The 144,179-nt window shown below is 43.2% G+C and overlaps 3 protein-coding genes across 3 annotated transcripts; 1 reads left to right on the top strand and 2 right to left on the bottom strand.

Annotated features, from left to right (window-relative positions):
- Positions 1-32,045: 32,045 nt before the first annotated feature.
- On the top strand, positions 32,046-97,422 carry LOC308127758 (voltage-gated inwardly rectifying potassium channel KCNH7-like; the record flags this gene model as incomplete). Its single annotated transcript, XM_080493063.1, has 18 exons — positions 32,046-32,121; positions 33,747-33,977; positions 56,243-56,398; positions 64,551-65,030; positions 65,906-65,926; positions 68,456-68,479; positions 69,199-69,413; positions 75,212-75,637; positions 81,446-81,677; positions 81,757-81,924; positions 82,534-82,733; positions 85,902-86,154; positions 87,669-87,874; positions 88,519-88,603; positions 92,144-92,416; positions 93,370-93,523; positions 96,099-96,288; positions 97,153-97,422. The coding sequence occupies 18 exons, from the start codon at positions 32,046-32,048 to the stop codon at positions 97,420-97,422; spliced, it is 3,660 nt and encodes a 1,219-aa protein (XP_080349189.1).
- Positions 97,423-100,091: 2,669 nt separating this feature from the next.
- Positions 100,092-101,771, bottom strand: LOC308127534 (nuclear factor 7, brain-like). Its single transcript, XM_080492653.1, has one exon. The coding sequence runs from the start codon at positions 101,690-101,692 to the stop codon at positions 100,274-100,276; it is 1,419 nt and encodes a 472-aa protein (XP_080348779.1). The 5' UTR covers positions 101,693-101,771; the 3' UTR covers positions 100,092-100,273.
- Positions 101,772-114,694: 12,923 nt separating this feature from the next.
- Positions 114,695-117,874, bottom strand: pnpla4 (patatin-like phospholipase domain containing 4). Its single transcript, XM_080493143.1, has 7 exons — positions 117,795-117,874; positions 116,783-116,971; positions 116,610-116,704; positions 116,311-116,446; positions 116,145-116,210; positions 115,768-115,920; positions 114,695-115,475 (listed from the first exon to the last, which is right to left on the bottom strand). The coding sequence occupies exons 2-7, from the start codon at positions 116,966-116,968 to the stop codon at positions 115,344-115,346; spliced, it is 768 nt and encodes a 255-aa protein (XP_080349269.1). The 5' UTR covers positions 116,969-116,971; positions 117,795-117,874; the 3' UTR covers positions 114,695-115,343.
- Between the last annotated feature and the right edge of the window lie 26,305 nt (positions 117,875-144,179).

Genomic DNA, 144,179 nt, shown 5'->3' with positions numbered 1-144,179 from the left:
TTTTTGATCAATCTCGCTAAAATCCTTATGATTTTTGATTGATCCTCAACAAACACATGACCGATGCCGTTTCCAGCAGATGGTCTGAAACAGGGCCTCACGCATGCCATACCCCAGTCACCCTGGAAGCTCAGTCTATTCAACTTAGCACCCTTTATGCTGGATCTGAGTAAATCTTAAAGCCTGTTTGTTCCTGGGCATCCTGCACATACTGTGAAATCTTTAGTCAAACCTGAAAAGGAATTAATTTGAGCCCGGGGTTAAATGGTTAAGACACGCTGCAGACATGGCACACCATTAGGAAATGTTGTGTTATGAATGATACATTCCCTCCTTCACCGGATCCACACCTTAATCTCCTTCTAAGCTCCGAGCGGCACCCCGGGTCTGCGTGGCCGGCCCGCGGATGATGTGGTCTAAGGGTAAAGAGAGGCTATTGCTTATGTTGCTGATTGTACACCTGTGGATAAGGCTTTCAGGTGCGGCGGACAAAGAGCCCTAAGCCTCCGCTGACCGACGCTCACAGAATACAGATCTGCCTCCTCTACAGCTTTACCACGACCACATCTTCTCAAGATCATGTCTCCCTCATTCACACTCGAGTACTTTGCTGTTACCGCCTTTGTTGTTACCAAAGCAAACAGCATTTGAATGTACGGATGAAATTCAGATTTTACAACTTTGTATTGCACATTGAAGACAATCTAATATCAATCATACATGTCATGTACCATGGTATGTGGACTACGTGATATTCAGGGGTTTTACACATAAAACACTTATTAATTAAGATCCAGACTAAAAGGATGTCTGTACTTTTCAAAATGAACCTCCTTTGGTGAAATAAAACCGACTGAGGTAAACAAGGTCTAACAAATGGTTTAAAAAGATGTTCAGGTTCGAGATGTGAGTGTGTATAAAGAGTCGTGGTTTACACCTTCCAGATCAACGTTATTGGGATCGAAGTTCAATCTTTAAACACTGAAATCGACTCTTTTGACTGTTTGAACTTGATCCAAACTCTTTAGATTAGGTTCACACTCTTACTTCCAGACCTGGACTATTAAAACAAAACCTATGGTCTCATGGAGCAACCACTAATGTAATGTAATGCATTTATATGTATAATTGACAGAGTGCCGCAAAGGATTAATGATACGCAAACTGGACAAACATGAAAAAAAAACAAAAAACTTCAAGAAATGCAGTTTCACATCAACAGATGTGACTCATAGTCCAAAGAATATATAGAATTATTATCACGTTAGTATTCTAAAATTCCTAAAACAGTTAAGAGGTACTGTCAAAGTTGGTCAAAGTCATCCACAGAGTCTGCAATGGAAGTCGATTAAAGAATTCCTTGGCCTCCCCAAGTCTTTCATTTACACACAATACCTCAGTACGATAAACCCGATGTAGCGCCGCTGAAGTGTCGAACCCTGAGCATTAATAAGCAGCCACAACTCAAGTGTTGCCTAATAACAAAGCGTGGCTGGCGCTCCCCTCCCCTCCGTCCGGCGCCCTTATTAGCATACAATCTGAATGCTGAGAGCGCCCACAATGGCGGGGTCAGTGCCGCTGGATGGGGTCAATTCTGAGGACGGCTTGGCAACACGCTCTGTATGTGTCTTTGCATACTGTAGGAAATCTATTGCGGTGGGGAGTTAAGTGGCGCTGAATGCCAATAGTAGACCTTCCAGGCTGCCTTCTTGAAAATACAAAGCATGGCCTCGCCAATGGTGTTCTGCTCCATTTTACCTTTTGAAGAGGCAATCCAAGAGTTTAACCCCCAGAATATTATCTCTCTCCCTTTTTTTTTTCCTCCCTCCCATGAGCAGAATGGCCAGCACTCATCACTCCAAAAAAAAAAAAAAAAAAATACAATTTTGTTCTGTGGGTCTGGTCCAGGCCTTGCGATAATCCACTTTTGGAGTACTGATAAGACAACCTATTAAATGTAATTATAAAACGGTGTGGTACAAATTGTTAGCGCCGCACCAATCTTCCCCATGTCTTAATGTCTGGAAACAGCCCTGGTGATTTAAATCATTTTAGCATTTCCTTGCAATTAGCTTTCACATAATAATACCGAAGCTAATTTCTGCACCACGTTTGACATTATAAATGTAATTGGCTCCTATTCACATCCCCACTGTGACACATCTATCAAGCCTCGTGGGCGACATTTATGCATGTTTATATGTGCGATCGCTATTTGCATCTCATAAACAGTCACAGTTTTTTTTCTCCCCCCCCACCCAAATCTATCAGCCTTCATTGTTCTAGCATCGATTTTCAATTTAACGCCCTCAATAAAAAATAAGAATCTACAATGCATTCTAATTACACTTCTTAGCTGACCTATGTAACGACTGTTTCCCAATGAAGGCTCATTAATTGGCCTGTCACAGTTCAGTTGGAGGCTATTGTGGGCACTGTCCTTTTCATAGGAGGCGCCGCGGCATGACCAGCATCGCTGAGCGCTCATATATAAGCGCTCCAATAACAGTTAAAACGCTATTAAAGCGGATGAGGCTCGGCTAGGCTGCTGCTCCCCTCTAATTTGAGACTGACTGGAGGGCTGCGTGGACGGCTCTCTGGGGAAAAGCATTCCCCACGGACTCCGGCATATGTTGTGACCACACACACACACACACACACACACACACACACACACACACACACACACACACACACACACACACACACACACACACACACACACACACACACACACACACACACACACACACACACACACACACACACACACACGGCAGCGCGTGGCTGCACACACACAAGCATTATAATTGCCGCTGGACTGCAAACTGTAGCTTCTAATGTTATGGGTCATAACAATCTCTCTCTTAAGCAAATATCCTCGTGGACGTTTGCAGCCACTCATATCCACCGTGCAGGTAATAGATTACCAATACTCCCATTGCTGTGATTAGATACAATATTCAGGTAGGGAATTTCACTTTCTTCCAAAATCTGCACGCTGGTAGCCAATATGTTTTATTTTAAATGCTTTTGTTTTTAATGTTATTGTAATATTGTATTTTAAATCAAACTTTCTTTAAACTTCCTCATATTCAAGTTAAAGACCGAAAGAAAAATAGACATTAGTGTTAAGATAGAATTAGTCTGAATAAGGACAAAACGCGGAAAAAAAAGCTGCTCTAAAAATCATGGAGGTTAACATAAAACACCTGAATCTACACACACTGGTGGGTCTGGTGTTCAGGAAACCATTGTCTGTGAACACTAAGTTTGCTGTGTGTGAGCACGTATGAAGACTAACGTCTGTGAATTAATTAATAATTAAAAATTAAGTAATTAATATAAACTATTGACGGAATGCTCATAAATACCTATGCTTTTCCAACATTACCTGAGAGGCCATTGTCTGTGAACACGCAATGTAAAAACCATTGTCTGTGAACTTGCTTAAAATCTGTAGTCTGTTGACACTTGGTAAATCTATTGTACGTGAACATTTCTGGAAACCATTGTTTGTGAGCAGTCATGAAAACTCTGGTCTTTAACAACTTTGATGACCATTGTCTGTGAACACTTAATGAAGCTATGGTGTAGTGTGAACACTGGAGATCTAATGTCCATTTAATCTGCGAACATGCATGAAATCTATTGTCTGTCTACTCTTATAAAATCCACTGTCTGTGAACATTTATAGAATCCTTGCTTGGACAAACCAACAAAATCTTTGCTCTGTTAATATTTGTGAAAACTAATGTCATGCCACACTAATGAAGACCACTGTCTGAGTATACTTATGAAATCTTGATATCTCTGAGCCTTTATTCAAACTATCGACTGTGAACACTGAGGAAATCTCACGCCAGTGAATACGTATGGAAACCCTCATCTGTGAGCGATCATTCCATTTTTAGGCCTGCGAAAACTGCAATCCATTGTCGGGGGACACTTGTGAAATTATAACTGTCTCCAGATATTTGTTTTGGCAAATATTCACAAAAAATAATGTCGTGATTCTCAGAGAGTAATTCTTTAGAAATCAGTTGTCTGACAGGAACCAGCGTCCATTGGTAGAAAAAACCATTGCCTGTGAAGAAATCTATTTTTTTTTATTAATGGACGCTATTTTTGTATGGGAATGTTGAATTTTCTCAACCATATGTATTGTCATATTATATATATATATATATATAAATAAATAAAAAATGGCATCTTTTCATTACATTTTCACCAAAAAACCCACTTGAACGTCAGTTCTTCTTCTTTCATTCTCAGTCTGATTCTTATTTTTTGCTCAATTCACAACTTATTTATACTTGACACGACTCGCACATGGCTGCAGTGGGGCTTTCTTTCCATTTGCACGTCCCGACTTGTGTGGGATTATACGTACAGAAACTCCTAAACAGTCAACAGCAGATTAATAAGTTATATTGATAAAGGAGGCATTGAGGCGGCTGAATGGGATAAGAGCGTATTCAGGTACAGTATAGTGGCTTTTGTTGCGTCCTCCTTGATAGCCATGGGCGGTTCAGGGACGGCACAAATTACTGGCTTCTCATGAGTAAATAAGTGATTTTGCTGCACCAGAATACACCTTTCACAGATTTTATATCTTCCGGAGATTTTATTATCCTAAAGAAATGAATAGCCAAATAATGCAGGAAAATTTGAATACAAGGCAAGGTAAGCCTTTGATACAAGGTAGAGCTCTCTGAAAAGCGCCGCCTCTTGATGGATTATTTGGTAATTTCAGGCCACTTTGTTGATAGAAGCTAGCCTTGCGAGTTATAACAAAGCGACGCTTTTGCCGTAGGAAAATTGTTCTGTTTAAGGGCAATCTGTGACCAAGTTTTCAAATGAACTGAATAAGAGAATGGAAGGTTATTTTTCTTGGATAGATGCCAGTTTTCAAGTAGCACTCCTTGCTTACCAGAGCTCAATTCTAAAGGACTGTCTTTTATTTGTGCTTTGAATGGAGCTCAAATGAGTGGACGTCGACCAATCGATTTTAACCACAGCGCATGAATAACTTGAATGACGAGGAAAAAGAAATAGTGGAGGAGAGAGAAAAAAAACACACACACACATTTGAATGTAGAAACAATTAGTGATAATAAGCATTAAAACCCCTATCTTTCTCCGGAGAAAAACACACAGAACAAACTAATTATTTTTAATGTGTATATGCTTGGTCTCATCCCACTATCATCCTTTAATAACACAAATTTAATGGACTGGTATTTAGAAAAAAAGGCGACGCCATACATACGTAATGCCATTACTGACCAAATTAACCTTGAGTAGATCTTAATTACGTTTAGTTCCATTTGGGTGGTCATGCAATTCACACGGCTTGGGATGCCACCAAACGGACTTGGAGGGGGGGGGGGGGGGGGTCTCTATCCTCCCCACAAAGTTACCTCCACGCTCCAAACTCTCAGAGATGATCCACTAAATACAACATGAAAATGAACGGGCTGCCTGCAGGTTTAAGGATGTCGCTTTTTTTTTCTTTTTTTTTTTAAACACACTTTTGGTGAAATTCAAGACCTTGCTGTGGCGGAACATAAAACACTCACTCACATTCACTGGAAGCTATTATGATTGTTATTGAAATACCCATTCAAAGGGGTTTAGAAGGTTCCAAACTGCAGCTGCTTTCATTTCTACTCATTTCATCGGCTTTGGAAGCGCCGTTTCACGACTGGGCCGATTGGTCGGGTTGATTTTTTGAAATCTCCGGCCCCACACGGGGGGAAAAACTGTAGTTCTGAATCTGACTCGTCAATGTGGAGACTGAAAACGAAGTTACATCACAATCGCAGCGTTCGACCAGTCAAAGGTTCGAAAACCTCCTCAGGTTTGGTGATAAAATCCACAACACCAAGTGGAAACGCAATTCTGCCTAGTATCGTGACAATAATGTGATTTGGGACAAATATAAACACTTACGCAGATGACAGTAATTTCTTTGTCCTTTTTCAAATTACAGTGCTCTTTCTCTTGCCTCGTCTGTGAGTTAATCCAGATTAATTGCACTAATCGGGCACCATTACCTTATACTTGAATTTCCTATATGAAAACATAATGTATTGCAGTTCAACTGGTCTTTTGCAATATGTTTATTGTGAATGCGAATGTTGATATCACATCAAGAAATGTACAATATATTGGCCTTCATGAGGATCATTTCTCCAGAAATGACCAGCGTCAGTCTGTCCAGTCTTCTGATTAAATCAATATACTCTTTTTCTCATGAGTTAGCGGCAAGAATTCATCCACAAGGTGGAAATGAGACTTTTAGATTCACATGTTGAGAAAAAAAGCAGGAACTTTGAGGGAGGAAAATGTACTGGAGAGCAAAGTCTCAAGAAAAATACACAACAGCAGCAACTTTCCCCTTTACAAGCTTGCTGGACGGAACGGGGACGAGTGGTTTCTGTGCTTTGATACGGACACATCAATGCCTGCCTGACACTGTCCCCTCTTTTGATTAAAATTCACTCCATGACAAGTCCTCAGCTGCCACTCACCCCGTCATCTGTCAGCGTGATTCAGTGCTATACAATATTAGCCAAAAGCGTACTTGAATTCTAATGAGAATCCCATTGACAACTTATTGCTGGACGCGGCTGATGGACATCGATTGGAAAATGGGGGGTTCAGTTTGGAGTGGGAACCCCCCCCCCCCCCCCCCCCCCCCCCCCCCCGACGGTGTACCCGGAGCTCGACGTTACTTTGATGAGAACGTAGCAACAACCCATCGACGGCTGCATATTTGTCTTTCTCCGGGTTTTATCGGAGCGCTTGTGTTTGCTTACGACTGGTTTAACGGCCGGCCGGAACAGGGCGTGTTCACGTACTTATGGCCCATCCGAGTCCAAGGCTGGCGTGCAATAACTAAGACAGCACTTTCAATAACCTTGACGGACAGATTAAAAAGAGGATTCAATAGCGACTCTTCCCCATGAGCACTCCATCACCGAGGCCGCCATCCTTCACCCCTCCTCCCTCCCCCTTTATCGTCAGCCCCTGTCAATCACTCTGTGTCTCGGCCAAACGGCCTCTGCTGCCTCCGAGGAGCGTCGCCGTGTTCCCGCTTATCCTCCTGTTGCGGGTTAGCGAGGTGCAGGAATGGCGGCAGGAGCCTTATCATTGAGCCGGCGTGTAGGGATGGCGACCCGGCTCGCTTCGCACGGCGGGGGGGGGGGGGACCAGGGTCCGGGACGTCGGCCGGCTCAATGGCGTCGCACGTCATGTCCCGACCTTCCCTGGCAAGGGTGGCCTTGTCGTTCCCCATTACTGCGCCGCATCTCGGCGGCGTCCAAACAACCGTCATCCCTTTCAGCCGCAGCGCTCCCTCCACCTCCTCCTCCACCTCCCCCTCCTCCACCTCCTCCTCCTCTCTGATTTTCAGCCTTTGAAAGTTCACAGCCTGGCTCGGAGGCACAGCCAGGAAAATCAAACTGCTCAAGGCGGGCTCGGATCACAGGTGATACCCCGAGAAAAAAAAAAAAAAAAAAAAAACCCTGATGTGAATTCAGGAGACATGTAGCCTGAAGACGGGGGCACGGGGTTGAAAGACTCCCTCTCAAAGCCAGACATCACCGCCGAGGTTCACTTATTTGTTATTTTATCGTTTCTGTGCGTGCTGCGTCATATCGTCCATCTTTTGGTTTATTCCCGGCACAAAACTACATTCATATCATTGACGCACGTCTACTTTGGCTTCTTTAAATGACATTTTCAATAAAGCGCAGCATTGTCCCGTGCTCGGTTTCAACAACACTGGGCTTGTAGTTGAGCCGACTTTGGAAAACAGGCTGAGGTGAGGTTGTGTTTTTTTTTTTTTTTTTTACAGTGTACCCAGTCTGTATCAACAATAGAAGTAAGTGATATATTGGCTAATTAATGGTTCCAACTGCTTCCTAATTGCCGTGGCCCCCTGACCTGCTACCTCCTAGGAACCGGTCTCCGCCCCAAGGGCATTGGAGACGCCCGCGCTCACGCGGCCACACTCGGGCGCGAGTGTGCGCCGACGCACACGCGCACAGCAAGCTACCCCTGTGATCCCTGAATGTCAGGCTAAGGGCATCCAGAGGCCAGCAGTCCTCTCAGGCGAGCGTACCGGGAGTTGATAAAGAGCATGAAAACACACAGTGGGCAGTTTAGCCACTATAATCGTGGGGATTACAGGTCAAAACGATTCCAGACAGGGAAAAGGGGAGGGGGGGGGGGTAAAAACCTAAAAAAGTGTGGACACCCTTTGCTACAAGGTACGAATATCGTGTCTTTGCACTTTTAGCATCTTCATGTTGGTTTGATGGTCTGTTCATAGTTTCCTGCAGAATTCTTTCCTCAATTGTCGCTGGACGTTGTAAAGTTTTACTCTTCGTTGAAATCAACAGGCCCAACCAGACACAACTGTTGAATACATTTCCCACCAATATAGTAAAAGTTTTGGCCGAATGCTAACTCATTTGAGTTTCGAAATCTCAACCCATCGAGCCCGAAGGTTGATTTTTCTCCCAAAATATGTCTTGAATAACTCCACCTTCAGCCGGCTTGTATGCACCATCTTGGTCTCTATGTAAAGGTCAGGCAGTAACCTTGTAGATATTACTATACCTGAGTAAACTGTGATAAACCAATGGAAAATCACAGTAGTTTGTTTTTTTTACCTCTGAGTGAACTAAATTCAGATTTTGACAGTGTATAACACTGCGGTAAGAATGTTCCCATGCGAGGAAATAACACAGAAATCATTCATCACCTTCTTTTCTACAACTGTGCCAGAGTTCATTGGAAATATCTCCAGCATATAGATCTTGGAAAGGGAGCAGAGCGTCCTCAGCCTCAGTCCTGAGGAATCATTCACATCACAGGGCTTTACATCGTTGCCTCTTCACAGTAGTTAAAACCTTTTAAACCCTCCATACCTCCAAAAAGATCATGTCTGCAATCAAAGATCATGGCAAATCCTCATAAAGGTAGACGAATAACTTGACGATTGGACTCAATTAGATTTTGTCCTTGTTTCTTTGATTGTACTCCAACTTACCACAAGATAAGGAAGAGATTTACTTTGCTTTTTGTTGCAGTTGCCGCAGGATTTTTTAAATTTTTATATTTCTTAGAATGAAGTTGGAGTTTTGCTGCGTGTTTAGTGAGTGATCAGCTGATGAGCTGAGCTTTGTATTGTTGGAAAGACGAGTTTGTGTCGAGTGTGGCGGCGTAAAGCCACCGTGGACGGTGGTGTTCGGTCTTTGGTGGCGCGGACAGATGGAACAAAAGACCGTCGCATGTGGAAGATCCTGAGTGTTAAAATGACTCACCGAATGCGGCGCATCAACCAATCAGGAAACAGTTTGGCCTCATGCTCAGGGTGATGGAAAGGGTGGAAAAGCTGTGGTCTTGTTGGCGAACGACAGGGGGAGCGACACACTGAGGAATCTTTTTACAGGAAGTGCTTGATAATAATAAAGTTGTGACATGTTAGTGTGAAACGAAACACAACCTGAGCAGGGCTTCATTTCAGTGGATTTATGAGTGATATACTTTAACACAGGTAGTCGTCCCGTCAACTGGTGAGAAAATTTTTTCTAAATGACAAAATCCCTTTAATCCATGATGGATTAAATCATTGAAATGAATACCGTCTCAAGATCTTTTAACATAAAAATCGAATTTCAAAGTGTTGATGGCTTTAATAGTAGGTGGGACAGAGCTAATCCTGTCAATAGTTCAAACTGAATGATAGTCGGTATCATCTTCTATGAGGTTTTTTTTAGCTGTCTGTCTTTTCCCTGCATGCTTGAGGAGCCAGAGGCTCGAAGGAGGACGGAACGTATCCTTCACCAAAACAGATCCAACCGGCAACAACCACCAGCCCCTCCAGGAATCCCATCACCCCCCTTCGACTGGGCCACTTTAAACACCACGTTAACACAGATTAAACTTCATGTTTGACATTTATATTGGAAACTTTTTTCAAGTGGAAGTCATCGCACTTGATTCCTGATTGTCGCTTTGTCTCAAGACGTTCGACGAACACAGCGCCGTCCTTCCACGCTCACTCGCTGATAAATAAACTAAAGTTATTGTCAAACATTACATTTCTCAAGTAAAACGCGATAAGCAGTAGACACTGGAAGCACAATGTTTAAGCACCATTTAAAAGGGGAGTACAAGGGAGCGAGTAGTGGAAATATAGACGTCTGTGTCCATTTTCAACCCCATTAGATATCCACTGACTGATTCTATTCTGCTGTTTATTAGAGCGCTCATGGGATTCAATGCATTAAACCATCCCATCAAAACTTAATCTATCGCTTAATTAAAGTTGTCTGGTATGAAAACAGAACCAGCCTAGGAAGAATTAGCTTCAACCCTCCATTGTCCCTCCATCGGAGCTGCAGACACTCGTGAACCGGCTAATGAAGATGTGTTAAGATACAGATTCGGGTCCATTTGCATGCAATTACAGCACACTGCTTAAACGCCAGAACTGTCAGCATCCATGCGTCCACATATCCTGCATACGCACTTCTCCAGAGAATTAGGAGCGACCCCCCCCCCCCCCCCCCCCCCCCCCCCCCCGCGACCCCCATGTACCCCCCACCCCTCCCCACCACCACCACCACCTCCACACACACACCACCAAAGTCATTGCTCTGCCTCTGCAGTTTTGTGGCAAATGGCTGTAGTCCATTCAAACGTGTGAAATTGTAATCATAGCTGTCTCTGGATGGGTGTAATTAATGTGCTCTATCACAGAGATTTTGATGGCCAGTGCAGAGTATGTAGGGAGCCGAGCCAGCGAAGGACGTCGGCTAAATGATGTGCTATTATATGGAGTGTTTGGTCATTTGTAATAGCGCGCGGTGCGGAATGCGCGATGAGCAAAGAGGAATGTCCTCCCAGTGCTATCATCATTGTGTTCATTAATTGCATTGTTGATGGCGGGCTGGTAGCACAGCAGGTTGGACGTGAGGAGTGTTTGTGCGACAGAAATAGCTCGCGTCGTAGGCTTTGGCGAGGATTCCAGAGTCGAATTTGTCAAAGAAGTTTGCCTGCAGTGTTTTCTGACAAGTGGATGTACAACACATCGCTAATGCACCAGTGAAAAACACAACTTTTATCGTAGGAAGCTCAAGAATACTGAGGCCCAATTCGATGTGGGTGTGGGATTCTAACCTGCAAAACTCCTGTTCTCGTCCAGGTCGATTCGTTACACAGCAAATAAACGTGGAGCCCGATGAGTTCTGTGGGACGATACAGTTTGACAGATTAGTGGACGACCGGTGACTGGAGTCTCGGGTGAAACTCAGAGATATTAGAGGAAGTTTTGCTCAGTTATGAATGGAGACGAACGATGGACGACTTTAGGTTTTACCAATGAAAGCCTTAAAGAACAGAACAGAATCTTTTATCATGCATTTTCAAGTAGAAGCAGGAAACGGTGGCGGATCATCGCGAGTTGTTACCCAGTCATTCTACCAGCTGCTGTACTGTTCACGCGCTCCAGATGGCGCCACAACCAGTGAAATGCCAGAGTTGAGCAGACCGCGAATGTCGTCGCGCTGTGTAACGCATCAACACTCATCACAACTAATCCACACGCTCAGCTGCGAATTTCACGTATGGAGGCGAGTCTTGGAAGATCTTCTGGCAGCCAAAAGCTCCAGGAATGTCAGGAATGTGGCAGGAATGACGGGAGAATGCTATTCGTACGGAGAGTTGCACCACAATGAGACGTTAAATATGAGAACCGATGCGATATGTGAATGTCTTCATTTACAGGGAACATCATCGGTTTCTTTCCCAGAAACTCTCAACGATTTGTTCTGTTTCTTCCATCAACAGCCTGACATTCATTTCTTAATGAACAGAATTCCTACATGTGTGGTAATGCTGAGTTTATATCTCACAATAAGTAAAAACTCTTACACAAGTCTCCCCTTGATTTTAGTCAAGTTACAGTATGTCGATTTAAAAATGTTCTAATGTATTCCGGTTCTGGCCCGTCCCTGCTTCTTTAATTCTGCCTGTGTTTTCTGCTTCGAGGGTCTGTTTTGTTTCTGGTCTGGTGGTTTCTGTGCTGGAGCGCCGAGGACGCTTCCTCAAGAATCGTTTCGTCTTTTCTTCTGCGGGATGTGTGTTTTTTCCTGCCGTGATCACTGAATGTCACCGCAAAATGATGAAAGAGCTCATTAGTCTTTCATTCTGAAGGACCGGCAGCACAACCTGACTGCCGTCTGCTAAAAGTAAAACCAAATAAAACCAAACATCACAGCAGCTCTGGAAATATCTCAAGGTCGACTTTTGGTCAATTCGAAGGAAGAGGGACAAAAAAATAAATAAATAAAGATCCAGTAATCAAGCAGCGGATAATGCCAAAAATCTCAATGATTCCTCTTCCTGACGCGAAGGTTGTTATTTTAATTTGGAATCCATTTAAAAAGCAAGTTCAGGTAATAACTTGCCTCCAAAACCACATTCAAAAGTTTTGTTTACGACGGAACACAAAGACAGTAATCACTCTTCATCTCCAAGTCTTTTAATGCAGCGGTCTGCAGGGAAAACCTGAGCCTTTCACTCTCCAATATTTACGCTTTTGTTTTACCAGGAGCAAAGCTGAAGGCCTTCTCCACCTAAATCTATCTGACGAGGTGGGAGGAAACCGGAGTAGCTCCCTGGAAGACACTCAGACACTAGGACACTCAGACACTAGGACACTAGGACACTCAGACACTAGGACACTCAGACACTAGGACACTCAGACACTCAGACACTAGGACACTAGGACACTCAGACACTAGGACACTCAGACACTGGGACACTCAGACACTAGGACACTAGGACACTCAGACACTAGGACACTCAGACACTAGGACACTAGGACACTGAGACACTCGGAGACACGGGGAGAACATGCAAACTTTGATGTCGAAACTTAACTAAGACGATCAGATTTTTATAAAAATGAACTAAGAACTGTGAAGATCTGAGTCTGAACATAATGTCTTGATATAAACATAATTAAAACTAAACATGCATTTATGTTTTTGTTTCTTAACCAAACCAAGATCCTTCAGGAGTGTGAATTTATTGTGGGTTCACTAAAACATCAGTGATTTGCTGCCTTGTTATTATGATTTCCTTAATGTCTTTTTTTGTGGTAGTGCGTCCTTCTGCTTTTTTTCATTCCACGATATCTTTAGAAATTAGAATTATATTAGAGCCTTCCAGGTCTTGATCTGGTGAGTCTTTGTGGCAGTCATTTAATTTAATTTATTTATTTAGCTTCACGCCTGCTGCTTCATTCAGTCAATCAATAATTAACTATTGCTATTTTTCTAGCAAAGACTCAGAATTAATTTCTTTGTCACTTTGCACATAGTCAACAAATATGCCGGTTTTCTGTAACATGAATGAGATGTGGTCTTTCAGAGAATGTGCTGACTCTTGTTTACTGTGAAAATGACGGCGTATTCAACTTTCACGGTCACACTTTTTTTCTGTTTAACTGAATGTGGTCAAAACTGAACGTCGGAGTATTTTGAATCGGTTGTAAGAACCTTGATTCAGTCAGATGAAGCTGCATCTGCCTCACCTGAGGGCTGAATAACTTCACAACCCAACACGCCGTTCCACATTCGGATGTTCAGCCGTTTGTGGCTGAATAGATCTGGAACTTTTCTAAAAGTGATAATTAAAAGTGAAAAGGCGAGGAGGGGATTGTTCGTGTGTGTGTGTGTGTGTGTGTGTGTGTGTGTGTGTGTGTTGGCCTTAAAAACCACCGAAGAAGAAGGAGTTTTTATTACTTGAATGTTTAAAACCTTGTTCTTATTAAGTTTAGTTATCTTGTGGTATTGAGCAGAAATTACAGACCAGATCGAGTCTTTCTAAAGAACAAATCTGGTTTAAAACAAGCGCTTCTCAAAGTGTTAATTAGCTCGAATACATTTTTATTACTGAATTGGTTTTAAGTCTTAACCTGCATAACAAAACTGTAAAATAAGAATAGTGGTAAACAACATATACACTTTCTTGTTGGCATTATTCGACCTGCGATCAATCGAGGGAAAGCTGGATTCGTCTGAAATGTTGTGTGGTTATCTAATTAAATATTTTTAATGGATTGACCGAGGAACGGAGCTGCGAGTCTGAACACATAAACACAATAGCATCATCGACATACGTGCTTTATTGTGGAAATTCAGTCCATATGACTGAATTTGTGACACATTCTTATTGACATTTTCCTTTGACTGTTGTACATTTTCTGGGTGTAACATCCAAGCAATATCAATATCAATGTTGTCCAGTGTTGCTGGTGCTGAGCTCTATTATCTGACCAATAAACATCCTCACTACTGAGCGAACTCTTATATAAGATATATAGCAACTACTTCATGTGTGTTTTAGTTCAATTGTATGGGTTTTATTTCCTGAATGAACTCAGGAAATACAGTTTTGGGTCAGACTGTGACCCATATTTTTGGGTGGATTTCATCCCATTTCTTTATTTTAGAGGTTTTGGGACTCAATCCCACCGTATCTGATCCAGACTGGACCTGGCTGGTCCGTTCGGTAGATGCTGACACGTCGGCCTCATCAGATCTCGGTTGAGTTTCCTTCAATCCGAGCAGATTGAACGAGGAGGAATAAAGTCTTTCCCCCAACAGTTCCAGCTCCAGCAGGAAGAAGTGACACGCACGGCAAAGGCAATTAGGATACCTGATCTCACTCCTGCTAATAAAGACGGTCTGCAGAGGGTATTTAGACTTCAGTGGGATTAGGGAGATCTTTGTCATGTAGATCTCCGGAATGCCCCTGGCGTTCCGAGATAAAATGAAGACGAATCCTTAGTAGAGGAAGAGGAATGAAACGGAGGGAAGGGAGTGGAGGACAGAGAGCTCTCAGCTAATGACGGGGCGACTCTGCATCACTGCACTGACTAATGAGCACTCCAACACGGGTGAGCTCAAAGAGCGCGCGGTCGTCCCGACGTGCATCGCAGTGTTGGTAAAAGAGGAAACTTACAAGGGGAAATGAAGGAACGGGGAGAGAAAACAAGGGAGGAGGGAGGAGGGAGGGCTGCGGCGGCTCCGCGGTGCGTGACAATGCAGGAAGCTCTTAATAATTCACATGATATTGATTCAGCTACCTTAGCTCCATCGCACTCCCACGCCCCGGGGAGAGGAAGCCCACCTGTAGGCTTCTGAGATGGAGACGTCTCGCGGTCGGCTCCCTGACCTCCAGGATTCCTCCGGCCCGTCAACGGTTGTTAATACACCGATGGTGGAAAAGGGTCTTGAAATCTACAAATACTTCTCAATAATCCATGACCAACCTGTCAGAGCTTTGCACTGGAATTGAATTTCAAGTGTTAGTTTATCTGTTTCCTATCAAGTTTATTTGAAAACTGTTGTTTGGACCGGGCGTCTCACACTCAAGCTGCACTGGAGGACAAAAAAAACCTAGTTATTCAATGAACTGGCTGAGAACATTTATAATCTCTAAGTATAAATATTGATTTTTCGACAAACATCTTCATAGTCTAATGACTAAAAAAATAGTTTTAACCAAATCGCGGTATATTTTTGGCATTGCATCAGAGGAAAACAGCATTTGCATAATTTCTATATAAATGGAAACACCGATGAAAATGACTCGATTCAATAAATACTGAGAAACTAATGTTTACATGTATCTATAATGAAACTGTAACCGTTGATAGTGTGAATGTGTGGGACCGGTCCATGGATGGATGGATGATTTCCTCTCCTGGTGTCTGATTGCCGCTCCACCCTGATGTGTTTCACCTGAGTGTGTGATCGTCTGCACCTGGTGCTTTGCTATATATTGCCGTCTCTTCCGTTTGCTCTGGTTGTCGGTTTGTTGGTGTTGTTGCGTTCCTTCTGCTCCTGACTTTCTCCTTTGTCCACTCTTCTTGTGGATTTTTGGATTTTTGATGGAAGTAAAATGAGCCTCAATCCCTCCAACGGCCTTTTACATTCTCCATTTGACGAACGCTGACAAAAGAAATCAGTGCAACACGATCGAATTCAGATTCTCATCATTTCCAGAAAATACTTCAGGAAAACCTTGAAAGAATATTTAATTTTCTCCAGAATTGAATTATGCATTATGAAGACATTTTCCGATCATATTTGATTCAAACTTATGTCCTGCTGAAGTATTTTAACATTTTCATCAAATTCTGACTACCTACTTGAAAATGGAGTATTTAATGGATCACATACCTTATTTTTTTTATTTGCACATTGAAATACACGATAGATTGCATAAATACTGTGATAATTCCATCTTAATTTTCTTGTATTTTAGCAGAAATAATGAATAGTTACAGCATTTAGTACTGAAGTAATCTAATCCAAAATCACCTGTTTCAATAGTATCTTACAAATTAACTGTAAGATATGCATAAATGTTGTGATTTATACTCACTGTAAACTCTTAAAGAGAGCTTAAGTTTGCAATCTGTGTTTAGATCAGTTTAATGTTATTCAGAATTGTATTTGGACCAAAACGTTGTGCTGAATAAATGTTATTTTTCTGACCAATTGACACTGAATTATGAAACGTGGACGATATTTTGCTCACGAGTCTGTATATATTCATAAAAAGCAACTTTGTGAATGCACCAACTATATTTTGTTTATTATAATAATTATGGAAAACCTATTTTTGACCCCCAAAAAACACACAGGAAATAGCTGTGTATCCACTAAATAATAAAATACACTGTAAACACTGAGCCAATAAATAATGTCAGAAAAGTCCAGTGTGAATGTGAACAGGCTCGCAATAGTGAAGCCTTTTTTTTTAATTACGTACGATTGTCAAACATAAGGCCCGGGGGCCAAACCGTGTCCTATTCAGGGTCCAAACCCGGCCGCTGGATGATATTATATAATATCAAAGTGGAATATTCTGATATTTGTTAGTCATTTTCTGTGTTTTTCGCAGTTCATCGACATGAAACAACATAAATGGATTAATGAGGCGAAAGCTAAGTTACTGTAGCGTCACGTTAAAACTGCTCTTATTTGGCTCTAACTTTCAAATTTATTTTCTCAACCAGAATATCCGCGCTTCTGATACCACGAGAGTCAAAATATAATTTTTTCTAATTTCCTACTTGCTATATTTCATCAAAAGTATGTAGTTTTTTTTTTAAGCCATTTAAGTGCTGTACTTTTTCTTTTTGGAAATATATCTAAATTTGACTGAAAATAAGTAACGTCCTCGTATTGTGTGTAAAGTACCGGTATCCTGTCGGTGTCAGCGATGCTTTTACGCGGCGTCGGACGACTTCTACGCTGCTTTTGATTCTCGCAGTGAGATTTCTCTCCTCCGTCAGACTCCCTGCATATTGCTGCTCCCTTCTTTCATAACTCGGGCGGCTCCGTTGGCCTTTTCCTCTCGCAGTTTAAGGAGGAATTAAAAAAGGTGTCGTTTTCCTCCAGTATTAGCGGCTGCTCGTCTTAATCACACGGGAAGATGGATCAGGATTGATTTCTTTTTCTTTCTTAAATAAAAAATAAATGTGTGGTGTGTTTTTGACGTGCAGCAGGAGTGAAGCTTGTTCATGCACTTTTTCCTGCCCTGATCTTTATCGCCACCCTGTGGTGATGAGAGGTACTGCAGCCACTGCAGGGAAAAAAAAAAAAAAAGGCCTTTATTCCCCCTCTTATTCCCCCACCCCGACCCCCCCAACCCCCACCCCCACCCCCACCCACCCATCTCCTTTGGTTAAAAAGGAGCTTGTTCCACTTGGGTAAACCGAGCCTCTGTTTCTCAGAAAACAAGACTGGGAGTGACGACGGGTGAAGACGACACGCTAAATTTAGTGGCGCGTGACGGAGTTAAACAAAGCTGCTGCAGCCTTGATTGGACAGGCGTTAATTCTGGGATTAAAGGGTCGCTCCCCGCTCTTTATTGGGGAATATGCACAGCTGAAGCATGCGTGCGTTAGTTAAATGTGATCAGCTTTTTGAGTTAATAATAAAAAAAAATTAAATGTATAACTTAAAGGAATCTCTGTGAAAAGATCTAATAAAAAGTGAAGCCTCATATCAAACAGTCAGGACCTTAATGCCTTTTTTAATAAAGATTATTAGATTATAGGTGGAGATTTTTTATTACACTTTCTGTGCATTATGCACACCTTTGTGGACTGAATATTTAATCACTTGCACTTTAAAGATATGAAGATATCTCGGTGAAATTGGAATAAAAGGCCCTAAAAAGAGGCTGATTCCACTCCTGCAGCCTGAAAACCTCCAAATCCTCACACTCCTGCTGAGGGGTCACAGACTTTGATGCAAACATGGAACTTTACTTGACGGATTGATTTATAATCATAAAAACCTCGTCTCAGTCTACGTGGGGGGAAAATCAGCCGTGTTTGCTTCTGATGCACAAAAGACAGCATCAAATACTCTAATTACTTTTATATTTACTCATTTTATTTAGTGCATTTCTGTGTCTATCTGCCTTAAAAGGAATTCCTAGTATGAAAAATGTATTTTCTTTAATATATTTAGAGCTAAAATTAAAGCTCCAAATTAAAACAAGAAAGGAAATGTCATTAATGTAGAAACATTAATATATAAAATATGTTTAATTCTCATTGTATTGGATTCAAATTGATAGTCTTCAGCTTTATTTACTTCCACAGCATTGACCTTTAATTCTTTGGCGCCTTCTGTTAAACAAAGGACATGTTTATATTTGAATGTTTGTTTTTTTGTTGTAATTCAACCATGCAATTTCAGCCATATTTTAAAAGAGTGTGTCGCGTGGTGGAGTTTGTTTCTGTCCCTTACTGAAGAAATACTGAGATTTTTCAGTTTTTATTAAAAGATAAATGGATTTTCTAAAAGGTCATTAAACACCGTGTGTGAAATATGTGCAATTTTCACAAATAAGTGCAAGTGAGAATTAACAGGAGTCGGAAAAATAATGAGGATTTCTCTAAATTATACAAGTATAAATGCACTCCTGCATATTTTGTCACCTTGTTTTTGTATTTGCGAAAAAAGGTGCATCTTTTTTTTCCCTTTTTTTTTTTTAACTTGGATATAACAAATAAGACTAAAAGCATTAAAAATACATATTTATCGAGTCTATTATTATCTGGAGTCATCTTGATGTGTCCAGGCTACATTTTGCAGATCTGTCGGCTGCGTTTTGCAGCACATTGATGGAAATTAAAAGCTGCAGGTGGAAATCAAACTCAGGTTTTGTCGTAACACCCAACCTGCGTTGTTCCTGATGAGCTCTGTGACTTAAAGAGGATGAAAACAAGGTCAGTTAACAGCACAAGGTGACGCTTTATGTGGGAATAAATCACAAAAATATCTCATTTTATCTCACAATAAAGGGTGGAATAGCAATACTTAAACAATGTGTGTACATCTGCAGCTAAAGATGTAAATAACCTTAATCTCTGCACAATTTAAAGCTTTAAAACAAGTTAAAGGCTTTAATTTACAATGCAGTGTGTGCGCGTGTGTTTTATGAATACTTACTGCCACCTGCTGGGGAAAAGCACAGTCAGCACCCTGAGAGAGGAAACCGCCTCAAATCTTTAAAATGTGTTATTTTAACAACAAAAAATGAAAAATAGAGGCTTTTAATGATATGTACAATAAGTATATGATCCCAACAGCGCATGCTTTAATAAAAATGTGTAGAAAAGTCATTTTCTTCCACTGATTCACCTGCATAAAGTACTGTTTTCCTCCTCATACTTTGCGCTTAAAGAAGTAACTTTTAATAGATTTTTTTTCAAGATTGCATCTATTGTTATGAGCAGACATGTAATACTTTCTAATAAGTACTGAAACTGTATGCAAGTTGTAAAAATAAAACGTGTGGATTGTTGAAAACACCTTTAAGTTTCAGACAATGAAGTTACATTATTGTGTACTAAGTGTACTCGTTTGGAAAAGTAGATTACATGATGAAAAATGTACTTAAGTAGCCAAAACAAAATAATTAATTCCATTATTGGTCTTGTAGTTTGTTGCTGCTTATCAGTGACTTCCAGTGTAAAATTAGTACTTGATTACATTAGTAGTTACTTCAAAAAGGAGTATTTAACATAAAAAAGTAACTTATTTCGCTAAATACACTGAGTATTATTTAGTGTTGTGATGCCAACAGAGCGGAGACTCATCGGTATGTTAAAAAAGAAAAAGAATGATTTTTAAAAGAGCTGAAAACAAGTAAAGTGATAAAACGTTGATAAAATGATTCAAATGGATAAAACGGCTTACAAAGGTTTAAACACCGTCTAAAATCCACAACAATTACCTTTAATCGGTTTAAAAGTTAACCAAATTTAGTTAAATCTTTTAAATTGTGAAAAAGTTTTAAAAAGTAAAAAAATTTAAAAGTGCTGAAACAACAATAAGTTAAAATGGAATAAAAAAAAACAGCTGAACCGGCTGAAAATCTATAGTTGTTGAAACAACTTGAACATATAAAAGTGAAAAAATAAAATAAAATGGTTGAAACGGCCTAAATGACTAAAACGAAACTAAAAACAAGTTAAACACAAAAATAGCTTAAACGGCTAAAACGGCTGCCACTTTAGATATTTTCTAATGTGTTGATTTTTGAAGCTTCATGATGGAAATGCGTCTCATTAGTTTGAAGCTTTATTACATTTTCGGGCGAGAAAAACTTTGTATTTGACTGACGGGCGAGTGGCGCCTGAAAGCAGAGCTGCTGCAAAGTGCAGTCCACTCTGCTTGAAATCATTAACCCCCGGGGCATTTAGACGTAACCCCGGGGGGGGGGGGGGGGGGGGGGGGTATTAGTGTCAGTAAACCTATAGCACGTATCTCCACATTACACAGTCGGGTGTGCACAGTTTGTTCACTTTCTGGGTGAAAAACAAGGTCGTGTTGGAGGAGAGCAACGTTCTTTCCATCCCAGGGTCACATCGCCTCCTCCACCTGTAGCAGGGGTCAGGGACCAAAAATATGTGGATTTTATCCTCATGGATAGAACTTTTACACCATGTTCCACTCGAGTGTTTGTAAAATATCCACAACTTAACACGACTTAAAATCCACCCCCCCCCCCAATAAAAACTTAACGTTGGAGGTTTCAAAATGGCGCAAACTGACACAAACCAACCTCAATGGGAGTCACGATGACCGCAAGAGACACAAACTAATAATCATACAAAGGATGCAAAATGGCTGCAAAGCAATGCAAAATGACTTGATGGATAAAAGAATGATCATGATGAAAATGGTTCAAAGCGATGCAAGATGAGGCCCAATGAGAAGAAAATGATGATAAATGGCTGCGAACAGACAACAAACGACAACAAAACGATACAAAATCACCATAAATAACACAGAGGGATCAAAAAGGGATGCAAAATATAAATGGAATGATTTAAAAGGACCACAAATGTGACACAAAATGTCCAAAAGTGAAAACCAATGGCCACAGGGACATAAAGGGACACAACATTACCCTGAAGAAGTGCAAAGTTACCACAGAGGGATGCAAAATTATCCACGAAGCAATGCACAATGATTGCAAACTCCCGAAGAATCTCCTGCAAAAAGACAAAATGAACACAAAATGCTGATCAATGGCCATATAGACACACTGACTGACCTCAAAGGGATGCAAAATAACAATAAAGGGATGCACAATGACTGTCAAGAAATGAAATATGAAGACAAGAAGTCAAAATGACCATGAAGTAATATATGATTATCACAAAATGATGATAAACATCTGCAACGAGACATTGAATGACCACAAGGGGATGCAAAATGGCAACAGAGTGAATGTAAAAGTCAGAAATGTGTAAAATCAAAATTCAATCTTTCACTGAAATTAAGGGAAGGAAATTAATATGCTTTTCTCTCGTTCACGTCAACACAGAAGGTGTGTTTGAGTCACCTCACCAGCAGAGGGCGACATTGTCTCATCAGTTTTTGTTTTATTCACACAACCTGAGATTCTCCCTCGCGAGCTCGAATGAACACATATTTTCCTTTATCATCCCAACCAAAAAGACCAAAAAAAAGAAAAGAAAAAGTAAACTACCTTTCAATGTGGCTGATGAAAATACAAACGCCCCTGGAAGCGGCTTCCCTGCTGAGCTCTCAACATGAGACGCCGCGCCGTGGCGGCGGCCTCATGCAATATTCAGCGAGGGGATGAAGGCCGTGCAGCATGCCACCTGCGTGTGATCGCAAACAAACTGCATGCAAAAGCCGGCGCGGAGGGACGTGCAGACGTCCCCGCCTCCGCAGCGTCTTAATGAGGCCAGCGCGACTCGGGAGATGTCGGGGGGGGGAAACTCAACCCCGCTGGCTCGGCGGCGGCGGCCATTGTCTTGAGTTTACAGGCCGCCTCTATAGTTTCGCGTGGCCTCGATAGGCCGCGGATCCCGTTACAGCGGAGCCGTGCGAGGCTCGCCGGTGGCGTCACACCGGCAGCTCTAATTAATTGCGTTTAATTACACCTTCATAAACTGAGCGTGTGAACGTCTCCGCCTGTTTTCCCGCCTTGTTTACCGCTCACTCCGCGGCGCTCCGTTTCTTTTTCAGCGCGGGCGGATTGTTTAATTGAAAATCAGGTAAATGGAGCCGACATCTGGCGGAGCGGAGCTGATTGGATGAGAAACGCCGTCCCGGGTGTTTATTACACTGCAGATCGGACCGATTCTGGTGGATTGATGTGTTCATAATGGGCTAACGCTGCAATTAGCTTCCTTGCTAATGAAGTCGGCAGATGTTTGACAAACGAGTCGAACACGAACTGTGTGTGTGAGCGCCGACGCTTCGTGACTCTGGAGGCTGACGCCTCCCCTTTCTCCTCACCTCGCCCTCCTCAAACACAAAGTCAGCCATTATTTCTCCACCGCGCTCTAATGAGACGTTGGGCCGCTATAAATAACCCCGCTGATTAAAGCGGCGCTCTAAATTTAGCCGTTAGCTCTGTCAATTAGCCGGCGGGTTGCTCTGCCGTCCCGCGGCGCGACTCTCCTCCGGCTGACTCGATGCGGCACGTCGATGAGCTAAATGTGGCCGTCGTCCGTCGATCAATGTGGGGAATTGATCAGCTCCGCCTTGTATGACATCTTCGAAATGGATCGTCTTGTCAAGATGGCGGGCGGCGTGGATGTACGAGGGGTTTGCGGGGGGGGGGGGGGGGGACACTTTTTAGACGGTCCAAAGCGTGGACTGGTCCCCAGAGGAGGATTTCGGATTATCACATTGATTTGACACCAGTAAAATAAAAGTGTAATAATCTTTTAAAAGGACCTGATTGACATTGTTGATTAATATAAATCAGAACATAGAGATGATCAGTCCACAAATCATATCAATTACAGACGTTTTTAAAGGCTTTTAAAAGTACCTTAATAGAGATGTATAATAATAATACTAATGTATTTTTATTTGTTTATTATTTAAGGGAGACAGAGACGGTTCCTGACATGTCATGTCAACATACGTTTAATATAAAAAGAAAGCAAGCTCCAGCTCTGCCTTACGGGGAGCAGGAAGTAGACGACGTATGTAATCTCACCCCCAAACTGATACCAGCAGTGGTAATATACAATCTACCAATACTACTAACTTTATTCATGTAGCACTTTTAAGAACAGTTGTTGCACAAAGTGCTTCACACTGAAAACACAAAGTCTGTCGTTAAACAGACAAAACACCACAGGCTAAAAAGACAGAGCACAGGAAAGATAAAAGTACTTTTAAGTACAAATACATCAGTGGAATAAGTAAAGCAAAAGGTAAACTTCAATTAAAAGCGAGTCTATAGAAATGGGTTTTTAGACGAGGTTTAAACGACGTCGCTGATTCTGCCAGGCTGATCTCCTCGGGCAGGTCGTTAAAAAGTCGAAGAGCGCCGCCCTGGTGGAGAACGCGCCGTCGCCACCCGGGGGTGTCAGGCTGCAGGCGGGCTTGATGGGGTCACTGGGGGGGCGAGAAGAAGTAGAACCAGTAGTGTACGACGGCTTCGATCAGATCGCTGCTCACAGCTGAGAACGCGGGAGGAATCACAACTCGCACATTCGCAGTCGACGTCGCTCCTGTTTCTGCGTCCAGCGTCCCGACGAGGGACCGCAGTCAGATTCCTCGCCAAGTGTGAAATCGTTGTTGTCTTCAGCCCGGCGACTCGCGCACACCTGAGACCTGCACTCATCGCTCACCTGTGGGTGTAATTAGACGAGGCGGCGCCGGCGCCGGCCCCTGCAGATGGTGACAGTCGCTCCCGTTCGTCACAAACAAGTCGCATGAATCACCCTCTGGCAACAATGGCGAGTCGGTGTGTCGAAAACCCAAAGCGATGAGATTGGAACGGAGTCTTATTAAAAATATCGCCGGCTTTGGCAGCCGAGCGGCTTTGGGCTTCATTCCGGTTTAAATTTAGATTATTCGTCAACACGTTTCGGCCAGATTAGCTGCAGATCTCTGGAAATTAGACACAGAACTACTTTTTGGATGAGCGGCCTGCAGTCGCCGACTCTTCAGCGGCGGCATCAAGCCATTTTTTAATTCTAAATAAGAGAAGGTCAGAGTTGTCCCCCATCAGCGCTGTTCCCCACCGTGTACAAGTAATGACCCGATATGATGCGGGGCGAACATCCATCAGCGCAGATAAGAAATCAAACCAAATCAAATATTACAAAATGTGGATTGTTAAGACGGCGCTTCACTGTCCGGTGTTTTGGTTTCACTGGTGCCCCTGTTAACTGGTGACTTCTGCCACCAGCCGTTAGCAGCAGCTGATGTTAAAATAAGACAAACAAACGCTGCGGTACTTTAAACTTCTCCGCGTTCTCCAGGGCAGCTACGGGCTCTGGTCAGGTTTTCAACATCGGCTGTGAAAAGGGGACGCTGGAGGAAGAAGGTCACCAGTTAACAGGGGAAGCCAGTTAATCCAAAACTGTGACTGTGAAGAAGAAACCAAGAAGGCTCACCGGCCGGAGCTGGAAGAACAAATTTCTACGTCTAAATCTGGCCCGATAGAGTGACCCGTCAAGCTTTTCGTCCACAAAACGACCCGATTCCATCAAAATGGACGGAGGTATTTCAAAACCTCCCCGAGCCACACGGACACCCTGCGAGTGGGCCGGTCGGACTCCAGGATGACACCTCGCCGTGGCGATGAGCTGTGCAGTCGCAGGCGTTTAGCTGTGACGGCGCGGCTGACAGAAGACAAAGCTGTGCTTTTGCGAGGAGCCGCCGGCGGTAATCTGGGAGCGACACGCGGGTTATCGCCGTCGTGCCAACGCCGCGTCCTTGGCATTTCCCACGGACCGCGACAGATAGCGAGACGGCCGGGGGAAGGGAGGAGGTGGCACGGTTATCTGGGGGGGGGGGGGGGGGGGGGGGGGGGGGCAGCTGTGGAAAAAGTACGGGACATTAAAGCGCACGTGTGACTGAGGCGCGAACAAAGAGGCTCGCTTAGCAACGACGCCAACTTTCTCATGGTGACGAAAGTTGTCCGAAAACAAAGCCCAGACACCGAAAGGTCATTAATGGGAGGAGGAGGAGGAATGATGCTGGATTAGAGGCCCCGTCTAAACTGCTCCACTCACTAAACAGATGGAGGTAAAGCTGAATGAAGGGAGTCGTTCCCCCACCGAGGGAGAGGAACCCACCGCGGTATTAAAGCCACTGAATCAGCGTCACCATTATGATAAGTGACTGTGTTATTATCCCAATCATCTTTTCCACTTTAATCAATTTCATCCTATCAGCGGTGCATCATCTACATCTGATTTAGTCACGCTCTCAGCGTGGCGGCAACCCTTCTACATCCCCACAAATTAAAAGAAGTGGCGGGGGGATTAGTTCTACTCTTTAAGACAGGCGTGGATCCTCCACCTGGATGTTTTAGATCGGACCAGAACTCTTCAAAATAATACATTGGTTCTTTAAACTACACCTGCATCCAAAACGCTGTAAAACTAAACTCTTCAAAAATAATCCCTGATTAATCTGAAACCAGACCCTTTGAGCTAAACCTGGATTATTCTGAACTCAAGACTTTTTCATTACAAATCTGACACTTTTAAATGAACCTTTTAACCTTTAAATCTTTAATCTTTAATCCCAACCCAGATTTTTTCACTTGAACCTGTCTTTAAACTAAACCTTGAAACTTTATCCAGATTAAACTAAATCACGATTCATGAAACTAGATTTACACTCTTCAATCTCAACCCAGACTCTTTAAAGTAGAGCTACAGTCTTTAATCTAAACCCAAAGTCTAATCTGAACCCAAACTCTAATCTAAACCCTGACTCTTTAAACTAAACCAGGAGCCTTTACTTAGAACCCAGATTAAACTAAATCACGATCCTTTAAACTAAACCCAGATTAAACTAAACTCAAACTCTTTCATCAGAAACCCAGACTTTACAAACTAAACAAAGTCTCTTTACTCTAAACACAGAAAGTTTAATCTAAACTCAGACTCTTTAGAATAAACTTGAAGTCTTAACGCCACGTATGGTGTAGAATCTCAAATTAAGTTGCAGTTAATCCAGCAGAAGAGCAGATTTTAAGTCGCTGATATATTTTTCCAGTTCAAAGACTCCATCAGGATCCTGGGATTAATTCAATCATCCGAGTCTGATCTTAAAAAAAACAAAGAAAAACACAAAATTTGTCTAAATATTCACATAAATCCAACTTTTTCTTGCTCCTTTCTCAAAACTGAAATCACAGCGTCACTGAGCAACTCCTCCTATAAAGCCTCTCTGACACGACGTACCACTCACGGCAGAACTACGACCTCCATAAGTTTCTTTTCCCTTCTAAAAAATCTCCTGTTCCGTATCTGGATGCTCCAGATACATAATAATACTCCAGGATGGGCTTGGCGTGGATTAAGAAGCAGCGGGTTAATTTAATGACGGTTGCAGGAGTTCCAGCGCAGCGAGCGTCTCTCCTGGGCTCACATCTTTACAGCCATCAGGGGAAATCACGGCTGGCTTATTGGACGTCCGTGTAATTAAACATTTACACTTGTTTTAATTGACGCAATCTGACCATTTCAACCCGACGGTGTTGAGGGAGATTTCCTGCAGAGATGTAAATCCTTCACATTTGATCTTTGTCGCGCTTTAAAAGTTTGGGAAATGCATAAGAAGTGCATAATGACCACATGATATTAAAGCATTTTATGTTCAGAATACAAATATCGATGCAGACGGAGCTTCTGTCTTCATTATTGTAAATAAATACTGAGTTAAACCCTTTCAAAGTGCTAACTCCAGCAACTGACGTGAAGATGAAACTATCCTGACAGTAACTTTTCACACTAGTAATCTCTATAAAAACACCCCACTCTGACGAGTATTCTCAGAAGCGTACCACCGGTGATTCCACCGATGGCCTGCGGGGGCAGCGTGGATGTTTTACTTCACAACAACGCCAACTGTTTGAAACCTGGATGGCGTCTTTCCTCTGCAAAGTAGAACCCGATTCTGTTGCCTTGAGGGAGGTTGAGGACAGTTTGGTGAATGAGTGCGCTCCGGCTTGAAGGACAGACGTAAAAAACTCAAACTTCTCCGAGGACGACGGCCCGTCACGAGCTCGTTCTGTTCCGCATCTGTCCGGCTAATCATCAGGGCCCGAGGGAAGGTTACACTCCGCTGTAATACACATTGTTCTTGCCCCAATACATCATCATGGCTGCGATTATCCCACGGGGGAAAGTGGTAATCACTCACCTGCTGACTCAGCTCCAATTATATACTGGCTGTTTCTGCTCCGTCTTTTATCAAAAGAAAACCTAGAGGGATATCGGTTTTTGTTCAAGCGGAGCTTCGGCTCAAAGGTCTGTCTTATCACCACGTCGGCTGGACGTCCTGCAAAGTCAATATGTCGTAGCAGAACGGCCGCTCGGACCGAAGGGAATCCAAATGTGACGTTAGTGAACTTTGACTGGAGCATTAATCACGGACAGAGCTGACCTTTCAGGGGACGTGGTGCTGGAGGGAGTAATGAAGCGAGCCTGAGGAGCGCGTTTCTCAGATTTCACACACGATTCTTACCCTGTAATTGCTACCAAGCGAGCGCGCGAACCCATTGCAGTTCCATTTGGGAGAGGAAACTGGAAAAGGAATCCAAAATGAGCTAAAAGGCTTAAAGCTTCATTGTGAAATAGAACAAATAAATAAAAACACAAGAAATGTGATATTTACAGTTGTTCAGTTGTAGTTTAGCTTTGAACCCCCATCCCAATTTCTTTGTGATTTACTGTTGGTAAATTGGTAAATTTCCTTAGTTGGACTGAGGAAACGTAGACCTTAACTCTCATTTCACCAAACAACTGTGTGACGGAAACAAACCGTCTCAATCTCCGGGTCCTGCCGAGCTCGTTTCCCCGTGAAGGTTTGATCTCCCCGCGTCAGAAATCAATCAGCACGTAGATGCATGTGACCGTAGAATAGCTGGATGGAGAGACGGACTCCTCGGGTTATTTCCCCGGAGGCGACGCTCTCATCACACGCCAGGATGATGGAAATGATAACCGGGATGCAGGTGATGGGACGCCGACAACTCCTTCGTCCTTTTTCCTCACAGACTCTTTAAACTCGCGTCTTCAGCGTAAAGCTTAATTTCCTTCGCGCTCCGTTCCTCGTAAGCCTGGCAGGAAGGACGCAGACTCATAAAGAGGGCAAACAGATAAGTGACGTCCAGCATAAATGGAAAGTAAATACGGGTTTACTGTCACTGCCCATAAAGCTCTGAGCTGCACATGGAAACGAGGCTGTCTGGTCTCCTCCCAGTAGAAAGTCTCTTTCGGACCTCGGTAATGTTCTGACAAGCACAGTGTTTCCTGTGGTGGGCCAGGAGGGACGCCACAATCTGCATGTTCTGAGTGTTGTATTAATGTCTGGATTTCAGTGTTCGACGTGCGAAGTGTAAAGATCAGTCATTTTTCAAGGTCATCTAATGTAAAAGTCAGCCTCGCCTGCTGCACATTTTGAAGTAAAGTTCCTGTGGAGACCTTAAAAGTTACTTACTGCATCACAATGAACATAATATCTCCAAGCAGGACGTGCGACAGGACGGTGGTGTAATCCAACAATGAGGACCGTATTATCTGAATTATCACCACTGACTGTGTATCGAGAGAACACAACGCGAGCTAAAATACGATGAGTCAGTCTGTTTATTGTGCATGTGACTCCGGGGTTGGCTTCGCCTTTACTGTTTGACTGCTGCCAGTGGGCCACACAGAATGAAATGACGGATCTGCTTGTCTGGATTACAGATTTTATGGATTAACGTATAATCGCATCGTTAATTGCGGATCAGAGGGAAGGTGTTGAGAGAAAAAGCTGATTGGCGCTGATACCTATCCAGGGACTGTAGCTGGAGAGAAACGGCGGCGGGAAAAGTGACGCGGGCTAACGTGAAGAGAAGAAACTCCGCCGCAGCGACTCCACTGCAGCCGGCGTTCAGAGAAAAGGTCACCCGGGCGGCATATGCTGTGAGGAGTCCACCGACTGTGAGCACTTTTCTCTGATGTTTACCTGGCTGTTCAGTGTGTGTGTGTGTGTGTGTGTGTGTCCATTTTTAAGGGTGAGGTGGTCAATGAGGGAACAGGCCAGCAGAAATAATCTCAATCCAACAAGGAAAGTGGAGCAAATGCAGGCAGTGTAAAACACTCGGATCTCCGTCCCGACAAGCAAATTTGAGTTTTTTTTTTCTGTTTCCAGTTGTTTTGTTTGTCTTTTTTATATTTTTCTGTCTCTTTACAGTTGTTTTCTGTCTCTTTGAACGTGATCCTGTTCAGCAGCACCATGGCCAGCGCCTCCTCTTCCTCCTCCTCCTCCTCCTCCCCCTGCTTCTGCAGTCAGTTCGGTGCCGGTCACCACGGGGACACTTGCAAACATCTGGAGCTGGAGGCGAGAGGAGACATTTAGAGCAGGACCGACCGCCGAGTCGTGGCCGAAGGCTTCACGTTAATGAAATACCGCAGACCTGCCAGCGCCGCCGGCGCTGCTGTCGGGCCTCGCAAGTGACGCAGCAAATGAAGAAGAATTGCAGGTTCCCCCCAAAACAATCATCGACGGGAGGCAGGAGCTTTGTTGCTTCAAGTGAAAGGCAGCCACACTGTGGGATGAGACACACCATTTAGTTGATTAAGTATTGAACCATTCTTTCATTAAGATGCCACATTTATCACCTTTAACTGTGATAGTGCGCGGACAGAAACGAAACTGAAAGGTTCATTTATACTTAATTATGTGGCTGCAGAGCTGCGGGTTGAAGAAGCTTTATGTGATATTAGATTCCTATTAGTTTCTGGTGTTGACTAAATTGCCCCGGTGCTGGTTTCTTGTTTTGTGTCCCAGTTCTTCTTGGTTTGTCCTCCTTCATTATTTCTTTCTTTCATTGTTCCCAAAGTATTTACCGCCCTGCTGTCGTTCATAGTTGATGTGATTGCTGGTATGGCTGGTTGTTGTGCCCGATGTTGTTTTCAAGGGTAAAATATGCAGAACTGGTGACGTGGCTGGAAAGATGCTGCAAACCAATCAACTCCAGCTTTTTGCAGAATATCAGACGATGAAAGACCCGAAACACGACATGACCCCCAATGTGCCCAAGCAGCAACATCAGGTCTGTTCAGAATCTGTTGTTTCCCCCGATTGTTTCCACATGTGTAACGTCCAACTCCTCCCGATTTCCTGTCAATAATAGTATAAATAACTAGTGTGAGCAAACCTTGTCAGTGGAACACGTTTCGACAAATTGTACTTACTATATTGTTTTCCTTGGTGAGTGAGGAAATACTGCTCATTTACTGCTCATAAGTATTACAAAAACAAATTAATCTGATATATGTTCTTTCTTTCTTTAGTTTCAGGAGATAAATATTAGTTTTATTAGTATTTTACAAGATTTATATTAGAAATATTGATAGTGCTAACTCACTACTGCCACCTAATGCACATTCCTGTTGTTATTGTACTTCTAATTATTATAAAATAATTTTAATGTGATGTATTTCCCTTGTTTCTGACAGTTTTAGAAGATAAATTAGTTTTATCTAGACTATGGTGTTAAAATGGAAAAAAGGCCTGTATTGACACCACTAACATTAGTGACTCACTACTGCCCACTAATGCAAAACAGTAGCGTTATTGACATTGTATTTACTTTATCTTTAATGTTGCACAAGTAAATTTAAGTTGTTTTCTTTTTTTGTCACATTTTTGTTGTAAAATACCATAAAACAACGTGAATATTTCCCCTTTTTCTTCAGTTTTAGAAGATAAATAGGCGCTGAATCCCAAATTATTGTGATAAAGTGGAGGCAACGCGTGAGTACGATGCGTTAACTCGTTACATGACTCCGTTACTTGGCATCTCTGGCGTTCCGTCTGCGTCTTTGTGCGCGCAGTGCTCCGCGGTGGGTTTTCCCTGCAGCGCGTCGACGCAGCGCCTCTCAGCCATTGGCCTCACGGACCATCCGTCTTCCCTTCACAACAATAGCGCTCCCCCCCAAAAATACACTCACACTCTCCCTCACACACACTCTCCCTCACACACTCTCCACCACACACTCTCCACGCAGCATCCACTCCCGCACTGGCACAAACAGCTTTCGAGGAGCGGTGCGATGTTGGCGGAGCCGCGGTGCGCCGGCGCTTCGATTCTCTCCAGCGGCGGCGAGGCGCGGCGCGCAGGATGCGCTCTCCCGGGGACGCGTCGGAGGAGCTGAAATAAGGGAAACACGGGGGCTGGGGGGCGGCAGGAGGAAGGGGGGGGGAGACAGGAGGAGAGGGGGGTTGCGTTTTCTTCCGAGGATGACTGAGTGGTGACAAAGGGGGGAGAAAACGGGGAGCCCCTCTGGCTTCGCTTGACACCCGCTCACAACTTGACGGTCGATTATCAGGAGGAGGAGGTTTATTTTATCCACCTGGACAGCCGAAGATCTTGGATTTTCGGGAGGCGGTGGCAGCGGTGGGGGAACCATGCCGGTCCGGAGGGGTCATGTCGCGCCACAGAACACATTTCTGGGAGTAATCATACGCAAATTCGAAGGACAAAGTGAGTGTCTCTTCCCTCCCCATCTGCGTGCGTGCGTGCTGCCTGGCTTTTGTGTCTGCGCCCTCACTCTTATTCCATCATTATTGGGCCCTTTCTTCCACGTTGGGGCGCAATAAACAGAATATCTATTTGGTGACTTGCGCATCTCTTTGTGTTTTCTTCTAAACTACCAACAGACGTTTGATAGATTGTAAACAGCTGAAGTAAGGCTCGGAGATTTATTTTTTTAAATGCGTAAACTGGGGTTCACAATAACTTGGAGTGCGCATCCATGATGAATCTAATGTTCTTCTATGTTCAGCACTTTATTCTCAATAATGTTTCACGAAGTAGCCACATTGTGCAGTTTTATACTATTTTTATATGCTTTTTTTTTTAATTTAATATGTTTTAGTCTACTTTTAAAGCTTCTTCTCTAGCAATATCAAATAAATTTTACATTTTTTAAAATCTATTTTTCCACTTTTTAAAGCACTTTGAGCTGCATTTAATGTTTGTAGAGTGCCTCGTATAAATTGTTGTTGGTGAAGCATAGCGTTTGTCAATAGCTGCAATTTAATGAGCTTGTACCCCCTCCCACTGTTTGTACATGTTTTAGGAATGATATTACATCTCTATAATGTATTCCAACTAAATAAAGTTCATTCATTTAAAAAATAGCAAATAGAAATTGAGCAAATCAGTGAAAAGCAGTTCTGGACACTGCAAAATACCCCAAAAGTCTAGTAAGCCACAGTTTCTAGTGAAGAGCAGCTTGCATTTTGGATCTTTAACCCTTCCAATCTCCTCGACCCTGGACAGGTCGGTCAGAGGAAAAGCACACAATCATTTTAAAATCACCACGTCTAGTCACAAGTTAGCCTTTAATGTAAGTGTTTGGCCTGTGGGCTAAAACCTCTGCACAGACGGGGATCACATGTGAACTCTGCACAGAAAGGACTCGAACCGCTGTGAGGCGACTGCACCAAAATACAACTCAACTTCTTAACTCGGGTAGAGGATTTTTGTCCGTTTTATGCCATTTTGCAAGAGATTTGATTGTATAATTGTCACATAAAGTTATGATATATCTTTAAATGTATTCATTTAAATGATTTAGTGTGTCTTTTTACAGGTCCATTATTGCTTTATGAATTTAATTTACTCAATTAACAAATATTTCATTACTATATTTTAAATTGAAATTATAGCGTTTAAAGAGGATTTATTCCCAGATTTGAAAAGTCCCCCCCATCCCCACCCGCCCCCAGATTTCTCCTGCTATTCAAGCTCTGTAGCGCCCCCTACTGGGGGAGGGGTGTCTGGTAGATTGGTAGATTGTTGTTTTAAATGGTGAATAAGAGAAATAGTGACTGAATGGGTTAATTACTTCCATAATCTCACTTCAAATTGTCTTCAATCAAGCTTCATTTCATAAAACTCCTCCATGTCAGAATCAGAGGGATCCCATCTGATTCAGCCTTTTAATGTAGTCTCATTCACCGGATCAGCTGAGTGCCCACGTTTGTGCAAGTAATGGAGGATAATCCGGTGTAAATCCATTTCCTCCCACCTCTGCTCGTCAAAGAAAGCCTCGGCCGCACGCTGTGTTTGGATAACTTCTCCCATCCCCCTCCTCCCCACAGACAAGAAGTTCGTCATCGCCAATGCCCGCGTGCAGAACTGCGCCATCATCTACTGCAACGACGGCTTCTGCGAGATGACGGGCTTCTCCCGGCCGGACGTCATGCAGAAGCCGTGCACCTGCGACTTTCTGCACGGGCAGTTCACCAGCCGCCACTCCGTGGCCCAGGTGGCCCAGGCGCTGCTGGGCTCCGAGGAACGCAAGGTGGAGATCACCTACCACCGCAAGGACGGTGAGTGCCGCCTCGGCCGACGCCACATAGCATCGTCACCACGGACGAGTCAAACCCGCAAGGAGCTGTGCAGGAATACGAAGTGCTGGCTGAGTGCTGACACCTGGTTTACATGATGTTTGTGTTTTTGTGCCTGTAGACCTACAGTGTTGTAGAGCTGACGGTTTCTCCAGAACCAGAGTTATACTGCATACAAGCAGATACCTTACTGACCGTCGCTCTGGCTGTCTGTTAAACAGCTTCACTGTGGCCTGAATAGTGAAGGTGACCAGTATTATAACTATTTTAAGCTATTTTAGTGTTTGAATGGTGCTCTATAAATAGATTTGCCTTGCCCTGCCTTGCCTTAGTATGTATCCTGGATCATAGCTGCACATTTGTCACAGACCAAGCTCCGTGTCTCAGTCACAGCTGGTGGAAAGTTAGGATAGGCTTGTATTTACTGAAATACTCTACGTTCTCTTAGTTAGCATTTTCACCTGATATTGTGCAGCACGTTTAAAAGTTTAGTTTTCAGTTCAGTTCCAATGAATTCCAGAGTGTTCTGCAGGTTCGCCTTCATCCAGCAGCTTCGTCAAAGACTTTGATGATGAAATGATTGCAGGACTGGGGAGAGATTTCCTTTTTATAAGGTCAAGAAATGTTTCCCTCATCAAAGAGAGTCAGAATTCAAGTGACATTTTGAATTTGGTGGGAGCTTTTGCAAGAGCCGTACGATGTATGCACACATTTTAGGTCCTGATTTGCTCCTTGAGGCTAAACTGCACGTCCATAGGATGTGTTTCAGCTTCGACAAAGAAGGATCACATGAGTAGAATCACATGCAAACAGTATTCAAATGAGGTTTTTACATGAGTGTCAGAGCAACTTACAGCAAATCAATCTGAATTCAGCAAGACCGAAGGAATGAAGTAAATGTCGGCTGCAAAGAAGCACGAACTCTGTGCATCTTGTCAGTCAATCAGCTTCCCCGTGTGTTTGCGTGACATTGGTTTGCACTTCTTCTATGTAAATCAGTAAATCAGTTTTTGCTCCCTGTGAGTTCGGTGTAAGGCTGAACTCTCGCATGTTTTATTTTCTAGCGCCTTGCACTAAATGAAGGGCGCCCCGCAGAGCGTGTGCACGGTTCGTAGACACAGGGTGACTTCTCCCATGTCTGCCGCGACACAGCGGGTCATTTTTAGTTCTGACTCAGCTCTATTTGGAGCGTTTTGCAGCACTCATTTAGATCCCCCAAAGAGCAGCTGCGAAGGTTCCCTCCGCTGACATACAGCTTTGAAACGGCGCAGGTGCCGGATGACTGCGCGAGGAGTTCATTAGCTGTTGCACCCCAGAAGGATGTAGCCCACCTCCCTGAAGACTCTGGCTTAAGATCTGCATCTGTCCTCCTCGTCCTCCTCCTCTTCCTCCTCCTCCTGCCCTCCTCCACAGCCTCGTGTGGCTCCATATGCTGCTCATGAACGCTGAGCGCAGATCATGACTCGCATGACAGCTGGTGTTGCGTTGACGAGTCGCCAGAGCTTAAATCTGCCACGTCAGCTGCTCCTGGTCAAGCGGAGTTCACGTAGTGACCTCTAACAAGGCTTCTATGTCGGCATCACACCTGTATGGGCCGCCGAAGCCACACAGGAATGATGGTTTTTGATAACGCAATCGGAGAACTTCAAGGCGAATGTCTTTATCTTATAGTGGCGGACATTTGCACCTTTTTCAAGCATTTTATTCGCCAGAAGAAAGGAAACAGGAAGTCACTCTCAGTATCACTGATTCACCTGGGACTGGACCGGCTGTCAGAAAATGCAACTTAAATTGATTGGTAATCAACTTCTGGATTTCAGTTGACATTAGCATGGTTTACACTTTTGTTACCAATTTATCATAAAACATTCGCAAATAATAACAAGAAAACCCCCGACTCAGTTCATAGTGGATGTAAATTCATCCAGCACATGTACTTTTTCAATAATTTCTTAAAAAAGTGATTTTTTCAGCTGATATCAAGCAACTCATTGAAAAAAATAAAAAACATGTCAAATTGAATCACAGTATCTTAAGAATAAGAGCTGCTTGTTGATTCTGAAATGTTCTCAGTGTATTTCAGTACTTTTTGGACATTTATACTACAACTTAACATTATAAAAAAGTTGTTTCAGTCAAAATAACCTTGATGTGCTATTTTCTCAGCCCTGCATGTCTTGTTGAAGGACCTGTTAATGTCAGGCTAAAACAGGAAGTTTCCCTCGGTATCACTGCGAATCACTAAAAGGTTCATGCTCATACTCACACCCTCTTCCAGAAGTAATAGGCAGTCGGATGTGTAAGAGAAGCCAGGAGGAAAGAGGTGTTGTTGATGAGGTCGATAACGGGTAGAAGTGATAGTATCCTCTGAGACATGCATGTCAGAGGTTGAAGGAGTGAGATAAATATACGGAAAATAGCTGAAGGGTGAAGACGTGAGCTTCTCCTCTCAGAGGAGTCTCGTTCTCCAACCTGCACCTCTTGAAACTGTCAAAACCCAAACCGGAGCCTTGCATGTTGACAAGAGAAACTAAAGGAAATGAAATAGTTCCTTTTTTTAGACCCACAAAAATAAAATATCGATTTTCCCCTCCCGTGTGTGTAGAATTTAATTTCTTCAGCTAGAAGAACGGACATCACGACCCAGAGACTGTAAAAGTATTTATTTTCTCCCAGTACTCGTTTTCCACCATGATTCCATGTTTAACTAATATCGTTCAGCCCACCACGTTCTGCTTTGGATGTTGGCGAGGAGGCAGGACTCGTTGTCCAGTGAAGTCCAGTCTGCCAGCAGGAGGGTCAATAAGCCGGTCTGTGAAGGTGAACTGTTACCTTTAGGCCCAACGTCGATACCTTCAGACTCCCTGCTGTGATCCCAAATCAGGACTGTCGATCTCGTCTGAGTGTTTGTCCCAAACGCTCTCCCACACCTTCACTGGGTCACTCAACAATAAACGGCAGATTTACCAGCCTGCGGATTCAGAATGACTCTAAAAATAAATTAATTTGATCCTGTGAAGCTCCTACAGTTATGGAATATTCCACTTGGCAGAAGTTCTTGAAGAAACTTTCATCAGTTACCTTGTGTTTTTTCTTAAAGGGTTTGCTCTCCAGGACTGTTAGTCAGTGCTCCCATGAGTGACCTGTGTTACGCAACAACAACACAACATGTTAAAACCTCGTGGGAAAAGTTTCTCAACTAATTAAGCAAACATGCACGTTCTTTGAAGAGGTGGATCGGCATATTATATAGAAATGATTGGGTATGATTTGAATGGAAGGCTTTCTCACGTAACCTTATGTTTGACACGTTTTGAAAAGGCAGGATTTAGCTTCTTTTAACTTGATCATTATAGGTCTATTGCCCCCCCCGGGACGGTTTATTGTCTGCCAAGACGAGCCGGTGGTTCAGTCCACATCGATCCTCTCTGCAAACAGCATTAATGAGGACACAAATACCTTCATGTTGCATTGATCTTCAAAACAGGTGCAGTGAAGAGGGGAAATCAATCACATGGCCTCCCTCCACTACCCGATCCTCACGGGGTCCTCCATGAAAAGAACTGGGGGGGTTCTGACTGTCGGACCCTGCAGCGGGCGAAAAAGCCTCATTACCATTCGGTATCCTGTGCCCCTAATTACCTCCGTGTTTTCCTCTCACCTGACTCTCCTGGGAAGGTCAAACACCTGTTTGCCGGCTATAATCTCCTTTTTGGCCCACATGGCATAACTCTTGCATGCTTAATCGGCCTTTGAGCTGATTTTTCAAAATGGAACTATTTTTTTTCTTTGTTCCAATGTTTGACCTCACAACTTTTTCTGATCAGGCAGCCTTCAACCTCCACAGTGTCTCTTTTGTCGACATTATTGGGATTCCAGCGGAAATGTCATTGCAGAAAGCTTATTGCTCCCCTCAGCGTCGACCATCGGGGGCTTCTGCAAGGCAATCTTCTTCCGTTTAATCCTGTGGCCCAGGGCCGGCATAAACGCCTCGCCGCTGTCCTTTACAGTCCGTGAAGGAGATCCTGCCTGTCAGCACAATCTCTGGCTTAATGCTTTATGATTTGTGCCGTCCCCGAAGCCACCGGTCTATTTGCCGTCCGTCTCTGTGACCTCTAAGCGAGAAGTCGCTGTCATCAACGTGGCAAAAGTTGCTTGAAGAGCTTTGTGCTTTGACTGCCTGAAATGTTTACTACTGCGGTTCCATCAAACAGCTCTTAAGCCGCAAACTTGCCTTGTGATGTTGATGCTGTAATGCACAGAGTCGTCTGCATACAGTTGCATACAGGAAATAGTGTGACTCTCATCTAGGTAGTTCTCCACTCGCGTTTCAAAGCTTTAGTGTTTGTTAACAAATATCAAGCTTGTAAAAAGATAAAATCTCAATCTGCATGAAAAACCTTTAGGATTATTTTCCTCCTGGTTTGAGAAACGTTTTGAACAATTAGATTAACCAGTAATAATTTACTCAACAACAAGCAGTTGGTTTACGGAAAAATAGGTTAAAATAGCAAGTTTAGTAGATGCAAAGAATATCAATCGGGACAGAGTATTTCAAATAAAACTGCACTTGACAGTGAGAATCTCTAAAGCTCTTTATTTCCCTTCATGCTGTCATCTTGAAACCTTTCCTTCCAAGTTTGAGATGGTGAATTTAAACGAACGTTCTCCCATGGAGTTTGAGTGACGCCCTCAATAACTGAGCTTGACACGTGTTCTGCACGCATCAGTCATCACCAGGAAGGACGTGGCCGTGCATTTGTGTCGTTCTGCATCATGTTAGTGTAGATTTCTGTTCCTGACCAGCAGAGCAGGCAAATCTCCGGTGTGTGTGATGGATGTGCAGACTGGTGTGCTTCTCTCACTTTGAAGTGAGATAGTTTGAGTTCTGAGAATCTCAAAAAAAGTGCCTCTAATCCAGATTAACTTGATTGTACCTGAGGGTTTGACTCAGGTACAGCGCTGAATGTTTGTGTCACATCAGCTGCGCTTTCAATTATCATGACGGTGTGCAAACGAGGCAAGCAGAGACGACACCGTGAAAGATTGAAAGAAGAAGAAGAAGTCACCATTGGCGAATCATCTGTGATGGCGTGGCGTCAGCAGCTGCATGTCCTCCGAGTGAGGCCTGCGCATCCAAAGGCAGCATTCAGTGAACACATGAAAAGAATTTATAAAGTCTTGGAGTCATCAGACCGGATCTCTCGTGTTCAAACCACTCATCACAAATAGATGTGCCACAAAACACGAAAAAAAAAAATCTGCAAAAATGCACATTCAGCAGAGTATCGTCTTAAATTAAAAATGTTTAACAGTGCAGCACGGAAACAAGTTTTTTTTCTCCACAAAAGACACATTTTTACAGCGTTTCGCCTCATCAGTCTCAAAGGAAACAGACCGCGGATCACAGGAGGAGCAAAAGCGGCAAAACTCCCAAAAAGAGTGATTTTCAGTATCACATGGTTAAACTGCAGCGCCGAGAAACAGATGATCCTTCACATTATAAAAGATTTTAGGCTCATTTACCGTCTGCACCCCATTAAAACACTAATTCTTAATTAGGTAATTAAGATGTATTAAGATGGAAATGACATGACTTTACATGCAACCTGCTACGGCTTCTGGCTAATGAATGTTTTCAGCCTGTATATTTATTGCCAAGGTTAAAGCACTTCAATCTTATTGTTTTGCCTCCGCAAATAAACATTTACTCAGCAGCTCTTGTTTTCTGCGTCTCCGTTCAGGTCGCAGGAGAATAACGGCGTGACTCAAGGAGACCACGCTCAGGGTCCCAGAAATCCATACGCTCAGCACACGGTGGAAGCTCTCACTTGCAAATTGCAAATGAGACTGAAAATGTCACGCTATAAATAGATTAAAGTTGGTTGTGCTTCAGTGATGCTCACTGAGATTAAAGATTTTTTTATTTTTTTTAATTTCTGCCCACCCTCGCATTTAAAATGTCTCGCATAAATGCAGGAACATTAAAAAAAAAAAAAGGTAGCAGTTGAAGCTGTTCCTGAATTTAATCATGTGTTTGTAATCAATGGAAAGCAATGAGGCAAAATACGATGGTGTTTGTGCTGAGAGGGTAAACTACGGTGGCCCAGCAGGGTCACCGTGTTGCCAGAAGACAGAAGATGGAGATTCAAAAGATGCTCTGAACCGGCAAAAATCACAAGACGGAACCAAACGTCACGCCATGACAAAAGTTAAACTTTATTATATTTGTTTTGTCATTTATACAAAAACGATCAGATTTGGAATGTCCCTGTTTTCAAACTCTCAATCCTTTTCAAAACTCTAAAATCTTGTGGAGCGTTTTCTTTGAGGAAAAAAAAATCAAGACGTATCTTAGTTATAAAAATAATCTCAGATCATTAGTATCATGAGGCGGCGAGGATCCGCCGTGCTCGGAGGGTGTGAAAGTTGTTTAGTCACAGCTCCGTGACTTTCATTAACCTCGTCCTGACTCATTTTTCTCTCTGCAGCTGCTGTGCACACAGTATTCCATCCCTCCGCCACTCCACTCAGCTGATATCAAACAACTCTTTCTGCGTCCGTGCAGCGCGCCGTGTCGCCCGGGGGCCAGATCCGCGAGAGGTCACAGAACAGACCGTAACACCGGTGTTACACTTGTCCTTCCAAAATGTGGAAAAGCTGGAGTTTTGAGTTTGACGTGGAGGACGAGGGATCTGTCCGGGTGACGTTCTGAAATGCTGATGTCAGCACAGTTCGCCCTGTCACATGTGTGTTGGTTCCCTCGTGCTCGTGACGGTAGACTAGTCGGGGCTGATTGAAACCAAAAGTGGATATTGGAGGCCTTTAAGGTAAATCTTGAGAAAAAGATGCTTCATGAGGGAAAATTAACCAGTTGAGGGCCGCCAAAGTTTGGGGAAATATTTAGAATAGACTGTATTAAAATGAAGGACGACAGAGGAACGTCACAGTCATGGAGCATGGCTGGAACTGCACCGGACTGATCGCATTACGTGAATCCACCTTTCAGCGTGACTTCATACAGTCATGGAAATGTATTGTAAAAACACCGTACTGTGAGAATTTGAATTAGAGTGACTGAGTATTTTATAGAAAGACAAGATTGTAGTGGGATTATGGTGCTCTGGCCTTTTGGAATCGTAAAATATAACATTTTGTGGTCCTCAGTTTCAATAATTATTGGAAAACACTTCAGTAGAATCATTTTGCATCGAATTCTAATCAAGTTTGGACTTGTATATTAAACTTCAAATTGATCATAAAGCAGCACTCTTCAGAAAATGTGACTATATGGCATTTCTCCTTGCAGTGGGGGAGTTTCCTGCTCGGGTTGAGCTGACCTGCTGCAGACAACAATGATTCAATTAGCCAGCAATATGTAGACCTGCACTGTATACGTGTATTTCCATAACACTGCTGGAAAAAGACAAGAGCCACAAAGTGTAAATAAGCCTGAAAACAAATGACAATAAATGAATAATTGTGTGTCATAAAATGGTACAAACGAAATTCTGCTGAATAAAAATGGCCCATTGGCAGCATTTCCCTTGGAAATGAAAGGGATGCATGAGCAGAGCCTTGTGGCACTCCGCTGGTCGCAGTATAGATTCTCCATGTGGTCTGAGTGGTTGTTACGGGCCATAATTCAGTGTAGTTGCAATAATTAATTAGTGAGACGAGTGCAGCCAGATGATGATACATCGCTGTGGTTTGAAAAGCCGCGCTCTGTAGAAACTGCTGCGCAAACAAGATAAGCGCTTTGACTGTGTCGCCTGCAGCCTCTTCCACGTCCTCAGGTTCACGCTGGACAGCTTGTTTTCTGTCAAAAACATGCGTGCAGAAGAGGAAGAAGGAGTCGGGGGGTGCGGAGAAAGAAAGAGGGTGGCAGAAGGGGTAACACAAAGCCAACATTAGTCACCTAAATGAGACGGGGGTGGCGGGGGGGGGGGGGGGGGGGGGGGGGGGGGGGTGCTGAAAGGAGTGTTCAGCCTTTACAAAGTGTGTGTGAGAGAGTGTGAAGAGTAACTGAAGGTGTTAGAGGGAGAAATCAGGTGCAGCTGGATATCAGATGGCTTCTTCCATTGCAGGAACGCCCTTTTGAATTCGGTCCAGCAGCTTGAGCGCCGCTTCAATTATGGATGGCCCTAGTTTTCTGTCCAACACCCTTTGTCTGCCTCCCTGTGTGTGTGTGTGTGTGTGTGTGTGTGTGTGTGTGTGTGTGTGTGTGTGTGTGTGTGTGTGTGTGTGTATTAAATTAGTTAATGTAATTCCCATATGTCCTCGTTGTAGATATAAATATTTCTGGTTCTGATTCAGATATTTTCTCATTGTTGATCTAATTAATTCATCACACTTTGATACCGGACATTTTTAATCCAAACTGATTTATTTTAGATTTTTTTATGAATTAATCCATAAATACAAAATACTAAATCTTTTGCTCTTGATACCTCGAGTTAAACTATACATGTAAATCCCTTCCAGTGGCTTCTTTCTAACTGAAACTTACAACCTAAAGGAGCTATATAGAAATATAGATTTTAACGATTGCACTCCGATGCATGTCTTCTGTAGAAAAAAAGAAGTGAAGTCACATGAACAAACCCAATAAATTAAAACAGTTTAAACTGTTATTTCCAAGCCTTTCTTGTACCTGACGATAAAGCCAGCCTATTCAGGTCCAGACAAAGAGGAGCTGCAGATGGTGAGCGTGATTTACGGCTGTCGAGCTCGCTCTCATCACTCCCCACCAGCCTCAGAGAAGGCAGTGTAATAAGCAAACACACACACACACACACACACACACACACACACACACACACACGGTCTGAAGTGACAGGGACAGATTCGCGCTGTAGCAAAGCCTTCGATTTTCCCCGAGCTCGTAGCTCACGCTGGATCTCATTTATAATGAGGCTCTTCAGACGCGACTTCGAGCTGTTCAGGCTGCACAACTGCAGATCGGCTGTTTACATGAGAAGCCTAACCCATTTGTTGCGAGTCTCTGAGTGACTTTAGAGTTTTAACTCCTTAACGGTCTTAACAGACCTGGATTCCATGAACCTGTTAAAATTAAACTGGAATTTTTAAAACACAACTAGACTCACGTATGAGTCCACACACAAACTAATTAATCTCAACCTGGACTCTTAACACTGAAGCCAGACTCTCTAATCTGAACATGAATTCTTCACTCGAGACCCCGACTATAAGATTCTATTCTTTGAACCTCACAAACACATTTTTGAATCAAACTCTAAGCAGCATTTACAAAAGGTGTGTCAGCAGTATTTGGGAGTTAAAACACACTCGTTTAAAGCTCCAGGTTCTAAATCGCTCTTATTAAAGGTAAAAACATGTCAGAGAAATCGAGCCGTGACTGTAAATCTGACCCACAGAGAAGATGTCACTTCAGCTTTTCAACTGTTGCGTCTCCACACGTCCGTCCTCATATGTACGAGGAGCGTCTCTCTGTGCAGAGCGGCGTAGTGTTGTCGTGGCAACCGGTGAAAGAGCTGCGGTGCATCACGGCGACTCTCAAATCCATGCTGGCGTGTGTGCCTGTGGGGCCGAGCGCTGGAGAACAGAACGACCGAGTCCCGATCGCTCTGTCCTGAGCACACTGTGTGTGTGACTGTGTGTGTGTGTGTGTGTGTGTGTGTGTGTGTGTGTGTGTGTGTGTGTGTGTGTGTGTGTGTGTGTGGGCAGACCTGCTGGTGCTTGTGGAGCTCCACAGTCATCAGCTCATGTGCATGACTTGTGAATTTCTGCCTTAAAAAATAGGAAAGTCAAAGCATTTACAGCCCGTCCACTGAGCATGGTCATAGTCATTTCATTTGGAACGAGACTCGTGGACAGGGGAAGGCCTGGAGTCCAACCCGCACCATCTAATTGTGAGGCGAATGCTCCACCAACTGGGCCACAGCTGCTGGAGTAGAAAGGGGAGCATGTTTAACAACCTATCATCAAGTTTAGCAGAACAAACCATCCAAACAATGAGCTACTGTCCCGCAAATACAAGCTTAACAGCTTCTTATAGTTTCACAAATAATGGAACTCCACAGAGAGTTCTACACAATGAATCCTCCCCCCAATCTCTGCCACACTTGGTACGTTCCACTCACTCCCCCCATAAAAGTCTTGAGGAGCTGCTGCCTCCTGTTTGCCAGTCGAACCTGAGACCTGCTGACCGGACACAGAGCGCAACCAAACATTTTGAAATCAAGCAACAAGGGTGTGTAAGTATCTTCTGATCTCTGGGCCCAATGCACAAGTATTTCAATGGGTGTAAACACGATGACAATGTGTTTATTTGACAAGAAGTGGACATGCGAGCCAAAACCTGTCCTCTTGTTGTCAGTCCAACGCTGCAGGACATTCAACCCACTGCTAAAGCAGTGTTGCAGCACATTTAGCAGAGTTGAAGCATCGTTAACAAATACATTTATTATTTATTGGAGTAGCTGCATATGTGACGGGTTCCAGGAACTGGATATCAGTAGTTTATTATTTACAACTTTGCTTCTGGAAGATGTTTTTCACTTTGCAGACCTGCAGTCTTAAGAGCACGTCCTCGGATGCATGAACGACTCCTTGGCTTTCTCATCCTTGCTTATCGGACTCGATGAAGCCGCACACTTAAAGTGCGACGAGTGACTTCGGGGATCGATAAGCCATTCCTTCACCTGCCCCCGCCCAGCCCCCCCGTCCTGTCGGGGTCATTCCTCACAGTCACCAGGCTTGACACCGTTTATTCCCAGAAGGTCAAAACGACAAGTCGAATGAAGCAACCCGAGGCGCCAACGCCTCCAACCTGCTGCCTCTGCAGGTGACGGTTCGCCTCAGGTTCCCCAGCGGAGGCACCAAGAATGTGAAAGATTAAAAAAAAAAGTGATTGGAATATTCAACAAGCAGACACGCACGTATAGCCAGTTAATCTGCGCTGCGAGCAATGAAATCTGTTACAGGCTGCTGGTGAGGCGATGTGGGTCACTCTGGTGTTGGATCTATGGATTAAGCCTCACTCGTGCTGCCATTATGTGATGGTATTACAGCAAACACAGAGTAAACAGTCTGATAGAGCCCACCCTTCCTCCTCCTCCTCCTCTTCCTCACCCATTCACACTCGCGCCCGCATGTTGATTAAACCTCCAGGATGTCACGCGAGCAGATGATGCATTGCGTCCCACCCGATCATATGAGTCCCTGACCCCACATCCCCCCACAGATATGCAACGATCACGTCTGTGAATGAGCAGCCGTTCATTTTTTTCTTCCATTAGATCGCGTGCTCTTCGGATTGTTTTCATTCATGCTGTCTGACATTAACATTTGGTCTTTTTCTTCCTCGAGGGATTTCAATCATAACGCCTGTGTTTGGATTCTTTTGGAAAGGATTTCCGTTTATGCTTTAGAGGAGGGGAGGGCAGCTTGGATCATCCTCATTACCAGGGGGGGGGTTTATCAGAATCAGCTGCTGCTTCAATGAAAAGGACTTACTGCGTGATATAGCACACATTTATCGTGACATCAGTATTCGGGTGATATATGGCTAATTTATGGTCGTCGGGATGTACATGGTGATAAACACTATACAGCTGCTCTGCTAAACCAGCTAGAAACCAGCCTGTTGAAGGGTTTCCTGATTGTAGCAGCCCACACACACACACATGCTGGGCGTGCAGTGGAGATTGTGGCGGCGATCGGTCCGAGCCTCAACAGAACCGCACATTATGGAAGCGCTGGATCACGGCGGCCCCGCTCTGACATCTCTCCCAGGCCTGGGATTTGTCTCTGGCTGTTGGAGTCCTCTTCATGATGTCTGCCCAATTTAGAAACACCATGGATCCTGTTTTTTTTTTTTTTTTATGTTTTTATTCTGGTTTTGGAGGTGGATGTACAGAACACAAGTCTGAGAATCCTCAGCAGGGATATAAATCGCTTGTCTGGGAGCCCTTCAGGCCTTTGTGGACTCCTACGTGAGCGCCCACCCTGCCTCTGACTGATGCTGTCATAGCTTTTGCTTGTGTTCATGTGAATCCTGCCTCAGAAGATTGCTCCAGCCTGATGTCGTACAGACATTGTCCAGATGAAGCTAGATGTAGATGACGTTATCAGTATTTCTTTGATATTGGCTGATTCGAGCTCATTTAGAGTGTAACTTTAACAGTATTGTTTTATTTTGATGAATTCCATGACGATATACAAGTTTTACCTAAATTCCTCATCTGTATCTGCAGAAATTCCGCTCTGCTCTGGCACATGGAAACTTTGAATACAAGGTTTTTTAGACCAACGGAATCATGTGAAAGTGTTGAAAAGCTGGATAATATGACCCCTTGTACCTGAACGCGTCACACAAACACTTATACAATTTACAGATGTTACCTGAATATGTGAATTCAAATGCTTCACACTATTTGTTGCAGATGTTCACATGCAGTTGTACACTACAGCTCGCAGATGAGCGCTGAGGACCGGAGATCTTCTACCTCTTTCTTTCAATGTGATCATTTACAAAAACGTACTTTCCCACATGTTCAGACAAGCGCTCTTGCTCCATGCACCATCTGTCCATTTTGTATTTCTGCACATTAATGCTCCGTCTATTTCTGGCGCCATTCACAGCGTGCTGTTTGACACCACCCACCATGATCTCTCGGATAACCTTTCGCAGTACCGTTTTCCAAAGCGTCACACGCAGTAATGCTGGCATGCAAGGCTTTTTCTTTTTTTTTTTTATACAGACATTTAACCATAACTGTGATCATGGAAACACTCATACATCAAGAAATGTGTCCTGAATGCTAAAACTAATTAGGAGGGTGAATATTTAAGAAATCAAGGCCTTTTCTGTCGCCTCTGTTTGAAGGCCGGTTGTTATGTGGCAGGCAGGTGAGGCGGCGTGTCGGGATGTGTGCACACTGAACAGCTCTCAGAACTTTACGAAGCTGAAGCTTCCAGATATTTCTAAATGTTCCCCAAGTGGATCGAAGTGTGTTCGCCACTTCCTCCTCTTTCTTCCTGCGATTGGCTCATCGGAGCTTCTCTCTCTCTAACCGGTATCGAGCAGAATTTAGCTGGCTTAGCCCCGCGTCTCCCAGCATCTCGCAGTGATTTGACCTATGACCTTTGGCGGCCCGCTGCCTGAAGCTTTTCCGGCCCCTCGTGTCGCAGCTGATGATGCTGTAACCCCTCGTGGATAAGGCGGCGCTCTCCCCGCTGGATTAGAGCGCCGCCGTCAGCTCTGAGAAACAACCCGATGTTCCCAGCGGAGGAAGGGAAGGGATCACGTTTCCCTGGAATGACACACACACACACACACACACACATAATAAGCCTTTCTCCTTTTGAGAGAGGTCAGCTCTAAATATTTAACAAGTTAAATATCTCCAAGTTCCCTCGTCCATCCTACGAATTGGACTCAATTAGAATACACGGATGGAAGTTCTACTGATAAAGAGGCTCTGCAATTAGTGTAATTTTCTATCTCCATTACTTGGTATATCGTTTTTATCGCACCCTGCAGCTACTGGAAGTTTCTGGTTCTCGATAAAAATGTGAGGCTTCAAAATGAATTGTTTCTGACGGGAGGTGTTGACGGCTCTCTGCACTCTGAAGTCCTTTTGTAATCTAATTACACCAGAAACTGTGGTAAAAAAATACACGTCTTTGTCAGAGCAGATGGAAATTAGGGTTGAGAGAAAGAGCAGGGAACTGTTTTTATTGCACATTTTATTTAATTATCAACATTATTGCATATATTCACCTGATACTGTGCAGCCTTGGTTTCACCATTAACCTAATTAAACCTAATCTTGAACAAGAAATTTAGGAATTTCCATGCTACTTGGCAGGATATGTGCCGGTATCATTGTGCTCTTTAAAGCTGGACAACACTGACCACAAGTCAGGTTGTTGTACATGTGCCGCCGCTCATAAAGCATTTGCCTCACCTCGCCGTGTAAAGTCAAAGAGGAGGCAGTAATACCTACGGCGGTGATTGACACGGGTTCAGAAAGCGACCCGGATAAGTTGATTTGACGACAATTAGCCGCTGCGAGGCGGCCCCCCCCCCCCCGCTGAGTCGTCACCGTAACCCCCCCCCTCCAACCCGCATGCTCCAGCTCACATCACTGTCACTCACACACACTGAGTGGTTTTATGTGGCGTTTCACCGTCCAACAATCAGTCACCAACGAGCACATTAAACTCTGCCTGTGTGTGTGTGTGTGTGTGTGTGTGCGTGCGTGTGTGCGTGCGTGCGTGCGTGCGTGCGTGCGTGCGTGCGTGCGTGCGTGCGTGCGTGCGTGCGTGCGTGCGTGCGTGCGTGCGTGTGCATTTATTTCCCAGCCGTCGACACACGGCGTCGTGCAGCGCAGGCGTCCAGCTGCATTGCTTTAATTATTGATGGTGGAAATGGAATCGAATGAAATTTCCAGCGTCTTGAAAGGGGAACTCCTCCGGCTGCGCGGCGCTCGGCTCGGCCTCGGCCTCGGCTCGTCCTGCAGCGTCAATAATGTAGCTTTGCTTCACCTGTTGGAAGCGACTCGGTTGGATTATGTTCTGGTAGACTGATCCATGCATATCAGAGTTTTAGAAAGTTGGGTTTAGTTTGAGCTACTTTGCACTAATCAGTTCTATACGGGAATGAACTTTTAGCATTTAGTTAATTAATCCAAACTGCAGCTGCATATTTCTTATAATAAACAGATGAAACCAAACAATAGATCATATTGAGAAAGTTTTAAATGATATATTAGAGTGGGATTTGAGTAATTATGGTTTTTAACTGAGCTGCAGTTTTATACAATAAATCCATAATTAAGATTATTTACTATTTCTGTACATTAGACTTGGAGCTTACATAATAAGCTTTGCTGTTTTCTCTAAAATATCATTCTCTTCCATCTTTCCTTCCTCATTAAATATTTAAACGGTGGGGAGGAAAACAACCGTCTGAAGCTAAATCAACTTTAAGATGGGACTCCTTTCCTTAAAACGTCAGCCATTACATTGTAGTCAATATCAGATCAATAAGGTGCATTAGCTTCTATGTGTGTACTTCATAAAGTGGCCATCTTTTCTTTTTTTCATTGATGTTAAAAAACAAATACACATTAAAAGTGAGCGTGTTGAGAAGAGCTGCAGAAAAAATGTGTACAAAATGAGCAGAAACAACAAAGTTGACTAAAAAAGAAAGAGCACTGTTCACAAGAACAAAATCAGTTTGTATTTCTCTCAAACTGTACTGCAATTCTCCGCAGCGTCATCGTGATGATATCGTGTGTGTGTGTGTGTGTGTGTGTGTGTGTGTGTGTGTGTGTGTGTGTGTGTGTGTGTGTGTGTGTGTGTGTGTGTGTGTGTGTGTGTGTGTGTGTGTGTGTGTGTGTGTGTGTGTGTGTGTGTAATGAAGGCCAGGCTCAGTGGGAACAGTTGGTCATCAGTTGGTGCACTGGCGTGTCCTCGTCTGAACTTCGTCTTCAGCTGTTGTGCTGAAGGTCAAAAGTCCACTGAATGTGAAAGACGTCATTGTGTTGCTCCGAGCGGGGGGTCCGAGCCCCCGTCAGACAGATTTCCGTGTTCATTTCGCTTCTCCACACTCGTAATCGTGTTGACTCCGTGACGAATGTCGTCATCCGAACGGTTCACTCGAGAGACGCTGAAGACAAAGTGGCGTGGAGGTGACTTTCTTCCTCTAATCTTTGGGTTTATCTGACTGAAAAGCGATCCGACACTGCGGCATTCAAAGGAGACCACCGACGACACCCTCCCCCTCCGCCTTCGTGCTGCGATTCTGGTGGCAGCATCGCGGCGTGGTCCTGTGCCGTCGTCCTGCCGAGCCATCTGTGTCGCAGCAGATTACCAGGTAGCTCTGTTAATCCAGGTGGGGCGGCGGCGCGTCAGCCAGGAAATGAAGCCCGCTGGAAAATGTTTAAATCGATAAGACCCCGCGTTTCCTCTCGGGCTTAAGGCTTGACTTTCACACAGCAGCCGAGCGCAACAATTCACCAGCAATGCAGCCGGCTTATCAAAGTGTTACACAATCATGAGAGGAAGTCAGAACAGCACGCGGGGAGTCAGAGCTTCTTCCAGCACGTTTCCTTTGGACACCTGCAGAAAAGTTTCCTCTTACTGCAGAACTCTTTCTCGCTCTGAAACAGTTTAAAACCTGTGGATCCTGTGAGACGCGTGTGCTCACAGCCATCGAGAAGAGACCAATTTGACTTTTACGTTGCTTTTAAAAAAACAAAGACTTTCCCCCTTTTTGGACCCGTGCAGGTCAAATTTGTGGAATCTCTTTCTCACGATGAAGAACTTCTTGTGTTGTGATATTTTTCTGCTTCCTTGGCTGGAATCTTCTTGTTTTGTAGTGATTTGTTTCCCCACATGGCTGCATTTGTTGCGGGAGTCCCTGTGGGAGTGGATGACTGGCAGCTCTGTGTTTATCATCCACTCTCACCTCGCAAAAGTTTCACATTCTTCGCCTCTCACTCGAATCCCGAGTCAGCACTTTTCCCTTCCTCCGTCTTCCTTGGAGGATTAGAGCAGGAGAAGAACAGATTGTGTTTTTCTGTCTTCAGTCCATCCATCCATGACTGAGAGATGTGAGTCGGGGAAGGAGATTTGCTGACTCGTGCCGTTTTGTTTTTTTTGTCATCTTTTCAAAACTTGAGGAAGTCATTTTGAGGAGATGGCGCCTGATGTGTCACGTTACGATGCTTCGAGTGGCTCTATAAATATTCAGGCCTTGGATGTTGTAGGAAGTTTTTCCAAAGGTGCGTTCTCTCATTTCCAGAGAACATGGTGCTAATTAATGCTTGGGGCAGGCTGTGTGTGTGTGTGTTTATGTGTATGTGTGTGTGTTTGACCCTCCTCTCAGGCAGGATGTGCATGCAGACAGGCAGACATTTGGAGCGCCTGCAGCCATGGGAGCTGACGTGAAATAGGAAAGTGGGAAATGTGAGAGATCCAGATTTGCAAGCGCTGACTGGGAAATCGGGAGAAATGCAAGGGCAGATCCACTGGTGGAGTCATTCTTGTGTTTAAAAGCAGATTTGACTGTTTCGGCACGCCTCTTCAATGTTCTCAGGGTGTTTTTCATCTCTTCAGGTTGAAATCAGTGAACATAACACAGCATTAACAGCTGAATATGTTTTGTCTCACTGTGGTACCACCAAGGTGGAACCACCTGCTGTCAACAAGCCCTTTGCTTGTTCCTCCGACACTGTACACACAATTCCCATCTGGCCACGACATCTGGAACATTTCCATGAAACACAAATGTGGAATCTGATTTAAAACACAAAAATGATCAACTGTGAAAACTGTAATGTAAATAAAGGCAGGGCAAGGTAAATGTACTTATGGAACACCATTCAAACACAGGGCAATTCACAGCGCTTTACTAAGGAATGAAAGAAATACATTAAAACAAATAATCTGTGTGTTTCCCACAACCACTGAGCATACGGTTCACTGTGGGACCACAAAGAACAAAAGTCAAACCTCCCTCAGCAACCGGCTCACCAGTTAGGCCTTTACCATTACCATTACCATTACCATTACCATTACCATTACCATTACCATTACCATTACCATTACCATCTTGCATGTTTGCCCTCTCTTAACAGAGACTGAAAGCATATAGCACGTCATTTAGGAGGAGTCGGCAAGTTAGCACAGCAGCAGGTCCTTTTCCTAATGGGAAGTCATTTAGCAGAGTTTCATGGTGTTTAGCCACAGTCACAGGATGCTTAGTAGCAGAGTTGGTTACTATAGTAACAGAGTCGGTTAACATAGTAGCAGAGTTGGTTACTATAGTAACAAAGTCGGTTAACATAGTAGCAGAGTTGGTTACTATAGTAACAGTCGGTTAACATAGTAGCAGAGTTGGTTACTATAGTAACAGTCGGTTAACATAGTAGCAGAGTTGGTTACTATAGTAACAAAGTCGGTTAACATAGTAGCAGAGTTGGTTACTATAGTAACAGTCGGTTAACATAGTAGCAGAGTTGGTTACTATAGTAACAGTCGGTTAACATAGTAGCAGAGTTGGTTACTATAGTAGCAGAGTCGGTTAACATAGTAGCAGAGTTGGTTACTATAGTAACAGTCGGTTAACATAGTAGCAGAGTTGGTTACTATAGTAACAGAGTCGGTTAACATAGTAGCAGAGTTGGTTTACTATAGTAACAGTCGGTTAACATAGTAGCAGAGTTGGTTACTATAGTAACAGAGTCGGTTAACTTAGTAGCAGAGTTGGTTACTATAGTAACAGTCGGTTAACATAGTAGCAGAGTTGGTTACTATAGTAACAGAGTCGGTTAACATAGTAGCAGAGTTGGTTACTATAGTAACAGAGTCGGTTAACATAGTAGCAGAGTTGGTTACTATAGTAACAGAGTCGGTTAACATAGTAGCAGAGTTGGTTTACTATAGTAACAGTCGGTTAACATAGTAGCAGAGTTGGTTACTATAGTAACAGAGTCGGTTAACATAGTAGCAGAGTTGGTTACTATAGTAACAGAGTCGGTTAACATAGTAGCAGAGTTGGTTACTATAGTAACAGTCGGTTAACATAGTAGCAGAGTTGGTTACTATAGTAACAGTCGGTTAACATAGTAGCAGAGTTGGTTACTATAGTAACAGTCGGTTAACATAGTAGCAGAGTTGGTTACTATAGTAGTTAATTGGCAGAATCTCAACAATAGTGGTTTGTTTAAAAGCAGGTTCGCAGAGCAGCACGATAATATTTAGCAGAGCAGTCAAGAGCAAAGGAACATCCAAACCTCTACTTTTCTGTGCATTGTTTTGAAGTTTGAAACTTTTTGAAATGCAACATGCATGTGATGACACCCTTGACATGACTGAACACTTTCTAAAGAAAAAATCTGTGTTTAAAATGATCACAGATGATAATCGTTCCTGTGTGGTTGAACCCGGCAGTAACCCCCCCCCCCAGCCCTCTTTTTCAAATTCAAATTTATTTGAATACAGCGTGTGCTTGAAAACAAAGACTGCTTCAACATGACGTGGCACTAATTGATTGTTTCTTTTCGAGCTGATTTGGGAAGGGGATCTCTGAAACGCGTCCTGCGCCGTGCCATGGATCCTCAGCCTCATTCTTATCCCGCTCAAACAAGTCAGACCATTATGCTTTCTAGAACATAATACTTAACTCTTATGAATTATAGATGCCTGTGGATTCCACACGGCTTATTTTTAGTGTACACACATGCATGCACACAGATTGCTTTACAAAGCTGACGTTACGTCCCTGCGTGCAGAGGTCGCGCCTATTGCTCCTCAGTGTGTGGATTTGTTTGACCTTTATTCAACCTTCACTTCAGTTACGCTGCATCGGCTTCAGCGATCGTCTTGGAGAAATTGCGGTTAATGTATTTTAATTGGGCTTTGCCCATGTGTCCATTTGTGCAGAAGCGTGCAGACCACATAATCCTCTGCATGGCAGCGCGCAAAGGCACAACAGGGCATAAGCATTGCACCTGTGTTGGCACGGGCAATTTAGTTTGCATAAGTGTGGCTGGGAAGCTCCATGCAAATATGTGTGTGTGTGTGTGTGTGTGTGTGTGCACACTCGCAAGCACACAGCCATGCAACTCAATACCAGAGAGGATCAAGTACTCTGAGAGCAAAGTGGCTATCAAGCAATCTTTGAAAAAACAAAACAAAAAAACCCCCAACCGATCTCGGAGTTCAAAGTGACAAATGTGACGTTAGAATTGAAGAATGGTTCGCGCTCGCTGCCTTTCACTGCAGCTGATAAATGCTGAGTTTCATAAGTCACCTCTTGGTAAGGCAGCCGCGATTCAATGCAAATAAAGAAAATAGAGTTGCACTCAACATGGACAGGGTTATTTACTTCCACTGACAACCTGCTGCTTTTCCTGGATGTTTCATATGTGCAGGACGAAAATTACAGAAACGGTTGAAACCACAAGAAGCAGCTTGAAAAATGACTAACTCTCCCAAAAGTACTGAAACAAGTCATTGGTCGGGAAAGCCGACAATGTTTATACAACAAAATCAGGTTTATTTCTTAACAGTCGTGTGTAGTTTGACTATATTAAAGATGTTATTTTAGCAGATAGATTCATGTGTAGAAGAACTATAATTTTTCGGTGATATGTAGATTTTTTGTTACGTATTTAGCACATTGCGTACTCTTACTGTTTAACCTGCTCCTATTAGATTGCTGTCTAAGGAAGGGATTTTTTTCAAATGGCTTTTTGTGGTATTTTAGTTTTTGATTTGTTCTTTCTTAGCAACTTTGGATAATTCTAAAGTACTGTGACGACGCAGCAATGTTCATTTTCTTTCATTTATTTGTGAAGACATTGTAAATAAGATGCAACATAATCCAAAGCCGCGGCATTCGTTTGTTGTTCTGTCTGAAAGAAAACGTCTTTAGAGAAACATCTCAAAGTCGTTCTGCTCCGGTGACAAATGAAACTAATATCCAACTTGGTGCAACAAGTTTTACTCTCTTTGAAGGGATCACTTGTTTCCGTGGCAACGCACAAGATCATTTTAATTTGCAAATAAAGCGAGTCAAATAATAGGACTCTCGTCACCGTGGAGGCTGCTCTTTGCGCTTGCGGGGATGAAAACAGGCGAGTTTCCATTGCAATAACAACAAATTGGAAGCGCCACATTGAAAGACATCAAGGAGTCTGGTTTAAAATTTTGATCCAATCAGGAAAAGATCGGAGTTTTATTTTATCATCAAATCCTCTGTTTGCGGTGTACGGTGGGTATTCCCTCCTGCTGCAGTCCAGACTCCTTGGAAGTGAAGACGCGGTCACCCCAGCGTCCCACCTCCGCCCCATCTGACTGCAATTAATGGCTGGAGCTCCTCATGGTGACACTGATGAACTATTAGGGGCAGCGTATTGCTTCGCCCAGCGGAATGAGGGCTCCCTGAAGCATAAATCAACCCCCCCGAGCTGGTGAGGTAGCTGCCGCCTAACGCCACTCGATAGGCAGCGAAGGTCAGCGAAAAGCCGGGGTTCCACCATCGTCGGCTCCATGTCCGGTCGCTCTTGGTGGTGTGCTTACTATTGTGAGTAAGAGCGAGGATCGAGCGTGTCAAGAAAAAGAAATGCTGTGGGCAGGATGCCTGCTGGGCGGTCTATAAATACCCTGGTGGTGACAGCAGGACTTGGAGCTTGATGCGAGAGCAAGCGTCTTCCAGAGATATTTAACAGACACTGCTGTTTTGATCATTTTGTAGCTACACATATTATTCAGGTGTGGAAGATTTAGTTGTGTTTGACTTGTGTGGCTGCGTCTCTCTTGACCGTCTTGTCTCCTGCTTGATAAATTAGGCGGGGCCTCCTTAAATTTACCTCCCACTGTGGAGCCAGCGCACATAATTGGCTTTTAACAACAGAGAGCAGTTCATTTATTTCTCCTTGTTGCAGAAAGGAACACTCGTGTTTGCTTTGTTATTCCTGTGACATTTGGATCTCCTGTCATCCTCGGGGCCGGAATATGCAAGTAATTGGATAATGTATTAATCTAAACTTGTCTTAAATGGATGTTCGCAGTGTGTTTCACCAGACTAAACTGTGCGACACACACACATGCACGCAGGCACACACACACACACACACACACACACACACACACACACACACACACACACACACACACACACACACACACACACACACACACACACACACACACACACACACACACACACACACACACACACACACACAGGGCATGTCTGCATCTATGAAATCATTGGGCTCCAGAGGCTTTCCTCTCTGTGGACCTCTTGACCTTTTCACCCTGGTTTTATTTCTGCACACACGGCCTTATCAGGGATAAGATGTTTGAATGTCAAAGAGTGCGAACGCAAAGCTCCAGGGTCGCGCTGCGCTGCAACTGCAAAGCTTTCATGTTACTTTAACTCCGGACCAAATGACTTTTGAATGTGATTGATCGATGGGAGTCGGGATCCGTTGCAGTCAAACAGTAATGAAGCGATTGAAGGATTGGAGCATGTCAGCTCGAAGGAGCACTTTTGTGTGAATCAAGAGGTTTGATAAATGGATCTCATGCAGGTTTTTCATCATTCGTTTACATTTAAGTCCAGTTACGAAGACCATTCAGCATTTTTGTGACAAAACAGGATCTTTTCCTCAACGTCAGCGGGTGTAAATCCAGAATCATACCATCAGTAGCAGAAGCTGATTTCCTTTTGTACTGTGTAGGTTCAAACTTCCTCTGCGCCACCCACATCATCCCGGTGAAGAACGAAGAGGGCGTGGTCATGATGTTCATCCTCAACTTCGACTACATCCTGGACGAAGGCAGCAGCGACTCCCTGGAGAGACTCAACCACACCTCCCCTTCCAAAGCTGACCAACGTGAGTAAAGACCGTCACCGGCGCCATCATACTTCAAGTCTTAGCTTGTAGTAGAGTATTTCAGGTACTTAAACTTGTGTACAAACCCAGTCAGAATATCTATAAATTGTGTATTCTAACAAATACTGTACATACCACCAAGGAACTCTGCAGTGTAGGTCTGGGATGGAGGAGCAGTAGAGCAGCCATCGGTGACCTTTTACTTCTAACCTTTTCCCAAATCCTCATCATCTCCTGATCTTTACCTTTCCTCCACAATCTGAAAGGTTTGACGTGACCCCGTATTAGTGTTGCACTCATTCCTTCTTACAAGGAAAAGCTTCCTTGTTAATGCTCTGACTGTTGGCAGTATGGACTCACTACATTTAAAAGATATTACAATTAAAGTTACGGACATTTGATCTTTGATTTTGCTTGAAAGAGCAGCACTGTGAGGCTTTTTGTGTTTATTTTTCTTTTCTAAACAAGTACAAACGCCGTTCCTTGAGGAACTTTCCATTTACATCTGAATGCGAGCTGAGAATCACAGTAATTATTCATCTTTTATAGTAGGCTACTTGTAAGATGTTTTGCAGTAGTTGGCGCAGGACTTAAAAATATATTAGTCAGATTCTAAAAGATTTTATAATCTTGACGGTGTGGGGAGAAAAACTTAATTCAGCAGAAAGAAACAAACCAAGAAGTCCCCAGTGACACGCCAGGTGGTACTCCACTGTTACAAATCATCCACCCAGTGGAAAAAGGAAGATGTAAGATGAGGATTATGTGTTTAGCATTCGCACCATTACTCCAACGTTGCATTGCTTTTCCAGTTTGTGAGTTGCTGTCATATTTAAATTTGTTAATGACTGAAACAGTTTAACGAAGCACCGCAGCCTCTTCCCAGCTCACTGCAGCTTTACTTGTGAATCCGTCGGCATTAGACTGGCTCACATTATAGTAGTTTTTTTTTTTTTAGTATTACATATATTATCCAGGAATGTCTGATCCGTCGCGGCACTCGCACTGATCTGCTGCTTGTACGTTACATCTGTACATGCAGACGCTATCACGAGCGCAGGAATTCCCTGTTAGACGTCTCCTTTGGCATGTTGACACCAGCATTTAGCAGACACTGATGTGTCCGCCTGCTATCATCTCAAAGGTCTGGCCCAATTATAGCTCGCTGCCTGCCAGGATGGCCTGACGAACCAGCGGAGCAGCGCCGAGGAGGACTCTTCTTCCCAGAGCTGTCGGTGTAATAGTGTATGATGCCATTCCCCTGCGGCGCTCTCCAACGCAATCTCCATGCCCCCTCTCCCCTCTGAGTCTCTCTCTCCTTCCACGTTCTGCGGGTGACATATAAAGCGGCGGCGTGGAGGAGCAGAGGTCACCTCCAGATGACTGTAATTGGATGAGGCTCCCTAACAGGCTGAATTGCCTCATGGGGGGGTGGGAGGGGGCTGGAAAGAGTCGGCATGCGTGGATTGAGTGTATAAGCAAGTGTTTTCTGTTAGAGAGTAGGGAAGTATTCACCCGCTCCAATGTTCCATTATTATATACCTTGTGTGAAGTGACTGTGGATCATCTGGCTTGTCACGAGGCCAGTGGACATGTTTCCCTGTGTGACATGGGACGGCTCATAAAGACAAATTATAAATTTTCAGATGACATGCTGTGGAAGACTTATGATCTTAGATATCGTTCTTCGTTGATCGCCTATAAAGCAAATGCAAAGCAAGAGTCTGATCGCTTTGCATGAGGTGGCAGGCGAGCACGATTTACACAGGATCTTAAATCAGGCCCCAGGGGTTTTGTTAATTTGGATCAGACTTGGATCCCACCATATTCCCCTGCCAGGAATATATCCACAACCAGATTTATAACTGAACATTTTATACCAATTCTGTAGTTTGACTTCCCAGACAACTGCAAGATATTTTACATTTTTCTGGCTCTGTTGCACAGCATGGCGGAGGCAGCATCATGCCATGGGGCTCCTTATGGGCTGCAGGTTTGTGAAGGTAGAAGGAAAATAAATGCAAATGAAATTTGCCTGGAGGCCAAATAAAAATGTCTGAAATAAAGAAAAAGTACAGCAAAAAATGTACAATACATATAAAAACCTGTGAGGTTGCGGTCATGAAGTTTCATTACTTCAATTTAGAGATTAAGTTTTTAACTGTTCTAGGGGTTTGGAGTGACTTGATTTATTTATTTTAATGGAATATAGTAATTTTCTCAGTTTGAACTATTTGACTTGTTCAGCCGCTGCGGTTTTCTCAAATTTGTACCTTTTTAAATGGTTTCAACAGTTTTAGCTACTTTTACAAATTTATCCATTTTATCCGTTTGAACATTTAAAAAAAACTTTTTTAGTAACTTTCTTGCTTCTTTTGCCTATTTTTTTATTTATTTGAGGAGTTTTTCATCTGTTTGTATCCGATCTGAAAACTTTCAGCAGGTTTACTTGTTCAAGCCATTTTTTATTTTTTTTGTAATTCTAGCTGTTTTATCTTCTTGAGCTATTTCTTAGGGAGAAATTAAGGGTGCTTTTGAAAAGTAGCCTGCTACCCAAGCAGACATGACAGAGAGGCTGAGGAGTTGCAGAAACTTCAACACATGGACACATTGACCACACTTCCCTTAATGGAAGACGGAGACTTCTGTTTTTATGTGACTGATGAGTCTGTAGCTTCTCTTGGGGAGTTGAGCTGAAGGGCAATCCCAACCTCTCAAGTCCGATCTGAATATCTAAGTAGTGTCAATCTGCTCGCGAGGTTCAGATTTGCTTACAAGGTCAAGTCCCAGTGTTGGACACTTCCTCTGCGTCTGTCCACTCTGCCGCTACAGCAGCGAGTCGGCACTTCTTGGCCTCGCTCCTCCCGGTGAAACCTGCGAGTGCACCAGCAGCAGACGGACAGAGGTCACAAATCACCAATAACTCTGCATAATTCACAGGAAGATCCCCGCTGAAGACACTGCTACAGATGTGAATGGAAGTGGCCGGAACCTGTTGTGTTACTATTCCGAGGCGGCGCTGTGTGCAGGAGGTGTGACACCGGAGAGCTGATCTGTGTGTTGCTTTATTCCCGCGCCCTCCGGGGAATGCATTAGACGCTGCTTATCAGTTGTCATTCCGGGAGCATCCGTCTCTTCTCAATCCATCTTCTCTCGTGCAAAAGCGTGTGCTCGTGTGCCGTGTCGTAATACAAAACGTCCTCCGACTTGTAAAGCTGAGCATCGGCAGGGAGATAATGAGCCGAAATCAGAAGCATGAGCGGTTCGTTTAGCGTGTGAGTTAAGATGTGATACTGAGACCGTTTGAAATCAGGCGGTTTGGGATGTTTCTGACCCTTCTCTGGAAATGAACAAGCAGAAGAGTCGATGAGCATTCTTTACTTGCCTATACGTCCATCATTTTGGTTTCATTTTGTTTGACTCCAGACTCATTCCAACAAAAGTTCTGAACAAAAGATGACATCTCGGCATTATTTTTATGTCAACATCTTTTTCAATCTTTTGAACTTATTGTCAATTTGTTGCTTTGATTTTTACGATATTCTTCACATTTTCTCAATCCTTAATGTTTTATTTGTACTTTATTAGACACTGTAGACTTTAGACCAAAATGTTTCAACCTCATAAGCGACAGCTTTATGATTTGTAGATATTTTGAATCTTTCTCTCGACATCATATCGTAATCCTCAATATTTCAAAGTTGGTTTTTACAGTTTCTCCAATTTTCAGCTCGACTGTCGACATGAGTCTTGTCATTTCCAGTACAGGTGACATTTTAATGACATGACATCTTGAGTCTTGACATTTCATTGTTTTTGCCAATGAACTGTTGTTATTGTTGATATGTTGACCTTAACATGGTGGCGCCGTGCTTGGTACTCAGATGTCAGAGAAGATGTCACTTTCTAAATATACGTATGATTTTAATCCAAAAAATAGAAAAGACAGTGTTGGGACCAATAATAGTTAACCCTGACCCCAAATGAATTCTAATTAATTCCTGAGGAGCTGCTGAATATCTTGTGGGGTATTTTCATGGGTAAACTGAGCTGTTGCTCGCCTCTTTAATCCCGGTGTGGGATTGCCCACCAGTGACATAGTTAGAATGATCTCGTCTCGTCTCAGTGAATGGGGCCCCAGACAAAATTCTCTTTATTTCTTCATTTTACTCACAAGGTCTTATCTCCTACAAATCATTGATCAGTGATTCATTGTGCTGAAACTTTCTCATGACATTGAAACTCAAAATATGAGTATGACTTTGGTTTTTAATCAATAGTCTCCATTTGTTGGGTCCCACCTTTGACCTGTTGGGTGCTCAAACTTACTAAAACCGTCCAGCTAATATACGATGATTAAATAGTAATTTAAGGGTGTAAAAGCTGGAGACGTTATGCAGTAATTTACGACTGAAATACCAGTGTTTTCTAACCTGGTACTTACTTTTCTCCTCATGTTTTCATCCTGATAATAAGGCTTTCCTCTATTGTTTTCACCTTTGTATTGAACCCACAGTTTGACGTCCAGGTGAAGACAGCCCGTGTAGTGAATAATGCCACTGTAATTTCCTTTTCAGATTCGAAATAGAATTTGGTAGAGACCTTATGTTCCGGTTCATCAAGCTCCTGCAGCGAAAACCGCTCATTTCTAAACACCAGAGAGGACCCGCCGTCGTTCACTGGGAGAGTGAAATTGCTTTGGTTTTTCTTTCACCTGCAGCAGGGATGCAGTAGAACAATGAAAATGTCCAACAACAACCTCACAAACAGTTCACCGTTTTCCTAATGCAGCTAATGGAGCGACGCCCAGCAGTGAGCAGGGCGCAGTTTATAAAGAAGTGAACATAAAAGCTTCCATCTTAAAGCATGTAAACCTTGTCAACCGTGACTGAACCGTGAACCCCGCTTCGTAAAAGACTTGCAGGAGAGAAGTGTAAGATAAAATTGTTCTTCCTTCAAAAGTCGTCATAATAGTAAGTGGTAGGAATGACATCATAACGCACATGACTTGGTTAGTTGCTGTATTTGTCACTTCCTTTGGGACGTTTCCACGGGAACGTATATACATTGTTCATGTGAAGTTTTCCTTATAAGCACTTCTTTCTGAATCAAATGGTTTTCCTCAGAAGATTTGTGAGTACAAAATTAGATTTGAAGAACAGTTTAACTGTAATATCTCCCACTTTAAACTGATTGTAAAGTTCATTATTGGATTTGGTTTTAAAAATCAATAGTGATGTGCGCGGCTCAGTCTGAATGTGGCTTCCACCGACCGTCAGGATGGGACAAATCAGCCATTCCGATGTTAGATTTCTACTTAAAAACACATGTTATCCTCTCTAATTGTCACCCCGAGGTGCTGCCACTCTCTGCTAACAGCTGCCTAATGAGGAAAAAAGAAAAACACCATAAAAATCAGAAACTAAGTACGAGCAGCTCCGGCTCATTGCAATCATCCACTCATTACTCCTTCTAATAAACGAGTGAGGACACAGCGGAAATACCCGCCTTATTCTCCAGAGCTGGTGCATAATCGGAGGTCTGGGAGCGCAGGTAAACAGCCCTGGAGGTGAGAGAACGGAGCATGCAAATCCACTCATGAGTGCGTTAGCCGATAGCGCCGCGCTTTTATCCTTGTTCATGTTTAACGTCAGCAAAAAATAAATAAATGAAAAAAAAAAATCCGGAATGAAAAAGTCACAAGAAGCACAACAAGCCCCCCTGACATGTGAATCACACTCACCTTCCACAGACATTTCTCTCCCCTTCGTGAGGATCTGAAGCCCTAATTAATATTCAATGCAAATAATACCACCTTGTATCATAGCAACAAGGGCCGGTGTGCGTCCAGTGGCTGTGCAGAGCCGCTGCTGGGAAGGAGAGCTTTGCTACGAGGGCACGGGAAGCCTTCTCCAGTCTCCCTGTTAACTACAGCCACACACACACACGCACACACACACACACACACACACACACACACACACACACACACACACACACACACACACACACACACACACACACACACACACTCCATGACTGAATTATGAGCTAATTAAAAGATTTGTGGGCTATAATGTATGCTTATCCTCCAGGCACCGTAATTAGGCGCCGTGCTCCGAGCTCGTGCCGCCATTCATTATTGTGTGAAGGTGTCAATTCTTTAACAGTGGCGGCCCACGATTGACTGCACCATTACGCGGTAAAAATGTCAGAGTTGTCATGTCACCGCGGCGGGATCGCAGGGAAAAGGGCGGGAATTGATTGTTCGAGATGAGCCCGAGTGATGGATCGGACGCCGCCTTTTGATCGTCACTTTTAGCCGTCACAGTGGGGATGGAACGGACTTTGTTTGTGGCGGCTGCACAGACGAGCGTGCCGACTCAACAGAATTTCATCTGGGCGATGGATGAAGGCTTGTTTAGTCGCACTGCGGTGCTGTTGTGAGCTTCGCACCCCGCTCTCAGCCACCAAATTGAATGCAAATGATTGTTTCTGACGTCGTCGGAGACTTAATTTAAACACGCCACGCTGACCCAAACACACTCAGCATTGTGTCTAAAATTAGTCTCTCTCTCTCTCTCCCTCCCTCTCTCTCTCTCCTTCCTGTCAGTCTTCCTCCAGTAAAAGGAGCGTCGAGGAAGATAAAGACGCAGGCTTCTGAAGCTCAAACTCTCCCTCTGTTTTTTAATTTACCACGTTTTGTGTGGCTGAGCACGTCTTTAACGATTTCGCTCTTTGCAGATAGCGGGGAGAGTGCAGCTCAGAATTACTGGCACCGCTGGAGTAGACAGAAGAATTTTGCTCACAAATTGCCAATTTCGTATAATTAGAATGCAAAAGAAAAAGTTGGAAGATGGATCTCGATCAGGATTCATTCCTGTCCACTTTAAAACACTCCCATGGGTCACTCAAGCCGGGTTTTCTGACTCTGCTTAGAAGCTTTCTCACTTAAACACCTTGGTTTCTGCACCATGCAGCCTCAGCAGGGTTTTTTTTTTATTTATTTCTTTTTCCCCTAAAGAAGAGTATTTATTTAATCATCAGCTTCCTCTCTGCTCCGCACCATTTCCAAGGCACTCGCTTGTCACTGTGCGCTTGTGGCAGCATCCCGACGTGTACGACATATGTTCAGGCAGCTAAATGATTCACAACATGAAGGCTACAGTTTGCCATCTACATGTGACATCCTGTGAGCGTGACATGTTTGCACATAACATGCGATGCCAATGCACGAGTATTTGCGAATTGTGTATGTGCTGAACGTCAACCACGTGATGTTTCTCAGCCCTTTCCTGCATCGCACTAACTTATGCGACAGAGTTGCATATTATAATAATCTGCGCATTTCTCCTCGGGAGCTATTAATCACTCATTTACTGGACCAATTCTTCCACATAGCTCTACAGTTATAGTATTTCAGCAAATGTTCTCGGCTCTCTGAATAATTGAAGGAAACTGAAGATTGAACAGATGCCCGAGGCAGAGCAGGCATTTGTTTTGATCCACTAGGATTTTTTTTTTCTAATTAATGTTTTATTTTTTTAAAGATAGCTGCTCTGTGCTTTTTCAGCACTGTTGGTGAGTTAGTGCGAGACATCCAGCAGGGATGCTGAAGACTACCAGCCAGATCTGTTACAAACACAATGAAAACACAGCGCGAGGTCAGGAGGGGGCTGTGTCGATCCCACTGACTCATTAAAACTCATTTTGCTTTAACAACTCGTAATCTTCACTAGAAGTTCCCCACTGCCTCACAATTCATCAGTGATGTTTCAATAAGAGGCTTCAGAGAGGGATTTGCTGTGAACGTTCAATTTCTTTTTACTTAACCGTGTCTCCGGGTATGCAGACGATGGTGTAGTAATCGGTGGTAAAAAGTACTGTATGCTTTGTTGAAGAAAAACTCTTCAATTTTAAAGAGTGATTTGGGAACTAGTGGATAAGTCTTTGTTGTTGTTGTTGTTACTGTATTAAAAACTCGTTATGATGGAATTGCTGCACCGAAACATGAAATAAATGATAAGTGGAATTCAACAGGACACCAACACCTGCTTAATTTGCTTTTCCTTGCCTTCTTTCTTATGAGTGTTGATGTTCGGTCGGTAGTGACTCTTCCTGACAGTTTTCCTCCCTCTTCTTCCTCCATCAGGAAAAGGAAGATTCTTCCGCTTCCGCTTCCCGGCTCTACCTCTCCTGGGCATCAGCAAGCAGTCCCTGCCCCAGGAGGACCCCGATGCCGTCATGGTGGACTCCCCTCGCCACAGCGACGGCTCGGTGGCCACGCGAGACTACCAGCTCCCCACCACCCGCGAGAGCTGCAGCCCCTCCTACGCCAACGACACCCGCGCCCTCATCGGCCCCAGCCACTGCTCCACCCCCGTGTCGGGGCCTCTGGACCACTCGTCACCCAAAGGCCCGTGGGACCGGGCGTACCCGGAGCAGGCGGTGGTCGCACAGACGCAGCAGAGCCAGGAGGACACGCTGGTAACGGCGCCGTCGATCCCCGGCCTCACGCCGACCGCCTCCAGGGAGAGCATGTGCAGCATCCGCAGAGCTTCTTCCGTACACGACATGGAAGGCTTCGGGTGCAACTCCAAGATGCCGTTCAGGGATCGACACGCCAGTGAAGGTAGGTGACGTCACTCAGGATATGAATTTTTCACAATTGTGTTGATATCTAATGCGAATGGGGCGGCACATCGTCGATAACTTATCAGAATCGCAAGCTCAACATGAACAATGCGTGTGCTACAGATTGAAAGTAATGGAATATTGTGATCTACCATGATTATCATGATCTACCAAGTTTTAACCAGTTGACAGCCTAACTATTTCGTACCTGGAGGCCACGGGACAGAATCACAAAGTCACAAGCAATGGGGATGGAAAACACGGCGCACTCACACAGCTGGAATAAAAATGATGGCGAAAACAAGAGCACTAAGACAAATACATTACCATCGTCTGCATAAGTGTTTGTATCTTAGATCATATCTTGATTGCAGGATTCCACAACATTATTGTATATTTCACCTGATCTGCGGCAGTCAATGCAAAGTTATTACTCAGCAAATAAAACATCGATCATCATGAGGGTATTTATTGATGAAGTGAAATGGGAGAAATGTGATGAGCCAGCCTCTTAATCACTATTATAGTGAGTCACAATCCAAACTCTGTGCGATGGATCTTCCTTGGAGTCCAGATCGCTCATTAGCCTTTTGGCCCTCGTTTGGTTGGAGGGAAAAGTGCCCCAGACTGGCCTCGTTTCCTCCCGGCCAATCAGTCCTCCCCAGTCTCCTTATCTCCACTCCTCATTCAAACAGCTCCCCATGGCTGACACAGTAATACGTCTCCTTCACTGTAATGAATTGTTCACGGGGACACTAGTGGGGGTTTAATGCCAGACCCCATTAATCACCATAGGAAAGAAGGAAAAAAAAGAAATTCCTTTCTCATCTGCACTCCTCCCCCCTTTTCTCTCTCCCGCTGCTGCCATCACAGACAATGGTCGCAATATCAAAGGTAACCAAGATGCAGTGCGCTGCATCCTCATCTCGCATGTATCCTGGATGTGTGGCGCTCAGAGCCTGCTTGCTGCATGTGTTTCCCACACGGGATGTATGTTGAATGCCTTAATGGATTGACTTGACGCGTGTGTTTGTGAGTTTTCTCGCGCCGGAGCCCACGTGGAAAGACTGGCACAGCACTAAATGCCTGCGTCTGGGTGTGCACGACCCGCCTGACCCGGACCGGTCGCCCAGGGGAAGGCTCTGCTATAAACAAGAACAAAGACACCACACTGACCTCTGCACGCGCCTGCATGAAGCAACACTTTAAATCTCCTCCACTGCCTGTTTTCATTGAAGAAAATCAATGAAGCCACACAAAATGAAGCCTCCTACTGTCTGTAACCTCAGTTTTCTTCTGCGCAACCTCTGGATCCCTGCTGCCATGTCTAAGTGAATGAAAAGACGCCATTCAAATGCTTGTTTTTCTCCCTGATGGGATACAGTAGAAGCACAGCAGTGCTCATGCTGCATGCAGTTTGTAATATAAGTACTTACTCTTTTCCTACTTCTTGCTTTGATTTTTGACACGTTGAGATCCAACAACGTGTATTTGACGTCTTCATTTTGTCTAACGGAGCCGCCACGATTCTTTATGCTATAGTAGCTATGCTTACATTGACACTAAACGACTATATCAGGATAAAAAAAGCCACTTTAATGCCTCTGTTAGTGGGAGGGAGCTTTGTGTCTGTGGCACTTTGTTTCCTGGGGTGCGAGTCGTCACTTTCTGCCTCTGGTTCTGAAGCTGCCTCTGCTGCTGAAGGCCTTGTTGATGCCTCTGGTGTTGCGTCCCTCTCTGGTGGCCTTTCGCTGTGGAATTCAGTCGCTGTCTCGAGAAGTGGAGGACACCTTCCTGCCTCTGTTACACTGGTAGATCCTCTGATTCCTTCTGTACTGGATGTCTTTGGTACCACAACTGCATTACTGTGGGTGGCAGTCCAAGTCCAAGATCCAAGCTGTGTCTTCCACTGGGATCCGTCTTTGCTTGGTGGGGTTCTGGGAGTCACTTTACTGCTTCTGATTCTGGATGTAACGTCCTCTGTCAATGGAAGCCACTGGTTGTCTTGGTACTGAAAACTGCTTTATTGTCTTTGGTACCAGATGCAACGTTGCTGTATCTGATTCTGGAAGCTCTCTTTCCATCTCTGGCACTAGAAGTTGTTTTCGATGGTACTGGCAACCTTGTTGCCGTCTCTGGCAATGCAGCCGCCTCTCCCTCACATTGAATGGAAGATATTAGTGGGTTGTAGCCCTTAAGGCTATTGTGCTGCCTCCAGCTGATGCAGCATTGGCATCTCTGGTTCTGTAAGCAGCAGAAAACCCTAACAAAATGAAAATAGATTGATTTTTCATTTCCAAACAATCCTGTAAAAACATTGTCTCACAGTTTGTCCCTTTTTCCTCCTTTCTTCTTCAACTACCGTTGCCTATTTTGAAGCTAGTCTTTCAATGAATTATATCAGGAAGGGCTTCATTATTTAAGGCACGACAAAACAAATGGAAGAAACAGTGGCAAGTAATTGGATTATTATAAAGAAATCATGAATATCGTGTAACCTTTGGCCTGTAATGGTATAAATGTGCCTCCTGTAGTCATGTTTGATTTAAGATTTAAACAACTCATCATTATGATTATTATTAGGATGCTTATTAGGCGGCTGTGGTGCGCGTAAAGTGGAGATGTGCGTGCACTGAATTAGATGCATGACATGTGAGGAAGCAGCAGAAATTAAGTAATTGTCGGCATTTAATAGTGATATTCTTGCATGTTGTTCCACAGACCACCTTAGTTCCATTCTCTCTTTGTATTGGTAATTATTGAAACATGGCCACGATTCAAACGCTACCTTCACAGGAGAAGAAAAAATATAAGAATCCATGAAATCCATGAAATAATCTCACTGACAGTTAAACCAAATGTTTTATTGATCAGACCTGTTATAAATTCATGTATATTTATTTGTCTTTTGATAGTTTACATTTCAGGCCGTGTAAGTTTATTAAAATGTTCCTAGTTTTATTTTATTTAAATTTTTTATTACAATTTTCATCTTCTGTGAGATTATTTGTATTTTATTCATAAAACAATTTATCATCTATCATTTAGCATCTATGAAACTACTTTTTTTACAATTTTTTTTATAAGTATAAGGTCATTTTATATTATATCTATTTATTTTCAGTCCACAGTTGTTTGTCAGTTCATTTGAGCTTTGATTCCTTGTATACAAATATATTTATTAATTATATCCATTAATTCCATTGCCATTTTTCTCATTTTATTTGATTTATTTCATCATGTGATAACATTTCACCACAGTTCGCACACTGTCTTCTTTGGGAAAAGCAGCTCGGTGTCCATGTAAGCGCAGCTACTGTTGTTTGTATTCCTGACTACTGACGCTCTAATCCCGGCACCCCCTCCATAATCCCACTCTCCCCTTTCCCTCCTGTTTCTTCTTCTTCTCTCCTGGTTTGCCAGTGTCTCGCTCCTGGATGGCTGTGGGTATGGCTTTGGCTTTTTTACTTTTTCTTTTCAGCTCCTTTTTTTGTCTGACCGCTCTGATGTTTCCTGACTGTGGCATGTCCTGACGCTGTGCATGCAAACCAAAACTCTTCATCCTCAGCTGTCTGTTTCCCCGTCCGTCACTTTTACTCACCGTTCTGTCCAGAGAGGGTTGTGGGCGATGAACTCAACCCGATTCAGCAATCGTCTGTTTTCCACTTTGGCGTCACGTGTTTCTCAATGCATCCACGAGATAGCAGAAAGCTAACAGGCTAAGTTGTTATTTAGTTGAGCGTACGATGAGGGAACGTTTTGACGGTCGCAGCAACACTGTGAAGTCGCATTCTTTGACCGTGCATCGAGTCATTCTTTTCTGTCACCAGCAGTGTTCTCCATTATCCTTTAATGAGAAACTTTGAAAGGCCCGTTCATCCTAGACGGGTCAATCAGAGGCTGGACAGTTTGTATTTCAGTATCTGTTGTATCCTCGGTGTTGTGTTGTGTTTTGGTTGAACCCATTCTAGACGTGTGGGTCACCCCATGCTCACCACCCATGTCGCGGCAATCACAGATGAACACTACACTGTTCTCCAATGTTCACAACTCACAGCATCTGTACGGATCAACAACAGCCCACTGTCACCCCCCCCCCCCCCCCCCCCCCCAATAACCACATACCAGCACTGAGTGATGACATCTGCCTCTGCCTTGTTCATCAGGGCCGCTGAGCCAGATCAAGTCCAGCCTTCTCGGCTCCACGTCCGACTCCAACCTCAACAGGTACAGCACCATCAACAAGATCCCGCTCATCACGCTCAACTTCTCCGAGGCCAACAATGACAAGAAGTGCCCGTCACCCCCCTCGTCCGAGAAGACCATCATCGCCCCGAAAGTCAAAGACCGAACGCACAACGTCACGGACAAGGTCACACAGGTAAGAGTTCCTCGAACCCCGTTTAGATGGTTCTCGCAATGAGCACCGTCGAGGTTCTAACTCTTAATTAAGGATCTAAGATAAACCTTGGTAATAGATGCATGGGCTTGTTGCCTCATTCATTCATAAATGTTTTGAAAATGTACTTTTCCCTTTAAAATCCAGGCGTACTTACATTTTGTTGCTTCGTTTATTTCTAGGTAGAAAGATAAAAAAGAACCCAGGACTGAAAATAGTTGCTGTGTAACAAAGAAACTCTTTCTGTGTCTGAAATGAATAATAATCTTCTGTTCTCAAGTACAAATCAACTGTATTTGATTTAAATGGTAATAAATGTGACCTCAATGCCTAATGCTGCCTCCTTATAATGCAGTTTTTAGGCCCTAAAGTCTCACCATCAATACAACATTTGAAGCCATCAAACGATAAGTACTGAAAAATTTGTTGTTTTATTTATCTTATGAATACATATTTTTATATTAGCTAATGTCTGATGGCACCATCGTGACATTGGAATAAAATCCCAACAGCAGCAACACAAATCTCACTTTGCACTTCCAGTTTGAACCGTATGGCAGAACAAGGCTGTACGTTTGTAGAAGATCGATGAAGCGACTGATGGCGCCTCCTAAAATTAGAGCACAGATGAAAGCCCTCAAGGGCTGAACGTTCTTTACGTCTTCAGCTATTAATAATGTATTTGTTGACAGTCTGAGGTGCAGACAGAAGCAGGGAGACGTGTGGAGTGCAGTCATTGGTCAATCACATGGAGACTTGCCCCGGCTGGGCAGTCGATGGAGTCGCTGGGTCCTCTTGACACGTCGCGCTGCTCTCCCAGAGCTCCGCCATGATTAATTGAAGCTCGGCGGCAGATGTGTCTTTCACCTGATAATCAGGGATCCTCTTACAGCTTCCAGACAGCGTTCAGAGTAGGCCGGGATTCTAGAGTTACCTGCAAGGTTAGAGGTCATCCTCACCTTCCCTGCTCATAAGTACAATGGGGTCTGTACTGTATTCGGAGCGGTGGATTGAAGCTCCGTCCGCCTCTGATCAGGTCTCAGTTTTGCATTTTGCCCATTAACGGTGTAATAGATAGAGGGCACCGAAATTGTTGGCACTCAGAGGCACTGAGCGGAGCAATTCACTCAGAACTGAAGCCAGATGAAGTGTGAAAGGACTTTTTAAAGGTAGTTTTACTGCTACATTACAGTAAACTTATGGTCTCAGCGCTGACTGAATTTTATCTGAAATTGTCTCATGTCTCAAATATCACTGTTTAAAAGCAAATCTCAATTTCCCCCAAATAAATGCCCCTGAGAAACAGAAGCTGGTCAATTTCTGTAAGGCAGGAAGATCTTTTAGCAGTCTGAAATCGATGGCAGTTCTCATAACTACCAGGTATAAATACACAGATGGCACTGGTTAGATGAGCGTCAAATAGCTTCATTCACTGGTCTCGTGTGGCTGCATGCCAGTGAAAAAAAATAATGTAGCCTTAAATAAACTCCACAGGTAGATATTTTGACAAAACAAAAAAGAAATCACTTTTCACATGAAGGATAAACATCTTCAGTAAATTCTGGTTGATTTAACGGCCAAGTATTGGTGAAAATCCGACAAATGAATGCCGGTCTCAAGCAGATATTGATTGCTCTGAAGTTCAATAGGTGGCTGTACGTCTATTTTGCTGATGAATTTTGACAGTATGTTTTTAACAGTCATTCATACTCAATTTAAATCACTTTGAGTAACCGTTCAAAGTTTAGCAAACACTAAGTTTGAATTAGTGGCTTCTGAACAACAATGCTGATTACCGGTGTGCCGCAGGAACATAAGATCCAACAATAAACAACAATAAACATTCCCCAATGGACTGACCCTGTATTACCACACATCTCAAATAGACGCCAGTCAACTTAATTCACCAGCTGTGGTTGCAATAAGTACCTATTTGGAGTAAATATATATTTTTTCCCCTGGCATTTAGTTAAAATGACGTGTCAGCAGGGTTGAATTCAGTGACTAAAGCAGGTAAAACAATCATCACCAGCAGCAGTCTACCAGAATCACAGTCCTTCTGTTCAGTTAGCACTCACCCCCTTAAACTCTGAACTCCCTCTCATCCTCCTGCCACCGTCTTCATTAACCTTTTGCTGGCTGTGTTGTCACAGTGTTATCTTCTCTTTCCCAAGTGGAACAATAATTGGCCTGTCTGGAAGTTAGCTGTCAAATTAAATCCATGTTTCTGTGGACTCACTGGAAGCCGCCCCACCCCCGCCACCACCACCACCCCCACCAGCCCCAGCTTCTTCTGTAACGGAGCATATGGCGCTCTGCACACACTGCCATTTCCGTGCGCCGCTTATACGACACTGTTCGGCATTAAAATGATCATAGCAGCAAATAGATGCAGAAAGCGTAAAGGAGATGAGACGATATTTCTCAGTAAACAATCCTCTAAGACACCTGACTGTGAAAACCACCCCAGCAGATGTCTGGAAAGGAACCCTGAGCTGCGCGGAGATGGTTTGAAGCGGGGATCAAGGCTCGTGAACGCTCGCCGCTGCCCTGGACTGCCTCACAGTTTCCACGGGCAGATGGAGGGTTCAGCCAGGAAGCTGCTCAAGTCACAAACTTGGAACTCGCCTCCTGTTTGTGACATTCCGGGCGTTTTTGCCCAACGCCAGCCTCAGATATCCGAGAGTGACCGTCAGCGTCTCGGGGTTGACTTGTTTGGCCCGTCTGAAGGAGAACGTGGAGCCGGCCTCGGTGATTGGCCGCGGAAACATGAAACAACACTCAGCTCTTATAAATAATACCAAAAGAACCAGAGAAGGGGAGAACGCCCAGGCTCATTTGCATACGTCTGAACCCAAAGCCAGACGCATGAAGAGCTTTCCATTATCCCACCAGAGTTCATTTGCACCAAGTGCACATAGCTACAGTACGCAGGTTAAATAATTAAGATGGGATCTTTTATTTAGACACAGATTGGCTTCAAGACGTTAATCTAGAACCGTCACTCTGCCAACTGAGCCCTCACGGGCTTCCCAGCAGGCCGAGGGGTGAAGGATCCACGTTTGCTGGGAGCTGCTGGTGTTTATTCTTAATGTTTGCCCAGGACCGGTAATCTCAACCTTTATTGTTGAGTTACATCTTTTGTCGCCATTTTTTATTGAATTCAGGGAAAGATAACGTCATTCTGAAATGATGGATCCATTTCTAACCACTGCTGATATAAGAGCAGGACGCTCCAGCCCAGTTCAACCTGTGTCAGTCCAAGCAGGATGTTTACCTTCGACACCGTTACTGGCAGCTTGTATTTAATTCATGAGTCCTACGTCATCCACCCCACAAAAACGGAGCTTCCTGTTAAGCTCCGACTCTCCACAGTGTCGGTAATATTAATCTCAAGTCCACAAAACACTATTTGATAAAGGACCTATCAGAGAAATGATGAAGCTGCTTCACGCTGCTGAAATTCTTCCTGATTGTCCAGTTGACCTCTGATTTCAGTAAATGAATATGATTCTTTTGAGGTCTGGCCTTTTAAAAGTTTTTTACCAATCTGTCTGTCTATTGTGAACCTTAGTAGAGCTGCTGTCCAAGGTTCTTATGGGTAAAAACATCACAGTGATAGATGTCCATATGTCATCCTGGACCTGGGAAGATACAGTATTTGGTGTTTTATCTTTTGATATTGTATTTATTTAAATCACCACTGAACTTCTTCACCTCCATATAGAAGAGTCAAGAAAAGACATGTTCTCACAGGGAAAAAGAGACTTTCCTCTTTAAGCCCAAGTTCCTTGGATACAAGACCAAACTTTTTCCAATCGTACTAATTTTAGCTCCAACAGATCACACATCGTGTGTCCCGTCACTGTGACGACCGTGTACAGTGTGGTATGCATGCATGCGATAGATTGTCAGGTTGGTGGATGGAAGAGCACATTTATTTCACCTTTTGGTCTCAGGTCTTTTCCAGATGTTGTCAAAGTCCTTGACCTTCCATTGTGGGAGGAGCTTGTAATGATAATTTATCCTCCTGGGCCCTGAATCTGCCCTCTGAACCACACGGGATAGAAAGACCACAAACGAAGCGATAAAGCAGTAAAACATGCCAGAATCCAGCCATCGTGTCTCTGTTTCATTTAGTGGCTGGTTTGCTCTTCCCTTCTTCTCATCTACTCGTCTTGCCTCTTTTCCTTTGCGTTTCCGCTTAAAGTTCTTATACTGAAGAATAAAAAAAAAAAAGGCGCTGCCTGAAAATTCAAGTGTGGAACACTTGAACAGATCTGTCTGCCTGCACCTATAATTACCTCCAAGTTATTGAGACTCTCGTCCTAAATGGTGCGTGACGCCGCTGTAATATTGATGGTAAAAGCTATTAGGGCATATATGGTATCTGCAATAACAGAGACAACGATAGTGGCAGGTAGGCTCAATGGGACGGATGATGCCTCCATTCTCCATGCAGCAGTAGACATTTCATACATCTTTAATTTCATCGTCCCGTGTTTGTTCATTTCCTGTTCCCATGAGCAGTTAAAACATTTTCCCGTCTCGCAATAAAACCTCTGATTCCCGTTAGAATCTTGAACTTTAATCCACTTATGAACTGACGAGCGGAAAGCCGACTGGACCAAGAGATTTTATTGTTGTTTTTCCTCTAAATATGTTGCTGCTTTGACATTACATGAGAATCACACGTCATCCTTCACTTCACATATGAATAATTAGTTTTTATGAAATCATGCCTCAAGTTATCTGCTCATGCAAAGATTTTCAACTGTACATCTTCATTTATTCTGTGCAGCGTGGAACAATCTGTTAAATCTTTTTAAACTTGAGCTACATGTCCAGAGACGGTGCATGAAAATGTTTTGTTTGGAGCAATTCTGTAAAGACAAGTAGTTCAAATTATTTTATATTCAAAACCACCTTCTCTCATGACAGCTTTCTATATGCAATGCTTTTCCTAAAACCCTCAGCATTAAACCCTAAAGTTCTCGATGTTTCAAAAGTTTGTGGGGAAATTTGTCAAAGATATTATGTTAAAATTGCTGAATGGTTTCCGCACTGCCTTTTACTTGAGCTGAGAAATGTTGAATTTCCAAAGTGACGTCCAATTAAAGAAAAGCTTTGGTGGGAAATCGAGAGTTTCATTCAAGATCTAAAACAGCTGAAACCAGGAGAAACAGCGTGACAAACGTCAAACAGGCAAAACAACAAAAACCTCAAGAAATGGCTAAAATAGGATAAAGTAAAATTACAATAACTGCTAAAAAGCCTAAAATCATTTTAATCAAATCATGAAATAGCCCCAAAAGGTAAAACATTTCAAATAAAAGGTCAAACAGTGAAAAGAAAATGGCTGAAACTATTAAAAATGCAGCTCCAAGTGGGAAAAAAGCTTCAACGTCAGGCAATGGTGAAAAACACCAACTGATAATGGTTGGGGAAGACGTTGGCTGAAACTGCTGGAACCAGTTGAAGTTTCATGATATAATGATAATAATAATAATAATAATAATAATAATAATAATAATAATAATAATAATAATAATAATAATAATAATAGCCAACATGGCTAAATTAATCAGAATGGCTAAAGCAACAACAATGGGAACAAACTGTTGAAACAAAAGGCAAGAAAAGCTAAAACAGCTCAAATGTTATTTGAATGATCCAGAATGATATTAGTGTTCTAATATAACTGAAGACAGTCAAGGAGAGCTTCCATGTTTCCAACATCTTCTCAGTAAAACCGGTTCTGTTGGGAACTTCTTCTTCAGGTTCTTTCTTTGGGCGCCGACGTTCTGCCCGAGTACAAGCTCCAGACGCCTCGCATGGACAAGTGGACCATCCTCCACTACAGCCCCTTCAAGGCGGTGTGGGACTGGCTCATCCTGCTGCTGGTCATCTACACCGCCATCTTCACGCCGTACTCCGCCGCCTTCCTGCTCAACGACATCGAGGAGCAGCGGCGGCGGGAGTGCGGCTACTCGTGCTCGCCGCTCAACGTGGTGGACCTGATCGTGGACATCATGTTCATCGTGGACATCCTCATCAACTTCAGGACCACCTACGTGAACGCCAACGAGGAGGTGGTGAGCCACCCGGCCAAGATCGCCATCCACTACTTCAAAGGCTGGTTCCTCATCGACATGGTGGCCGCCATCCCGTTCGACCTGCTCATCTTCGGTTCGGGATCTGACGAGGTAAGACGGGCGCTCATCGTTCTTGTTTCTTTAAAATCTACACCTGGTCTGAAGAGAAGCAGACTGTTTCTACTGGAAACAACTTCCCTTATCATGGCCACCACGTAAACACTTCCAGGGGTTAAGGACAAGTGGATAGGAAAGGATATAGGAGGGACTATTCGGAGGACTCTCTACATTAGATTAAGACTCTTGAACCCAAGATTGGATCCTTCAAAATAAATGTAAACTTTGCTGTTCTCATCAAACCACACCATGATACAACATAAAACGTTTGTTAAGAAACAAACACGGCTCCTCTCAGGCAGATCCAGGCTCTTTTCATGGTTCTTTAAAAACCATGAAGGGTTAATTCAGAAATCTGCAGAGAGCCACGCGTCATGTCGTGAGCTGACAGCTCTGGCGGTCGTGTTTGGGAGCTGTTTTCTGCGGCGCTTAGACTCCTGAAGCAATCTGACGCCCGGCTGTCACATCTGCTTCCCTCCACTCTGGTTTCATCAGAGGCCGGCTGAGCGGCCGAGCGGCCGCCGGGCGCTCCACATCATTTAAAAAGGTCTCAGCTCCGCCTGAGAGAAGCCATTCTGTGTCTGTGGAGGGAGGCGGCTTAGTCGGTCATCTAATGATCGCGGAGGGCTGTTTGGAGAGCAGGACACTGATGTCAGAGTGGAAACGCTCCATTTCTGTAAACTTCCCTGATTGAGTTTCAGGCCGTCACGAGCCCAGAATTAAGTGAAGAATAAAAATAGCTTTCTGTCGTTAAACCAGAACTTCTCAAAGTGTCAGGGCCATGCTTTTACCCAGAACTAATTTTTGTTGTTAATTTCTTAGGGAGAAATCTTTATTATAATAAATTATTAGAGGTAAAACTCATGAATAGTTTTGTAAAAGTCACATGCTTGATTGTTATTGATCTCTGTTGCAGCAGCAGGTTTCATAGTAAGACCTAATCGTTATGTCTTATTAACACAACAAATAAAGAAGACTGGAAAAAGGTTCTCTTAAACTCCCCTTAAGATATTCTAGATTAGATTGAATACAACCTGATTAGTCCTGCAAGTGAGAAATTTCAGGCAAAGTGGGCAGAATAATTTTCACACGGAGAAAAATACAAACGTAACAAGATAAATAAGTCACAAATGTGAGAATCAAAAGCAAAAACAGAGGATTACAAATAGGAAAACACAATTTAGTCAAGTCCACCTTGGTAATTTTGACCCAACCTGAACTTAGTTTTGAAGATTTCCACCAAAAATGTGCTTAAAATCGACAACAATAAAATAAAATCCACAAATAGACAACAGACTTTTATTCTGGTTATTTCATTGAGAAGCTGCACAATGTTGAATACTTCAGGTTGCACGCTATTTCTTATTAAATGTCCACTGTTTTATGATATACTTTTATGTTTTTGTACATAAAAAAAGAGGAAACATTGATCCACTTGGTTTTGTAGATAATTTATTGGAGTGAAATCACATGCAAACACTAATATTTCCATCCAAACCCTGTTGTTTTAAGAATGATCTGGACACGGTGTTTCCGTCTCGCTCACTGTGGAGTGATTGCATGAAAATGTTGAAATGTCCCATAATGAAGTCCACAAATAAAAGTCGTGAGGGTCCAGTGGAAAGAAACACGTCTCACCTCAACAGCAGCAGCATTTTAGTTTCAGTGGTCTGACTTGGTTGAGATCAAATTGGACTCTTAAGTTCTCCCTTGCTGCAACTCGTAATGCAGTGATCGCATCATCATCATTTTTGAATAAAAGAAAGCTCTCTATATTTAATGTAATTCTTTCTTCTTATGGCCCGTCACGTGTCGTTAAAATCGTAAGATTTCTTTTCTTCTGGATCCAGAATATGATTTGTTTTTTTCGTTGAAGATTAAATCCCTTCGTCCTCGTCTGTTTATCTTGTTAGTCTGCTGAAGGTTGACTGATCATTGTTTGGACAAACCAAACAACCAACAGTAATGAAACCATAAAACTCCTGGCCGAGATAAATGCACCGTGTGGGTTTCAGCTCATTTAGTAAACTTTATTAGTTTTATTCTGAAGGCCTTTTTAATTGTTCATTTCAGTTGCTGTCTTGAATTCTATGATAAAATAGTGTAAAGTCACCAGGTTGGTGTTGTGTTTGGTGGCTGGAGATGACAGAGCACACACAGAAACACACTAAAAGTTGTATTTTTATTTCATCAAGTCACTGACACACTAAAAATAACTTGTCCATGTACAGTTTTAGCTCCCGTCTTTCAGGTGTGTTATTTTAGCTCACTGCACCGAGACGCCGGCTATTTTTAGACCTAATCTCCTGCACCTTTGTTGCCTGGAAACCATATCTGACAATATACTCAGGTTTTTCTTTGCTGGTTGATTTCATTAGGAACATGGCAGGTTGAAATCTCTGGCGGGACTCTTTTGATTTCCAGCGAGTGTGGGAATGAAAAGAAATGATGTGGGACTGTATTTTCCTGCTGGAGTCATTCGAGCTCCTCCATCGTTTTCACATAAGTGCCGTGTTGAGATAAGCTTTGCATATCGCGGCCGCTCTCGTGCGCGTGTCATTCATTTCGGAGGATGGGCGGTTTAACGGAAAAGTCAACATGAACCATAGTACCGATCATATTTTGCATTAATCCTGAGCGAGCTTGTTAACCCTTTGCTTTCACATGTTTTTGTCTTAATCTCTTCAAAGATTTAGTTGTCAGTGATCATAAACAGTGTCAGGATGTTGTTTAATGTCACAAATTATAATTAATGTAAGCTTTTCCTATCCAGCACATGCGCCGTTTGATTTAAAAAGTACTTATTGTTACACCAATTAGCCAGTAAATCTATTAAATCTGTTCTTGCGAATTTCATACTGATATCCTGTCATTTTCCTGTCCGGTTTCACTGAACACCCAAACAGAAAATGATCCAGACATTTAAGTTGAGTGATTTGGGACCAGAAGTCTTCCTCTGTTGTCCCAGGATTTGTGCATACTTAAAGCTTGTTAAGGTAAATTCCTCTCCGGCACGTAATCTCCAGTGAAACACACACTGTGGACGGAGGCTTTTATGACATATTCAGTTGACTCGTCCACTGAAAGTGTATTTTCATAGTTCAGACTGATTTTCATGTCCGGCGCCTAATTTAAATTTAAAAGTACACCGTGTGCGTGCTGTCACAAGCTCGTATTAAAAAAAACCTGGTTGACACTTTAAGTGCAGCAACAACTGCATTGAAAAGCACCTTGTCCACTTCCATATTGACACTTTGGCAATTTTCCTGTCAACCCCTTCTTTTTAAGTTCAAACTACGTTATAGTACATCGTGTTCATCTTATATTACAAAGGGCAGAGGCCTGTTTCGCTTTTCCCTTCTCGTGCCCGTGTGTGTTTCTAAAAAGCAAATCCAACTGCTGAACCATTGAAAATGTAAGATTTTCTTTTTTCTTTTTTTGCGACCAAAAGTTTGGATATGACAGAAGTCTCCAAAACGTCCCCGGAGGCACAAACACTAAGCCGGGGTGTTGAACATCGGGCATGCAGACCAAACCTGCCCTGCGGCAATTAAAAACATCCATTTCATTTATGTCAGCTTGCTCAACACGACACAGAGAGCTGAACCAGCGTGTGCAGTGTAAGTTAGATTTTTTATTTATGAGCATTGCAGCATTAACATCACATTTAAGGACAAACGGTCCAGAAAGCCTCAATTTAGACTTTTAGAATTGCACCAAATGACGCAAACACATGATTTTAATGTGTTTGTGCAGTGAGATCTCTGCTTCTAAATCACAGTGCTCTTTCTCTTTTTTTATTAGGGTTGTCAATCGACTAAGATATTTCAACTGAATAACCACCTTTTCTTTCACATTTTGAATTCAGTCATATAGTGAATAAACAGCACATGGACACACAATTTATCTTAGTTTATTTTGTCTTTTGTCGCTATGATGATTGGAGATATTGTGCTGCCGTCACTTTAATTTGTCTAGAATCAGACTGAAGCGTTAAACTCCTGCATACATAGAGAAAACATGCAGACTTTGCACAGAACGGCCTCGAACACAACATTCCTACGATTAGGCTACGAGCCACTCCAGGACTGTGTGATACTCGATTTAACAACCCTTCGATGCACGCTCGGTTACATTTACAGTTGCAAACTTCCCATAATGAAAGCAACGCCCCCGGCAGATGGCCACAGGGATGTTTGGTGGATACGTTGTTAATGGGATCTTTAGCTTCCCTCCTCAGCGCCAAACTTACAGTGAGTCCAGATTTTAATCAGCATTACACTGTGTGGGCCTCCGCCGCCAGCCCGCCGCACTGCACTCGGGGCAAGCGTTCGGCGGATAATTTAGGGCTCATCTGTTTCCGCGTGTGATTCATTCGCCGCTCGCCGTGTTGTCAGCGAGAGGGCGCGCCGGGCGGGTGAGTGATGGCGGTGATTTAGGCGTGAGATTGGGAAGACGAGGGCCCTTTAATGGACACGTCAGAAGCGACTCCATCGGCACTCACGAGCCCTCGTGAATCATTCAACTCCAAAAGAAGGAAAACTCCTGCGTGGATTTTGTCATATTTACTCTCGCCCGCATAGAAGGTGTAAATAAGGGAGCGCAGATGTGGGAAAGCGCAATTACGGTATGAGACTGCGCGTAATGATTTCCCCAAGGATATTAGGATAATTGTCAGGCATGATAGGGAGTGCTAGGACCTATTAGCATTCCCTCTTATTGTGTTTACACATTGCTTGACACTAATAGATCAGGACTTGTGTCCCCTCTCCCCAGTTTCCCACATAGTCTGTGGTAATTTACACAAGCTGGAAACCGGAGGATTAAAGTGCTTCGAATTAAACGGAGCAGAAGGCAGCAAGTCCACATTGTAATGTATGCACGCTAATCTGTTTATGTCTGCTCTCCGCATCCAGCGGCGCTCGCCCAGGGTGGCTTTCCCCGTCAAATCAGGCTGCTGATGTTTGTGTTTTTGAGGCTGATGTTCAGAGAAAAGCGCTTCATCGTCGGCAAACAGACGGACCGCCGAATCGGAGCTGACTAACAGGTTGTGTCTCGGCAAAGAGACGCCGACGGCTTCAAAGACGCAGAACTGGTGTCTCGTATGTGCAGCCATGAATGGGATTCCTAAGTTGTGTGTGTGTGTGTGTGTGTGTGTGTGTGTGTGTGTGTGTGTGTGTGTGTGTGTGTGTGTGTGTGTGTGTGTGTGTGTGTGTGTGTGTGTGTGTGTGTGTGTGTGTGTCTCTAATTCCCGACCTTTGACCTGCAGACGAGACAAACAACTTGTTCATTTTGATTGCTGGCCAAAGGTTATCAGGGACTTCTCTTACCACAAGCTGACATTTGACTGGATGTGACCTGCTTGGATTTTCAGAGTAAAACCCGAAAACAAACTTTGTTGTTGTGTATATTCTTGCACGTTTTTGTCAAAATGAGCAGCGACTTCTGCAGCCCTCGTTCCCTACTGAATCACCCAATAAAGTCTGGCCACCAACCTGCTTCCTTTTCACTATATTTCCTTCCTTTGACTTCTTTTGATATCGCCATCGTTCCAAGTAACAGTGATCTTTTCTTTGATTGGATTTATTTCTTCAGTGTAGAGAAAAGCGTTTGTGCTCTCTCTCTTTCTTTCATCACATTAGAATACGTTTTCAGTCGCAGCAGCATTTCAGTAGTGGTGCAGTTGTTGCTTTAGTTTTGTGTTTCCGAGCCGCCAGCAGCTTTGATTGGATGTTGAAATTATGCAGAAGTTCTCCACTGTGTTGAGCCTTCTGGAACCTTCTGAATGTGTGTGTTTTCCAGACCACCACCCTGATCGGTCTGCTGAAGACGGCGCGCCTCCTGCGGCTCGTCCGAGTCGCCCGGAAGCTGGACCGCTACTCGGAGTACGGCGCTGCCGTCCTCATGCTCCTCATGTGCATCTTTGCCCTCATCGCCCACTGGTTGGCCTGCATCTGGTACGCCATCGGCAACGTGGAGAAACCTTACCTGGAGCACAAGATCGGCTGGCTGGACAACCTGGGAGTGTCGATCGGTACGGTTGTGTCGCGTCCCGTCTCTGCTGGACTTTTCCACTCCAGTGGTTAACCCTCTACTTTGTTCCCGTGTTGAAGGAAAGAAGTACAACTACAGCGACCCCAGCTCGGGCCCCTCCATCAAAGATAAGTACGTCACTGCGCTCTACTTCACCTTCAGCAGTCTGACCAGCGTGGGCTTCGGGAACGTCTCCCCCAACACCAACTCGGAGAAGATCTTCTCCATCTGTGTCATGCTCATCGGATGTGAGTGACGGCTGAGTCAGAGCGCACGCAGACGCAGAGTTTTAATCCCGTTACCACTGAAACCCTCTGTAATCAGAGCCGCAGGCGCGGGGAGGCTTATGTACTCATGGGTTGTGTGTGTAACCACACATTTAAAGAAACGCGAGTCCGAACTGATTTCATTTAGCAAACAGTGTTAGAACAAGTGTGCAATGAAGTGGTGGACAAACAGAGCTTCAACTGTCCCAAAAGTCATGAATATGTAGGAATATTACTCAATAGTTCTTCTCCTGACTCACAGTGCGACTTTTCTACCATTTCTGGAGAGTTTAGCCTCAAACAAAGCAAATCTTTTCTCATCGGGCGACGATTTCTCACAGAACACATGGTGATTGGTAGTGTAGTGAGCTAAAAGTGCTTCACGATTATTAATATTAAAAGAGATTAAGCTTCAAAAGATGAGATTATAAGCCAGAAAACTCTTCAAGAGAATCAGAGAACAGTTTAAACTGGTAACAGACGATGTCAGGAGAATTTGTGGAGAAATCTTCATGAAACCAGACTCAGCTTCACGGATCGTTCTGGAAAAGCACTCGAAGCCGGTTCTTAACCCGCCTCTTCCCTCGCCAGCTCTAATGTACGCCAGCATCTTCGGGAACGTGTCGGCCATCATCCAGCGGCTGTACTCGGGTACGGCCAGGTATCACCTCCAGATGCTGCGCGTCAAGGAGTTCATCCGCTTCCACCAGATCCCGAACCCCCTGAGGCAGCGGCTGGAGGAGTACTTCCAGCACGCCTGGACCTACACCAACGGCATCGACATGAACATGGTACGAGAGGGAGCGGGCGCCGACGGGAGGCGTAACACAATCTTGTCTTGCTCTTTCCAATCTGTACGAGTTTGATGTTCTTGACCATTTCTGCTGAGCTTTCCTGTCCCGACTCTCACCGCATTGTGAAGCAAGCCTCACGGGCATAGTAGGATGTTTTGATCCAGAACCGACTATGCGATGTTGAGTCGAAACGGAAGCCGCAGGCACTGTGGCGCCATCACAGTCCCTCTGGCTTCTCCCGTCACGATACTGCTCACGGTACTTATCTGAGTTTGTCTCTTCCATGTCTGCCTCATGTCAAATGGAATGACTCCACCACTCTGGTAAGAGCAGGAGGTACATGTGCTAACACAACTGACGTCTTCATGAATGTTCCTCAGTGGTAGAGCTCCATATTAGCCGTGTCTCACACCAGTAGTGGAATGCTTTCTTAGCTTTTAGTCTCACGTCACTTTTAATATGCAGATCAGTCTTTTTTGTTTTATTTCATTACTGTACCCAAACATGCATGTTCCAATGCAGCATTCTCCCTCGGTGTGTCACGTGTTACCTGCAATCCCCTTTTTCCAGAAAAGCTGGGACGTGTGTGAAAACTGAACGCAGTGAAGTGCAAATCATTTGAAAAGAACACAAACAAACCTACTTATGAAATGTTTGGAAAAAAAAAATACATCACGGGTCAGTTGGTCCTCGGACATATTGACTGTAATATAGCCCAAAAAGATTTTTCAAAGAATTTAATAAGTTGTGACAATATTGGCTGGTTTGTTTCATGTAAATAAAAGAGTTGTTATGCAGTTTACTCATCAAAAATAGGAATAATAGATGTTATAGATGTCATATTTATTTGTTGAGGATACTGTCAATCACTCCAAATATTACAACATATTCTTTATGAAATATGAGACTTCTCTATTTATACATCTGCAGATTTTTCTGTGCACATTAAGACTTGTGTGTACATCGCTGAACTGCACTCTCGTGTTGAGAATTACTATTTTTAACTTCACATTTTAACATTATTTAATCACTAGTGAAAACCAGCCAGAAGTCCAAACACGAAGGAAAAGTGACAAAATAACAAACAAAGGACAAAACTGATGCAGTGCAGATAAAGTTGGGTCCAAAAAGAGAAAAATTACTGTTACTTGGACGCCAAATCCACAAACATTAAGACATTAACATCATTCATTCATTATCTATTGTGTCACTGATGATCCTGTCAGTTAGCCTTCAAATCATTTGCACACGACTGCAGTCGCAGCTTTTTGGGAGCGGGGTTGTGCATGAATACACACTCTGTGAAACTATAAAAGAGCTGCACAGATGAATCTGCAGCGTCGCCGCAGGCATGCCGTTGTCGCGGCGGCAGACGCCGTGCATGCGGGCCCCCTATTTTGTGCATGAGGTGTGTGTATTCCAACCCGGTGCCGATCTGGAACCAGAGACAGAGTGAATCACGCCTGGCGAGTGGGCACAGCCTCGCCCGGTTCCACTCGTGGGAGGCCTGGCTGTGCGCTCGGCGGCGGCACCTGCGCTTGCCAAATGTTGTTCAGTCTTTCCTTTCCAAATCTACTCATCAGCTTTTTGTTGCGAGCAACAAAAAGACTTGTCAGAGCCCAGAAATCCAGCTCAGGGAACATTTCTTCTCCCCTGTGCTCGTGGCGTTAGCACATTGTATTCTTTATTTGTGTGTGTGTGTGTGTGTGTGTGTGTATATGTGCGTGTAAATGACCAAGATAAGACGTTTGTTTTCTTGTTCTTTATTCAAAGCTCTTTTTCTTGCCCTCCAGTGAATGTGGCTCTTATTAACAGTCAGTTGAAGTTGTGGCGGCTCTGTAGTAGTTTGTCAGTGGTCTCTGTGTTTTTGTCTTGAAAGGGTAAGTGGAATATGTTCTTATGTTCCAGAAAGTCCTCGTCAGTTCAAAGGCTTCTACTGTTAATTCAGTTTTATTCTCCTTTGCTTCATCTTGTTTTATTATTCTGGAATCTGATGTGGACAGTTTACAACACATTCTTCCTATAGAAATTTTTTTTAAATCACTCAACTCGCTGCCTTGCAGCATTAAAAACCTTGTCATTTGACAGTAGCCTCATCCTCTTGATGTCGAACGTGATACACATAAAAACAATGTACATACAGCAAAAACACTGGTTGAATTACAATTATTGAATTGGGGGGGTCAAATCACCAAAATATTAATCAAGAAAAAATAAGTTGCATGAAAAACTGTTTTTTTTTGTTATTGTATTTGCATTGCTGTTATTTAGAAAGACCAATCTATTATCACAATAGTCACCAATATCATATCACGTATCGTTATTTGATATTCATCGCTTTTAACATTACAAACAGCTTTAACGGCTGATTTTCACATTATTTTAATGAAATTTAAAGGCCTGCATAAGTGTCAATTGAGCCCTTCACCGCAACATGATCTCAAAGTTTATCTATCTATCTATCTATCTATCTATCTATCTATCTATCTATCTATCTATCTATCTATCTATCTATCTATCTATCTATCTATACCTGGGGGACACCACAGAAGAGCACAAGACGATGGGGAAATTAAATAAAAGAGAAGGAAATGCAAATTGATAATGCATGAACACGAGATGTTTCCTTTCTATCTTTAATTATGTCCTGATTGATGTGTATGTGACAGAAACTCCAGACAGACTCGTCAGGTTCTTTTAGAAAATGTGCAGAGTGATGATTGAATATTTCTGGGAATAGTTCACCGGGTAGTTTAATTATCACGGCACGTGTAAAGCAGCTTCAAAAAGACAGGAGACGTCAGCACTGAACCCGTGTCTGACTTGGTGCTGTGCTTGTTTATCTGCAGCTTCTCGGTCCCTTAATGTTCTGTCTCGTCTCTCATCTAAAGCGGCTCCATGGCTCGCTAAAGCAACCAGTTGTACCTCTGCAGAGAAGCACATTGCAGGCAATTTCTACTGCAGGCTGTAATAGGTTTTGAGAAGAAGGAAAGAACACAAGTGGCAATTGTACCAAATTTCCCTGTGAAGCCGGATAATTCGACCTGCAACCCCAAACCAAAGGCCCAACGCGCGTTCAACGCCACAGCCTGGAAGCTGACAGAACAGCTTTCGCGTCACGTCCGATCCCGCTCACGTGTGCTTTGACCCGTCTTTCACTCTCAGGTCCTGAAGGGTTTCCCCGAGTGCCTGCAGGCGGATATCTGCCTCCACCTCAACAAGAGCCTGCTGCAGGGCTGCAAGGCGTTTTGCGGGGCCACCAAGGGCTGCCTGCGCGCGCTGGCCATGAGGTTCAAGACCACCCACGCCCCCCCCGGAGACACGCTGGTCCACAGTGGGGACGTGCTGACGGCGCTCTACTTCGTCTCCCGCGGCTCCATCGAGATCCTCAAGGACGACGTGGTGGTGGCCATCTTGGGTGGGTCTACCGTACAGCTACAGCTCTGGCTACTCTTTAAAACAACATTTATTGCAGTATTTTTTACACTACACAAAAGAAAAGGCTATACTAACAAAGTATCCATATATAGTCCATATTTTCTACTCAAGTAGGAGGGATGGTTCTGCTTTAAATACTCAAACCTCGAACAAGGAGCTATCATGTGGGAAAAAAGACTTAAAAGCAGAAAACATTGCAAGAATGACCTCTATCAAGGAAATAACTAGTCCATCGTAGAACCTCATAGATCCTCCCACAGTGCAAACAAACCTGCCCACCAATTCCTCAGCAGATGAACAGACATCTTCAGTCATATTTAGAAATACTGTCTTGCCTCCTGCTGTCCTCCCTCTGTTGCATTGCGTCTTTTACATTCAGGCAGTACTGGTGGGAAGCAGAGGATGATCGAGGGAGCAGGCAAATCAAGGGAATGATTGCCGTGGAATAAGGTTGGATGAGAATAGATGTAGGGATGTGGGGATGGATGGGAGGGATGGACGGGGGAGGAGAACCGATACAGGAGAGTTGACGGCAGCAGCCGAGCCGCTCGGCGCTGTGGACAGCATCGAGATGTAATCACGTTAAATCTCCTCCCAGCGACTGCAGGTGGATCCTGCCAAGCCTTTCACAGGCTTCTTGTTTTCTTTCTTCCTCTTTCAACGACTCTCCATGACGCCAATAACCTCCCCACCCCCACCCCCACCCGTCCCCCCGACACAACAGGGTCACGATGAGCAAGAGCCCCAGGAGGAGGAATTGTAGGTTACACACAAGTCAGCATTTTCCTGCAGAACTGCTGATTTCTCACTTTCACTTCATTCATCATTTTAAGGACTCCATAGAGGTTTTATTTATCCGTTATTAACCACATTCTTATCTCGTCGACTCTTTCTGCTCATGGCCATTCTAGGTGTGGAAGAAAATATTGATACTCTCTAAAATTTCTACAATGCAAACAACACGATTCGATTCAGTAAAGTATTATATTATATTGTGTTGTATCATATTGTTCAGTTTGAGGATTTAGATGGTGTTGATTGTAATCTTTGGATCTTTTTGTTTTGGGCCTAAAAACTTTAAATTCCAGTTACTATTATGAAATTGAAGCAATAAATTGAATTAAATGTCATCACATTGTATTTAAGATGAATTATATAAGAGGTCATTGTCATTATTGGACCTTTTGAGCCTCCGTAGTCGTGGGGCAGACGTTGGTGGAGCCTGCGGTGGTTCCATATCGGTCATTAGTCAGTGAACAGAGTGGATTGTTTGGCCTGCGTGACTTCACGCAGAATAACCGTCATTGAATAAATCTGTTTTTGTTTTTATCTGACTGCGATGGCCTTTAGCCTCTTATGCATCCTCGCTCGGCTCTGCCAGGCGGCCTCTGGCTCGTTGTGTAGGTCACATACAGGACTGTGTCCTCAGCCTGCAGCTGGACGAGGACTTCCTGTCTGTGGGAGTCATTTCTAGCTGCGGTCGTTCTCCTGCAGGTAAGAACGACATCTTCGGCGAGATGATCCACCTGTTCGCCAAGCCGGGGAAGTCGTGCGCCGACGTGCGGGCGCTGAGTTACTGCGACCTGCACACCATCCAGAGGGAGGAGATTCTGGAGGTGCTTGACATGTATCCGGAATTTGCCGACCACTTCCTCACCAACCTGGAGCTGACCTTTAACCTCCGGGATGAAAACGCAAAGGTGCCTCTTTTTTTTTTTTTTCCTTCATGTTTTCTATTCCTATCTAAAACAAAATGTAGATGTGAAAGAGAAAATGCTCATAATTAACTTATTATTTCATACCTGGTGTCACAAAATCAATGAATTGCTGCGTTTATCCAGCTGTTGTAAAATCGAGGCAAGAGAAATAACACTGTTATTTTGAAGACCGATGTCAAACGTTATGCAGTTAATCAAACACAAAGCTTAGAATGGAAACTATTGGATTCTATTCTTGGAGACAAGTTTCTGTTTTGTCCGTTTCAATGAAGCAGTTCGCCTCGTTACTAATGAAAGAATTACTTTTCTTGAACGGTGGACACGACGGAGGCTGTAATCCTAATGAACCGAGTGTTTGCACGAATCCACTTAAGTCTCTTGAGGCTTCATTTATCCTCCAAAAGGAAAGCTAGACGGCCACTTTGGTTATTTATTCAGAGGATCAGAAAGAAGAGAGGAGACACACGAGTCGGTTCTGGTAGGATTACATCAAAAACAGCTGTTCCAACATGACTTTGTTGGTTTGCTGAGGAAACGCTGGTTTTCGCATGGCAGTGATTCAGTTACTTGTTGGAACCGAAGGTAAAAGATCAGAGGTGAGCGTCTCGTGTGCTCTTTTCTTACAGACGAGTTCCTCACAAGGAACCGATTCCAACGGGGACGACGTCACGTGCCGAAGGCGGGTCTCGTACAAACGGAAATCCTCCACAGGTTGGCCACAAACGCAACATCACGATTTTTCATACATGGTTTGAGGCCAAAACAAGGCTCACATACAAACCTAACCAGAGGTCATTATATCTGCTCATAACATCTCTCCTTGGCTAAATAGAGTGAGTCTATCAGAAATAATCAAATTCAACAAATCTCAGCAATATTTTTTGGTTCTGGTAATCTTATATAAATCTCAAAGCTGTGATAGTATTTGTAATTCCACATTGCGCCACTAGGTGATGCAGTGAGCGAAGATGATGGCTAAGAAACCTGAGCGCTCACTACTGCCATCGACATTTCACCAACCCGAATACAACTTTGCAAAAAATTACTTCATTAACATTTCAACAGATTCTTTCTCTTTTTTTTTTCTTGTTCACCAAAACGTGTTTGTTAAAATGAATAATTCTAAAGCTGGTACCTCGTTACTGCCGCTGTATCTCAGGCATTGTGCTGGCGGCGTTATCAAAGGACTTCCCACAGACCCCCGCCGTGCAGAAGACAGACGTTTGAATAATGCATGAAAGCTGTAACAATGATGTGTCCTCCAGTAGGTGTAATTATTTCCATGCTGTACACACCTAAACAGCCGCGTGGTTTCCCCGTCTCTTTGTGGAGGTTCTCAGACCCGCGACAGTCACGGAGAAACTCCACTCAAACTGAATCACCGCACGGGGGAACAAGGGCAGCAGAATTAATGGCCGTCTCTAAACCCCAAGGGCGAGTCCTTGGTTGGACGGGCCTTCCAAGGCGGGACCTTCGCTGGCTAGACAGGACTTGGAGAACACATAATCAAACAGGGTTTTAAAAACAAAACGCCGTTCCACATTGTTTTAATAATAATTCTGTCACGCAGTAGAATCACAGGACTTGCTGCTAATTGAGGTTTTGTCTTTAAGGTTTGACTCTTTGAATGTGTCGCCCAACCACGTACGGTATGGTGGCGCTGGACGATGGATCCCTGAGGTTTGACAGCTGCTTTTGTCCTTGGAGTGTTCTGGGATTTGATGACGTAGCAGCCGTGACATTAGAAAAGTGTGGTAGAAACGCAGCCTGCCAGTGATGAATCCTTCGCATTAGGAAACAGCCAATAAGACGGAGCATCCTGCTTGGCCAAATGGATAACGAGAAACTATAGAGGCCATTTCCTGAGGAAGAATGTACTGCGTTAGATCGATTCCTCAATTTTTTTTATTTTTTTTTTGTGTGCAAACATTGGCCTTCTTTCTATTTCCTTTTTCTAGTTCAGCTGGAGAAGTGCTTCTTTAATTGGTGAAAATTTGGAAAGATCTTGAGCAAGAGGCTGATTTTCAGTGAAATACAACCTGCCCATGATGCATCCTTGACAGTAATAAATAACCTTTAAAGAAGACCTTCCTTTAAGGGCAAGTGGATAATGAGAAATGTAGAGGCCACTTCTGAAAGGAAGAATGTTTGCTCTGTATGTCAGCGGCTGTGCGAGCACTGACACTATTCATATTTCCAACCACTCGTGGTGAACTTACGTAAGATTGCACTGCCAGAGGTAGAATGTTGACTGATATGAAGTTAAAAATACACTTTATGATGAAGAAACGGCAAATAAGGAATTTCCTCTGATGCCAAATTTCCATTTAAAAACGAGAGAATCCTTTTCCTGAAAACACGGATTTCCATTAGTTCTGTTCCCGTGTTGTTTCCGAAACGTTGGCGTTTTTTTACATCTCCAGTACAACATAGGGAAACTTTACCCTGCAGGACTTGTCATGGTAATATAGAAGGTAGAATTGCAGATCTTGAGAAGAAGTTTGAGATTTATTGATGGAGAATTATAAAACTACAGGCAGGCAGTGATGCTTCTCCGACAATAAGAAAGAGCAGGATTGAAGAGCTGATGAGAAACTGGAGTCCATTCCCAGACAGAAGAATAAGATAAATAAGTCCGTGTTTACTATGAGTAGAGTTTGAGTTACATAATGAAGCCTCTGTGATGTGAAGTATCCACTTAACATGCTTAACACTGCACTCACTCACTGGCAGTCTGCTATCGTGACTGTACGCAGGTCCGACTCCAGCCTGACAGCACCAGTGTTACATAAAAGTGAGATTAGCAGCTGAAGGAGATCCACTTAATCATCCATCTCATATTTTTCATGAAAGTTTGCCTGAGTCGAAGCGGCATCAACACAAATGAAAGCCATGTTTTTTTTGGGGGGGTGGGGGGGTTCTGACGGTACTGGAAGATTTTGAGCGCAGGTGAAGGTTCAGGCTTTTCCATGAATCAGCTCTGGTTTACTGAGCCGGCTTCTCCGCCGCCCCCTCAAGAACTGTGTGTTCTGCCTCGACTCGTCTCTCCTCGGCAAAGCTAAACACGGCGCCGTCCCCTCCCTCCGCCAGCGGGGCGGCTTCTCCACGACACTGTGTTTGAGCCCCAGCGCCCCCAGCCACCGCGGGAGCTCTTGTAATGTGGCGTCTAACAGCTGGGGGGGGGGGGGGACCCGGGACCCGGAGACGGAGCCGCAGCAGCATTCAGCACTCTGGCTTCCATTCAAAGCAAATCCAATCGGTCGCCATGGTTACAGGCCGTCTGCACGCACTGTCACCGTCTCCCAATGTAACGCGAGCGAGCGGGGACAGAGAGTGTGGCGAGCGGTCCATTTCACAGTCCGGCAGCCGGCAGATCCTGCTGCCGTGAAGATTCTGAGTTCAGCCGAGTTCAGCGAGCTGCAGCTTTCCTCGCTTTCTGCCGTTCACACCCAGAGTGGCGTGCATTTCGTTATGGCATCAGTACGCAGAATCAAGCATCCACAATGAGAGTTATTTTCACATCTGTGACATTTTTCTCAATTCAGTGGCAGTTAATTACATTTTTATCTTCAGAAGGGTTTAGGAACTATTTTAGAAGCGTACAGTGATGATGGCTTTAGATGTGTGCACAGACAATGGTTTTCAGGAGATGGTTTACAGTACTCATTACCTGCTCACAGACAATGACAATTAAATGTTTTACACTTATGTATTTTATATAGATATTTGTACTATTATCTTGTTTTAGTACACTTTGTGATTTTTATCTCTAAAAAACTCAAAATGGTTTCCAGAAGTATTCCGATGGATTTCAGAAGTGTTTATATTATGCTTCCCAAGCAGTGTCCACAGACGGTGAACTTTTTATTTTTTCAGAGGTGTTCACAGATTATGGATTTCAAAAGTGCTCATGGACTAAATCTTTAAATGGCATTCACAGTTCACAGGTTTATAGTCCAGAGATAACGATTTGTAGACAAGCAGTGGTGGTCAGAGTACGGGTTCCAGTAGTGTGCACAGACAGTGGATTTTAGAAATGTTCATGTTTGTCATTCACAGAATGGCTTTCAGTGTTCACAGGTTCAACATTTAGACTGCTGCTGAATTCTCCATAAACATTGTTTGTCCTCACTTGAACCCCGATGCAAAACAGCCACTACCTGTTGTCAGAGATAATGAGGCAAAGCAACGTCCCCGGAGACGTCCACGTTCCCCCTGCAGGCTTCCTGATTGCCGTTCTCTCCTAAACAGGCTCCCACAACAAGGAGCCGGCGGCCGCCTACTGCGACGCCAAGCAGGGGCGGCAGACGTACGCCTCCGAGGAGAGGAGGGAGTCCGCCGAGGAGGGGGAGGAAGAGGAGGACGAGGAGGAGGAGGAGGGCAGGGAGGAGGAGGAGGAGCAGAGGCCTCTGTGCTCCGGTGTGCTGGGTTACCCGGTGGTTAGGGACCACGCCCTGGGCCTCGGGCTGAGCGGCGCCCAGGACGCCCAGGCTGCAGACAGCACGCAGAGCCAAGAATATAAAGGTGACACGCACGCACGCACGCACGCACGCACGCACGCACGCACGCACGCACACACACACACACACAGTTATTTATTTATTTGTATTCTGTTTAAAAACAAAGAAATAAAGGCTTTTTTCCTTTACCTTTTGATTGATAACAAAGCAAGTCTGACGAACTGCCTTTAATATCACATTATCGTCATTTTAAAATTGTCCTTAAAATCTACAAGGTTGAAGGTTTTAACTCGAAGTTCATTGAGAAGATCAAAAACCCTGAGAGAAGAATGTCACACCTAGAATGTGGAATGGGGAAACTAAGTTCTAGAATTTCAGAGGATTATATCCAGCTGCTGATGTTGAACATGCAACCCTGCCGTTGAGCGATGACTTGTTCAGCAGCAAAGCCTTTGGTTTGAATCTGGGCCGGGACTGTCTGGGTGGTGTTTGCATGTTTGTTTTAAACACGCAATCTTAATCTGGAATCTTCCGTGTGAAAAAGACTCCATTACTGCCGTGGAGGTGAAGTAGTCTCTCTCACAATGGAGTTTAAATCCACACAGATATTCCCCATTTCTAAAAGCCACACCTGTAGTGAAGCATTCACTGCTGAGTAAGGCCTTCCCTGTATATCCACATGATGCCGCGCTGCGCTGCAGAAACTGCCAGTATTATCCCATAATTCAGCTGTAAGAGGATTTCAGCTGGAGTCCAGAGCAGAGTCACATTGATTCCTATAAACAAGGGACAGAAAATGTCCATTTAATGGAAAGTAGAGGGGATAGCTCCCACCGAGGGGTGTGAGAGCCAGCCAGTGATTTCCTCTGAAGGATTCAGGAGGTGCTATGCTAATCAGAGCTTCACACAGTTAAATGACAAGAGGACACAGAAGAGCCTCCATGGACCTCACCTATGTAATAACTGCAGTAATTCACAGAAGTCATTCATTCATCCCGTCTCGCTGTTTCCCAGCAGACGTCCCTGGGAACGAGTGGACGCGTCCCGTAGAGGCTGCAGGAGACTCGGCCCAGTGTCCACAGACACCGGCCGGGGAGGACGACAGCGACACGGACCTCACCTACGGCGAGGTGGAGCAACGGCTGGACCTGCTGCAGCAGCACCTCAACAGGTAGGCCGAGGGCTTCGCGTCAGAGAAAGACCCTCAACCCTCCAAACTGCACCCACGGCACAATATAAGGGTTCTACCAGGCTGAACGCTGAGCCAGTGTAAACATAGGACACATTAAACTCTTCATCGTTCAAGGTAATAGGTAAGCCATGAAGACATTGTATAACATGAATATCACTGATTGATCTGATATCGCTCAGTTGCCAGTGGTTCCCAAATCCTCTGGGTTACCAGGGGAAACTAACATTTCCTACACTCACACAGAGCAGCCTCAAACCAGTTGCATTGGTGGTACTCCATGTGTAGTGCTTTTCCAGCATCAGATAAATAAAGATAAATATATTTCAGACATCTGACACGTCTGTGTCGACGCAGACCGCCACCGTGTGAGCGGCCCGTGAGGATCTCAGCTGGTTTCACCTGTGCAGATGAGGAGGAGGCGCGCGGTTATTTTTAGCACTCATCCACCAGAGCTTCGGCGTCACATCAAGTTGTTCCTGCGGCTGACGTCTGTGTGAAGTTGCAGACTTTATGCATTGGATCCGGTTGTCAGACTTCTGCTGAGTGTAGAGATTTCCTCATCGCTCAAACCGCATTCATTCTGGTTTGGACGAATATCTGTCACAGTCTCTGATCCTCACTCTATACCATTGTAAGGCAAGTGCCTATGTCTGGTCATTCCTGCGACTGTTGACATTCTAAACTATGAGAGTATATCAATATAAATATAATTAACTACACGATATTTAGAACAACCTAAATCTCTATTGAAGAATCTGCGTCTGCCTGTAAAGAGCCACGTGTGTTTTTACGAGTCTGAAAAAATAAAGAGTTAAGTTTAAAGTTAATAAAACCAAGCGTGATGTAAAAGTGCAGTAAGGGTGTAGTTTAAGGAGTCTGTATGTAGTCTAACTAGTTTTGACGTAGTTTAAGGAGGATACAATCTATTTCAACTATATGAAAGTGAAGCAAACATGATATTTATTAGAGCATTTTAGATATGATCTTACATAAATGACAAAAGAGACCCGTGGTTATACTCTGTTCCCCTCTAAATATTTCTGGAAAAGCTATGAACTTTTAAAGATTTAAAAAGAATACCTGGAAAAAAAAACTGCCAAAAGGAGCTCATAATGTCTCCGTTATTACTCTTATTAATTAACAGAGTTACCACTAACAAGTCCAACCTCAGTCCACCGGCTCAGAACATGCAGCGTAAGTCTACACGCAGTGTAACACTTCTTTACCACAGAGTGAACCTGAAACTTTAAAATGAAGTGGCGCTTATTCAGCGGCTCTGTATGACACGATGCAACCTGCTGCAACGGGAGACGATGCAGGTGCTTTGTTTTTCCATCTCATCAGGGAAAACGTGCAAAGTTCACACTTATTTACACACGTCAACATTCAAGGTGAAAACCTGAGAGCCGTGATACCAGGCTGCAGTAGAGATACGATTCAAATAAATAAACAGTCATAATCTTTTGTCAATTTATTGTGATTAATCAGACATCTCATATTCGAAATTCTCTCATTTTGACACAAAAACAGTTAATCGCAGTTTAGTTAGACAGTTTAGACTGATTACTTTATATTGAGGACAGAAGCTGATCCAGGACATCAAGTTAGTGCATGAAAAGTAGAGTTGAGTCTTTAAACACCACTGTTTTCATTTGGTAGAGAAATGGCTGTTATAGTCGTAAAGTTTTCAGACCTCGAGACCAGAGGAACTGCATCTTTGAGGCACTGAGCTCCTGCAGCACTCCAGAGAGTGTATGCACCGCGCCACACATGCATTTGTTGCCTTCAGTCGCCCCCTTGTGTTTGACATTAGTATTGACACCCTGCTGTAAGAACTGCCCCAGCAGATGCAGGGCTGTGCAGCCATCATATGGATTCAAGGGTGAGTTCAGTTCAGGAAAGACGGAAAAAACACATTCGAGTTGGGATTTGTTAAGAACACCGTGATCATCTGTTTGATTTGAGACCTTGACTGTTAGTGAAACTGCCACAGGGACCAAACCCAACAGGAGGACTTGCCACTACTTCACATATTAATTTAGCTTATTCTCCTTTTTCTGACTTGATTTGAGATGAAAAAAACTTCGGCATCAGTTACAAGGCCCAGTTGATCAAGCAAGAAGAAGCTCACGTCTATGAAATTATCGATTAACTGATAAACTATGTGAATGAGCTGATTTCCAGAGCTGTCTGAAAGCAGGATGGTAGTTTTAGGGCGGGTTTGTTCAAGGCGGGAGATTATGGATCCATCATTATGGAAGGGTTAGAACCCCGGCTGGACTCCATGCAATCGTTTTATATTAAGGTGGAGGAATCATCATCTTAATGCAATGTGTCGTTTTATCTTTACATCCAGCTTTACTGTACAGTGATGCCTCATTTACATGTTTGATTGATGTACTAAGAACGGCAGTAACACACCTGATTGTAGTATGCAAATGAGCACTGATTGAATATCTAAATAATCAACTGTCACATGTAAATTCTTCTCGATCTCCCGAGTGTTTCCCTCAAAAGTGCTGAACACTTCTTTTTTTGCCTGCTCTTCACCCAGACTGGAGTCCCAGATGACGGCTGACATCCAGGCCATCCTGCAGCTCCTCCAGAGGCAAACCACGGCCGGCCCGCCCGCCTACAGCACCGTCACCTCCAGCCCCGAGTACCAGAGGCCGGCCATCAGGGTCCAGCCCGTGTCGTCCGTCCAGAGTGAACTCAGCCTGGGCCCCGCTCCGCCTCGGCCGCAGGTACACAACTCGCATGAAAAACAAACAATATGGGAATTGGTTACGGAAGAATTCACCATGTGATAACTTTGACCGGCTGCAGATATCGTCACTCGGCCACGTTTTCAACCTCACCATTCAGAACAACACTATTCCCGATGTTTGGAATGCAGCCAGTTTTCCTCCTGAATTCCTCCTTGTTACTGACATCGGCCTCTCAGCCTCAGGGCTCAGTGCTGGGACCAAGTCTCTTCACTATTTATATTAATGATGTGGGTCAGAATGTTACTGATGCGTCACGTTTCTATGCCGATGACACAGTTGTGTCCTCAAACAGCTTTTGATCGATTTCCATTTGATATAGTTCTCTCAGCTATCCCATATTGTGGATAAGATACCGGGGAAGTTGTTGAAGCGTCTGTACAATGTACATCTATTGAGTTTGTGGCCTCTGACAAATATTTGTGAATCTTGATTTAACTGAACATCTTTTTGAAAAAGAAAGAAGAAGCTAAAATGAAAACAGATTTTTCCTCTGAAATGAATCCTGGTTTAATTCAGTGCCAGTAAGAGGCTCGTTGCTGCCTTCCTCCCCTCTCCTCCACCGTGGCCATACTGTTCCCTACCGGCTCACTCCAGAGGCTGTTAGATTCCTCACAGGCTGCAAACGCCTTCACACATCACCTCTGGTCAGCTGGCCATCATTCGCCATACCCAGACTTACCTTCATTTAGAAACCCATCCTGCTGCTGCTCCACCAGAACACTCACTAGTGGACCTTCCCCTCAGCATGTACTCGGCTACTCTTCTATTTCAACCTGGAATAAGTTAGAACGTAATCTAGAATTTAAATGTCCTGTTAATGTCTGTGTTTTGTGTTTCCAGAGTCCTGGCTTAGAGAGGGCCCTGAACAAATCCAAAGAAACCTCCCCAGTCCTCCTCCACACAGAGACTCTTCCAGATGGCGACTTTGCTGGACTGCTCGAGGCCGAGGCCGACGCAGAGCAGAAGCGCCCCCTGAACGGCGTGGACTCGGCCGAGCGGCTCCAGCGGGCGCCGCAGAGCCGGCAGGCCTCTTTACCAGACGTACCCAGCAGCTCAGGAATGTTGGGACTCCACAGGCCAGTGTCTGACCCGGGGTTTCCAGGAAAGTAGGACCCCCGCCCACCCCCAACCGTCCAACAGTGACTGAAAGTCTTCTCTCAAGTTTGACTCAGGGTCTAAGAAAGAGACTGAATATGCAAAGGATAAAAACTGTAGACTCTCTTCCATTCCTTTTGAGCAAATCTCCCAGATCCCCTCCCCCACCTTCCCCTTTAGATGTATAAAGTCCATTTATACAGAGGTATTTATACACTATATTACTATCATGTGTAAAGTCACCATCGACCATGTACATAGTTCAAATAGAACACTGCCAGCAATTCAAGGCACCTAATGTGCTCTTTCTAGAAGATATGCATGATTTTGGTTCTCATGTTTTCTTTCCTGTGGCATGTTCTTCACACTCTGCAACTCAGCGTGTGACCGCGGCATGCTCGCAGACTACTGTAGCTAGCAAGTCTGCTTTTCTACGCCCTGTCCCTTCTCACGGGCAAAGCGAGCTACTTGAACCTCCGTTCGAGGCATTCCCATGTTTCACTCCACCTCTGTTATCCAGACAAACGGACGCCGCTGCCGCACACTCCTGATGATATCTGTCTGTATGTTTAGCGTGCCTACTGTACACCACTTTGCCACAAGAGAAGACGAGACACTTCCTATTCCGCTCCCAACGCCGGCCTCAGTGTGACCATACGACGCGAAGCAGCCGCGTGGACGCCCCCCCCCCCCAGAGCACAACCATGACTTCTTGTCAGTCTTTGAGAGCAATAATGTCGGGCCAGTACAGGAACATTTCTGGAGTTTAATCCGCTCTGGAAACAACTTTTTTTTTTTAAAAGCTCAATGAAAAGCAACAGCATTTAGGTTCTGGACTCATTTGCCACAAGATGTATTTACCACGTGACGGCCTGCATCACGTCAATGTGGAGTCATGAGTCGGGAGAGTTGTTCCTCTCTGACACACACACACACACACACACACACACACACACACACACACACACACACACACACACACACACACACGTAGAATTTCCACTGTGGCTGTACAATGTTACGATGACGCTGCAATATAAACACGGACGTAGATTTTTTCATGCTTCTACCTTCCATCCTTTGACAATTAAAACATTGGCTAAATGCATATTGCACAGGTTGATATGAAATAACGGCGAATCTGAGATATAATGTGCCGCTCTACTCTCCAGACAAAAGACTAATAGACAAAGAACCTTCATGCAAATGCATTTACATATATTTCATACACACATGTCATTGACAGATCTATAAGTGTGTTTACATGCATCTGAATGCACATTTCTTATGAATGTATATCTGTAAACACGTAGACGTGTGTGTGTGTGTGTGTGTGTGTGTGTGTGTGTGTGTGTGTGTGTGTGTGTGTGTGTGTGTGTGTGTGTGTGTGTGTGTGTGTGTGTGTGTGTGTGTGTGTGTGTGTGTGTGTGTGTGTGTGTGTGTGTGTGTGTGTGTGTGTGTGTGTGTGTGTGTGTGTGTGTGTGTGTGTGTGAGGAACAACAGTCCCAGACCAACTTATCAAAACGTCCTGAGAGTCTGCTGACTGTCACCCGGCTCCGCTCTGTTGCACGTTTCAGGTCTTCCATGTTCCTCCTACCAAGTAAAGAAACATCGTCAGGAAAAGTGACGACAAGAAACAAAAGGCCCAACTGTTAGTTTGTGTTTGAAAGGCCTCGACTCAGCCTTGAACCGCCTTAGCTCTATCCGCCTTTACAAACCACGGCAGTCCAACGCGGCGGCCTCCAGCTCCTCCACCGCCACACATGTAAATGTACTCTTAACTGCATGAGGTTAGTCCTTTTAGTTTTCCAGCGACATAGCGTCCGACACACATATTGCATGAAGACTGCACTCGGCTATATAAGGCCCCCCCGACACATTAACGTACAGCACAGCGCTCGTCCACACTGATCTAGCAGAAACGCTTCCACCTATTTTTCTAAAAAGAAAGTATTCCATCCGCCATTATTTTTCTAGTTTTGGTTTGCGGAGACCCTTGCTCTCAGTAGGACCGATGACGGGACACTGATGACGGGACACCGATGAGGGACGCCATTCGAAGCCTCTCAATGTAGCAAGCAGGACGTTGGAGTCGGTCCAGTCTGTTGCGCGTTGATTCTTCACATCGTTTTCCTGCACAGCGTGTCCACGTCTCCCACGTCCCCTCTGGAACCGTTCCAGACGGGGGCGTCGAACCCCGGGGCCTGCTCTTCGCCCGGCCCCAAGACGTCCGCCGGGACGTGAGAGAACCCATGAACCTTTTTCCGATTTCCCCTCCATGGAAGCTGCGGTGATGTGGAACCCGGACGTTCTAGAAAAACAACAAACCCTTTGATAAGATTTCTCTCAGATGTAGAACAAAAGTCGCTAAAGCCTAAAAGTCGTCTGCTGGACTTTCATGGGATTTGCAAACTTTTGCACAGAGATCAGAAGAAGAAACACAAACAAACTTGCTGTACTGGAATATAAATGTCACTTTTTAAATCTAGTGCTGTTCACAATTGTTTTTATGCATTTTTTAAATGTTTGCCACTGTATTTTATACAATGCAACACTTAACAGCTAATTTGAATGTTTCTGTTCTTAACTATATTTAAAGAAATGAAATATATTATGTAAATACTTTTGTGGGGGGGGGGGGACGTGCGCAGTTGTATAAATGAATAAAAAGAAGGCATACGGATTGAAGAAGTCTTTATTGTGAACAGGAAACCAAAAATTGTCTCAAAATGGTATGACTCCAAACAACACGAGAAAAATATTAGTTACTAATGATGTCATCACTGGGTGAAGAAAACATGAAACAACTTTCCCTCAGTTGTTCTCTTCATTTCCCCGTCGCGTTCGAAGACTAACGCTCCTCAGTTCATACATTTAGTATGTGGGGGTCGACGCTCATGGGGACGTCCAGCGGTAAAGCTCGGAGTGGACGGTGGCTCGCAGTGCTGACGTAAGGGAACATCCTCTCCGTGAAGTTGCTGTTGAACGTGTAAATGTCTGTCTGAGTGTCCAAGTCAAAGAATGTCAGCTTTCCTTTGTTCCAGTCCAACCTGACTCTGATCCTCCGAGGCCTCGTCCTCACAGAGAACGGCGTGTACGAATGTGACGGCGTCTTCGCTCTGAATGCGCCGTTATGGAGGTCGATGATCCATAACCCGGACAGTTGGTAAGTTTTGCCGCGGACGGACTCCGCCGACACGCCCAGCTTCCACTCTGGGTTGTCCCCAACCTCCACGTCCCAGCTGTGGCTTCCCGAGTCAAAGCCCTGAGCGCCGAGGACAGAGGAGAACTCCTGGATCCTCTCCGGGTTCTCCTCCGGGTTCTCCAGGAGCTCCCGCGGCTCTCGTGTGGCCAGGCCGGTCAGGTCGTCCGACAGGACGGTGTTGGGATCCGCTGTGTTGGGATCCAGGATGAGAGGCGTGTAGGACACCCCGGCTCTCATCCTGCTCCAGATGTTGTACTTCAGGTTTCCCAGATGTTTGGCCACGTCAATGTGAGCTTCTGAGGGCAGCGGTGGCTGATCCGCCAGGCGCCACCGCTGAACTCTTTCCACCGCAGCCTCGGAGCTGAGGAGGAAGGAGACGTCTTCGTCACTCAGCTCCTCCTCTGTCGCCGCGATGGCTTCTGAAAGAGCCTGGATCTGTCCACCCACAGTCTCCGTCGCCTCCTTCACCATCCTGTTCCTCCGCTCCTCTTCCTCCCTCAGCGCAGCCATCCTCGCTTCCTCATCCTCTGCCAGAAACTGATGAAGCTCCTCATACGTGTCCTTAATGTTCCTCTCAGTGTGTCGGGCCTGGACCTTGATGTGTTCTGCCATCCGATCGAGCTTCAGTCCAGCCAGCCGGAGGTCCTTCAGATGGCTCCTGAGGGGCGTCAGCGCCGTCTGCAGGCCCTGGCGGCGTTCTGCCGCGGCCTCGTCCACGGGCCTGAAGCTGTGGCCGGCGTGGCGCTCCGAGTCCCTGCAGACCACGCACACCAGCTGCCCGTGGTCCAGACAGAAGAGTTTGCACTTCCTGGCGTGCAGACTGCAGACGGCATGCAGCTCCGACCGCTTCCCCCTCGCCTGTGTGAAGTTGTCACACAAGATCTTCACCACCAGATTAGGAGGAAGTCTCTCCTTCGAATGTCTTCGTTGACAAAGCGGACACCGCCTGTCGTCTTTCTGCGTCCACTGAAGCTGCAGGCAGTGTTCACAGAAGCTGTGGCTGCAGCCCAGGATGACGGGCTCTTTGAAAATGTCATTGCAGACGGGACAGCACAGATCCCGCTCCAGTCGGAAAGACATCTAGACTCCGAGTAAAGCAACGGCGTTGTCTTCAGCGTGAGTATCCAGCAGGAGATCGAAGCGTCAGTCCTCCAGTCTGTCTCTCTCGTATGTCATCTGTCCGTGAGAGAGAGGGAAGGCGAAATAACGAAAGAAATACATCGGGTATTTCTCATAACACACCGGGTGTGTCTTCGGTGTGGAGCTGCTATTCCGGTTCTGTTTCATTCCAAACTTGTTTACACATGTTACATAACTTCTTGTACTGCAAACTGCTTTACTTCACTTTCAACTGTTTCCACCCGTTTCTTCTTTTTTTATTGACATTTGAACTTTTTGTTGTGGTTTTGTCCTTTTTAATTTTTTTAGTAATTGTAGCTTTCTTTATTTTTGTTCACAGCTGCTGTGCCAGAGGAGGAAACTCTGGTTTCTATACCCAGTTAATAAAAAGGTAAGAACCAAATATAATGAAAATCCTGTCAATTGTTCTTGGAAATACTCAATTTTGATTTAAGAATGAAATAATCTGAACAAATTGACTGAATTCATTGAGGATATTTCTTTGTCATTTAGCCTCTTGCGTTGTTATGTTTGTTATGAGCCACCAGAGGGCGCCAAAAGCTGACGGACAATCTGTGTAGAGACCTGAGGACATCATGATGAAGACTGCTGCTTGGAGAAACACAGACAACTGTCCCACATGAAGGTAAAGACCAAAGATTGTGATGTTTATCAGTGAGGAGTCCAGTTTCTGATGTGTGTTGGAATCCAGCCTGAAACTAGTTTCAATTGATTGTGTTTACTTGTTGTACCTGATAATAATTAACAGTAACGATTATTGGCTGTAACTTTCTATATATTTCTTCTGAGACAACAACACTAATACCATAGATTTGACCTTGTAAAAGTGCTTTTAGTCTGTTTTCAAACCTGTCGTACTGAAAAACACTGTTCTTGTTCTCCTATAATGATGTCACTGCATATAAACCTTGATTATTCAAAATAACTCATCGATTCAGGTGATTCTTCTGCTCCACATTCTCACTGATGATAATTTGGAAGTCATTCAGAGTCTTGTAGATGAATCTCCAACTAAAAACCAAAAATAAAACTTGTCTAAAATCCAATCTGAAACTTCTCTGAAAAAGTGTTTCCTTGTGTTTCCTTGTTGTACTTGACAATAATTAATGATAAAGATAATTGGCTGTAAAGAAAGGCAGTGGACTCTGTCTCCTTCTTGTTGCAGAATTATGTCTCTGCATTCTTTGACACGTTTCCAGATTTTCTTTTGGAGGAAACTTTGTTTTTTGTACTCAAATATAATGTTTTTACTGTTAATTGTTATTGTGAATACTGTATATTGGCTTTAAGATGATAAAAATCTGAAAGTATACTTTACATAATTGACTGAATTGATTATTTCTTTGTCATGCAGCTTCTTGTTGTTATGTTTGTATTGAGCCACCAGGTGGCGCCACAGACTGTCAGAGGATCTGTGTAGAAACCTGAGTGTGTTTTCTGAACGTGTTGTTTCTGTGTTCAGGTTCCTGAGTGACGTCACCACCTGGTGTGATCGTGGAGCGACAAACAACGTCCAGCCCTTCCTTCCAGAGCGGCGAGTGGAACATGTGGAAATGAACTGTAGTCCTCTGTCTGACTCCTCCCACTGTTCCACTTCCCTCCGGAGTGGAACCCGAGCTAACCCTGGAGAACCGGCAGCACTACCAGATGATCCAGAGGGAGGACCAGGAGACCGCCGTGTGACCGCCGACCGCCACCCCCCGCCGTGCCAAACGCAGATCCAGTCATTCCAGTGGTTTGTTCCTGAGGCAGTCAAAAACTGTCATATCAAAGAAATTCCAGCCCGGCTGACGTTCCGTGTTTGTGTTCCATGAATGGACTCGTCGAATGCGATCAAAACCAAAGCAGCAGTGCATGCTGGGACGTGAACCCTGTCAGGCGGTGAGTTTGAGCGCGGCGGGACGCCTGTCGGCGTGAAGCGTCACGCCTGGGAACACGCAGCGATTCCAAAAAAAGACCTGCAGACCTTCGTTCCGTTTGTGCCACATGAAGACATTGGATTAAAGGAGATCAGACTTCATTACAGCTTTTCATGCTTTGAGTGGAGAACAGCAAAGCATAATATTTCTGCACCAACTTTTAAATGTAGAGTGACTGAGTGATAGTAAGGCTATAGACTTACCAAAAAATGTGAAAATATGAAAAATTGGGATGATGATGGAAATGGGTCAGAAATGATGGTAAGGCTATAGACTTACCAAAAAATGTGAAAATATGAAAAATTGGGATGATGATGGAAATGGGTCAGAAATGATAGTAAGGCTATAGACTTACCAAAAAATGCGAAAATATGAAAAATTGGGATGATGATGGAAATGGGTCAGAAATGATGGTAAGGCTATAGACTAACCAAAAATGCTGAAATTTGTACAAATTTAGCCAAATTGGGATTATGATGGAAATGGGTCAGAAATGATGGTAAGGCTATAGACTTACCAAAAAAGCAAAAATATGAAGAATTGGGATGATGATGGAAATGGGTCAGAAATGATAATAGGGCTATAGACTTACCGAAAAAGCAAAAATATGAAAAATTGGGATGTTGATGGAAATGGGTCAGAAATGATGGAAAGGCTATAGACTTACCAAAAAATGTGAAAATATGAAAAATTGGGATGTTGATGGAAATGGCTCAGAAATGATGGTAAGGCTATAGACTAACCAAAAATGCTGAAATTTGTACAAATTTAGCCAAATTGGGATTATGATGGAAATGGGTCAGAAATGATGGTAAGGCTATAGACTTACCAAAAAATGTGAAAAAATTAATAAAATGGGATGATGATGGAAATGGGTCAGAAATGATGGTAAGGCTATAGACTTACCAAAAAAGCAAAAATATGAAAAATTGGGATGTTGATGGAAATGGCTCAGAAATGATGGTAAGGCTATAGACTTACCAAAAAAGCAAAAATATGAAAAATTGGGATGTTGATGGAAATGGCTCAGAAATGATGGTAAGGCTATAGACTTACCAAAAAAGCAAAAATATGAAGAATTGGGATGATGATGGAAATGGCTCAGAAATGATGGTAAGGCTATAGACTTACCAAAAAAGCAAAAATATGAAGAATTGGGATGATGATGGAAATGGCTCAGAAATGATGGTAAGGCTATAACTTCCCAAAAAATGCGAAAATATGAAAAATTGGGATGATGATGGAAATGGGTCAGAAATGATGGTAAGGCTATAGACTAACCAAAAATGCTGAAATTTGTACAAATTTAGCCAAATTGGGATTATGATGGAAATGGGTCAGAAATGATGGTAAGGCTATAGACTTACCAAAAAAGCAAAAATATGAAGAATTGGGATGATGATGGAAATGGGTCAGAAATGATAATAGGGCTATAGACTTACCGAAAAAGCAAAAATATGAAAAATTGGGATGTTGATGGAAATGGGTCAGAAATGATGGAAAGGCTATAGACTTACCAAAAAATGTGAAAATATGAAAAATTGGGATGTTGATGGAAATGGCTCAGAAATGATGGTAAGGCTATAGACTAACCAAAAATGCTGAAATTTGTACAAATTTAGCCAAATTGGGATTATGATGGAAATGGGTCAGAAATGATGGTAAGGCTATAGACTTACCAAAAAATGTGAAAAAATTAATAAAATGGGATGATGATGGAAATGGGTCAGAAATGATGGTAAGGCTATAGACTTACCAAAAAAGCAAAAATATGAAAAATTGGGATGTTGATGGAAATGGCTCAGAAATGATGGTAAGGCTATAGACTTACCAAAAAAGCAAAAATATGAAAAATTGGGATGTTGATGGAAATGGCTCAGAAATGATGGTAAGGCTATAGACTTACCAAAAAAGCAAAAATATGAAGAATTGGGATGATGATGGAAATGGCTCAGAAATGATGGTAAGGCTATAGACTTACCAAAAAAGCAAAAATATGAAGAATTGGGATGATGATGGAAATGGCTCAGAAATGATGGTAAGGCTATAACTTCCCAAAAAATGCGAAAATATGAAAAATTGGGATGATGATGGAAATGGGTCAGAAATGATGGTAAGGCTATAACTTACCAAAAATGCTGAAAATATGAAAAAATTAGGATGATGAAGGAAATGGGTCAGAAATGATGGTAAGGCCATAGACTTACCGAAAAAGCAAAAATATGAAAAATTGGGATGTTGATGGAAATGGCTCAGAAATGATGGTAAGGCTATAGACTTACCAAAAAAGCAAAAATATGAAGAATTGGGATGATGATGGAAATGGGTCAGAAATGATAGTAGGGCTATAGACTTACCGAAAAAGCAAAAATATGAAAAATTGGGATGTTGATGGAAATGGCTCAGAAATGATGGTAAGGCTATAGACTAACCAAAAATGCTGAAATTTGTACAAATTTAGCCAAATTGGGATTATGATGGAAATGGGTCAGAAATGATGGTAAGGCTATAGACTTACCAAAAAATGTGAAAAAATTAATAAAATGGGATGATGATGGAAATGGGTCAGAAATGATGGTAAGGCTATAGACTTACCGAAAAAGCAAAAATATGAAAAATTGGGATGTTGATGGAAATGGCTCAGAAATGATGGTAAGGCTATAGACTTACCAAAAAAGCAAAAATATGAAGAATTGGGATGATGATGGAAATGGCTCAGAAATGATGGTAAGGCTATAGACTTACCAAAAAAGCAAAAATATGAAGAATTGGGATGATGATGGAAATGGCTCAGAAATGATGGTAAGGCTATAACTTCCCAAAAAATGCGAAAATATGAAAAATTGGGATGATGATGGAAATGGGTCAGAAATGATGGTAAGGCTATAACTTACCAAAAATGCTGAAAATATGAAAAAATTAGGATGATGAAGGAAATGGGTCAGAAATGATGGTAAGGCCATAGACTTACCGAAAAAGCAAAAATATGAAAAATTGGGATGTTGATGGAAATGGCTCAGAAATGATGGTAAGGCTATAGACTTAACAAAAAATGTGAAAAAATGAATAAAATGGGATGATGATGGAAATGGGTCAGAAATAATGGTAAGGCTATAGACCTACCAAAAAATGCGAAAATATGAAAAATTGGGATGATGATGGAAATGGGTCAGAAATGATGGTAAGGCTATAGACTTACCGAAAAAGCAAAAATATGAAAAATTGGGATGTTGATGGAAATGGCTCAGAAATGATGGTAAGGCTATTGACTTACCAAAAAATGTGAAAATTTGAAAAAATGGGATGATGATGGAAATTGGTCAGAAATTATGGTAAGGCTATAACTTACCAAAAATGCTGAAAATATGAAAAAATTAGGATGATGAAGGAAATGGGTCAGAAATGATGGTAAGGCCATAGACTTACCGAAAAAGCAAAAATATGAAAAATTGGGATGTTGATGGAAATGGCTCAGAAATGATGGTAAGGCTATAGACTTAACAAAAAATGTGAAAAAATGAATAAAATGGGATGATGATGGAAATGGGTCAGAAATTATGGTAAGGCTATAGACCTACCAAAAAATGCGAAAATATGAAAAATTGGGATGATGATGGAAATGGGTCAGAAATGATGGTAAGGCTATAGACTTACCAAAAAATGCGAAAATATGAAAAATTGGGATGATGTTGGAAATGGGTCAGAAATGATGGTAAGGCGACTTACCAAAAAAATGCGAAAATATGAAAAATTGGGATGATGATGGAAATGGGTCAGAAATGATGGTAAGGCTATAGACTTACCGAAAAAGCAAAAATATGAAAAATTGGGATGATGATGGAAATGGGTCAGAAATGATGGTAAGGCTATAGACTTACCAAAAATGCTGAAAATATGAAAAATTGGGATGATGATGGAAATGATGGGTCAGAAATGATGGTAAGGCTATAGCCTTACCATCATTACCAAAAAATGCGAAAATATGAAAAATTGGGATGATGTTGGAAATGGGTCAGAAATGATGGTAAGGCTATAGACTTACCAAAAAATGCGAAAATATGAAAAATTGGGATGATGATGGAAATGGGTCAGAAATGATGGTAAGGCTATAGACTTACCAAAAATGCTGAAAATATGAAAAATTGGGATGATGATGGAAATGATGGGTCAGAAATGATGGTAAGGCTATAGCCTTACCATCATTACCAAAAAATGCGAAAATATGAAAAATTGGGATGATGTTGGAAATGGGTCAGAAATGATGGTAAGGCTATAGACTTACCAAAAATGCTGAAAATATGAAAAATTGGGATGATGATGGAAATGGCTCAGAAATGATGGTAAGGCTATAGACTTACCGAAAAAGCAAAAATATGAAAAATTGGGATGATGATGGAAATGGGTCAGAAATGATGGTAAGGCTATAGACTTACCAAAAATGCTGAAATTTGTACAAATTTAGCCAAATTGGGATTATGATGGAAATGGGTCAGAAATGATGGTAAGGCTATAGACTTACCAAAAATTATGAAATTTGTACAAATTTAGCCAAATTGGGATGATGATGGAAATTGGTCAGAAATGATGGTAAGGCTATAACTTACCGAAAAAGCAAAAATATGAAAAATTGGGATGTTGATGGAAATGGCTCAGAAATGATGGTAAGGCTATAACTTCCCAAAAAATGCGAAAATATGAAAAATTGGGATGATGATGGAAATTGGTCAGAAATGATGGTAAGGCTATAGACTTCCCAAAAAATGTGAAAATTTGAAAAAATGGGATGATGATGGAAATGGGTCAGAAATGATGGTAAGGCTATAGACTTACCGAAAAAGCAAAAATATGAAAAATTGGGATGTTGATGGAAATGGGTCAGAAATGATGGTAAGGCTATAGACTTACCAAAAATGCTGAAATTTGTACAAATTTAGCCAAATTGGGATTATGATGGAAATGGGTCAGAAATGATGGTAAGGCTATAGACTTACCAAAAAATGTGAAAATTTGAAAAAATGGGATGATGATGGAAATGGGTCAGAAATGATGTTGAGGCTATAGACTTACCAAAAATAGGAGAGGAGAGGGTAAGTTGGATGGAGACAGGGGAGGGAGAGGGGAGAGGGGTGGCCAATAAAAAGACAATGGTAATTTTTTTATAAACACAAATTCCAAAAGTTCTATTCGATGTGTTTCTATATCCATAGAAAGGTGTTTAAGGTTGTAACGGAGTTCAGATCGTGGACGTTATATGTCTCTTTCTGGAATTGTTTTATGAGACCATCCTGCTTAGCTTGGTGAGGAAGGACGCTGCTCCTGGTGCAGCAGGACGTGGGTTCTGTTCCACTTGAAGAACTTATGTCTCTTTATTGTTTGAGATAAGAGTGTGACTATAGAGCTGAACCCGTCCATGTGTCCCTGAGACAGAGTGATAGCTCAGTGGACAGCACTGCTGTCACTAAACTTACACAACAAGCGAAGGGTTGATGGTTCAAACTTTACCATTTTCAAAGTGCAACCTGTAGAAAATAAAAGACAAAAGCGCCAGGAGAAGTGAGTGAAGACGAAGACACGGTGGGCAAGTGGTTTAAGCACTTCGGTGCCGGTGGACAGGTGGCGGTTCGAGTCCTCCTCACGGTGGTTCCTGATCACCAGAAGACTCAGAGGGCTTGATGGGGGTGTGTGGGAAGCCAAAGGGGGCGTGTGGGAAGCCGAAGGGGGTGTGTGGGAAGCCAAAGGGGGCGTGTGGGAAGCCGAAGGGGGCGTGTGGGAAGCCGAAGGGGGCGTGTGGGAAGCCGAAGGGGGCGTGTGGGAAGCCGAAGGGGGCGTGTGGGAAGCCAAAGGGGGTGTGTGGGAAGCCAAAGGGGGTGTGTGGGAAGCCAAAGGGTTGGGGTAAAAGGACAAGACAGTAGAGGGTAGATGAGTGGGATGGGAGAGGGGAGGCAAAAAAAAAAAGACAATAGTAATTTTTTTAAAATCACAAAAAAAGGGTTGTAAATAATATTATTTGCCAGCCCTTTTTCCCCTCCCTCTCTCCCTCCCTCTCTTTCCCTGTACTCCCCTACCCTACCTCACCTGGACCCACCCACCACAAACTTCTAACTCCATAATTGGCCAAAATGTGAAAAATTGGGATGAAGATGGAAATGGGTCAGAAATGATGGTAAGGCCATAGCCTATAGGTAGGGTTCCGCTTAGATTCAGTTCCTGGCCTGTTCAGTTCCTACATTTAGTTCCTGGTCTTCCAGACCAGTTCCTTCAGACCAGTAACTGAACCTAACCCTAACCCTAGCTTTAGGGACCCGGGATTACAGAAGGTGAACCTCAGTCTCCCACACCAAGGTCGTTGGTCTTTGGTCATTTTTCTTCAACCACTAAGGACAAAGGCTGAAGTGTCCAGAGGGACACCTGTCTGATGTTTAGCTCAGTGAGAAGCACCTCTCTCATTGTCATAAAGTGTCAGTGGTTCAAGTTCTGGTCAGGGAGCACCCTGATTCCAAAAGTTCTATTTGATGTGTTTCTATATCCATAGATCGGTGAGACCGATGACACCATCCTGTTTAGCTCAGTGAGGAAGGACGCTGCTCTTTGATGCAGCAGGACGTGGGTTCAATTCCACTTGACGAACTTATGTCTCTTTATTGTTTGAGATAAGAGTGTGACTATCAAGCAAAGGGTTGATGGTTCAAACTTTACCATTTTCAAAGTGCAACCTGTCGAAAATAAAAGACAAAAGCGCCAGGAGAAGTGAGCAAAGAAGAAGACACGGTGGTCAAGTGGTTTAAGACTGTCTTCCACGCTTCGGTGCTGGTGGACGGGCGGTGGTTCGAGTCCACCTCACGGTGGTTACTGATGACCAGAAGACTCAGAGATGCGGGAAGCCAATGGGAGTGTGCGAGAAGCCAATGGGAGTGTCTGAGAAGTCAATGGGAGCGTGCGAGAAGCCAATGGGAGTGTCCGAGAAGCTAATGGGAGTGTGTGAGAAGCCAATGGGAGTGTCCGAGAAGCTAATGGGAGTGTGCAAGAAGCCAATGGGAGCATGGGAGCATGGGAGCATGTGGGCGGTGGCAGGAGGAGGGAAAAGGGTGGTAAGCAGGAGGGGGGGAAAGAAAATGAAAAAGGTGCTTTTTTTTTTATGTGTTTATAAAAACTTTGCCAGCATTTTTTTTTTTTTCCCCCCCTTCTTCTTCCTCCTCCTCCTCCTCCTCCTCCTCCTCCTCCTCCTCCTCCTCCTCCTCCTCTTCTTCCGACCCATCCACTCTGACCAACCTGACCGACCATTCCAATTCCTGCTATCCAACACCCCCCACTTGGGGAAGTGTCCTGGTACTGGAGGGATTTGAACCTCCGTCTGTCTGAGTCCTCCGAAGCGAGGAACCCAGACCAAACCGCTATGCCACGAGTACCTGGATACAGAGAACACTTCTCCTGGCGTATTTAAGTCTTCGATTTTACTTTTGACCATTAAAATTTGGCGCATCAAAGACTTGACCACCCTGCTATCTAACACCACCCACTTGGGGAAGTGTCCTGGTACTGGAGGAATCGAACCTCCGCCTGTCTGAGTCCTCCAAAGCGAGGAACCCAGAACAAACCACTATGCCACAAGCACCTGGATACACAGAACACTTCTCCTGGTGTATTTAAGTCTTCGATTTTACTTTTGACCATCAAAATTTGGCACATCAAAGACTTGAACCGTGACCTCTCAAACACGAAGCGCCATCCTGACTGTGTGAGCTACACATCCTCACACACTGCTGCTCTTCATTACAGCTTTTCATGTTTTGAGTGGAGAACAGCAAAGCAGAATATTTCTGCACCAACCTTTAAATGCAGAGGGACAGAGTGATGGTAAGGCTATAGACTTACCAAAAATGTGAAAATATGAAAAAATGGGATGATGATAGAAATGGGTCAGAAAGGATGGTAAGGTTATAGACTTACCAAAAATTGTGAAATTTGTACAAATTTAGCCAAATTGGGATGATGATGGAAATGGGTCAGAAATGGGTCAGAAATGATAGTAAGGCTATAGACTTACCAAAAATTGTGAAAATATGAAAAATGGGATGATGTTGGAAATGGGTCAGAAATGGATCAGAAATGATGGTAAGGCTATAGACTTACCAAAAATTGTGAAAATATGAAAAATGGGATGATGTTGGAAATGGGTCAGAAATGGGTCAGAAATGATAGTAAGGCTATAGACTTACCAAAAATGGTGAAACTATGAAAATTGGGATGATGATGGAAATGGGTCAGAAATGCTGAAATTTGTAGGGTATGTAAGTAGGAGGAAGCGAGAGGAGAGGAGAGGGAAAAAAAAGTCAACAGTGCTTTTTCCCTCTACCCTACCTCACATGGAACCATCCCAATCCCTGCTATCCAACACCACCCCTTTTCCCCCTCCCTCTCTCTCTCTCCCACCCCTACCTAAACGACCTCACCTGGACCCATCCAACCTGACCAACCATCCACCCTGACCGACCATTCCAATTCCTGCTATCCAACTCCCCCCCCCCCTTGGGGAAGTGTCCTGGTACTGGAGAATTCGAACCTCCATCTGTCTGAGTCCTCCGCAGTGAGGAACCCAGAACAAACCGCTACGCCACAAGTACCTGGATACAGAGAACACTTCTCCTGGCGTATTTAAGTCTTCGGTTATAGTTTTGACCATCAAAATTTGGCACATCAAAGACTTTAACACCCTGATATCCAACTCCCCCCACTTGGGGAAGTGGCCTGGTACTGGATGAATCGAACCTCCGCCTGTCTGAGTCCTCCACAGTGAGGAACCCAGACCAAACCACTACACCACAAGTACTAAGCACCATCCTGACTGTGTGAGCTACACAACCTCACACACTGCTGCAGCTTTTCATGCTTTGAGTGGAGAACAGCAAAGCAGAATATTTCTGCAATATTTCTCCATTTCTGAAATCGTTGCACCTCGACATTTGTTTTTGCTTTATTCTCCGTTGCCACATGTATTCATCATTACATCAAAGTATTTTTCCAGATCACTTTTTCATGCGTCAAGTAGTTTATTTTTCCCCCCATACATTTAAGTCACAGTGAAATTGTTATGATAAATAAATAAATAAGAATAAATAAATGTACGACTAAATACATTCATATAAGTGAATGAAAACATCATGAAACGTGGAGAGAAATATTGAAATAATAGAGGTTTAAAATCAGAATAAAAACACTTTAAAAAGGGTCAAATCTGGTCAATTTGGTTATATTTACAATTAATTACTGTCAAGTACAACAAGTACACACAATGAAGCACTTTGTCCAGTTTGAGGATCTGTTTTAAATTAATTCCAGACTTGATTTGAGCCTCAGAATAACTTCTGGACAGGATGAAGTTGAAAGAGTGTTTAAGGTGCGTTTGTTTTCCTCACTGTGTCCGCAGGAGTGGGCGGGGTAGAGACCTTCTGACACATATACACACACAATCACACCCAAACAAACGCATCTGATCCAAGAATGAAGTTAATATGAATGTTGTGGTGTTTACAGAGTGAAACCTGGAGTTTGAGGAGGTTTCTGGACGTTGGGAGTTTGTAGTTTGGTGGAGTTAAAACAGTCACATGTTTGGTTTTATAAATATATATATATTTAAGGAACTATTGCAGGGTACGACTAAGATATTTTATAGATGTATATATTTAAGATATTGCATTTTTTTTCTTTAATTATATCAGAATGTTTGGTGAATTAATGTCTCAAACACCCCCTGATGTTTTGGTTCAGCCCGTCCTGTCCTGATTGGACCAATTAGTGGGTTTGATTTAATCACCTGCAGACGCAGAGGTTCCTCTCTCACGTCCTCTTCCTCCTCTGGTGACGGTGGACACTCTTCATCACGGTGAAGAGCAGAAGATTCACTACAGTCTTCTCTGCAGAGCAACCTGGTGACAATCTGGACCGCTGTTGTAATTCCGGCATCTGTCCACAAGAGGGCGTTAGAACAGGAGGCGCTGTCCATTGAGAATAAAAGTATGCCCTCTGGTGGTCAAAAGTAGTAACTACTACCGCATTGTAAACCTGGAAAGAGATAGACGATAATCAAACTTCCCGGATTAACTTTACAGTGTTCTTCATGGAGATGATCCAGTAAACATTTATTATTACTTCATTTTTCTAAGATAATTTCGCTGAAATCTCCATCATTTGCTTTCCTTTCCGTCTTTTTGTCATTGGTGAGTGGACAGTCGCCCTCTGGTGGCCACAACTGAAAACTTCACGAGTGTTTTGTCAAATCGTTAAATAACAGATACTGTTCCTGAGCTTTACCTGAAGTATATTATTTTGTATATTTTAACATCCAGTGCTACTGTGAAGCCATTTTATAGAAAAGTAACAAGGTGGAGACGTTTTCTTCTACTTCCTGTCTAAAGTCTGTATTGTTTTAAACTTTGACCTATTAAACATCCTCACATACTGTATTTCGTTATTCAGCTTTAAACTTACAATATTTATATCATCTACCATATTTTATATCATTAAAAAAAATTACTTTTCTTTTAATCAAACACTTGAATTTTTTATTCTCTATTTACTTCAGGATTTTCTATATCAGTCATACTTACAATTAGGGTCCTGCAACAGTACTTCAAAGATATTTTTTGTACTCTACACATTTCTTAGTTTTTGTATTTCTTCTGTTCAGAATGATTAACAGACATACAATTCTGCTGTTACTCTTAAAACTTATAATTGATGATTCATTGATATTGATGTACACATCCGAATATATAACCTGAATTCCTCCAGATAAAACACACATTTTATTCTGAAAGTTGTCCTGAGTGTTTGTCCAATCCACGTTACCTGCTGCCGTTCTGCCAACGATACGTACCCCAAGTCAACATCTTCTTTTAATTTCCTTGTCAGTATTTGTCCTCCACAGTTTAAAATGTGCTTTAGTCACCGTGGATTTAAATAAGAAATTGACGTCAAGGTTCTGTGTTTCAATGAATTTGTTTCATCTGAGAGAAAAAAACACTTTGACAGAAAAACACTCTCTTTATTACGCTGAATGGATTCTAAGAACTCTTTTCAAGTCCACTGTGATATTTCATGGCTTCTTTGCAGCGAAGCGGAACATCTGAAGGTCCGTCTGTCCTCCTGAAACGTTGTGAACACGAAGTTTTCCCTCCTTCACACGAGGCGAAACGCAGAGAGCACGGGACCGCCCGAGGCGCAGTGTGTATGTGTGTGCGTGTGTGTGTGTGTGTGTGTGTGTGTGTGTGTGTGTGTGTGTGTGTGTGTGTGTGTGTGTGTGTGGAGAGAGCGCACCTCAAAGGAGCTGCGTCTCCTGATGCAGGACCGGAAAAAAGAAATCCAACCTTCAAAGCTTCTTCTGCCTCCAGCTGGGGCAAATTAAAAGCCTCCCTGGAAAACTGATGGGATAGTGTGTGTGTGTGTGTGTGTGTGTGTGTGTGTGTGTGTGTGTGTGTGTGTGTGTCCCTTCACGGACGAAGACACAGATTCATACATCGACACCTAAAAGCTGCTTTGATGATCAAAACAGCAAAAACCAGGAAAATAAAATAAAAAATAAATAAAATATTTACAAAGTAAAACGTCTAAAACGGGAAAAATATCCAAACACATGAAAGTTTGCCGGATCAGACCCGAGACCCGGACGCCCCCCGTCAGCTCATCCGGGCCTCTCGCCGCAGGAACCGGACGGCGTCGCCGAAGCCCTCCTCACAGAAGCTCCGCATGGCGCCGGTGGAGGGAGGAAACAGAGCCATGTTCAGACGCTTCAGGTTCTCCACCGACAGCTGGAGGAGGGAGGAGACGGCGGCGGCGGCGCCGCAGCGCAAAACACAGAGAAACCGGCTGAAATGGGTCAAGACTACTTAGAAAGGTCAAACAGCTAAATTAAGAGGAAAATGGTTAAAAAAAAATAAAAGGTCAGAAAAACTAAAAACCGCTAGAAAATGTTCAAATTCACAAAACAAAAACAGGCAGAATCCAAATAAAGAGCAAAACGCCAGGAGGCGAAGGAAGGACCCAAACGGATCTGAAGGTTAAAAGAGGTGAAGCTGCAGAAGCGGCGGGGGAAAGTCTCACCATGACGTTCATGTTGGCCAGTCGGAGCTCGGCGTCGTAGCGGCCGCGGTGCAGCGGACAGACGTCCTGCCGCCCCGCGAACGGAGACACGGTGACGGTTCGACCCCCGGGGAGGATCGGCAGGCTGTCGGTGAAACCTCCGTCCACCCACCGCTACACACACACACACACACACACACACACACACACACACACACACACACACACACACACACACACACACACACACACACACACACACACACACACACACACGTCAGGAGATGATTATCAGCAGTTACCATGGAAACCATCTGATTCAAGGTCAGTGTGTGTGTGTGTGTGTGTGTGTGTGTGTGTGTGTGTGTGTGTGTGTGTGTGTGTGCAGTGTACAGTACCTGTCCTCTGAAGGTCACTGGTTTGAATCCCGCATAAACTGGAACAAAGCTGCTGGCCAGTAAAGCCTGAAAACAAACACACGCTTGACTGAACACTGACAATAAATTAGAGGTGTGTGTGTGTGTGTGTGTGTGTGTGTGTGGGTGTGTGTGTGTGTGTGTGTACCTGTATGAGCTCCTCTCTGGAGGTGAACGTGGACACCAGCTGGTTCCGTCCACTCACTGAATTAGTGATGGAGACGAAGAGGCGACCGGACGCTAGACTGTGAGCCTCACTGGGAAGGATGTCCTCAATCCCCTCCCTACACACACACACACACACACACACACACACACACACACACACACACACACACACACACACACACACACACACACACACACACACACACACACACACACGCACACACACAGTGTTTACCTCCAGCTGTGAGGACTGAAGAGTGTAAACGCCGCAGAAGTTACCGTAACGCGAGCATGAAGTCGTATCCCGGCGTCGCCGCCCCGAAGCGCTGCCGCCTCACACCTTGAGCAAACCTGAGGGTGAAGTCTTTACAGTTCTGGAGGAGGGAGGAGAACCAAGCGGTGAGGAGCCGAGGAGCCACATCGTCAACCAGGAGGTGAACACGCCAGCTCACCTCTAACTTCTCGGGGGCCGTGACGACCACGGCGGCCACCAGCGCCCCGGCCGACGCCCCCGCGCAGCCTCCCAGGGACCCCAGCAGCCGCTCCCCGTGGCGGAGGAAGGCCTCCACAGCACCCAGGTGGTAGATCCCCATGAAGCCGCAGGCAGCGAAGGACAAGTTCAGGACGCTCATCTTCATCGCCTGCATAGTCACAGGACACATGAGGAAGACTGTCCAAGAGCTTCATAACCACTGTTACTGCTTAAATGAAGTATTAAGAGAATGAAAGGTCACATATTAATGTTTTAAATCATACTGGATCATAAAAGAAAAAAATCTGTTTACTGTCACAAACCAAAGCAGAAGAAAATGGCTTATAAACTCAACTGTGTAAAAACTTTATCAATACAAGTGAATGTACTGGAGAAGAGAGTCCTCATCCAACATGGCGGCTCCACTGATACATCCAATTAATGTCTACTTATATTTACCTATTTACTTAGTTATAGATGTCGTTTAATGCTTTTTACTGTACATATTTTTCTGTTTATATTTGTATAAATATAAGGAGAAGTCATGGGTACTTTCATGATACATTGTATAATGACAATAAAACAATAATGATAGATATACACATAGATAGATAGATATACATGTCCATGTCTCTAAGTACATATATGTAGTATGTCTATTGTTAATTAATCTATGTATCTAGTGACGTGAATCTCTTACAGTTTCTATCTAGTTGTATATGTCTGTATTCACCACGAGCTCGACGTGATGACGTGGTAAACGACGTTCGGATCACGTGATTAACACGGAAGACAAATGCGGTTAATTCGAAAATCCAGCAAACATTGTTAACCTGTAGGATTTTAAACTAACCTAAACTACTTTTTCGCCCTAAATGGAGCAAAGCGAGCTAATTACCCAAACTGAACCAAACCGAGCGAACTAACCAAGCTAAACAACACAAGCGAGCCAATGAGCGCTGCGTCACGAGAGCGAGAGTGCCGTGCATTACCTGCACGCGCAGCGGGCGGCAGCGGCACGACACACAGCGCGGAGGTGAATCCTGCTTCTCAACTGACCTCTGAGAACACCGGAAACATAACAACCAAAACATCCGGTCCAAGATTTTCAAAATAAAACCTCTTCCCGGATGCCCCACGGAAATTCAACCCTGAACACAGAAATTAAATCTGCGTTTACAAAGATTCAGTTAGATTATTTTCCGCCAATTTAATGCACATATTAAATAATAATTAGCAAAGATAACTCAGTCTAAAAGTGAACCTTTAATAAAGCATCACTAATGTAAACAAACCATGTTTTTATTTCTATAATTTTTTTTTATTCATATATCTATATACTTTTTTGCAGGTTATGTTTATTGTGAACCAACTTAAATCCCATTTCCCAAGTATTTCTATTCTATTCTATTCTATGATTGTTATTTTCTGTGATCTGTCATATGCTCTTATATGAATCTGATTAAATATTAAATGTTTGTATGTTATGGATCACATTCTTAAAAAGGTTTTCCAACAAAATACAATCAAAATCCTAATATATTAGATTCTGTGACTGGTGTTCTGTATTCTCTCCTGCTGTGTGCCCTCATGTTTTCTTGATAAATCTCAAGGTCTCCGCAGGGTTCCTTCGTGGTTCCCCGCGTTCTTGTATTGTCCTTTTCTGTTATTATTTAGTTTTTCTACTCCACTGCTTGTGTACTTTTCATGCTTGTTTTCATTAATTTACTGCTCTTGCTCTGAGTTTTGTTTTTGTGTTCAGAGTTTGAGTTCACCTTCAAAGGTCATGTTTTTATTCACGTTAAAGGTTCTTGTCCACGTTGACTTTATTCATGTTTCCTGCCTCACATTGTTTCTGATGTTTATGTTGAAGTGAACGTCAGTCTTCATGTTCTGTTGTGGATTAAACGCTTGTGTGCCAAGCTTTTCTATTTAATTCCAATAAACTGTTAAAGCCTTTGTCTGCTGAGCCATGTGCTTGGATGGATGTCAAAAGACGTGTTTTATAACAAATCTGAATGCACATCATTCTCCACCAACAGTAATGAGCTTGGTGAGAAAGACGTGGTGATCTGAGCTCTTTGATTTATCGACTTTTCAGACAGAATGAGAGGCGAGCAGCCACATTTTGGTGCTTTTAATGGTAAAAGGAAAACACTCTTGAGCTCTGCTTCAAAACACGACCAAACTTTCCAGCAGGTCAGGAATGTTAATCAGCTGCCATGTTTCTCCTGACAGGAGGCTGCTGCTGGTTAATCGCGCCTCACAAACCTTTTACCCTGCACAGCAATCATCAGCTACCTCACTCAAACGCCGAACCTCAGCGATTTGCAGGCAGAGTCCTTTCAACAAGTCTCAAATGTGAAGCATCTTCCAGGATGAAATAAACAGGTGGAGTAGAGCAACTGCTCTGTGTGGTGCTGCTACTTTAACAACATATTATGGGAGCAGAGGAACCTGCAGTAAAGCGTGAGAGGAGATTATTTTACCATTTGTTCAGCTTCAGGAGCTGCTGACTCAACAGAAATACTTCCACAAAAAAATACTGTGCAGAGTGTTTTACAGTACCCGCACATCTAAATATTGTTTGCAATCACTGTAACTGCAGTCTTCTGCAGGAGAACGTGGAATCAGTCTTCAGTGGACTCAAACGAAGACATAAACTCCTCTCAATATCTGGAACACACGCCTAATAATCATGAAGGCAGCACTGTGTGTTACTTTGTGTGTCTGTCAGATTAAACACCAAGCTTCAGTAGATCGGGTTGCCCTCTGCTGACTGGTTTGCTGAGAGGATTACTGAACCCTCCTGTCAGACGTAGAACCAATCAAAACATAACAAATGTTCCAAAGTTCTCAGTTTGAGAGAGAGACTCTCGCACTTAATGGGTTCTTAATGCTGTTCTTTTTTAATTGTAAAGAGTTTAAGAACAAAGTTTATTATTGTTGAAGAACCGGGAGAGGGGAAACCTCAAGAAGCTTCAGCACTGAGCTGTGATTTAATTATTCCTGCAGATAAAGGGGCTGGGAGTTATTCAGTGTAGAAGTACGAGAGAGCGAGCATGTGTGCGTCCTTGTCCATGAAATTCACGGATAAAAGAAACGAAGAAGTCCAATTTCAGTTATCACCGTCATTATCCCGAGCAAAGTTCTAATTAAGAAAAATGGTGGAGGGAACATTATCGGAATCACATTGAGAACTGGATGTTTGAGTGGAAACAGGAGGAGTTAAACCTCTCAGGCCTCCGAGCAGCTGATAAAGAAAAGATGCAGAGTGGAAGAAAGCAAGTGCTTCTGGAAAGACGTCGCAAGGTCGTCCTGATAAAATAAATCTGCTCCAGATCAAATAGTTCCTGCAGATTAAAAAAAAACAAAACGGGCAAGAGAAGGCAGAGTGAAATCACAGAGGCAGCAGAGGAAGGAAAAACACAAGAATGAAAGCTGGAACTGATGTGACGGCTCGCTGAATAGGCAATCACATCAGAGTAAACATGGAGCTGTCAGATCAGAGCCGATCTGAAGCAGCTCACCTCAGGACGTCACTTCCTGTTCACCTCGCCAGCACTTCAGCTGGAACGAGACCGCACTTCATCACACTGCTTCCAGACTGACAGGAAAAATAAACAGGGACACATCTAAATCAGTGCTGCTTGTCTCGGACTTATAAACAAAAGGACATTCTCTTTTTTAAACTTTTCATATTGTCACATAAACGCTGGTGTGTTTTTACTCTTGCACCTTAAAAAAATGTCCAAACATCATGTCTTTTATGACATATTAGAATCATTTATATGTTATAAAGCTGAACACATTATGTCTGTCCTCAACTGTAACTTTAAAAACTTGGACGTAACGGTGTTACATACCTACTTTCTGGACTTTAAAAAGTGTCACAGTGAATTTGACAATTGAAACAACTTTAAAAAAGTATTTCTGTGAGTTGCAGATAAAGGTTTGAAGATTAGTTTGAGGGTTGTGGTAAACACCGAGCAGAAAGCTTAAGCTGAAGTGATGAGATGCTTTCAGAGTTGGATGAAATCTCGCTGTGTCTCCTCTGGAAAATGGAGGACAAACTATTTAAGGCAGGGAAAATTGAATCTCCTTCAGCAGGAGGAGGAAGGAGGAGAAAACAGTAATTGTGATTCTTACAGCGGGCTGTCAGGGAGAAAAAAAAAAAAGTGTCCATATCACATTTAGAAGAAACAGAATCGCTCTGCTGTGAGACGAGGCTGCTGGGAAGGAATCGGCTGGAAGTTTAGCTGTAATTGGACGAGTTCACATCTAACAGGACTGCAGTCTTCCAAACCTCAGCCTCCATGGAGACACGTCTCTGTGGATAACCAATACAAGGCCCAGCTGAACTCCCTCTGATCATCACCTCCATCTGGTTCTGATACCCAGATCGCTCCAGACACCGGAAACTGTCTGGGTCGGGGCGTACGTAACCACATGTTAACATGCTTCAGCTTCAATGTGTTCAGGAGAGCAATCTTCTCTTAATCTTCTATCTACACTGATCTAATCACCTTAATTACACCTGAAACTCCACAAACAATACAAAGAAAATCACTTTGACTTAATGTGGGTATTGTACTGTAGCTCTCTAAAATACTTGATGATTTCAGCACCGTACAGCACATTATCTAAAAGTGAAATGAATGCAGCAGTTTTTTGTAAAAACAGCAGCACATAATTAAATCCACCTTGTGAGCAACATGTTAAAGAGTTTGATACCACGTATACTATTATCATCCATCAGAGAGAATAACTTAATCCTCCACTTCCCTGGACGCATGTTGAAATACAATATTTATGTAGTCAGTGCAACTGGTACAAGGTACCGATGTAATTTAATGGACATCCCATCGATACATTCAGCACTGGATAACAACACAATCCATAAACGCATTCAGCACGGGATGATGCCACAATTTATAAATGCATTCAGAATTGGATGGCACCACAGAGTACTAATGCAATCAGCAGTGGCTGACACTAAAGTTTATTAACGTATTCAGCACTGGACAAACATTGTTTAATAATGCATTCAGCGATGGAAATCTCCACAGTATGTCAATATATTCAGCACTGGACAGCTCCACACCTTGCCAATGTCTTCAGGACTGTGCAGCATCACAGTTTATCAATGAATTTAACATTGGCCAGGTCAATGGTCTTTTAATTTTAATACATCCAGCACTGGACATCTCCACGACTCGTCAATGCCGTTAGCCCTGGAAAACACCAGAGTGTATCAATGCATTCAGCACTGGATGATGCCAGAGTTTCCATTCAGCACTGGACAGCTCCACAGTTTATAAATGAATTCATTACTTGGCAGCTCCACAGTGTATTCAGCAGTGGGCAAAACCACAGTTTATCAATAGATTCAGCACTTGTATGCAAAACAATTTGTTAATACATTCAGCACTGGACAGCTCCACATCGCATCAATACATTCAGTACCGGAGAACTCCACGCCGCTTCTATGCCTTCAGCACTGGACAACACCAGAGTTTTTATTTGTGTGTGTTCAACACAGGACTGCTGCACAGCCTATTTTTGAATTCAGCACTGGACAGCTCCATTGTGCATCACTGCATTCAGCACTGGACAAGACCAACAAATTATCGATACGTTCAGCATGGGACGGCTCCACACCTCATCAATGCATTGAGCACTGGACAGCGAAAAACCTCTTGAATAGAGTCAGGACTGGACAGCTCCACAGTTTATTATTGCATTCAGCATGGGTCAGCTCATTAGGTTAGTAATGAATTCAGCAGTGGATGACGCCATGGCTCACTTTCAGCACTAGAGAGCTCCACAGTGTATCAATGCATTCAGCACTGGACAGCTCCACAGTGTATCAATGCATTCAGCACTGGACAGCTCCACAGATTATTAATATTAACATGATTCTTGAGCAGGTACATACATTTGCAAAAACAAGCAACAACAGCAGCAGCACATCTCATTGATGAGGAATAGGAGTGTGTGTGTGTGTGTGTGTGTGTGTGTGTGTGTGTGTGTGTGTGTGTGTGTGTGTGTGTGTGTGTGTGTGTGTGTGTGTGTGTGTGTGTGTGTGGTTTGCCCACTGGGTGCGGTTGGAACACACCCCAGCCCAGGAAGCACCAGAAGGACAATGCAGAGAAGACCACCTCTAGCCAGGAGGAGAAGAAGGAAAGCTCCATAGTGTATCAATGCGTTCAGCACTGGACAGCTCCACACATCACCAATGCATCCAGCATTCAGTCCAAACCTCATAAATGTCTTAATCACTGGACAGTTGCACAGTTTATCAATTAATTCACCATTGGAGAAAGCAACGGTCTAATAAAACATTCAGCACTGGACAGCTCCACAGTGTATCGATGCATTCAGCACTGGGTGACACCAGAGTTTACATTCAGCACTGGTCAGATCCAAGTTTTTTCAGTACATTGAGCACTGGGCTGCTCCACACCTCATCAACACATTCAGCAGTGGACAGCAAGAGTCCATCAATACATTCAACACTGGACGGCTCCAAACTGTATCATTGAATTGAGGAGTGGGCATCTCCACAGTCCATCAATACATTCAGCACTGGACAGCTCCATAGGTTATTAATCTATTTAGCACTGGATGATGACACAGTTTACACCCAGAACAGGATAAGACCAGTTTATCAATGTATTCAGCACTGGGCAGCTCCATAGTTTATCAATACATTAAGCACTGAACAGAAACAGAGTTTGTTAGAGCATTCAGTACTGGAACACACAGCAGCTTATGAAAACATTCAGCACTGGATGGCCACAGACCTCATCAATACTTTCAGAACTGGACATCTTCACAGTTTATCAACACATTCAGCACTGGACAGCTCCACACTTCAACAATGCCTTCCTTACTGGACAACACCAGAGGTTATTAATGTATTCAGCACTGGACAGCACTGGAGTGTATCATTGTATTCAGCACTGGACAGCTCCACTGTTTTTTGATGAATATAGCAATGGACAGCGCCACAGTTTATCAACACATTCAGCACTGGACAGCTCCATGCGCAATCAATGCTTTCAGCTTTGGACAGCTCCAGAAGGTTATTAATGTATTCAGCACTGGACAGCACTGGGGTGTGTCATTGTATTCAGCACTGGGCCCCACCACTGTTTATCAATGCATTCGGCATTGGGCAGCTTCACAGCTACCTGAACCTCATAAATACATTCAGTAATAGACAACACAAGCAAAGCTTTGCCATCTGCACTACTAGAAGACAAAGACAGGCAACAAAATCACCAGGAGTGACTGATCTACTAGTATTCCTATCAAACCACATTTTCTTTCTTGTTTGAGCAACAGACACGTCTTGAGTTTAAAATTATGGATTGGTCCAATATGGGGCAACTGCGTGGAGCAGCATTAACCTCACGGCAAGATGGTTGCTTGTTAAAATACTGGCTGGGCCTTTCTGTGTGGAGTTTGGATGTTCCCCCCATATGTGTCTGGATCAGCTCATGTGCATGGCATGGATGTGTAAGCTTCTTGAGTTCTTCCAGTAAACGCAAATGCCTCCATTTGTGGCATGAAAGAGAAGCAGAGAGAGAAATCTCGTAATAACTAGACATCTCCAGCCCAAACTAATGCAACAAACAAACAAACAAACAAACAAACAAACAAACAAACAAACAAACAAACAAACAAACAAACAAACAAACAAACAAACAATTCTTCTCCAAACTGCTACCACACTCTTTTCTATCACTCTCTGTCTCTATTCTCCACATGACCAAAGAATAGGACATTTCAAAGTGTTCACTCACTTGTAAAACCAGTGAAGAAACAAACAGGGTGTAACTGGGGTCAGTGAAGGAAATGCTCCAGGACTGCTATTCATACGACAGAATGATTGTTTGGAGGCATTTGTTTCAGTAACCTTGTTATCAGGGATAACACAACTCTTCCTGTAAAGCTCTAATTAATCCCTGTGTCTCAGAGGCTCTGTGGGATGCTGCCGCTTTTCTTTGAGCACGAGTCCCAGGGGCCCGTGGAGACAGATGCATCCAGACTGACGTGTGACTGAGCAGGACATTTTCGTCGGCCTCATTAGCCATTGGGCAACCCTGCCTGCTCTCATTGTTTATCTGTCTGTATATGGGTGCAGTGTAATCACTGTAATGAAGCACCAACTGTAAGCAGGAGGATGGTGAGGTGGAGTAACGGATCCAGAACACCATCATTTCTAACAAAACCAACATTTAACTCACCTTTAGACGTTTGAATCGACTGTATTGAGTTCCCAAAAGATGAGTGGTGGGCAGCATCAGTGGCTTCACTTTGCTTGGTTCTCTTGTTGGCCCTGAAGATGAGTGGTGTGGGGGTGTCGCCTCCTCTGAACCACTGCACCATCGCACTCCCCCCTGAGTTCAGACAAAAGGTATATTTCAGAAAAAATTAATTAATTTAGAGAGGAAATGAAGTAACATTTCCAAATTGTGAAAAATCTGGTCTTTTTAAAATCTGTTGCAATCAAAAACTTCTTACATTTTAAAGCTTCATTATTTTTGTCTTTTTTACACTTTGCAAGGTCAATCTGAAATTACGTGAACAGTGAAAAGGCTTGATAGACAGCTTTTATTCAGCAGATTTTAATCAGAATAAAGATAAAGCAAGTCTACAATGGATGAAGTTTTGGTTCCTCGTACAGGTTCATTTGAATAATCAATTGTACCGAGAAAAAAGAAATTCAACAGGAGCAAGGTCGAGGAATGAAGACTGGTGGAGTTGCTCCATGAAGAATCGACAGTGGTTATCATCAGGGATATTTTTCTGATAATTCTCCTCCACACCAGGTGTACGACTGCTCATCATTCACAGATTAAATTACAAACATCAATAGGAAATGGTCATGAATTATTGCAGCTTTCCAAAGTTTGAAGAGAGCTACAAGGCTGTGTCCTCACACTGTGGGCCGATTAAATATTTATCTCTGCTTCCAAAAATACCGCTGGAAATCCATCTCGGAATTGGGAGGAAAAGACACTTGAGCTTTTGTATCGTGATTCGCTCTGAAATACATTCTCATGTCTGGTTAGTTCCTCATAAACTACGAGCCAGCTTCTGTAACACGACCAGGCATATGGGCACAACAGAGTTTATAGAGAAGGACACGTGAACGACACAAAGAAATACAGAAAAGTCTAAGTTTAAATGAGTTATTCTTACCATTTTAGCCACTAAATACAATTCACCTGGAGCCACACAAAACAGTTTCACCTTTAAAATGAAGAGAACACAACTAGTGAAGTGTGTGTTTATTTTCACTTTATATAACTGGCATGTGATTCGTGAAGTTTAAGAACAACAATATGAAACTTTGGCTGTTTTAGTCAATTTCAAGCTGTTTTTTTGAAACGATTTTTCTTCAGTGAATATTAGTGACTACAGCCATTTTTTTCCCCATTTCCTATTTTCAAGTAGTTTGAACCATTTTGCACTTTTAGCATTTTTTAACAGCTTGGGCCATTTATTTATTTATTTATAGCTGATCTTAGCAAATCGAGCTAATTTGGCTGTTTTACATTTTTTAAAAGCCAATTTCCGTTTTTTTTGCTTGTTTGGCCAGTTTTTCTATTAGAGTAGTTTTAGAAATTGACTCCTTTACATGTTAACTGTTTTCCTCATTAACATTTCTCATGTTTTTAAAAATAGATCCACGGTTTATTTTTCTTTGTTGGAGATCAAACTGTTGGATTACCTGATCAGATCCGCTGTAGTTAATCCTACAGAAGTCTTGTGTTGAATTCACAGATAACCCCCGACACCAGAGCTGAAATCTAATAATGTCTGGGTGTTTATCTGCTTGCTGTGCTCCTGGTGAAATGTTGAACGGAGGCATGATGATCTGCTGTCCCTCAGCGCAGGCTGAGTCTTGGTTAGAATCTGCACGGCGGTCGTTTCCACTGAGGGTCTTTCCACACAGAGCAGCCTCTCCTGCATGTCGGCTGCAGGGAATGTGAGTCTCTGAGGAGACGTGTGCCATGTCCGCACTAATTCCAACAACATCCGAGCCGATTTGAAAAAGCAGGCCGCAGGGCTGTCAAGTTTCAACTTCAGATCTGGATCACAGGGCGACAGAACGAAGGGGGAGTGTGATCAGAGGAGAGCGCGATCAATACCGAGACACACACACACTTATTGAAATGCAAACACTGAGCAGGTCACACTCATGTTAACGAGTCTCTTCAGAACTGATTCACAGGAATCAGCTGATTCGGTTCTTGGCTGGTCAGTTGGTTTGTTGATTGGCTGGTTGATTAGTTGCTTGGTTTGTTGTTCAGTTGCAAACAAACAGAAATGACACCGTTTCCAACAGACTGTTCTTATATAAACCGGCTCAAACGCACAGAAAACTCTCATCTAAATACCCTGGATGGCAGGTGACGTCACTCACAGTGTTATCTTTAGTTTCATCACCTGAACACACACAAGCTGACGGTACAATCTATCTGTTTTACCTTGTTTTACAGAGTATTTTAGTCAACCAGAGCCACTGTGTATATGGTGATACTTACTGAGAAATGAAATGTCTTTACGAGAAGTGAATGCAAGTCAAAAGTGAGTCAAGTCACTTCTCTGTCACTCCACCAGACCGGATGCATCATCTGCTCTGATCCAACAGGTTTCACAGTTCAGAGAAAAAACATTCTACTCTTCAGATGTTTCTATTCGTCTTCTGCCATCGTGTGTGTGGGTGTGTGTCTGACTCCATCCTGTAATAACATCTGTCTTCACCCACAAGAACAAGGACTCCAGCAACAGATGGTCCGACTCCCACTGAGCGTCCAATCACAACAGCACAAAGTCAGTCTCAGACAAGAAGAGAGACAGTGACACACTGAATCCACACAAGACGCCGAGCAGCCTTTGTGTCTGGGAACTTCAGAAACCCGTGTCCGAGCTTCCTGAGGAGACGGCCGCGGCTTCACGTGGAGTGTGTGCAGAGTTCACCTACAAATAAAGCCTCATTATTTTTAACAACAGCGACTCTTTTTTCAGAACACGGACACCCACTGCAAAAAGTACATTGTCAAGTTGCTTTTTAGAAGCAGTAACCATTAAAGTAAATCTACTCGCATTCTGAATCAGTTCCTATCAGGGCTGCAACTTTAACGTATTAAGTTTAACCATTCGGAAAAAAAACCATCTCAGAAATATTTAAGGAGTTGCTTTAACTTTGTTGGTCGTTTTGACGTGGATACTCACAACATTTTGACTTTACTCGACATTTAGTCTTAAGTGTTAACATTTAGTCTTTACTAGAGCGTTTTATCTGATCTGATTGGAAGTTCTGCAGATCCAAATAATCTAAAACAGTGTTGCTTTGCTTCACCACCTCATAACCTCAGGCTGCTATAGGCTTCCATCATTTGGTGAGAATAATGGTGTTTATTCATTAATGCGGCTGAAGGAGGACACACACGCACACACACACACACACACACACACACACAGAATAACACCTCTTTCATGGTGTTTATTGCTTTAATAAGCAGTCAGTGTTTTCCGTGCTTAAGGGACTGAGGTAATACATTTATTGCAGTGACCTTGTTTGTTTCTCTGTTAATCTGACTGCAGTTTCGTCCCACGTGCAACATTATCACATCCAAACTACACGACTTAAAGTCACTTCAGCTTTTCACACCATGTCTTACTAATAATTTGAATCTTGGAGGAAGAAAAGAACAAAACTACTACAAACGCCTTATTTTTGAGCTGAAACTGCCGTGAACTTCTTTATCAGACAGGTGACTATATTTGACAGCTTTTTTTTTGATTTGGTGAAAGCGTAAATAAAGCTTGGTTGGAGTTTTCAGAGTGGGGATGGTGTCGGAGCGCAGCAGAATGCAGATGCCCTTTCTCTCACTTCTTTCTATTCCCTGCAGATCCCACCTGAAAAGGTTAGACCACCAGTCCGTAAAAGTCAAGCTGCCGCTCAGCATTGTAGTTTTCTTTTAAAAAATGACATTTACTTTGACACATATATATTTATTCTCTGTATTTCAGCAGTTTCTACACTCACACACTTCAGTATCTCTGCCGCTGCTTCCAGCACGTTACTGTTCAGAGGAAGAAAAAATCCCATTACATTCTTTTTGCAGCTTCATTATTTCCGTCAAACTGTTTTCACGCTGTGATTTGCCAGATGAACTGGAGACATAGATAACTGGTATCCCCTCCATTATTAAATGATTTAGGTAAAACAGCTAAAATGGTCACAACTGCAACACACGCACACATTCTCACAAAGAGCTAAATAAAAGGGTTATTCCTAAAAGTGCAGAAGAAAACCTCTAAAAAAAACTATACTAATAAACTTCAAAACAATAACAAAACGGTTACAATTTTAAAACAGGTAAAAGAGCTTAAAACTTCTAAAATAGCTCAAAAAGCTCAAATCGGCTGTAAACAAAACTTAGAAAGTTAAAATTAATTAATTTACAAACGTGCATTTATCGACTTTAAACCATATAGCTTGTCAAACATGAGGCCTGAGGACCAGAAGGGGCCGTGTGAGCATTTTAGAAGCTGTTTCTAATGTATTGTCTGCAGGTGGACGTGGGTCAGTGAGAGAAGCATCGGCGTTAGAAAGTCTTACGGTGAGGGTGAGCCTGTAAAAACGAGCTGAAGGCGTCTAAACGTGGCCACACTGGTTCATGGTTAGAACACTTTGAATTCTGAAACAAAGGAAACGACACAAGTCGTCCAGAAATGTGTAAAGACAAGTGAAATTAGGCTGCTTGACAGAAGCAGAGCTGTACAGTATTTGGAAATTTGTTGTCGGACAGCAGCCGTTAGGGTCAGTCGCTTCAGTTTATGATGCCTTTCTTCACTCTCAATGTGTGTGTGTGTGTGTGTGTGTGTGTGTGTGTGTGTGTGTGTGTGTGTGTGTGTGTGTGTGTGTGTGCGCGCTCTGTTTCTCTGTCTGGATTGCATCTGATGCGTGGGTGTGTCCTCTGAGACATGCTCCTGCAGGATGGCGAGGGGGCACAGTACCGTCTGCGGCCATGTGGGGGAGCTGCCGCTCTGCTGCTCCTGCTCAGCTAAACCTGCTTGATATTCAGCACAATCCAAAGAACCAGGCTCTGAAATTGATGTGCTTCAGTCCCCGTCACTCGCTGTAATACAATCACTTACCTAGGAGATGTTGGCGATATCCATCCACAAGGCAGATGACATAAAGCATCCCATAGTCGCTGTTGCTATGGCGATCCTCCAGCATCTGGAGGCAGACTCCGGCCTGCCCGCTGACACTTCGGCAGGGTGGATGGATTAACCAAATGGATGTTGAGAGTGTGGGTTAAAAAAAAAGGCAGCCAGGTTTGTTTTGCAGCTCCTGCGATCACACAGATTATGGCGGATGCATTATTCATGACTGGGCTCACATGTTTCTGTCCCCAGAGGTCTGAGGCAGGATGTACAGGTAGCACGCTCCCAGGTGAAGTGTGGACTTTCGGTTAGTAATCAGTTCAGGCACACAACTCACCACTGCCACAGCGCCTATTTGTTGTGCACTGTGGTGTGAAACAAGCTTTTACACGTTCAGGAGTGATGCACTGCTCCCTTTTAAATCTCCCTGCGGAGTTTCGTCGGAGGCAGGAGGAATCTCAGGACGGCGTGGAGAGGAAAGTCCACCCTCGGAGAGAAAGACTGCTGATCAGATCAGAGCGACGCTGTCAAACACTGCAGGCAGGGAAAAAAAAAAGAAACAGGTCAATGTGAATCCTCATTTCTTCAATCCGACTGTCCTGTTAACATAAAGACTGAATAAAGTGATTAGATTCACATGCGCCAGGAATAGACTGACACACTCACATGATCCACATCCAGATTTTCCAGGAAGAATTGAAGATTTGTTGTGTCTCTTGAGAAAGCCAAACACAAGAAAACGCTCTACTGGTTGAATCTGTTCAGGAAAAGATGATTATTTACCTGATTTACTCAGATCGTGTCGAAAACCTGCCAATGTGCATTTAGCTTTTGCTTTGCAGGTGAGCAACAAAAGAGAACCTCACACAACAATGTGCTGGGGGGAAAACAAAACGCACAAGAAGCTACAACAATGAAGACATCTCACCGTAAAATCCACAAATAAAAGTGGTTATGGGCCAGCTGAGGAAACGTTTCCCAGCACAATAACAGAAGAAGCTGATTTACACAATTAGAAGAAGAAACACATGATATTCTAAAAGAACGAACAGAACTGCTCCAGGTAAAAGAGCTAAAATGACTAAAACAATGAAGCAAATTAATCACTGAACTTATGTGGGGTAGTTTATTACATTTTAGTTAATAATATATATATATATATAAAAAAAACTCCAAAAGTCTCTTAAGAACCCAGAAATATGATTTCCTGCAGGCGTCTTACTGCTCGGCGAACTTAAGAACAAACAAAGCAAATAATTAGATTTAAAACACGACTGTAAGACAGATCTACTGTCATAATGGAGAATAATAATCCCCTTTACCACCTGGTTACACTTATAAAACGATTCAATACAATCCTAAAATGTTTGATATTTCATGAAGAGAAAAAAAAAACCTTTTTGGGGTGAAAAATGTTTTGCAGGATTTGGTTGGAAGTGGATCTTAACCCTCTTTAGCTGGTGGCAGATCTGTGGTCGGGGATCAGATCACATCGCAGCACTGCAGGGTTCACCAACTTTTCCTCTCGTCGTGTTTCGACACTCTCAGAAAGTCTGTCTCTACTTTGGGCCGGCGGTTTGTCATCGTGGATCAGGATCTTAATTACGCACCACAATGTGTCACGGATACTTATAATTAGTGTTTTTCAGAGTGACACATGTTGTTTTGGGGCATTTGCTGTGATGACTCAGGCTGTCAGTCTCCCCAGCAGCACAATCCACCGTCTGTATCATGGAAATCATTTTAAATTCAACACACACGGTTCACAACATTAAGATCATGAATGCGCCGCACCGTGGCACCACGTCTCTCCGTACGCGGCACTTAAAAGACGCATTCCCATCAAGATTTTACACTCCTTGGCAAACATGTTGGTTTTTCTTTATTACACGACTCACTTCTCTAAATTTACAACCTCCTGACAGATAATATGAACAGTGGAGAGTTATTATTTTACAATTATCTTCCTGGGAGAGTCTTGATAGATAAAAACATGGAAACATCTGCCAGCTGACTTCACCACTTTCCTCAATACTTGGAACAAATCGGGGATAATTGTGAATTTATTGGCGATCCGAGGCACTACGAGGAGTGGCTGAGGTCCAAATCCCCCTTCAGGAGGTCACTGTAAATCAGAAGTTTAAAATATTTGTGCTTCATTTGTTTATGGAAGTAGATTTTCTGAAGAATCTCTCCTCTTGGCCTTCAGTCGGGGTTTTAAGCGAAACGAACGGTGCTCATGATGTAAGTTTTCATGCAATGGCGGCTGAAAAGAAGGAAAGTCTTAAAGGCAATCTGGAGTCTCCAGGTCAAAAAGGTTGTGATGCAATGTCAAATAAAGAAAAGTGGAAGTAGCGTGTGCAGCTGTTTGTGCTGAGCACAGAATAGTTTAGTGTGTTCAGGAACATCAAACGCTTTGTTAAAGTCCAAAAACAGGATTAAAGTCTTAATTCTTGAATTATTCAGGGTATTGGGAGATATTAGAGATGTGTCGCCCTTACATAAAAAGCTGAAAATCATTCCTTTAAACATTGTTTTAATCTTTATAGTGAGAATGAATAATAGCTGCCAATTATTCTCCAACAAAGAGTGTGCAGTTGTGACTTGGAGATTGTTTTATACAACGGTTCGCTCTTTATTCTTTGCACAAAGCCTCTTTTAAATCCTCCCCAAAGGTTAAAAAGATTTCATGAGGTAACCTGCTGCTACCGCAGCTTTCGTTTAGTGTAATTACTGCTCTCAAAAGGCTCAAACTCATCTGATGAAAATGGACAGTTTTCGTCAATAACGTCACAACAACAATGATCAAATGAGGTTGTGTATAATTATGATAAAACAAACAAAGAGATTAAATGTATATTCTTATATTATACAGATCTTTAATCTCCAGTTTTTTATTTATTTTGAAAGTTTTGTCCCTTAATGAGCAAAACCTTTCCTCCTCCTCCTCATTACGAGTGTTGAATTCAGTTCTCGTCACTTCTCACTAAGTCTGTTCTGAACTTTTGTTTCAGAAACTTTCACATTTAACCATTTGAGTGGAAGTGATTTCACTCAAACTCAGAGTTTGTTATCCTTTTGGGGAATCTTCCTACATTCTGGGTCTGCTCTCAATAGTTAGAGTTGATCTCTAAATGTAAGTGGTTATATTATAACTCACACCTTCAGACCCGATCTGCCGACATGATGAGATCCCAGACAGAACAGGACATCGTCAGGGTGGAACATATCCCCCCAACACAGCTCTGTCTCTTTAAAACCAAGACAAACTTCACTGTTAATATTCAATGATCATATGGGATGAGTTGATTAACCACCGTTGGTGACACAACCTTATTTTCCATTGAGTTTAACTTGCAGCGTTCGGGACCGGAGCTTCTTGTGCTGATGTGAGAGAGGCGGAGGAAGTCATTACACACACTTTAATTAACAGCTGTAGTTGAGTTATGGACTCCATATCTCCCGAACTCTCATTTTCATAGAGTTTAGACTCGGAGTGCAGAGATATTTATTTCATATACGACCGGCCCAGAAACACAGGAAGTCCAATTATTCCCACTTGAAGAAACACAATAGCTGACAGTGAAGTTGAGACGTTTGGCCACTTCAGTGATATTATTTAAAGAACTTCTCTTTGCAGCCGACATTTTACTTTAGGTATAAAAAGATATGACACACAGAGGTTTTTGCCTCATGGTAGACAATTTCCATATATTACTTATGGAAAGCGGGTTTCTGATAAAAAAAACCTAGTGAGAGACAAAGACGAGAGCGGCGTCTCCCCGGAGACGCTGGTGGAAATATGTAGCTCGCGTTGGTGATAAGGAGCGACAGGCTTGTACTGACAGAGTTTATGCCCACGTTTTCCTTCTGCAGAGTTAAAACCAGCCTGCCTCATGAGGAATTAGAGAGCCGTCGTCTTCTCATGTCTCACCACTGTGCCACTTAACTAGGAGCCGACGGGCCGCCATCGTCTTCCTCGCCAGACTCATCCGTCACACGTTTGATGATGATTGGAGAATATGTAGAGGAAGTTACAACCATCCAAAGTCACTGCCTACAGGTGTTATCAGACCACCAATCAGGAGCGACACAAAGAAATCCCACTGAGTGTGAACATGCTGATCTAATCTCTGGTGTGTCGAATGCTGCCATTACAGAACGCTTCCACGATGTAATATGGAATGGGATGATTACCGGCAACTTTCAGAGGCATAATCCCACATCTAAAAGTGTCTATTTTTGGTCTCGAGGACCAGAGGCTGCAAAACGCATCAAGTCATAAAAACTGTTTTTCACTCAAAACAAAAATTGCGGCCAAAACCTTTAACAATCGCTAAATGCCGGATCAGCACAATTCCCAGCTGATTTGATGTCAGTGTTTGCCACAGCGGATTTATTGTCCTCAAATCCCTACATTAACTAAACAGACTAAAACAACTAAACTGGTTCAAGCTGCGACAAAAATACAAGAAATGAAATAACTGAGCTTACAGTAGCTTCGACAGCTCAACAAATGTAAAACAACTTAAATGGCAAGTAAAACCTGAGTTGAATCTTTCAGTGGAACTTTTTCAAGCGTTCATTTGGGCACAAACACTATTTATTTATATAAAAACAAAGATGCTTTTCATTCCATCTGGGTCATTACACTCAGAGTTAGTACCTGTACATTTAATAAATCGAGAGAAAAGCCTTGTTCAGTGAAATCAGGAAAAGTTCCTGTAAATGGTGTGAAAATGAATAATAAAACTACTTTACTGAACCCCGTGAGGCCAATTATTGAACCTCAAAGGAACTGCTTGTACTCTTTAAAGGACCAGATTAGTTCTGCCATCTGTACCCAAGCAATAAAGTTAATATACATCTACTACTTCCTCTAAATTATAAGGTAGATAATGAGGGGGCTTAGTGTTTTGTGTCAAACGAGAAAGAAGCAATGAACTTGTTTGAACTGCAGCTTAAATGGGCGAGGAGCTTCAGAATTAAAAGCGTCTAACTTTCCACGGTTTTAGGATTGTTTTCTATTTAAGTCATTGTTGTTTTTGAGGAGCAACTATAAGCCTGTGTGCAAACCGCGTGAACAATACGTTCTGTATGAGCAAAATGATTAGGATTGCTCTTTTAGCTGTATATAAATAACATGCTTATAACAGTGTTGTCTTTTTTATACATGCTAATGGAGCTGTTGTCTTGAAAACATGACAGATTGGTAATCAAAGCAGAGTTTTTTTTTTTCACTCTCAGCATCAACAGATCAACAGCTTTTCTAAAGGTCACTTCACTCATCACACCGTGTGAACACTGATGAGAAACACAAATTCATGCTGAGTCAGCCCTAACAGAAACATCGTGTTTCCTCCCACTGCTCACATGGACTCAGTTCACCACGGCGCTCACGCGCAAAGGAAATCACGTTCGGATTTTTCACCGACGCACTCGAATCGCCAACCAAAGAAAAATTTACCCGAAGCCGAAAAAATATGTTTAACATGAAGGTTTTCACGGTACATTTTAAAATCTGGATTTGTGACGTTTCATAAATGCAATTAAAACACTTATGAGACACTTTTAGCTGCAGCAGTTTTGTCTGTTTTAGCTGTTTCTATTGATTTATTTCTTTTAAGCTGTTTCTCACATTTTTTGTAAAAAAAAGAAAAAAAAAAAAGTCTAAAAATAGGAAAGCTAAAGCTGCATTTTCTTCATTTTACAGGTTTTGTGGCTGAAGATGAATTTGATGTAGTTGTTGTGAAGGTCGCAGAGCTGTTGTTTAGATCTATGCGTCGGATTCTTTCTCAGGTGACCGCAGGGGGTAAAGCGACTTCCTGTGCATGCAGCGAATTAGAGAATAATGAAAAAGCTGAAAATAAAAACAGAATCTGACATTCAGGCGGTGACCTTTCCTGAACAGGTAGATACACCGTATGTGTTTCAGCAGATATAGAGTGTGAGGCATCGTGAGGAGACGAGACAGAGCTCTGGCATTGAACACGAGGTCTTTGTGAAAAAAATCCTCCAGAGATGGAGCTGCAGCTCGCTGCTCCGTCATCATCTATACAGTATGTGTGTGTACGTTGTGCACACAGCCTGTGATCCCTCCACGTCTCTGTGTCTGCTGGTTACATGCTGCTCCCTCGCCGTGTGCATGCTCAGCTCACTTTCAGCTTTAGAGCTTCCTCTACCCCTTATTTTCTTTATTTTGGAAAAATAGTCAAAAAGCGTCAACAAAAATATTAAAAATATTCAATCCAAACGATTTAAATTCACATAATTAAATGTCAAATATAAGAATTTAGTGGTGGGAAAAAAAGATGGTGGGCCACATTTTAATCGGAAAACTTCAGTAAACTCGTTCATGTTTTTTTTAATGAATAAATCAATAAAATCTACTTGTTTTTGGTTGATTTTACAATAATTCTGCATTAACTTCATGTAAAATGAGATGCAGCCTGTGTGTGAGTGTGTGTGCCGTGAATTTATTATCCTGAGCTTTTAATTGAATTGAATAAAGGTCTTAAAGTGATTCAATATGTACTTTAAATATTTGAGGAGACTCTGGTAAATTTCACTGTTAATGGACCTTCTATTGTGAAGCGGCTGAAGGTCTTTTCTCAGTCTGGATTGCAAATGGACGCTCATCAGGATTAAATCCAACATGTAGTTTGTAAATGAGGTTTTTCATTCATAAAAGGACAAAAGTTATTTAAACTGAGTGACTCAGACGAGACAGTCGAGACGGTTCAGAGTTCTCAGGTCGAGGAACCAGACTTGATTTGTGGCAGTCACAGATGGATTAAGGCTGGAAAAATGAGACCACAGTTTATCAAACCTACAGTGAAACATGATTTTAACACCAAACCAAGAGAAATCACCTCCCTCACACCTAAACTCTACTATATATCATTTTCTCTTGAAAAGAAACTTTTAGTACGTTGAATTTCTACAACTCTGAGACCAAGATGAAGCTTTGTGTGCTCTGAAAAGGACACATGGGAGAATTATGTAACGCAGGGCGAGGGCATCAAGAAACAAGAACATTTTTTAAGTTCAATCTGAAGATACTAATTAAAGATGGAAAAGAATTAACTAAATATGATAGTTACCTAAAGGTACGTTGGGAATAATCAGCATGTCTAATAATATGAACTTTACTGCAAACAAGCAGAATTTAACCCTTTAATGGACTTTTCCTAGTATTTCTTCCAAACTAACTGTGATAAATCCACACTGTAGAAAACATGAGTATAAAGCTCTGCTAAACTTTGTGCATCGACAGATCTAGCTGTTTTGAACTTTAACTTATTAGTTTCATGCATTCGACATAAATAATGGCACCGTGCTTCATCCAATTAAAAACCAAGTGCATGTGACTCTACATCGAATACTTAAATTCTGCTTGTTCTTGCTAATCCCACAATATATTAAAGACCACCGCCTCCAACATTGTTTCAGATATTCAGTGAGAAATTATCCATTTTAAAGAAACTGTGAGATTATAAAGTGTAAAACATGTGATTTTCATCATGAAAGTTAAAAAAAATTAATAAAACATTATATGCAGAAGAATGAGCAAAGAGTCCATTCTGGCCCAAAGGAAAGATGAGATTAACTGAGTTATTCTGATGATCATGAAGACTTCCTAACTGAACAGCTTGGTTCTAAGTTACACAGCATTAACAGGACTTTAGTAAAAACACAGAATGTTTAGATGAGACTGGTCTTCATGTGGTCTCTGGACTTGATAAGTTCACTTTAAACCTGAGAGATCAAACCTCTGGAGGTGAGTGGCTACTTGTTACCGGACGAAAAGATCTCAGAGGGAAAACCGAAACCCACCGCTTGACTGCACCCTAATGGCCTCCTAAATGTCCCCGAATACCCCCCGGGGCACCGTTTCTGCCCCTGCGGCTTTTATGAGGGGTTAAATACTGAGGTGAAACCTCACTGTAGCACGAGTTCATGAAGGACTTTCTTTCTTTCTTTCTTTCTGTGAGCACTGCAGCCCAAAGTACTCAGTTCACCTGTTCTATTTATTATAAAACTGCAGCAACAACTCGCCAAGAAAATATGTCCGACTCTAATTAGAAAACAAGTAAAAATGGACATAATGGATAAAGAGAACAGATTCGAAAGGAACAGAAGCATATGTGTCATACACCTGACACACACTCATGTATAAACTCTACTTGTGTATTTTAATAAAATAATCAGTGTCTTGAGGGCCGGATTGGACCCCGTGGGAGGCCAGATTTGGTCCCTGGGCCACATGTTTGATACCCCTGACATGCAGTTTACACACATGTAAAGATCCCGCCATGGTTCTGGAAGAAATCCTTCAACCAAACATCCCCAGAAAGGAAAAAAAAATGAAAAGCCGTGCTGGAGGCAGAGAAGAGTTCTCGTCAAAGACTTGAGGCAGCGGAGGGAAAGAGGACCTGGTGTCAAGTGTAAGTGGGCCAGTTTAGAGTCGAAGCTCCACGCTGCAGAATTACCTCCGTCATGTCACTTCCAGGTTAACGGGAGGAGAAGCCGCTCGGCGACGGAGGGTCGTGACATTCAGCACGTCCGAGGCCGGCAGCACACGAGAGCTCTTCCACTGGAGTGGAGGACAGATGGAACAGAAGGAGTGGTGGTGGAGGAGTCCTGAGAGGGAGAAGATTGTATTGATTTCAGCTGCGAGCAGAGAAACACTGCGGAGTGTCAGAGAGACGTCCTGCAGCTCCGAGAGGAGGGAGGCTGAGGGCCCTGAAGACCGTGAAAGAGCCATAAAACCGGCATGGTTCACAGGATTTTATCATGTTTGCACCCCTGTGGCTCTACAGCCCCTCTGTAGCGGCTCCATGTCGGATCCATCAAATTATGTTTTTAAGTGTCAAATGTTTAATGTCGGTCTGATCTCTTCTCTCACACTCTGATTCTCAAATAAAAAAATGGTTCTTAAGCAAAAATCTGCAGTACACACTTGTTAAAGTTCCTGTGGTAGTTCATAATAACTAGTAAAGTTCCTACAAAGAATTTAAAGTTTCTGCAATAAAGAAAACAATTTCCATTCTTCTTGGATTTCCCTGATTTTAACATTGAGATTTTTAGTAATCTGAATTGTTTCAGGCACGTCCTCCTCCATCAGTGTGTATTTTTGGAACTGTTCTTCATTGATGGGAAAGCACCAGACAAACAGGACAAGTGTTTCCACTCTCCAGGAATCGAGGGGGAGACTTTGAAAGTGCCGACTGAGCAAAGCTGGATTCAGATGCAGTTTAAATACAGGAGGAGGAAATATCAGGGGGCTTCTGCCTCCACTAATAAAGCTTCGAAAATAAGGTATACGTGATATTCAAGAGAAACTGGAAAAAAAAACAACCTCCAGGGAGTTAATTTAAGGTACGACTGCTCTGGCTTTGTTCTTTGGAGAAAAGGTTTCAGTGAATATGAAACTGGCCGTGGAATAATTCACACTGGACATTTCTGCTAAACACTCACTTTAAACCTGGAACTGAAAAAAGCAGCTCACCATTAGAAGCTGTTATCCAAAAAGCATACGATTATAATCATTTTTCATCATCATCATATATAATATATGATATACATTATAATTTTTTTTAATTAAGAATCAAAAGCTATATATTCTGCAACCATCTTTTGTTTGAGAGTTTTCATCTGAATCAGCTCTAAAGCTGCCTTTAAAATGAAAATATTTATTTTTACGATATGCCACAATTTAGCCTCGAAGCTAACGCCAGTCGATTTTGTTAGTTTGCTCACTGTGGACTGAGGTCCGTGAGCTCTTCACAGTCGCGACTGATTGTGAATGGTTGATTTCTGTAAATGCAGTGCAAACATGCGATATTGTGCTGAATTATTCCTGGAGGGAATCGCTGGGTAATCACTGAGCTTGTGGCTCTTTCTCTGGTGGGAAACGCTCCGAGCGCTTCATGCATTCCAATTTCTTCACGACGCATTAACACTGTCCTGCAGCTCTCCGACGGTGACAGGACAAATTATGCATTTTCATGAGCAGATCAGAGGAGAAACAGAGCGAGGAACAAGCAGCATTACCGCGCAGTGGGTTTTCACACCGCTCCAGATTAAAAGTTAATGTGAAGAGCCGAAGATGTGACGAGTGCGCCCCACCACACAGGCTACTCGTCAAATCTGTGATTCACTGATGGTGACTGCTCCCTCCAGTACTTCTTTGATCATCCGGCAGCAGACTCGGGCCCTGACAGAGCTAATCAGACACGTTTTCACAGGAACAAGCGTCCACATGCACCTCCAATACAACCTGCTCCACACAACAGTACTGCACAGCTTTTAGTCAGTTTTTCCACTTAAACATCTTAGAACCGGTCCAAACTGCTGTTGAAACCCCGGGAGAGTCGTTCTTCGAAATGAGAGCATCACAAGTTACAACATTCATGACTGCTGACATGGTTTGAGCTGAAGATTAGGACTTTGACTTGAAAAGAAAATCAGTTTGATGCATTTTTGGGGAAATTTATTATAGTGAAAGCATGGAGCCGCTACAAAGGGGCTGTAGAGCCGCATGCCGCTCCACAGCTGCCGGACACAGACCTCTAATCTCTTTCTTTTGCTCATCAGTGGCTTCTAAGTGAGTTTAGATGATAACAGCGTCAGACAGCGTGAAGAAATGAAGGAATGAAACCTGTCCAAAGGCTAATAGTGCACAGTGGTAACAATCAGCGGCCCGCTCAGAGCCTGCAGGTACTTTATCTCCGCCACAGCTGGAACACGGCTCATCAGCATGACGCCTGAGGAGCGGCTTCACAACACCAGTGGACTTCAAATCCAGCAGCCTCACGAAGAAGTTAAAGGGATGCTGAATGTTTTGTAAGTTCACTTTTGGTTTCACCACAAGATGTCCAATATTGAGGTCACCGCATTGACGTGTCTTAGTCTTTAATGGACCAGGGGGTTGTTATGTAAATGGACACATTTGCAAATTAAATGATTTAAAAAGGCTTTAAAAAGGTTGAACTGGCTGGAATGGCTTGAAAAGATTAGAATAGCTACAATAACAAAAACAGCTAAATGAATAAAAAGAAAACAAGACTAAAAGGGAAACATTTCTAAATTTACTATTTGTTAAAATTACAAAAAAAACAAAAAACTTTTTAAAAACACATTAAAATAATCCACTTAAATGACAAAAAAAAAGGTTAAACAGAAACAAATGACACAGATAAAGAAGCTGCAAGCCAATATTGTGGAAATGTGTCCTTTTCTGACCATATTTGGAAAATAACTCATTAGCTTTTTTTTTGGCTCAGTAGAGACTTTCATCATTCTGCAAACACACTGCTCACTCCGGCACACTCAAACACGCTCTGACACACAGCCAGCGATTTCACACCATCAGGACAAGCCAGCAGAAACTCAGCGTTAGTGAGAAAAATGATGTTTTGGACTGGAACCTGCATAAAGGAGGCGTGAATGTGTCCTGACTTTATGAGAGCAGACAAAAGATCCAGAAGCATCCTGAGAGCATTTCTGTTGCTATTTTTTCTGCCCATTTCAATATATGAATTTGTGTTTGATGTGAAATGCACAAGTTAACACACCTGAGGAACAGATACAATTACGAAAAAGCCATTTTGAGGTTTTTTGGTTTATTCTTGCAGCCAGTAATCTTCAGGATCCAGCAGAAACATCTCAGTTTCATGATTGATTGCGGTGGGTGAGCTTTATTTTCAAAGACTCAAATGGTGTAATTTAATTCCCTTTTTGCTCTTCTTTTATTTGCCTTCTGCACTCAGCCGATAGAATTATCCTCCTGTGACGAGACGATTAATGTGACTGATGAAAGATGCAGCGAGTCTGTAATTTCTAATTACTGGAGTGTAAATATGAGAAGTATTGTTACTCGACTGATCCGTTTCTCTGTGGGAGCGTAATGAGGCTGATGTACATCAGGATCAAACAGTGAGCCGAGCCTCACATCTACAGATGCACATGTGAATACTCCGATTACACCAACGGTTCACGTGCAGGGGAAATGTTGAAGGAGAACGGTGAGGCTGAGTTGAAGGATTCTTCAGGTTTGTTTGTTCTGCTTCAGTTTGGACTCTGCGGTTTCCGACCGTGTTCCCTGTGATGTGCTGCTCTGGTAAGCGGCGTCCACCCAGGTGAGAATCTCTAATCTGCTCTCAGGGGTCGCCGCACGTCAGTGTGACGGACACATAAATCACCAGGACGATGTTCCTGCTGCAGACTGTTAATGTGCCGGACACACTGCAACACAGCAGGAGAGCCAATAATGTGATTTAATTCACTCTCCAGGTGCGCAGGCCAGTTTAATCTGCTCACTGCGCACTTCATGTTCCCAAAGATTACCTAATACACTATTTCTATTAACTGAGACTTCTAATGTTGCTCAGTTTTACAAAATTTTTCAAATTCTGACCCAGAAAACAAAATCACCTGATTGTAAACGATCAGAAACAACAAACTAAAATCCTTCAACCAGTCAAAAATACTCTTGACTTCAATTCAAACCAATATCTATGTGGATGTGTGGGTAGAGTAGCTCCGTCAGAGGAAGTTACTCCAACAAAATGAGATTATTTCTACATAATCCGATGAAAAGTAAGCATAACGAACACCCTTAAGTCCAGAGTAATAAGTGACATGAGTAATTCATGTTCTTTTCTTTAGAATTGTATCAGAAAAAGTGTTTTGCATTAAAATGTATCTTGCATTGCAAATATCTCTGACAAGACGTCAGCTTTGACGCAAAAGAGTGGAATATTAGTCGAATGCAAATCCAAGGTCTATATGTGGTAAGTGTAGGTGTACCATCAAAAATCCCCTGAAAAGGCTGAATGCACCAGAATTGGAGCATTTCATGAATGTGTGATGCTACAAAGCGCTGAGAGCCACCGAAGACGATACAAACTATAGCCATATGATAATCCCACATTCTCACCTCTGTCTCTATGAACCGTTACACTTTCCCCTGGGATTAAAATTCTGGCAAAACAAAAGAAAAGTAAGAAATGACCGTTTCTATTGAATCTAGTTTGGTCTCTTCGTGAACTCCTGGAATCAAGTTGAGCCAGAAACTGAGTGAATCTGCAGACAGGAAGTAAAGAGAGAGAGAGACCTTCGCTATCTTCATCTCCATAAAATCCCTTTTGGTTGGAGTCGAGGTCGCTCGCTCTGGCAGCCCAATAAGCCTGCCGTTCAGCTCCTTCCATGGGATGCTGGCGTTCCCCTCTCCTCTCCCCCTCTTGGCAGCCGAGCCTTCGTCTGTGCTTTGGAGATATGCAGACTTGAGATATGTTTCGCTTGGTGTCAAGAATAGAGAAATCTATCTTAAGTTGTGCCACCTTGCACATCAAAGACTTATTTGTTTTGACCAAGGCTTTGAGCGAAATGGAGGATTTGCTTAAGACTATCGGGACAAAGAGGCTGGCACTTTATAGACAGAAACTTTTTGGTTTTCTCTTCAACGGATCAATTAAAACTCCTGCATGTTTCCAAAAAGATGACGTTCAGTTTCTTCAGGTGAGGTGAAAACATCCATTCACTTTCTATCGTCACACAGAACGTGTAAAAATACAGAGAAGCTGAGCCCCAAAATAAAAAGGTTTACAATTTAAATTGAGGCCGTCCATACAACACATGCAGTGTTTCTCCTGATAAAGAGGAATCTGTCCTGCAGACACTTCGGACTATCAGTGTCGCGCACAGACGAGGAAACGTGTCGCTGCTGCCTCTCTGGAAAAGCTTCAGAGTGACGATGCAGCCGAAGGGTGACGGGCAAACTGGAAAATAATCATCGTGAATTTCTCTGAGGGTTTAGTTTACATCAAATACCTGCTGTACCGTCAAGTATTGCTGCCTTAATCGTTGTACTTGTAACATAAATGCACAACAGCTCTCATTTCATGACTTTCCTTTGCAAGGCAAACCTGTTTCTGGCACCAGAAAACAGTCAAAACTGTATTTATAGTTTTAAACGTTGTACCTGTTTCCTGTGTACTAAGATCCATTTAAATCTAAATATTCAAAATATTCAAGCACACCAGAGCACTGCGAAAAAAGTCAATAATAATTGTCTATTTATCAATTCACCTATTAATAGTTCAAGCTCTTTCTGTCAGTCCACTGAAAGACATTTTAATAGTTTGACAAGCCTAAAAAAAAGGAAAACACTTTGA

This window comes from Lipophrys pholis, assembly GCF_963383615.2.
Source record: "Lipophrys pholis genome assembly, chromosome: 23".
NCBI lineage: Eukaryota > Metazoa > Chordata > Actinopteri > Blenniiformes > Blenniidae > Lipophrys > Lipophrys pholis.
This window is presented reverse-complemented; position numbering and strand designations above follow the sequence as displayed.

Bases quoted from the DNA above. Each gene is read 5' to 3' on its own strand.
- LOC308127534 (XM_080492653.1), bottom strand. From the start codon at position 101,692: ATGTCTTTCCGACTGGAGCGGGATCTGTGCTGTCCCGTCTGCAATGAC.
- pnpla4 (XM_080493143.1), bottom strand. From the start codon at position 116,968: ATGAAGATGAGCGTCCTGAACTTGTCCTTCGCTGCCTGCGGCTTCATG. The intron at 116,447-116,609 runs GTAACTTCTGCG...GTGTGTGTGTAG, and splicing joins GACTTCATGCTCGCGTTACG to GGAGGGGATTGAGGACATCC. The intron at 115,476-115,767 runs GTGAGACTTTCC...TCCCTCCTCCAG, and splicing joins TGGCCAACATGAACGTCATG to CTGTCGGTGGAGAACCTGAA.